The sequence below is a fragment of the Ammospiza nelsoni genome, chromosome 3 (assembly GCF_027579445.1).
Source record: "Ammospiza nelsoni isolate bAmmNel1 chromosome 3, bAmmNel1.pri, whole genome shotgun sequence".
In the NCBI taxonomy this organism is placed as follows: Eukaryota; Metazoa; Chordata; class Aves; order Passeriformes; family Passerellidae; genus Ammospiza; species Ammospiza nelsoni.
The window spans coordinates 42,482,661-42,625,561 of NC_080635.1; the positions used below are offsets into that span (position 1 = coordinate 42,482,661).

The 142,901-nt window shown below is 41.3% G+C and overlaps 5 protein-coding genes across 11 annotated transcripts in view; 3 read left to right on the forward strand and 2 right to left on the reverse strand.

The window, feature by feature from the left end:
* Positions 1-10,734: 10,734 nt before the first annotated feature.
* ARV1 (ARV1 homolog, fatty acid homeostasis modulator) lies at positions 10,735-25,159 on the reverse strand. Its single transcript, XM_059469529.1, has 5 exons — positions 25,013-25,159; positions 15,813-15,932; positions 14,028-14,181; positions 12,619-12,843; positions 10,735-12,137 (listed from the first exon to the last, which is right to left on the reverse strand). The coding sequence occupies exons 1-5, from the start codon at positions 25,109-25,111 to the stop codon at positions 12,031-12,033; spliced, it is 705 nt and encodes a 234-aa protein (XP_059325512.1). The 5' UTR covers positions 25,112-25,159; the 3' UTR covers positions 10,735-12,030.
* A 190-nt stretch (positions 25,160-25,349) lies between these two features.
* On the forward strand, positions 25,350-64,536 carry TTC13 (tetratricopeptide repeat domain 13). Of its 3 annotated transcripts, none has more exons than XM_059468097.1 (23): positions 25,350-25,557; positions 29,149-29,243; positions 32,020-32,095; positions 34,852-34,922; positions 37,188-37,253; positions 38,742-38,834; positions 39,888-40,004; positions 40,837-40,947; positions 43,349-43,431; positions 44,539-44,680; positions 45,911-46,085; positions 46,505-46,661; positions 46,935-47,065; positions 47,369-47,501; positions 47,988-48,080; positions 52,205-52,288; positions 53,717-53,801; positions 56,100-56,209; positions 57,542-57,677; positions 58,356-58,435; positions 59,553-59,631; positions 61,141-61,220; positions 64,386-64,536. In XM_059468097.1, exons 1-23 carry the CDS (start codon positions 25,350-25,352, stop codon positions 64,507-64,509), a joined length of 2,529 nt encoding a protein of 842 aa, XP_059324080.1. In that variant the 3' UTR covers positions 64,510-64,536. The 3 variants fall into 3 exon arrangements, with proteins under 3 accessions (XP_059324080.1, XP_059324081.1, XP_059324082.1); XM_059468098.1 differs by having other exon boundaries at positions 25,365-25,557; positions 56,103-56,209; XM_059468099.1 differs by lacking the exons at positions 25,350-25,557; positions 32,020-32,095.
* Positions 64,537-67,260: 2,724 nt separating this feature from the next.
* On the forward strand, positions 67,261-88,499 carry C3H1orf198 (chromosome 3 C1orf198 homolog). Its single transcript, XM_059468718.1, has 4 exons — positions 67,261-67,672; positions 74,841-74,891; positions 83,590-84,141; positions 86,052-88,499. Exons 1-4 carry the CDS (start codon positions 67,325-67,327, stop codon positions 86,106-86,108), a joined length of 1,008 nt encoding a protein of 335 aa, XP_059324701.1. The 5' UTR covers positions 67,261-67,324; the 3' UTR covers positions 86,109-88,499.
* A 16,711-nt stretch (positions 88,500-105,210) lies between these two features.
* CAPN9 (calpain 9) lies at positions 105,211-128,807 on the reverse strand. The gene is made up of 20 exons (XM_059467919.1): positions 128,595-128,807; positions 123,701-123,770; positions 123,165-123,283; positions 122,448-122,581; positions 121,927-122,095; positions 121,341-121,424; positions 121,015-121,100; positions 119,192-119,269; positions 116,663-116,823; positions 115,697-115,854; positions 114,868-115,076; positions 114,179-114,215; positions 112,998-113,078; positions 112,435-112,492; positions 111,800-111,864; positions 109,522-109,590; positions 108,068-108,146; positions 107,312-107,428; positions 106,205-106,263; positions 105,211-105,442 (listed from the first exon to the last, which is right to left on the reverse strand). Exons 1-20 carry the CDS (start codon positions 128,805-128,807, stop codon positions 105,416-105,418), a joined length of 2,073 nt encoding a protein of 690 aa, XP_059323902.1. The 3' UTR covers positions 105,211-105,415.
* A 10,734-nt stretch (positions 128,808-139,541) lies between these two features.
* The window catches only part of AGT (angiotensinogen), an 11,677-nt gene continuing 8,317 nt past the window's right edge, over positions 139,542-142,901 (forward strand). The window contains exon 1 of one of the 5 annotated variants that reach the window (XM_059468652.1): positions 139,542-139,666. The gene's annotated coding sequence lies outside the window, so the exon portion shown is untranslated. Of the gene's footprint in view, positions 139,667-141,638; positions 141,664-142,713; positions 142,828-142,901 lie in introns of those variants that run through there. The other 4 variants (XM_059468654.1, XM_059468657.1, XM_059468656.1 and 1 more) reach the window with 4 other exon arrangements.

A 142,901-nucleotide genomic window follows, 5' to 3' on the forward strand; every position in this document is an offset into this window, starting at 1 on the left:
GCACCCTGCCCCTTTTAATAACACCATCTTGCATGGGAGAGAAGTTATAGTCTGTGTTCCTAAGGAAAACCCAAATGCCACAAGGGCAGAAAGAAAAAGGTTTTAAAACTAAGCAATAAGCCGTTGTTTCAGAGGCTGATTTCTATGCCTGGTGTTGCAGTTTTGAGCTGTATCTCTTTACCACATTATTACAGCATGAAATTGCTCTGAAAGAGGTGCTTGGTATGAAAGTGTAGCTTTAAATACTGAGTAGTTGCTGCAGGCAGCTTCAGTCTGAGTTTGGTGTGCACACAACAGAACGGAGTCATGTTACTACAGAAGCTTCCTACCCATGGTCCGAACCTCATCCCAACACAGCTTTCCCATTTTGACTCCATAACCCCGGGTCAACTCCTAAGTTTTTAAGGATAACATTGTATATTTTGAGGATACAATGAAAGAAATCCTTGGAATCTTCTCTACCCAGCGAACACTGCGGAACTTTTCCAGTCCCAGGTAGCACGGGCAATAATGAGCAGGCCCAGGAAAAGCCAGGTTTACAAGGAAGCAAGAACAGTCAGGCTCCTGCTGCCCAGAGGTGGAAAACTCTTGAGTACAGCAGTTCAGAAGGCAGTCTATGCTGTGTGACTTCAATGGCCTTTCTCCAAAGGGCCTGTAAATGTGGTAAAGCAGTTAGAAATAATTGTTAGTTCTCCACTAGCTGTACTTGAAGTTTTATTTTTACTTCACAGCATATCACCCTCATTCCATTGCTATGACAACTGCAGAGTCATACTGTCATAATTACATTACAGTTTAGTTCCCTGGAAATTTCCTTAGTCTACAAAAAGAGAAGAGTCTGGAAGGAGTGCTCTGCTTTGGAGAAAGTGGGTGCCAAAAAGTAATGGGTGACTGATACTAAGGCTAATATAACAGATGAGCATTTAGGTTCAGCTTCAGCTCCTGGTGAAGTCACTGTCAGTGCTATTGACTTTAGTGTAGATTGACTTCAAAGCAGGGATCTTCTCCTAAAATCAGAATTGCTGTTTGTTATTTCCAAGACTGTGGAACAGCTGCATACTTAGATAAAGGAGATATTCAAATACACAGGACAAATGTATTACTAAAAGGTACTGCATTAATGCACTGAAATGCAGTAGGCAATCATTAGAATAATTTGTAAAAAGCATGAAAGTTGCTTCAAAGAAGGAGTTTTCCAATAAAGATGGGGCAAATCTGCACTCAGTTTATGCATAGTTTAGATGCTTGTTAAAGTTGAGGCTTTAGTACAGTATTTGGTGTAGTCATGAGATTGGAAGACTAGGAGAATTAGGCAGAAATTACTATAGTATTTGTAATTAATTTAGTTCCTAATCATAGGTAACCAGTCATTTTATGTGGCTTCTAAAATAAGTTGATTTTTTTAAAGTTATGTTTACAATTTCTTGTAAATAAGACTGTTTGCAAATTTTAAATGCAATGAAGAGAGTAGCAAAGCCCCCACAGTGCTTTATAATTGATCCACTTAGTACTTATTTACAAGCCTAAGGTTTTGTGTCACCTTCATCCTAAGGAAACAAAACATATGCAGTAAATTTGTCCAGGCATTTTCCATCAGCCAGCTTGCTATGAACTAGAGCTGATAGGACAGAAGTTGGTCTGTTCTTAGAAAGCTTGTAAGAATTTGGAGTTGGAGGAGCAGAGAGAGGTTTGACTGCTTCTTCCTTGGACAGGATCACAGTTATAATTCCCCTTTTGGCTTCTGTTAGGCCACCCTGCTGCCAGAAGGCAAAAGCTGTGTGGTCACACAGCTGCTGGCAGCTCTGCAGTGCTGGGTGCCCGGGGGGCAGTGGGAAGGAGGTGAGTCTCAGCACATCTTTTAGGGAGTGAGGATGAAAACTGCATACACATCGAGGGGCTGCCTTCAGTGGGATGCTAGAAGGGAAGAGCAGTGGGGAGGAATGTTAAGAGTTTCTGGAGGTGAGAGCTTGGCACAGTTTGGAAGAGATGCTGAGGTCCTGGGACACGAGTTCTTTAAAGTTACGTGTTTGATTAGTTCTGCTGACACCTTGGGGGATTTTTCATGTTCTTTTTTGACCTGTTTAGAGGCTGGGGTTCCACTACTTGTGTATTTTTAATGAGGCAGTCATTTGTTGCAGGTATGCATTTTTGCTTAACTGAAAAGAACATGTTTTCTTTGACTTTATTTAGCTGCCTAGCTAAAGCCATCCATTTTCCTTGAGGAATTAGATTGCTCTGAAGGCAAAGGAAACTAATTCCCCCACTCTGCTGTTCAGCTGGCTGCTGGGGAGAAATGTGAAATGGATTAAGCAGGTATGTGCCAAAGGGAACCCTAACAACAGGTCTTTTCTCCAATGTACAGCTCTGTGACCTTCAGCCACTTTGAAAGAATTTACTCTGTTTTTGTGAAGCCTGCCTGTACAGGATACATTACCACAGCAGTTTGAGGTTCATATTCCTTTTCATATATGACATGCATTTTCTCAGAAAATAACTCCTCAGAAGTAGATTTTTCCATCTATTATCTTTGGCTTATTTGAAGTTACTACATTTAACTCTGGACAATGCTTCATGACCTAAGGAAATAACTTGTTTGTTTTCTTAGCAAAGTAGTTAAAAGATTTCTCCTATTTCCAAAGTCATCTTCTATTGATTTTAACATTTTCTGTGAGTTTCCAAGCTCCCTATGTGTAAAGCCTCTTAACTGCTTATTCTGTGAACCTGGGCTCTCCAGCTCTGCAGGCAGCTTTGCAAACACCCAGGGTCTGCTGTGAGGACTGGGTTCTGCCACGGCTGAAAGAGCCTGGGGGATCTGTGCACAGGGACACTCTCCTGAGCTGAGGTGGCTGCACAGACCCCAGATGTGCTCTAGGGATTAAAGCTGAGGTAGGGCTGGATGTGTGCTGGGCTGGCACCTGCAGCTTGTGGGGCAATTGCATCTTGTGAGGAATGAAGAGGATTAGCAGGGGGCTCTCACTGAGATGACTCACTCAGCAGCGAGTTTGGCTATTTGGTTTTAAATGACAGAGGAACTTTGGAGGGGATGAATACTCACTGCAAAAGTCTCTTTCCCTTAGGTTTTTGGCCCCTTCTCTTTCATCTGTTCTAGTCGCAAAACTTAATTAAATGATTGTGGAAACAACCAGCCCTAAGTAATGAAGCCAACATATGATTTCAGAGGAATGTGCTTTTAGCAGTAGAATTTACATTTTTCAGATAAGGTTGGTATGCAAGTTAAAAAGACAAAGCTATCTGCTACTGAAATACACAGACTTGTGACTATTTTGCCTCTTCTCTGAACTTTTGCCACAGATTATAAATGCACTTATGCTAAGACTTTATTAAGATAATGTCTTCAAGAGAATGTAATCTTTCACAATTCCTCAAGTTTAATATGTGAGGAGAAATCCCATGAAAATAATGGATTGTTAGAATTTAATGGCTGAAGCAGATTGTTTGGAATTGTTAGTGCATAGAGAGTTCAGTTCTATGTCAAACCGCGGCCTTAAATTCATGTTAGCAGTTCAATCCTCCTTGCAGTGCTAACTACTCACTTTCAGAAATCACAAGCATTTCTTCCACAGGTCAGAAATGTCCCTGTGATTATCTGGGTAGACACATGAGTAAGAGTTTGTGAGCTCTTTTTGGCTCAGGATACCAGCTGCTGTCACAAACAATAAAGTCACCTGTCTGAGCCCTACCAGCTCTTGCTTAAACTCTTCTGACTCGTCAAACAGCAAAACCTTTTAAATCATTTACAAGCAGGCAGTGTAATAAGGTCGTTTCTTCAGTTATGAAAGCACCTGCATGACAGGGACAGTACATTTTGTTGGGTTTTTTTCCTCTCTCAACTCTTTACAGTGTCTTTGGTTACCTGAATCTTAATTTTAACAAAGCACTAATTATTTGTACTGAAAGGCCTCATGGATGATGGAAAATTCTAACACTGCCTGCAGAGGTGACCTGACAAGTGAAGTTTTGAGAAGGTAAAATACAAGCTTAAACAGGACCACATATTACCTCTTCCATTACTCCTAAACAACATCAAAGGCTGTATTGTGGAATAAAATAACTTCTTATATGCTATGTTGCACTAAAGGTAAACAACTAAAATATTAAAACAGTTTGGTATAGGGGAAGGACATTTTATCAGAATCAGCTGAAAAAAATAGTACATAAAATCAGAGAGAAAATTAATTTCTCATAGTATTAGAATATCAAAGCTCTGTTACTATGTGAATTTTGTCCTGTATGAACAATCTTGTATCTTTAAAATAACCTTGCTCTTTCTGACTGATACTTAGTCATGATGCTCAAACTGGAGAAGCATTTCCTTAAATACCTTGTATCATTCATATGACCTGTAGAGAGCATGGAATATATAGCACCTATTCAATGTATAATTTGTGTGCATTTTTAGAAGAGGAAAGACATTTATGACCAGAGTTCTAGTATATTTTTGGAGAACATCATTGCACATGTTTGCATACAGTTGCTTGCATACAGGATTACGGATAAATGAGAGCAGTAGAAATTTGCAGTAATCTCTGTGGGGGAAAAGGAATTCTAGTTTTTGCATATATTTTATCCTGTCTCACGTCCTTTCTTATAGGGTTAGCTTGAGGTCTGTGTTCTCATATGTAAATAGGTTTGTCTTGTCTCCAGTGCTTTGTGTGGCTATACAATAGGACTTTTCACTTATCACTAGCCAGTCATTCAAAAAGTCCTTTCTGTTTCTGTTGCAAATGCCGGACTGTTTGAAGCTTTCAATGTTCCTTCTTCTCATAGAGAATAATACTCTTTTCTGTGCTTTTGAGTGCAGGTGTGTACAGGCAGAATGCATCAATCAGTGTTAGAGAAGCCAAGTATATCTGGCTTCTCTATATATATATAGAGAAGTATATATATATATCAATATATATATTACTGCAGGCATTCATTTGTATAAGCATCTGCTAAAATCTGTGCCCACTAATGAAAATTTACACTACAATTTCTTTTGCAAATCAGGAGAGAGTTTGCTGGGATGCATTTATTCTCCAGGAACAGAGATCTCAATGCCCCATGCCCATTCTCTCATTCTCTGAATTGCTTTCATTTGTAGGCACTGATTGTATTTTTGTTTCAGCTTAATGGTGTGTTATCCAGTGCCCGTGTCTTTACAAAAAGTCTGTAGTAGATCCGAAGAGGTGCAGGCTGCCTTGTTCATTTAAAATCAAATCTCCAATGCTTTGTGGTCCTGCAGCCAAGGAATTTGATGGATTTTCATGTCACTGGCTTAGCAAGGCTAAGCAGGGGGTAGGGGAATAGGAAGCAGGCAACCTGAAGAATAAAATTGAAGGACAGAAACTTTCTAAAAGACCTAGCCACCATCTTCACAATGGATTACTCAAGTAAAATCTTGTATTTTCACAAAATCATATTACTTGAATAAATGGTCATAGTTGAAAAACAGCTGGGCATCAGACTGCTGCTGCATGCAGTAGGAGCTGATAGGTCTCCTAATTTGGGAAAGGCAGCTCAGGTTTGGTCTCTGAGAGCAGAATCTCTGCCTGCCAGGGAGAACATCTGTCAGGAGTGCCTATCCATCCCAGCGGCTGGCGGAAGGACCAATGACCTCTGAGATCACTTCTAGCCCTGTCTGATTCTGTGAAAACAAAACTGTTCCCAAGGGGGTGGCAGAGGCAGCTGCCTGCTCAGGACAAAGAGCTGAGCCTTCAGGAGCAGCTGCTGCAAGGAGTTTAGAGGAGACAGCACTTTCCAATATAATGGCATGAAATGACAGATGGCACCTTCCACCCTGCCATTATGGGGAGGAAGGATCTGCACACGAGGGCTTCCTGTTTTGCCATCCTCTATTAGGTTGTGTTGGAGAGGATTAAAAACACCTCTCTGAACTTTCAATCAAAGTGCTTGTGCAGCTGAATTAGATTAGAATCACCATGCTGGCATTTTGTTACATAAAAGTGGCTGAGTAACAATGAGAGAAGGGAGACATAATCTCTGCATGCTTCTGATACTGTTTTGTCAGGGACATGACTTTTTTTAAAACTGATACAATCTGTTATGTTGCACAATACTCAAACTGTTGTGGGAGGAAGGTGCCTTTCTTGCTGTTGGCATTTTCTTTCAATGTAGGACCTTAAAAGGTGCACCATTTCATACATAGATAAGGCAGAAAATGCACAGGCTGTAGGAACTGGTTTGACCTTCCCTCTCCTTCCATCTACACGCACACACACATTGTTTACATAAATTGCATAATGCAGTTGAGCAGAAAAGTATTTTAGGGAAAAATCCACTTACAGAAGTGCAAAATCCATTTGAAAAGATGGCAGTTCTAGTACAAATTAAGTCTTGTCATGTGGTTGTGTAAAGAAATGAATACCTGCCATTGTGTTCGTCCACAGCAAAGTTAATTTGCTTCTCTAAAGAAAAGGGTTCAAATTATGTCCATCATTCCTGAAAAAGTTCTTCATGAGTCATCAGTGTTTATTTTCATTTTGCTCCCTCCCACGATAAAATGAGTAGGAGAATGGATTGTGCTTTCCTTGCCATGCAACCCATCTGCCATTTTCACACTACTACTACATTTTCACACTACTAAGGATAAATGTCCTTAGACAGAAACAGATTCCTGCTTTGAACAAATTTATGAGGTGTATGCTCAATGTAATACATTCTCTTTTGGTCCCTATCCTGCAAAATCCAAGACATTTTTTCTGGTGCTGGTATGTGGCATGTTATTATCCAGTGCATGTTCTCAATGGGAAATGTTTTCTTCCTAGTTATTATTACACTTCTGTTGGCTTTTGATTTTCAGTGATCAAAAGAACGCTGTAGCCCTACTGAGAAAAAGAGAGACTATTTCTACTGTAGCCAAGACATGATACATGTGTGGCTTTGATGGTTAAAACCAAAGCTTTATTCTGGAAGAGAAGTGAGAGATCAAAGAAAGGATCAAAGTTAAGGAGTGATGCATGTATGACAGTATCAGATGGGCTGCAGCTTGCCTCGCAGGGAATCACTATAAAGGTAATACCCACAGATGCTTACAGAGTGGATAAGCAGTTCTGAGGAAGGAGTGCAAGGTGAGTAGAAGTGCTTATATGTTGTTGAGGTCTTGTTTAAATCTGTGCAATGTTATTGAATTTGTTTACTGAAAAGATACCAATGGTTTGTAGTATTTTTTTAAGAAATATTTTTCTGGAAAATGTACCGGTGCTTTCTACCTCAAAGTCTCAAACTGTCAAAGTATCTTTTTTTTTTTTTTAGATTGCTGAAAGTAAGATCAGCTAACGTGCAAGCTCCCTTTGCTCATTTTTAAACTAATTTTAGATTTATTTTGGCACACAACAGCTGCAATAACTTCAAATCATAATAAGGGATCAGTGATTTGCTGTATATACTCCTTAAAGTCTTCAGATGTGTATGTTCCAGAACTGCATGCCAGCAAGGGTCAGAATTAAAGCTTCCCTTAGTATAACAAAGACTTTAAACATGTCACCTTTAATATTCACATTCTCTGGCTCCTGGCATGTCTGTTTCATATCTGACATTCACAGTGTTGACTGACACCTAACAACCTGCAGCTGAAAGGACTTAATGCTTTTCATCTTTCTAAGCAGACATGAAAAAATTAATCCTGCCCCAAATCCTGTGATGGTGGAGATATAATCATTTTATGGAGCCACACGTATGACTTGCTCAAGGTCATAGCACTGCTCGGTCTTAGAGCCAGGATTAGGATTCAGGTCTTAATTCAAGTCCACAGTCCTGTGCTGCACTTCTGTGCAGCAAAACAGTTCTTCTGCCTAAAAATGTCCTCAGAATTACAGTCAGAGATTGGAAGAAATCAAGGGGATCATCTGGATTTATTTCAGCAGCAGCCAGCACATGTAATATCTCTTAAGTTCACACTCTTATGCTCCTATATAAAGGAATTTAAACCACATTTTTACCCAGGGAAAAAAACCCAAACAAACCCAAACAATAGCTATTATTCTAATGAAAAGCAATTAAAACATCATTAGCAGTATTCCCTAGTTGCTTTGCAGACCTGTCATTTGTCTACAGAGAGCTCAAAAAAAGCTTTACAAATTTAGGACAGCAGACCAAGATTTTGTGAAGCTCCTTATGTTCATATCTTCTTTCTTGCCACCTCAGTAATATAGTAAGCATTACTGGAAAGACTAAGAAAGTCAGAACAGCTAAGAGGCAGGAGAGAAAATGGGAATCTTGTTATATACACCTTCTTGCAAATTTTAACTGCAGAAACATGAGTCTCAAATAATTCATAAACAAAAATCCTATTGATTTTTAGCAGTGGAGGAATGTATTCATTCTCCCTCTTGCCACATGAATTTTTGCAGAGCTCAACAAGATTCAGAATAATCCCAGCTTGTGGGACTACTTAGATTTTTAAAAGATGTCATCCTAAAATAATTTGAATTTTATAGCTTTTGTGGTTGTATCTTGAACTGACCTTGATACCAAGTCACCAAAACAAATATTTTGCGATCTGTTTGTCATCACTAATTTCATTCTCACATTTCTCCAAACTGAAGATGGATGTTCATTTTTAAAAGCTTGGATTTGTGATTTTAAAAAAACAAAAATTAATCAAAGAACACATATGTAAGAGTGTCTGTATGTTCCTTCCAGTTTTGAAATCAACAGTGTTTCCTCATCAACTCCAGATTGGCCCTGCAGTGCTCAACACCACTCGTCTGGGGAGTGCCCAAGGAATGCAAAAGCAACCAAGCCCCTGAGAAACAAGGGCCTGCTTGTTTTGTGAGAAATCAGCTCATAGTTTTCCAGTACAGATGTCCTGCTTTACTTTCAGTTTGGTGAAGACTGGAGTAACAAATGGCAGCTTATATGCCTCTGAGATGGGGTTTGTGTGGAAGAAAGGGCTCCCTTGTCTGTATGTGCAGGAGGGCACAAGGGTGGTAGCCCTTGCACCAGCAAAGCCTAATGCAGCACAGTAATGCAGAATGGAGGGAGAAGCTCTGCTGTTGCACAGCTCTTCCTGTTCACTGACTAGTTCTATCACTGTACAATTGCTAATTCTGCCTTATAAAAGTGTATTTTCAAGGCTGTAGTGCAAACCATTGAAATAACGAGGTTACTGGGATCTTTTCTAGGGAAACCCACAGACTTTACTGCTTGGAAAACATCTTTTGCTATGTCATGTTGTCACTTAGACTATTACAAAAATGTTTGCAATTAATACTACTCTTCTTTCATGTTCATCATTTGTAAACTTGGTAGTAGGATGTTTTTATATTTGCTTCATGATACTCATAAACATCTATACTGAGTATTTCCTTACATATTTTTCTTGAGATGCTATCTCCTTAGTTTTTACTGCCATCTTAATTTTGTAGAAGTCTGCCAGACTCCTATCTTCTCTTTTAACCCTCCTTAGCCTTTACTCCAATTCTCCAATTTTGCATATGCTAATTTCTAAATACTTGCTACATGGCCTGTGGACCTGCAGGAGTTCCCAGCTCCCACTGCGCAATCACTGAGTCATTGCTCAACCCCAGTCTCAGTAACAGCCCTGGTTTTTCTGTGCATTTCATACAACACAGTTTTGAATTTGCTCCATAGGCCACAATACCCCTTCTGATTCCAAGCAAAACTCAAAAGTTTCTATAGGTTCACTTCCAGGCTGCTGGATTTTTAACTCAAATAAATCCTCTCCTGTAACTTAATGAAACAGATTATGATACATAGAAAGGGCTATTTGCCATCCATATTCCAGCATAGGTAACTGTTTCATTACAAAAAGTTGACAAAAAAGAGTAAAAGCAAGAGAGATGTGACAGTTTTAAACAGGCAGAAACTTAAAAGAGTCTTGGTTGTCTCTGAAGCACTATATGCTTTCAAAGCATAAAAAATGCACTCATCTCCCTCCCCTCCCCCAGTGGGTGTCCTTAAGCTCCCCCTAGATTTATGAAATATTAGTGTATTTGTCATGTTATTTCAGTAAAGGAGTAACTTTAACACCAAATAATGCTGAATGCCCTACATTACTAATGATGCCTCTGAAGACTGAGAACCTGTACCACACCTGCTTTTGTTCCACACCTCTGTAGCTTTTAATTGTCCTCTCTTGCTTCAAAGTTGTGTAAGGGCAGTGGTGGCTCCTGGCAGCATTACAGAGTGCATAACTGATGCATTATCAGTGTATGTGGCACAATAGGTAAACACTGCTTCTTTCAGAATGTGTTAGTGTCCATTCTAGGTGTTCTGGAAAAAAACTCAAAAAATACCTGAAATCAGTTTTTAAAAATTCAAAATCAAGTTTAATTTAAGAAGACTGTTCTCAAATAAAATTTATTTACATTGTATTTACAATTTTGCTGCTGACAGCATCATGTTTACATATAACAACCTGCATTAGTTACACTGAAATGGGCTCCACTCAGCCTCTAGACTGAATCCACTGCCAGTGCCAGTCTGGATGTCAGATGCTCATCAAAGCTGCTCTGTCACTCCCCAGCTAGGCACTGGAGACAAAACAAAAGGAAGGGCTCATGGGCTGAGATAAGGATGGGAAGAGTTTAGTCACCTGTTACTGTCATGGACAAAACAGACTCAACTTGGGGAAATTAATCCATTACCAATCAAATTAAGAGTCTCCCATATTTAAAAATGTTGCAATTGGGGTTTCTTGCTTTCTCTGACATGCTCAGGAAGTTGCGAAGTGTAACACAAACAACAAAATTGCTGTCAGCCTTTGATTTAATAAAAGAGAATCAGCAACCATTTGCTTTTCTGATCAAATAACTTGCATAGCATGGGCAGTTCCATCAGAAAAACATGTTTGATGTATTTTGTGGTCATAATCTAGACTTACTCTAAACCTGTTGGGAATTAACTTGAAGATGTTGCAAAATGTTTTTTGATTCATTCTGGAAAACACAGACATGAGACAGCATCTGAGGAAAACAAAGAATGGAAGTAATCCCTATGGACAGTACAGCCTTCCAGAACTCAAGCAGGAGAGTTAAATATTGGATGGGATGAATAGAAACTGGCCTGCACAAAAGTGGGTTTGTGCTCTTTTTACTGTCTTGTGGAAATTGATTCTGTCCGTTCCTTTGTGGGCCACTTAGCTCTCCTTTTGCCTGCTGAGGAAAAAAGTGCAGAACTTCTAGAAATGTTTTTCATTAATTTAGGCCTGAACATTTTTGTTTGTTTTATTATTTTTTAACTACTACTCGATTGGTGAATGGCCTCATGTTTCAATTTTTGCTTCCACAAAATGTGCAGCCAGATGAAGACTGGGTGTGGGGGATGTGACTTAAATTCAGAAGAAGCAGTATCCTGAACAGCCCTGCATGTTGGGGGTCAGTCCTTTCACTCTCTCTTCATCTTTCAGAAGAAAGCAGCATTTATGAGATCACATAAAATTTCAAGTACTTATGAGATCACCTAAAATGTCTAGCCAGTTTAAAACTATCATTCCTAGAGATTACTCTAGAACTAGATATTTTCTTATTTTGGATTGTTAACATAAACATTCCAGAGAATGCAGCTTGGCTTTCCCACTGTAGTTTCACTCTGGAATACTTGCCTTTTCTCTAATAAACTCTTTGCAAATGTTCACTTTTCTCTTTGAAAATCTGGTTTTACGGAAATATAAATTTTGGCTTTTACATTTTTCCACTGACTCCCTTCCTCTTAAGGGAACAATTCATCCTCCTCTCTGCCAAAATGCACTGATTGGTAGCAGGGCTGGGTTTTTTTAGTGTACCTTTCTTCTTAGAGCCACAGCTATGCAGCCAGATTTATAAAACTGTTAGGATAGTGAGACATTCATATTTTTATTGGGAAAATAAACAACCTAAGGCTGACGTTTTATGGCTCAGCACAGGAAATAGCCAAACTTCTAATGCTTTTTTGTTATCTATCACCTTCTTTATCCCTATGAAAACAGTGCTTTTGGAGCCTGCTGGCAGAGATCATTCTGAGAAAATTGTCATCACGTTGTTGGTATTTCTTCATTGGGCTGACACTTCAAACATCCCATCCCATTTTCTGGAACAAGCAGACCACACCATTTTCCAAAATTAATCCAAAGAAGATGGCAAACCAAGGGAGTGTTCGGTTCAAGTTCAATGTAACTGCAAAAAAAAACCAGAACAAATTTATCATGTACCATTTAAGAAGATCACAGAAATCATATGAGAATTCACATTAATTTGTGTGTATTAGAAATAACACAAATTTGTTAAAAGTCTGCATTCCAAAGACATGAATAAAATTAATATGAAATTTTAATTTTTCAGAAACTCAAAAAAAATCTATGTTTCAATGATCCATGAATTGCCTCAAATTGTAATAGATGGATCTGGTGGATATAATACTATATAAACAAAGAGATGATGGTGAGACAAGAGGTACTTTTTTTCTTCCTTTTTAATTTTTTTTTGCTTCAATCACTTTCTATTAAAATTTAAGGAACACAGTTTTAAACCAGAGCTATTTCAGTCAGGTATCTGATATAGATTAAAATGATAACAATAATAGTGACTTCTGTAACATCAGCAGTCTCTCACACATATTCTATACACATAATGCAGTGTAATAAATGCAAAAATGTACCTCTAATTGCCTGAGAGTTTGATATCAAGACAAACACTTTTATAAATGCAAGGCACAAAGGCGTGTAGTCGTGCTCCCAAATAACAGCTGGAATTAGCAGGAGCTTTCCATAGGTGGACAACAGCAGTGCTTTGAGAAGTAAGATGAAGTCAGACTTTGTTTTCAGCATCTCAGGTGTCATCCACCACAAGGTAATGAAAATACCAATGAAAAATGAAGTTTGTTCTGAAAGGAAATAAGAGGCATTGGAAAGAGAGAACAAAGTGCCAAAAATCAAGTCCAGATCTGAATGAATTTCAGTAAAATGGCATGTCCCAAATGCAGTCACTTTTTAAAGTCACTTTTTAAAAGCCACAGGCAAATACAAATGTTCTATCTCCTGTGTTCATTTTAATAGCCAAATATTCCTTAAATGACATTCAGAATAATTCTATCACAGGATTCTATCTGTAGGATTATCATATTTGTGACTTCTGACTCCATTTAGGGCAAGAAGTTAAGCACAAAACCTCTTCACTTTCACTTTTTAGCAATGAGAGGGTTTTTTTTCCAACTGTCTGTTAGGCTGTAAAACAAAAAAACAAAATCAATCCTCCTTTGCAAAGGGTCACCCACAATGAACCCTTTTCATCCAGCATGAGAAAGAACACCAAGGTGAAAATACCTTTGAGCTACCAGACTTTTTTTGACACTGCTCCTGTGATATGCTAGCATTTAATGCAGATGTCAAAGAAACTCCCACAATAATTGTAATAGATGAGTCACTGCTGAAAAATCAGTTCAATATTTTTACTGACATATTATAAAAACCTACTTAAAACAATATTAGACAATAAAGGACTTAATTTAAGCTCTGAATGTGTAAGAAAAATACTAGTTTTAGTGTGCAAGTTTGACTTAAACACTATCATCTGAAAAAGTATGAGAAAAAATGTTTTAACCAGCAGAGAACAAAACCACTTCCCTGCCTTCAAGTACAGTCTTAGAATACACTGCTCTGTATTTTAGTGTATTTGTTTAAAAAAACAACCCCGAACAGATACAACTTTTCCCAATTTTTTACTTTAGTAAGGTTGTATCACCTGAATGAATAATAAACCTTGAAGTCAACATGAAACGTGGAATAAGGCTGAGCTTTACACTGATCTTCAAACTATGTCAAGAGATATCAGGCAAAGATTTCTGAATATTGCCACTTTTCAGTCTCTTCATATCTAATGCTGATCATATCAGTCTGAACTGTAATCAGAACAGGTATTTCCATTAAATGCAGGCAAATTAGAGAGTATGTGTGTAATTGTTTAACCATACTGGGTTGGACATCACATCCATTCTCTATCAATTTTTGCAGTATGGGCTTGAAGTTCTTCAATGCTTAAAGAGTATATAATACAAATCACCAATCTTACCTAAAGAAGCTATGCCAAACATTCTATAAAAATCCCATTCTTTGGCATATCTGATTAAGTCATCAGGATCTGTATTTTGGCTTGAATCCTGTAGTTGCAACCACCTGATATAAGCTTCACAGAGCAAACAAAACACACAGAGCTTCCCATGAATCTGGTAAATGAAAGAATAATAAAAGGAGTACTATTAAATCAGCATAAATTAAAGCATTAGTAAGAAATCAGCATTTAAAAAACATTTAAACACCTCCACACAAACTCGGTAGGTGTATTACTTCTCTTTAGCATATAAGCAAAATTACTTCTGCTGAGCCACTAATTTATCCCATCATCCTTTTAATATCTGCTAACATGATAGTCAAATTATAACATGCACAAAATTGCATCAACAGTTCTGTACAGAAGAAGGTATATAACTGTGGTTAAGGCCTGATTGGGAAGGCTATTCAGCTAGGAATGAAAAACCAAAATTGTACCATTGCTAGCATAGAATTATACTATCTAAAATTTCTGTTTAAGGGCAACTACTCTATTCAGCAAACTGGTTTAATTAGCCTTGTTTCTCTTTTTCCCTGGGACAATCTCCATTAGAAGAAACTGGTAGTGTAGTTATACCAAAATATTTCTTACCTCATCTAAGAGTGAGGCACCAAAAATAAAGGGCAGCAATATAACCAAACAAAGCTATTTAAAATATCTTCTGAAGTGACATCAAAAATTATGTTGTGAGGGCCAACAGTTAGCATGTTTCCACATTATACAGTCTGTAAGCCAGCGCATATATGAGGTGATTTCTGGTTTAAAACAAGATTTAAACAAGCCATAACAATTTCTGTGCTGGATTCTACTTTTTCTGTTGGAGGAAATAGTTATACATAGATGCATAGGCTTTGCCAGTTTAAAATTCAACTCAAATAATTTTGATAGATGAACTTTTCACAAACAGTCCTTGCAGAAGCCTCACAGGAAACATCATTACAAGTGTCCAGAAGCACCGAATTAATTACAAATGTTTAGATAGATTTATGCTTGAAAGATGAAGCGAGTGTATTTATCTACACTGGCTAAGAGGTACCAACATGAACACAGCACATACTTATGCTTAGAGATTTTGCTCTAGATTAGCTTCCCTCTCCTGGGAAATCAGTCCTTACAGTAAAAATATGTAATACCAAAACACTGCACCTCCAGACCTGGCCAGCCCAACTACATAATTCTGCATCAACCACAATTCAAGTGAAAGCCACCAACTTTTGCTCTGGCTTTGAAGACATGGTTAATTACACAGTGAGAGACTTGTGAGAAATTAGTACAGTATGTTTAACTGGCACAGGATTGTTAATTTGGTATTTTATACTACTATTGCTCATTTGAAAAAGAATTGTTTGCAACAGAAATTCAATTTGAAAATTAATCTGCAATTAGGTCTTTCTCTTACAATGGAATTTAGCACATCATCCTTTTAGCATCAATTAACATGATAGGTTAAGTAGGAAACTGCATGAACAGTTCTTTGCAGTTCCTTCTCTTCAATATGTAAGATGACTTTGTATTTGCTGGTACTGCAGCATCACTGCTGTAAAGACAGAAGCTGTCTTAGTAACAGTGGGAGTTTGAGATTCCATGTGTTCTATTCATCATGTAACTGGTTCAGCTTGCTGAAATCTGTGGAGGGGCAGGAGATGAATAGTCTAAAGTTTTATAACTAATACAACAAACTTACCAAACCTAAATATATTTTTAACAAAAAGAAAAAAGCCACAAGGCAGGGACATAGCAACTTACATTTATCTTTGTGTTGAAAAGAATGTGCCTGTATGCTTGTGCTTTGCATAAAACAGCATTAATCAAGATGATAACAGGATCATACTCAATGTATTTATCCACAGGTTTCTGGCAGGATTTCTGAAAATCACAAAATAAGAAGAATTAGGGGAAAAAAGGAAAGGAAGAGTTTATAAAATTTTCCTCTGATCTTAGTACAACTGGATAAACACAAATTAGCAATTCAATTATAAGTAGTTTTTCCCTAATGTCATCTTCATTTTCAATACAGTTTTAATCCATCCAGAAAAATTGCTTCTTCTCCCTTGACACTTCACTTGACACGAAGAATTCCCTTATAAAGTAGAATGATTTATTATTGATTGATTTTTGCAGGCTTTGGATTAAGATCAATAATGAAATATGCAGGAATAGACTTAGTTATCATTTTGTGCTCCACAGATGCAAAAAACTAAACTACTTCCCTAAGACTCAAGAAATGCACCAGTGTCATGCTAAAGGTTAACTGATCATGGCTTATCTGCATATTTGGTGTTATTTTGGGTATTTTTAGAAATAAAATTAATTTCTTCTATCACTTGTTTATTTTCAGAGATGCTTTATCCTCCTATCCTACCTTTTTCTTCCTTTCAAGGAGACAGTAAATGTTTTTTGCTGTTGCATTGTTCTTCCATACTGTTAAATTGTCTGGATATTTCAACCAGTTTTCCATCATTAAGCAAACAGCAATACATTCAGAATACTGATAATGTAGTTTTCACACAGATCCACAGCCAAAGAGTCAGCTGCCTCTAAGCAGCGGTAGGACACTAAACCATCACTTCTCCAACATATCTGCTGTTCTGCTAGAGAGGTTTTTTCACCCAGACCACTGGGAGCTGCTTGCCATCAATCCCCTCCAGCTTCATTGACTTACCTGCCTGCCTGATCACTCCTTGATTTGAGCTAGGGCTAATAAAAGGCTGTTATACTGTGAGCAGGGGGGTTAAATAATCTCACAAATGGCTCATCTAGCAGACCTAAGGGGGAAGTAACTTCTAGCAGAGAGCTGAGGAGCAGCAGAGCAGCAGCAGCCACCACTTCAGCTCAGACAAGTGCTTTCTCCTGCTGCTCATCCTCTGGTCTGACTGCTTGTTTCCTCCAAGCTGTCCTTAGCTAATCTTGGTCCCCCAGGCCTTCACATTAGCTGTCATGCTGAGAACACAACAGTCACAGAAATTATCTTTATTTCCATTTTAAAGAGTGCATGGTGGTGCACTGCCAGAAGAAAAATGTTGGCATACCACTTTCTGAATTGCTGGAACATTAAAAAAGGAGCATCAGACAACACACATCTACAGACAAACTCCCAGGACAGAACATAGAGGTTTTTCAACTTTTATTTTTCTGTCATACAAAGACCAACTGAGTATTACACTGCTGCTCACTTACCCTGCAATAGGATGAGGAGGAGGCTCAGAAGAAGGTAAAACCCATGGGTGGTTAAAAGAATAATTTCATAATTGAAATAAAGCAAAATATAAAAATAATAATAGTATTGAAATGGAAGATAATAAGAGGGAGATAATGCCCAGGAGAAACAAGAGCTGCACAACACGATTTCTCACTGCCCAATGCCCATTCCATCCCTGAGCAGTGATCAGCCCCTCCTGGCCAACTCTCCCAGTTCATTTACTGGGCAGGACACTCTCTGGGCTATGGAGTGTCCCTTTAGCCAGTCTGGGTCAGCTGTCCTGGCTGTGCTCCCTCCCAGCTCCTCGTGCACCTGCTGGCTGGCAGAGCACAGGAAACTGAAAAGTCCTTGGCTTGGGGTGAGCACTAACAGCAACAACTAAAACATCAGTGTGTTATCAACATTATTCTCATTCTGAATCCAAAACACAGCACTCTATTGGCTGCTAGGCATAAAATTAAACCAGCCAAAACTAGGACAGTGTCCAAAGTTAACACTGCCTTGCTGTTTAACAGAATTATTTTTGTAGCATCTTAGAATGCAGAATTTCACCAGCCAATTGACTCAGAAGTCCAACATCAATGTCAAGGAAAGCATCTGAACAAAAGCATAAACTGAACAGAGTGTCTAGAGAATGCTGCAACCTATAATCAATGTTTCTTTGTCCAGCTTAAGGAAAAAACTAATTTCAATAAGACAACACTGTGTATGACAGTACACAGGTTGGACGTAATGAATTAAAGAACTCCCTCAACTAACCAAGAGTTTGAGAAATCTACAGATAAAGTGAATTAGATGGAAAAAGGACATAACACAAGACCACAGGATTTAATATAAATAAAGGATTTAATATAAATAAAGGATTTAATAGAGTGAAAAAGAAATTGCTACTTTAATTAGAAGCGGTGTCTTGCTTCATTTCTTTCTACTGGGAAATCATAAACAGATATTCTTACAGATGATAATTTGCATATGTCAAATCTCTGGGTTGATGTAGCATTGGACAAGTGCAATTTTTTAAATAGGTTTATTCACACAAGCACTGGACAAGTCCATTCAAAATAAGATTATTCAACACAATGGGTGTCATAAAGGTTAGATGAAGGGTATCCTACGCACACCCAGTTTTATGATGCTTTCAAATTCTCCTACAACAGAACATTTTCTGACCAGGACCCAAAATCTTTCTGAGTAAAGAATGGTATTTTCAACTGGAGCATCCCAATCAAGCACTAATAAAAAAATTTGCAGTTAAGAGGTATTGAAAAATTTTCACTGACAGCTGACATGAATTTTAGACAATGAAAATTTATCAGACCAACCATCCAGGCAAAACCAACAATTCAGAAATTTACTGTAGATATATATGGAGACTGCTACAAATGAATACACAAATAGTGGCGTCTTCTGCCCCACAGCTTCTGGCAGCCAAATACCAAACCTTCTCTGCAGCTGTGAAAATTATGTTCAATTTAGTATTTCTGTCTTCTAGAACTAGATGAGAGCCCTATTCTTAATATACATTACATTCCTAAGATACTTTATTTCTGAGTCTCTGCTGCCAGAAGGAAAAGTCCTCTGTGCTTACCCAGCCAGTGACCTAGCCAGCGTGAGTTCACCCAGGGATTTGTGAGACCTACAAACCACCTTTGCTGCAAAGACTTGTGTGTGCACTGCTACAGACTAACTGGATGATGGCTGATGTATCATTAGTACACTACAGAACTAAAATGCCCTCTAGGAAGAATTTTTTCCGTACCTGGCTATTTCATTATTTTTTCCAGCTGCACAACTAAAACATCTGACACCAATTTCAAATGCCTAGGAAGGAAACCTGTGAGTGAAGCCTGACTTCAGCAAAATCAGTGCAAGCAAGGACTGATGCAGTTTAATACACATATGTTTCACTAGATGGTTTCAGTTAGTTAAAGGGATGTAACTTTGGGGACACTGATAATCACACTTTGAGAGAAGATTGGTATGAGCAGCTCAGCTATGGAGAACTACTTGCAGACTTACTTTAAGATTTTAGTCAGGCAGTTTAACTCCAATCCTGGCGCTCATGTCTTGTTCTGCACAGCTGTAGTCAGTGGCCTGGGCAGCATGAGTGAAGAGGGCACATCTTTAACATACTGAGCTTTCTAATCCTCTTTGGACTTTCTCAAAGATGTGCCTCAGTTATCACAAAAGCAGTAAAAAGAGGTAACTGGATTTCTCCATGCTTTTAGCCATTTCCCAACTTCTGCCTTAAATATGTAATTGGCATCAGAAACAAGTAACTGGTATTTTTTCTTGAAAAAATAGACACTACTTTGATTAAAAGGTACTTTCAGATTACATGTCAGAAGAAAAGTCAAGCTTCACACCATAAATTCTATTTACACATCTTCTTCTGATTTGGTAAATTTAAGAAACATTATGAGTGTTTGATAGTGACATACAAAAGTCCAACAGATACTGTGCTCTCCTAAAAAAGGATGTTAAAAGTATATCAATATTCTAGCAAATTTAAATGGCTATTACTTTAAGAACTGTTTGATTAATCAAATATTTAGAATAATCTGACTATGCTTGTTTGTTGTTTGAAAAAAAATCTTCCATTTTCATAACTTAGAAGTTTGCTTAGTCATCTTAAAAAAATTAAAACCAATTATCAAAGGCAAATTAAAGAAAAAACAAAACTTCAAAAGCCAGTACAATCATCTTCTTCATAGTGTAATATATGAGATTCTTTTTGATCAAAGCAATCCAAAACATTTAAGGAAAGTAACATACAATTTAAAGTCTCAGTTGTATTAAATATGACCAAAAAAAAAAATACTGATAAGTTAATTCAAACTTCATGTCTATCAGGCTTTTATAAATCACTACTCAAAAGACATAACCCTTGCTTTGTTCATCAAAAATACTGAGCTTGGAAAAAATGTGTGCCCAATACAGTACAGTAAACAAATATTTGAGAAAACACCTTTTGTCTCTGAAGGATAAAGCTTCTAAAGTATATGAGCATGACTTTTTTGGATTCATCTCTCTAGTTTTAAAACATTACTTATTTTTAAATAAAAATATTTTGGGATGGGGTTTGTGGAAAGTAAAAGAATTCTTGAAGAGGAAGCCATAGGACATGACAAAAAGTAAAAATATACAGTGAAGAACAAAGCTTCATCCTGATCTAAAATTACCATGAAAACCACACCAGGAATACATTTGCAAATCTCTGGGCATTAGAAATATCAATGAAACAGTCTTATTATAGCATTCCTTTCTCCAGGGTTTGGAGTTTGGCAAAATTAAGCTACAATTTTTGCTGGACTACGCATACAGCAAATTGTAACAACATTTACATAGCTTCTACATGAACAGGGGTCCATTTGCATAGGTTCATAGGCAAATTAAAGACTCTTGTGAGAGTGCCCTTAATCCCAATTGCACCCTTAAATAATAAAACACATTAGCTGTGCTGCTTTCAGGAATGGATTCTTTATTAGGGACGCAGCCAAGTGTCACAGTAGACTGAAAAATAAAACAGCCCAGTTTCAGAAAACAAATTAATTTATTTTTTTTCCAGTAGTGAGTTGGTCTGCAAACAGTTATGTACAATTAGCATATGTTATTTTCCAGGATGATCTTTGTACTCTTGACAGATTCTTTACCATACCACATAAATGCTTTGCATTCAAAGCAAGGTCTCTCTGCCTTGCTGCAAAAAAAAAAAGAGCTTTTCAATTATTTTTAATTGCAGAAAAGCTAAATGAAGTGTGCACTGCTCAGGCAATTTGGCTTTCTTATTACAAAACACAAGGGGGATCCTGACTGTGCTCTATATATTGCAATAAGTAATTTATTTTCCTTTGTTATGGTCTGAAACATTTTTAACATTTTATTTTTAAACATAACAACATATATGAAATTGAAAACCAAATTTTAGAAATGTTTGCATGCTTTTCCTTCCATTTCTGAATAACTGAAGTTTGCTAATTTCTTTCTGTATTCATTGCACTTCACAGTTTATTTCAGGTTAGGTAATCGTGTTCCCACCCCATGCCCCAGAATTATTACTGTAGTAGCAGTGTTATTTGAACAGTATTTTTTCCTTATTGTTCTTAATGGTTGCTTTGTAATATATTCAGTGAAGATTTGCTGTATTATTTACCAATTAATTAAATTTTAAGAGTCTCAAAATAATTAGCAAAAAGCCTTCTCTAGGAGAGCCACCTAGGCCTACCTTTGCCATAACTTCTTGCTGGGAATAGGGACCAAATCTGTAATTCACAGATTAGGACTAAACCCAGACCCAGGAGATGCAAAGTGAGTGCCAACATGCCCATCCTAACATGCCCACAGATTCCACAGCCTCCCCTGCTACCCCTCAGTTATCACACTGAACAAAAGCCATATTGAAGAGGTGTCTACTTCCACAGCTAAGTACATCCAGGATGAGAAAATGGTTCATCCACTAAATGTGCAATGCCAGAGGTCTGGGCTAGGCTTCAGCTGAAAATGGCCTTAATTAAACAAAACAGACTTAAAAAGAAGTTACAGAACTTGAGGAATTTGTGGCAGTTAGCCACCTTGCAGAGTTATTAAGAAAAGACACGACCCTTCCAACCCAAGTGTACTGTGTGGACTTCTATGTTGTATAGAAGAAAGTTTCTTTAGTTCCTTCAGCATCTATTACAAATTTATTCCCAGAGTGGATAATAACACTTGTGAGGTCTTTAATGCTTGCCCACATTAAAATTACAATATGGAGTTCAAAGAAACTTTTAATTATATTAAGAGCAGTAACTAAACTAAAGCAACATTAGGCTGAATTTCCAAAATTGTACTCTAATATTGTGGGCTGGAAACACATGTTCTTTAATGAAAGCTTTTAGTATTTGCCTCTGGAAAAAAATTCATTCTTCTCTTCAACAAATTAATAACAGAATAGAAAATCATGGTATTTTGCTTAGGCATTCAAATTTAAATCTTCCACCTCAAAATCACATCCAGATCAGGTTAAACACATCCTAAAATAAATGTAGGGCTAGATAGAAGTTGCTGTTGGGAGAATTTAGATAATGTTCCAAAATGTGTTGAATGACAGGGTTGTCCTGAGAATGGCAAATACCTGTTAGATGCAGATTTCTTAATGTATCAAGGATGACTTTAAAACAGTATTGAGGAAAGTCGGTAGGTCAGTATGAAACAGTGATGATCTTGACAATGTTCTGCTTGTTCCCAATTTTCTGGGGCCTTCTATTTTATTTACCATATAGAACAAGTGTTGGGTTGTTTGTTTTTTTTTTTCTTAAGGTGTCAATATTTCCAGGTACTACTTGAAAATAGGAATGAAATACAAGTGCTTTTAACAAAAAAAAAAAATCATCTAGATTATGCCCATTAGCCTCACTTTGAGTATCAACATACAATCTTTTTATGAATTTTTTACTTCTTCTCTCTTAATGCTACAGTGGAGTAGCAGTACTCAATGCTCTCACTCCATGAAGACAGATGAAAAATGTTCTCAGGCTGAGTGATCACACCTTCTAATCTCACCTCAGACCTTCAATTTTTCTTAAATACCTTCAGCTTTCCTTAAGTTTTTAGAGGCCTACACTCTAAGTTTTATATATAACTGATATAAATGATGTTTCATACTGTTAAGTGGGGTCTTCATATATTTTTAATTGAAGACTTCTAAGCTATCATTATTTTCAGGTTTGATCATCAAGAAGATTCATAACACAGACACACTCATATCCCTACTCATGAAAGTCTGTGAAGGGTATCAAAGGACACTCAGTACTTGACTATTTTTCATTGTCAGCAGCATGATGATGAACAACTTTCCAGGTCTCTGGCCAGAGCACAGCCTTGCCTGCATGGAATAGAATGCCTGCAGAGAGTTGGTACAGTGACAAAACCATCCTTGCAGATTAAAAAGAAGAAGTAAACCAAGCACTGCTCTATTGGAAACCATGGGGCCTTGGTAGCTGGAGACAACAGTAGGGCTTTCCTGCCCAAAGTCACATCAGTTCAACTGAAAGAATCTTTTGATCTTGGCAACCTTTCAACATTCTCATCTCCACTTAATGTGCCATGAGCTAACATGTCTCCTGCTCTCAGCACTGCCTGGGTGGCCAGAAATTGAGGGAAAGCTTTGTGGTAATATGACATGTGCCACGTAAGAGCAGCTAGAACTGAACCTGAACCATGAGGACTCACAACAGAGCCAGAGCAAACAGACTGGTACAAGTCAGTGAAAAATGGTACAGATCTGGGGCTGCATGGAGAAAGGTGGACACAATTCCAGATTGCTAGGAATATGTGATTCTTTGCTCTTTCTTTTACTCAATTCATTACTCTTTATATATGAGTTTAGCATTTGTGATGAATATAGCAACTGGGACTTAAGTCTTTTGATTCTACATGGCATGCCACAGCTGCAACAGACCAGGATCTTTGGTCCTCAAATGGTTAAATGCCAAGGGGAATGAGTGCCATCTACTGGCTCCCAGGCTGCCTTAAATCTGTTTATCAGCATTGGATTAATAAACCAGAGGAAGTTGTAGATTTCAATGAGGTATCCCTTCAGCCTCCCCTTCTCTAGGCTGGATATGCCAAGTGACCTCAGCTGCTCCTCACACAGCTTCCCCTCTACATCCTTCATCAGCTTTGTGTCCTCCTTTAGATGCTCTACAACAGCTTTACATTTTTCTCACTCTGCTTTGCCCAAAACTGCCCCAACAACTCGAGGTGAGGCTGCCCCAGTGCAGAGCAGAGCAAGACAATCCCCTCTCTTGCCTGGCTGGTGATGCTGTCTCTGATGCCCCCAGGCCAGGGTTGGCTCTCCTGGCTGCCAGGGCACTGCTGGCTCATGTTCAACTTGCCACTGACCAGGACTCCAAATCCCTTTAAATCATCATCACTCAGACCCTGGCATTCAGGTCCAGTGGCACGGGAGCTGTGTTCAGCCATGGAGCCACGCTCAGATCTGCCCTTCAGCAAGAGCCAGGGCAAGCACACACAGCAGCAGACACATTGCAGTGCCAGTCAGGACAGCTCCAGCACACAGGTGCACTCAAGGAACAGGAGACAATGACACTGGGAAGCAGAGCAGACAGAAAACCTGCAGAATCACAGAATGGGTCAGGTTGGAAGGGACCACACGGGGTCATCTGGTCCAACCTCCCTGCTCAGGCAAGGCCATCCAAGAGCATGTGTCACAGGGCTGTGTCCAGATGGTTCTTGAACATCTCCAGTGAGGGAGACTCCACAACCTCTCAGAACAATCTGTTCCAGTGCTCAGTCACCTGCACAGTAAAGAAGTTCTTCCTCATATCCAAGCGGAACTTCCTGTACATCAGTATCTGCCCATTGCCCCTTGTCTATTGCTTGGCCACCGAGAAGAGTCTGGCTCCATCCTCATGACACCCTCCCTTTAGATATTTATACTCCTGGATGAGACACCCTCCCTTTAGCTATTTATACAATTGATGAGTCCCGCTCTCAGCCGTCTCTCCTCGAGGCTGAGCAGGCCCAACTCTCTCAGCGTTTCCCCACAGGACACCAGGACTCAGGGAAAGCGGTTCCAACGCGCAGGCGCGGCTCCGGCCCGGCAGCAGGGGGCGCTCCAACGGGCTCAGCCGCCCGCGTGCCACGGGGCCCACTACCACGTGCCGCGCGCCGCCGCCTGCTGACGTCAGAGCTTCCCACGTGCATTCCTGGCCTCCCCCGCGCACTGCTCGCCGCCCCGACTCACGCAGATGGAGATACGGAGCACCCCGCGCTGGTAGTCCCGGTACAGCTCCGTCGCCTCCCCGTTGCACTCGATACAGCGGTAGGCGCCGAGCGCCGCCATGGCGCGCGGGAGCACGCCCAGCCCTGTCAGCGCTTCCACACCGCCTCCTCGTTTCCGCGTTCGGGAGCGCGGCCGAGCCAGACCGAGCCGCGCTGCATCCCGGGAGCTGTGGTTTTCCTACCGCTGCCGCACGCCCGGCTGCGCCCGTGGAGAACTCCATGTCCCAGGGGGCAGTGCGAGTGCGGCCCCGTGGGAGGGGCGGCGGGGACACCCCGTGTTCCTGGGCGAGGCGGCGCACATGCGCGCCGTGAAGATGGCACCTGCTGGCGGGCTGGCGCGGGGTCCGTGGGTGCTGCTGGCCGTGCTGGCCCTGCTGGCCCCGCTGGCCCCGGCCGCGCTCGCCCTCACCGAGCGCTACCCGGCGCTGTCCCTGTTCCAGCAGGAGCGGCACCGGCAGCGCCACGGCCCGGCGGGGGAGTGGGCGGAGCAGTACTCGGCCGAGTGCGGTGAGTCAGGGACGTCGCCGCGGTGACCGCCCGCGGTGCGGGGTGCCCGCGGGCCCCGGGCTGTGCCGCCGCTGCCCTCGGCTGGCGCACAGCGAGGCTGCCCGAGAGTGAGCGGCAGCGCCGTGCCCGCCGCGCCCGTGTGTGGCGCGGAGCCGCAGGGGCTGTGGCAGCGAGCCCGGGAAAACCTCTCACCCCTGGGCGGGCGAGCCTTAGGTACCACACGCAGGATCCCTGCTGCCCGTTCACCTCCGAGCCCGGCTGCTGGACTCTGCTGCTTTTTCATTCCCGCGCTCAGTAGTTTGGGGATATGCCTGTACTCCCTGCTTGTGTTACTGGGTTTCTCAGTACAAGGAGCTGCCGGAGAGGGTCCAGCGGTCTGGAGCGTCTCTCACGAAGAGAGACTCTGGGAGCTGGGCATGTTTAGTCTAAAGGAAAGAAGACTGAGAGGGAATCCAGACTTTTTAGTGATGCCCAGAGACAGGAGGAGGAGCAGTGACCATAAACTTAAATACAAGTTCCAGTTCAACTTGGGGGAGAACCGCTTTGTATGAGGGTGTCGGAGGACTTGGAACAGGCTGCCCAAGGAGCTTGCAGAGTTTCTCTATCTGGAGACGTTCAAAACCTACCTGAATGTGTTCTTGTGTCACCTGCTCAAGGTGACCCTGCAGGAGGGTTGGACTGGATGATCTCCATAGGTCTCTTCCAACCATATCAGTTCTTTGTTTCAGTGAGTGAGGTGTGGCTCGTTTTCATTTCAGCTACATTACATCTATTTTACTGGTGACTTGGATGCTTCTCTTATGAGTACCAAGTTTGAGTAGCAGATCTTCTGCTATTTTTCAAGTTAATTGATGTCTTGTAATGCAGGCATAGTTAAAACTGTTTTTATCTGCTTGAGTATCTTTTGTATCTGGATCATGTGGTTTAATGTGTTGTGATTGTTGATCTTGAGCATGGTGTGAATGAGCCATACAAACATGCCAGTCTGAATCGCAATGTGCACACAATGCAGATGAAGAAAAAGGTCTATCAATTGCTTGGAATGTGATACTAAATTATGTATAAGAGAATAAACAGTGATGTGTCGTAACATCCTAACTGTCAGCATGGTTTTGTGATTTTTTCCCCTGCCCTTTATTTCATAAAGCCTATGCTCATATCAGCAATTCCATGGTCCCTAACAACTAATATAAAACTAATATAATCCACTCGAATAACAGACTTAGTGGAAATAACTTCTTATGAGTTTCCTGCACCTGGGTTTTTGCTTTCTCCCCTCCCTTCTGTATGTGCTTTTGTCTTCACACTATAAAGTTCTTTGGTTAGTTTTTATCACCTTTGTGTGTGTGTGGCTGCAGTGGCTGAGAGCCATAGTACCTAAAGGTGAAACCAGATCTTGAAAGTTATCTCAGGTAACTGTTGCTACAAATTATTCAAGCTTAAGCATAAAACAAGAAGACTTTCACCCAGTGTTGAGATAAAAATCTGTACGCCCTACAAGTTAATAAATGGCAAAGCACTTGATTACATCTGTTACTAGACCTGACGCGAACAATTGACTCAAGGCACTCCTTCAGAGGTGGAATTGGAAGATTAGATTCTGATTTAACGGCGGATGTTGTTTTAAAGAAACTGGTGTAGCTGGGATTGGTACAAAGAGTTCTGCTTGAATCATCAGGTGTCTCAGGTACCTTGCATGCACTGGGAGTAAGATAGGCCTTACTTACAGAACAACTAACTTACTTTCAAATAGCTCTATACCAATTCACTCCTTGCTGTTTACGTGCTAGGACTAAATGAATTGCCAATTGAAAAATTCCTTGAGCTCTCAGTCTTTGTTTTAGTACAACTTGCACAGAAGCTGAGATTTTTTTTGGTCTCAAATAGTTTTCCCTGTAGCCTACTACAAGGTCCAAAGTACTTTCTCTGGTTGGTGTTTCTGAAAATGAAGAAAACTTCATTTTCATGAAGTTGTTAATGTGGTTCAGTTTTGATTGTGTCTAACTTGCAGACAAAGGCAGATCCATTTCTCCATAAGAGTAAAGCAGTTTGTTTCCCCAAGAACTGCAGGATTTGAGGGAGTCTTTCCCTGCTGTAGCTTGTATCAAGCTTGTGGCTTGGCTGTCTAATTCCCTACCACCTTACAAAAAATTAAATTATTTCAGTAAATCCTTGCTGTTGTGAAGAAAATTATTCCAGAGGTAGGCCATGCCTGCACCTCTTTGTTTTGATGTCTGAAGCAAAAGTTTCTTGTTGAGTCTGCAGCCAAAACTCTGAAGTTATTGAATCACAAGCACCAACAGGAACAAGTAAGGTGTTAATAGCGCTGGCGTAGCACAGGAGTGTTTGACCAATGTGAAGAACAAAGGGCAGTGATGAAACGTCATGCTGGCAGCACTCTTTTTGGAAACTGTGAGTGGTTTGCCACTGTTCTCACAGGATTGACTTTAAACTTTGAACTTCTGCTTTTTACTACCCTTGCTTTTGTTGTAAAACTTCTCCCACTGGTTATCATTTATGGCTCAATGTAGATCCAAGTTCCTGTTTACAGAGAATGATTTTAGATGCTTCCTTTATTTCTCTTTACAAGAAGACTGTTTCTTTTGCTTTTTTAGCTCTGTGCTTATGAGAGATAGGGAATTAATTACTACAGTCCTTAAGAAGTCAAAATATAAGAGCACACCCTGCCCCCCAGCCTTTCAAACTTAGCATCGTTTAGATTTACAAACATCAAGGGAGATGATAAAATTTGGTATTTGTGACATGGTTTCAAGGAGATAATGCAGTATATTTTCTTTTTCTTGTTTATTCTTGAAATATTTAAAGATGATAGAAGCTCTAGGTTCCAAAGGTTTGAAAGTTAACAGTTCTATTGGAATAGCAATTAAAAGCATGACATAGAGGAAGGAGTGGTTTCTGTTGCCTATCAATCTGAGGGAGTAGTTGATTATTATTGTTACTTCTTTATTTGTTTGATATCTTAAACTTTTTCTCTGCTATGCCAACAAGCTGTGTTTGACTTTTAGGAGAAATGAATCAGCCTTATGCTTTTTGAAATGACATTCTTAGTAGCTTACCTTTGTATATGTTTGGTCAATTAGAGTTCATTATTCTATCTGCTTTTTACAGTCTTTATACCTCTGTTTTCTGCAGCTTTCCCCTATGTCTTTGTGGTCCATTCCATTTATTTCCTTCTCTGGGATTGGAATGAATTTTATCTGCTACTTTTTGGATGAGAGAATGAAATCATAATGCTGAAAGAAGACATGCCTACTCCAAGCCCTTGTTATTTGCTTCTAGCTTCCTCCTTTTTCACCTCTGCCCCATTTTTTTAGCACTTCTTTTTATTAATCTATTCATAACCAGAAGCATAAACATAAGTAGGGATAAAACTAATTAGATGAAGCTTTCATGTCAGCTATTGCTTCCCTGGCTCTGTGGGTGCTATGGGTAGAGAGCACTTCATGAAAGTTCTGCCCTGTGGGATGCCCTGTGGGGAAGCTGTTCAGCCAAACATGAGGAAATGTGAGATGAGATAATAGAACATATACTCTATGAGTTCCTAAAAGTATTTTCTCTCTCTTCTCCCAGATTCATCATTTTTGCACTTCCATGAATCGGATTGTGACATAGGAGGATCATCGTCCTGTGAATCTATACTTTCCTTGAATACAGAAAAAATTCTGGTATGTTATCAAGAATATAATGTACACAATAATTTTACTAGATTGTTGAAGTTGCAGACTACTTCAGCTGCATAACCAGTTAGAATGAAGTTCAGGGAAATAAATGCAAATAGATCTGTTAATCAGTAGGCATTGCTGCCCAAAAGGCTTCAGTATGAATAAACTCAAGTTGCTCATAAAAGTATTAATTTGTAGGTATCTGTCATGAGTCTTTAGGGTTGTCAACTAATTGAAGCAGATGTTGTCACTGAGAGCTAACCTTCAACTCAATTATTTAACCAATTTATTTTTTGGTTTTGGGGGTGCAGGGCTATGCCTGAAAAGGGGAGAGGTGCATTAGCTTTTTCCCAGATTAGCTTCCTGAGGTTTACTGAAAAATGCATGTAGAAGTAAGCGTAATAACTTCTAGTTTCTACAGAAGTAACACTGTGCAAAGATGAGAGTTAGAGACTTCAGACTGTATTTCACTAAATGTGATACTGACCTGGCATGTGAAGAATATTCTGACAAAAGAAGAGTATTTTTTGGTAGAGAGACCTCAAGAGGACTAGTTTGGAATTTGGGTTTTCTTGCAACGCTACTCTTAGCCTTTTGAGAACAAAGGTTTGATGTTCCATCTTCAGTCCAGTAGAATACAGGTGTTGAAAATTTTCAAATTATTTCCATGTGAATAAGCAAAGTAGCTTTGGCAAATTTTTAGAAATTATTGGCTGAGGGAATGTGTAAACAATATTTTAACTGGAAACAACTTCTCCAGAGGTGGTACTTGGAATTAAAACTACTATTCTGCAAATCCACTAAGCCAATTGTTTTACTTGAATATTCTCCTTAGACTTCATCATATATTGGTCAGAAGATCTTTCCTGTCTAGTCCAACAGTACCAACAATTTTTTCTAACAGTGAAATGTATGTTTGTTAGAAAGAAATTTCCCTGTTAAAAAAACCCAAAAGATTTGTTTTAAAGAGAGCAAGAATTAAACCTGTTGGGATATGGTGCTGTTGCCTATCAATCCCTGCTGCTATGATGAAAATTCTCCTGTTTCTTGAGGACAGAGTGACTGACATTTTTTTTTGTGTGTAGAGTTGCAGGATGTTTAACCTGTACCTGAAATCAGAGTTTGTTGAGGAAGTGTGAAACCACTTTCTCTGCCACCACAACGGTTCTGTTACTCTGTAATGTCAAAACAGATGAAGTAGTGGTACTTCTCTTGCTGTCACATGCAGCTCAGTAATCTCTAGGAAATAATTCTATTGTATTGTGAGATCCTTCTGCTTGGGGCTTATTTTCCAACACCAGTGTGGGATCTGGCTAGATCTTTGTCTGCAGACAAAGATGTGTAGATCTGTTTATGTAAATCCATCAAGGAAGAGATTGTCCTTCATAAAAATGTTGTGCTGTTTTTCCTAATATTAAAGACAATTATAGAAGAATAATGTTTTGTAGAGTTAAGTGTTAAGGGTCATTTTCTGAATATTGCACGACGGCCATTGGTGATATGAAAGTGTTGCATTGGTAAATGCATATGCATTGCAATGGAGATTTCGTTTTTTTTATTGTTACATCTGTTGAACCCTGCTCATTTTTTGTGCTGTTTTATTAATGGTTTTTCTCTATAGGGGAAATAACTGCCATACTCTGTTAGTGTAGAGGTGCAGATATAGGCAGAGTAACAATTTTCAGTGGTATAGTGTAATGTAGAGCTCATACATGACCTTTAATTGCAGTAAAAAATAAAAAGTTTGTAAAATCCATTTGCTAATCATTCTTGTTTTCCAAAACACTAAATTCTTAGAGCAGACCAAATGTTCTCCTCGTTATTAGACACACAGGGCAAAAACTGTGCAATGGAATCTGGCCATTTAACTTTTGCATTTTTTAGGTAAATTAAATGTCTGTGTTGGGGACACAGTTAATGTGACTACTTTTGATTGGACAGGCAAAACAACCTTAAAGGAGAACAGTAGTGGAAACAAACTGTTTAGTTGAATTGAAAGAAAACTGAATGGAGAGAGATGTTATTTTTTCCCCTTCTTGTTTCCTAAAACAGTTTGAAAGACCAATTGATTTAAATGAACATTTTGTATTTTTCTAACATAAACTACTCTGGTAGGCTTACAGCTGTCTATGAAAAGTATTTGTGGAAATAAATAGAGCTGAATATTTCTGCATTTCTGAGGGAGTTGTCTTTGACACTGTTGGTTTCTATAGGTGCATTTTTAGGGAACAGACATCCTAGATAAGACTACAGTTTGAACAAAGTGTAGAACTGATAGAATGTTATTGTTGAAATGACAGCCTCTTTAGTATGGCATTGTGAAGTTTAGCTGTTCTATATTGATGGAGTGATGCTCTTTTCAGTGTTTATTTTCAGTGTTTTACTCTTCTGCAGTACTCTTCTCTTGCAGGAGACAAAGGAATAATTATAGGGCAAACAGTATAAACTTTCATAAGAAGTAAGGTGTCTTAAAAAGGCCACAAAACTTCACCTTAAGCAAAAGCCATTCAGAAGCATCAGTCCCTGGTAAAATTCTGACAATGTTCTTTCTGAGGTTTGATTACCCTTATGTTAGAGCAGAAAACAGCAGCATCTGACTGAAGAGAAGCTTTTCTCCCTGTGGAAGACTAGGAATGAACTTGATTTCAGTTACCTTAGTGAAATCACATTCATTTTGACTTTGTGTTTTAAGGCATTCTCTTAAGGATTTAAGACGTGGATTTTCTGTTAAATTCTGTGTTGTTGTTTGCTGAACACTTGAAAATATGATATTTTACAGAGTCAAGCAAAGTTGCTTGCAGAACAAAAACGATTTCCATTTGCTACTGATAATGACAACACAAATGAAGAACTGGGTAAGATGTTTTATATAAGGTTTGTGCAGGTGATTGATGTGCTAATTATTAGCACTAAATGTTTTAAAAATTGATGATTGAAGTGATGCATTAACTTCAAATTGATCATAATAAGTCTGGAAATTCAGCAAGTTTCCTCTGGTCTTATAAAGCAAATACTTATCTCTGTTGCTAAAAACCTTTCCTGCTTTCTTCACTAGAATTCTTCACCATGTCTGCTTAAGCAGATGTTCAAAAAGAATGCTGATTAAATCCTTTTTAATATGCTCAGCTACTTCCTGTTTCCATTTTTCTGTGATTATTGATGACTAAAACTGTTCAAACATCCAGAAAATGCTACCAATGCAATATGCTTTCTATGAAGTATAGATCTTGGATCTGTTTCCTGTCTCCACACTCCGCCCATCAAAACTTATGTGCAGCAGGAAGACTTTCTGAATTATGTCCTAGGCTGCTACTTGAAGTTTTTTCAAAGCACACTCGGCACAAAGAAATGGGAGCATTTCTAATAAATGAGCAGGAAATACTTTCCTCAGGGGACTCAAAAATGGAGTTGCAATGCTTCTTCAAATAGAGGTATTACAAGGTAGCCGAGAGATTGTTGAGGATGTGTGTCAAGGAAGGCAGCAGACCATCTTTTGTGTAACAGCAAAGAGAGATTTTAATCCCCTCTAATGAATTTAAAATAATTAAGAAGGTTTTTTTCTGGCTTAGTTTCTACCTTCATTAATTTATCCAGGAAAATCTGGGGGCTTAATCTTTTTTAATATTCCTAGACTACCTAGCTCTATGTTCATAGAATCCTGCAAAGAATACTAAGCTTCTATTTAGATGAAAATATCTGGTACTTCTAGTATCTGTTCTGTAGACTTGGAATAGTCTGCTAGAAGGTCTCTTTCCTCATGTTTGGCATGTAGGCTGGCACCTATCTACCCACTTTAGTCCAAGGATGTTGTGGTGTGAGGAGCCTGGTTTGGTCCTTCTTGTTTTTGCATGTTGTTTTTAACTGTTCTGAGGAGAAGTAACACAGAATGTATGGGGCCTTCTGAAGGAATGTTGAGACTGAAATACTTTGGCTAATGGGCCATTGTTAACCATTAGATTTTTTCATAATGAAGTACTTGTAGTTTTGTAATATTAAAGATTAAAAAATCAAGAGGATACTGTTTAAAAGAAGTTGGTACTGTATCAAGTACTAGCTGTCAGCCACTTGCCAGAGTTTTGCAGACAGTTCACAGTTCAGTGTGGCATTTTGCCAAGTATCTTGTATAAACTGAATACAGTTGTTATCAGTAAAGCAACTGAGTGACAATGTAAGTCTTGGTTATCTTGTGTCCTCCAGATTTTTTCTTAACCCTGAAATGGTTGAGTTGACTTTATTTTATGTTCCACTTTTTCTGTGTTCTGGGATTCGAAGCCTAAAGATGATAGTAATAACTGTATAGTCTTGAAGAAGAATGAAATGAGGAAAATTCAAGAGCTCTTCATCCTGTCCTTCCCCCTGGCCATTTTTTTCCCTTTTTTGGTAATCCTATGTATTTGTGCCGAGTGAAGCTTTTTATGTATTGAGGAGAAAGCTTATATTGCACACAAATATTTCCTTCTTCATAATAGAAGTGCTCTGAGTATGAGACAAGCTCTGGATTAAATACACTTCTTATTTCTTTTTCATTGCACTGCCAAAACAATGTGGCTCTGCCTGCCTGAAAGATGTCTGTGTCCTGTTAATAATGCCTTTGCTTTAAATTACTTACTTGTCTCTTCTCATGTTTGAATAAATAATTAAGCTAAGAGGTGCCTCTTCTGTTGCTAAATTCACTGTAAGTGGGGAAAGGTGAAATCTGCTTGTAGTTCCACTGCCAGCTGTTTGAACAAACTGTCTGGGGAAAAGTTCTCTCTAACTTTCATAGCTGTGGTCTTCAAGGTACTGGGTTTTGTTGGCAGTGTAGATAGAGCTTAGTCCAGAGTTAAGAATTGTGAGAGATTAAAACATGCAAAATGAAACAATCTTGAGATATTCAGCTGTCAGAACTGAACTTCAGTCATGCAAGCAAAACTACAGCTTTCCAGTCTTGTGATTTGACTGTGTTTTTATATCTTGTGGAGGTTACAGGAACGTATTTCTAATGGTCTGTTTCTTTTTCAAACACTTGGCTTCTACTTCAAAATGAGGGGATACACAAGAACTTGAAAGCTTTTCATAATTATAACATAGCTGAAGATTCAGTTGTTTTTCAGTTTCTCTTTTATAAATAGTGAAATCAGATTAGTTGAAGTATTTCTAGGTAATTCAAATGAAGGAAAATCTTATTGTGAACTAATAAAGTTTATTAATATGTGCACAAACAAGTAGAAGTTCCCTAATCAAATTGTCAAAAAAACTTAGCCAGGTGACACTTCTGAGAAAGCATCCAGAACTGTTGTATTGGGATCATAGTGCCTTTTCTGATCCTAAGTATTTGAGAAGCAAACATGGGTCCTTTCCTAAAGGACTTGTAAAAAGGAGAGAAAAAGCCCACAAGTAGATCACAAAATCCCAAAAGAACTCTGAAGAGCACAGTATGAATTGAGTAATTCATGAATGCTAGGTAATGGCTGAGGGAAGTCATGTCATTTTGGTGGCCATTCAGGAATCCTCTGATTAAAATAATCTTCACTGCCATGTAGCAACTTAAACATTTTACAATTTGGTAGTATTTAATAGCTTTAAAAAGTGATTTTTTTCTGTGTTATTTACATTTTTAATGTTTTCTTAGCAATTGCATACGTGTTGATTGGCAATGGCTTGTATGATGAAGCTATACGACATTTTTCAACAATGCTGCAGGTAAGTTTTCTGCTTGGACCCCAAAAAATAACTTAATGAAAATATCCATTGCCACATATGGCTTTTAATAAAACAAATATTAAATTAAGGATTTTAAAATGAGAGTAATTATTCTACTGTTTGTTCATTTTCTTTTCCATCCAAACGTAAGCATACTGTTAGAACTGGGTGATCAGTATCTTGCTTATTTGGTGAGTATTTTTCTCATCTGTAGGCATAAAGTTTTTATGGCACTTAGACCATAAAAAGCACATGTTTTCAGAGGCCTGACCTCTGCAGAGCTGAAGTTTCTTAGATTGTCTGCTTGTTGTGTAGGATGAGATATTTTAAAGTAGACTTTTTTTGGGTGACAGCATGGTGCCAATAACATGAGAAAAAAAGCCCTGATAGAGATAATTTATTGCTAGTGGCAAGTAACACATTGCTTTCACAGTGATAAATGATTTTGTATGCTGCCTTTGTCCTTTTTCAATGGTAAGAATTTAATTAGTTTAATATATAAATAAAACATAACTAATACTTACGAGTGTTTTTCCTGACCGAAATAAAGAATTCAGAATCTTCTACAGTTAATCAAGTAGGAGGTAGTCACATTTAAAACAAAATCAGCCCCAACAATATTATAAGCTTCAACTAAAGATGATTTTAAAAATACTGCATTTTTATGGCTAAAAACCTGGAACATTCAGAAGCATGGACATACTTTTTCATTTAAACTGTTTAAAGTACACAAATGCAAGCTGGAAGCAATATTGCAAATAATGGCATGTATTTCTTTTAAGTGTCACATGGCTTGTTCTTAAATTGACTGGAAGTGTGGCAATTTAATGGAATTATTCCAGGGAATTTATCTGAGGACAAGAATGTTTGGGGGTTTTGTGTGCTTTTATTTTTATTTGGTTGATAGCAAATAAACCAAATAAAGGTTTTTAGTGATATCTGTCTTTGATTTGCTTTAATGTGAGGATTTTTTTGTACCCTAATGAGAAATCCTGCTTTCAAAACCACTGGATTTACATATTGTTTCCTGTGTTTATTTGAAGGAAACTTAATACTTAAAAGGTGAAGATAAGCAAGATACACCAACTGTAGAAAGATTCTGGGAGAAGCATTTATGTGCTAGAGTTCTTCTGCAGTGCCCACATCTCAGTTTAAAGTCTGCTTTAATATCATACTTATGGTATGCCTGAAAGGCTGTAAAGTAATCATGATTGTTCACTCAGTTTTCCACAATGCAATTTTAAATACATATAAAGTGAGCATTAAAACATTTAACTGAATAAACCAGCCTTGCTTAGCCATAGTATTAAGAGTAGGAAGCTATACCTACTGTTGATGTAGCCAAGCATAAACTTGGAATAAGTTGGAGTCTGGCAAGCTGCCAGCACTGATATGCCACGTATTCTGTTGTTTTGTCCAGAGCAGTTTGTTTCTTAGGAAACAGTTTGTTTCTTGGCAGATGTCCCAGTTAAAAAAGACCAGGCCTGTGCTACAGACTTTGTAGGACAGCTGTGTTCCTTGCAGGTGTGAAGGTAGTGATTCCTGCCTGGTTTTCAGGGAAACTTTGCTGTATAGGTATTGTTGTGTTGACAAAACAGTTTTGCTGTATAGTTCTTGAAACTTGTATGGGAAACTGTGGTTGGAGTAAATGACATCAAACAAGAAGTAGATTTACTACGTAGGGTGCATCCTTACGTAGTAAGTGCCCAAGTAGGAAAGTCACAAAAGTTGGTTTGAATTTTACAGAACTATTTTAGTAGAATACCTCTGGTTTTAGCTGCTGTCTGAATATAAATTTCATCAGGATGTCATAATATCTTGCTCCCAAATTTTAAATCTCAAATTTAAATTGCATGGAAAATAAGCTTTGAGTTGCCGAATTGTATGTTTTTTATCAGTTCAGTGACATGAGACAGAAGTTACATAATTACCACTAAGGTTACAACTATTGCAATGGGTAACAGAGTATTCTAATGAATACTGTGTATTGTAATCTAGTCTAATGTACACAGGGTAATAGTTTTGGTAGGTGGCATGATAACTGCTCTCTGTTTGGCTTTTTTATCAGAGAAATACTCCAGAACAATTCCATTAAATTGAATTGGAAGTTGTGAGCACATGAAAGTATGGACTGTAATACAATAAATTTCTTTGCCTGGTAGCTGTGATTGTTCATTGCTTACTACTTTAGATCAGCTAAAATTAAATACATATTGAAAAACCAAAAAACCCACACCACAAATTAATATTTTATTTGTTTAACAGGAAGAACCAGAGCTGGTTAGTGCAATTTATGGACGAGGGATAGCATATGGAAAAAAAGGACTGCATGTGAGTAGATAATTTTTTAAATTAATATCTGATTGAATTATTTGAGTCTGAACTATCAGAAAGCCTGTAATAGGAATAACTAGACTGATGAGAATGTGTTAAGTACACCCCAAAGTCTTTGTGCTCCTCTGTTTCATGAGGAGTCTGTCCCTTGGCTGGTGCACTGTATGACATGGAGGGATCTAGCAGATCATGCTGCTCAAGCCATGGGTGCGTTTGCTTTGTGAGACTGTGGAAGTAAAGCTGCACAACGTAAGTGTGCCAAAGGAGGAGATTGGGCACTGTTGTGAGTGCTAGATAGTAAGGCTGTGAGCCACAGCTTCTTGAAAGAGTTGCCTATTAAGATAACAGGCAGTATTTTGCCTCTGAGAGAAATTTATGAAGTCCCACTGAATTAATCTCCGTACCTCAGCTGTATTTGGAAATGAAAAAGTCTTTTGCAGCCTGGAAACATTGTCAGTTCATCCAATACAGTGGACTTTGCATTGCTTTTTGGTTGCTTATGCCTCATGATAAGTATACCACTTTGCATTTGTGAAAAAAAATCAAAATTACTTGGTTGCAATACTTAATGCTCGAATAACTTCTTGATCCGAGAGAAATTTGAGAAATTTATGAGTAGACGCTGGTCCCTGTAGGAATTTGTGGCCAGTTGAATCATGGTTGAATAGTTGCTAGAGTTCTAGAAGAATGAATAATTTAATAACTCCTTGAAAATTTTCTTTTTCAGAGTGTTTAATTATCTAGGGATACTGTCAAGAGCTTGAGGTCCCTCATATTTGCTTGTTTTTAACATAAATGTGAGTTTGTTTTCTTGGTTTAGCTAGGTGCTGATACAGTTTCACTTGGTAAAAGTTTTTGAGTGACACCTTCAAGATACAAAGATGATACTAAGCACAAAATTTCTTTGCTTTGAGAAAAAAAAATCAATGGAATCTAATCTAGAATGTGCTGTATAATTACTTAGAATTTTTTTCCAATGAAGTAATTACTTCCATCCTATTGATTAACTACTTAATTGAGGACAGTTTATAATTTTAGATAGGCAGGATGCTGTTGGCATCATCCCATTCATCAGTACTACTTGGCTTAAGTTGCAGACAGTGCTGATGACAGCACTGGTGGGTATGAGTGTTCCTGTGTGTTGGAATTCATGTGGGAGCTTGAACCAGCTTTGCTGCCAAGCAAAGTAACTCTGGAGCTATAAATCTAATATTTATTCATAGAGTTACTTAATAAATTATTAGAGGTACAACATAAAGATTATGTGTAGAAACAAAGTTCAGTTTCATTGTTTGTAGCAGACGTGGTTTTTTCCAGCTATTTGCAGAATAATGCATCTTGATGTTTTTACCAAAGATGTGAAGAGCTTTTAATATCAACTGTTACACTTTCAAACACTTAGCCAATCTAGTTGTGCTTCATCTTGAGAATATATCAGTCTAAGTGTGCACAGTTGTTCACCTTGTTTATTTTTCTAATTTCCAGGATATGAAAAATGCTGAACTTGCCCTTTTTGAGCTCAGCAGGGTGATTAGTCTAGAACCAGATCATCCTGAAGTATTTGAACAGCGAGCAGAAGTGAGCATTTTTTGTGTCTTCTCAGACTTTAGGAGAAGTTGCAATTATACTGTGTTTCCAGTCATATCTTAACTGACTTAATGCCTAAAGCTTGGTGTTCTGTTCTCCTTTCTTTTAAAATATACACATTTCCTCTCAAACAGTGTAATTTGTGGAATATTTAGTTTTAAAATAAGACACAGACCATATAGAGTTATTTTAGCCAATGGAACTGCATGTATTATGTTGACATACTATATAACATGATCATTTGTGTTTAAGTTTTTTTATGAAATTAATGAAAATATCACTTGAACCTTACTGTTTGCACCTTTTGTCACCTTAGTAAATCTGCAGTGAATACTAATTGTTAAAATACCAAATTTTTAAAAAATTTAATGTTCTGGGTTTATATTTCTGCATGTAATTTAAAAATCATTCCAACCCACATGTATTTTTTATTTTAAAAATCAAGTTTTGTTTTACTAACTACGTTACAGAAAATGTTAAGAGTTTTAAGAAGCAGCTTTGTAGACAAACCAAAAGTATAAATATTATATTACAGTATATAGCTATCACTGTATAGTGATAGCTGCCATAATATTCAGAGTTTTAATGTTTTTAGTGATCTCTTAGCACATTTGTGAACCTTGATCTAAAAATGTGAAGGACATTAAAATAATTGGAAATGGACCATTTTCCATTGGGGGAATGTTTTTTTCAAATTAGGTTGTGGAGGATACTTTAATTACATTTTCGTTTAAATATGTTGAAATGACTTGAAATTGAGTATTTTACTTTGATCGACTTGTTTTTGGTTTGGAATACAGGATTTCTGAATATGTGGTGATGTTCATGTACACTGATAGTTTTGAGAAAAATTCTTCCAGATTTACTCTTTCGTAGGGATTTAAAAGCCATAATTACTGACATTTACAGTGGAACTTTCCAGCCTGTTCTAGCAAATACAATTACTCTGTTAAAGCTGAACACGGAAAAGAATAATCTTCTATTTCTAAAACAAGTCCATTCAGTCTGTCTGCTCTAAACTGTATTTTGGTTTTGTACTCTTAGATATTGTCCCCACTAGGACGAATCAGTGAAGCATTATCAGATCTCACCAAAGCTATTCAGCTACAACCATCAGCAAGGCTCTACAGGCACAGAGGTACCCTTTACTTCATATCTGAGGTTAGTGGAGTTTGGGGATTCTCTTTGGCTTTGGTTGTTTTGGATGTTGTTCATGATTTTGTTGACTTCTGTTCTAGTTCTTAATTTTGTTCTAGAACTTCTTTCCTATTTAGTTAAAAAAACCCAAACCAATCTAATAACAAAAGCCCTGCTTCTCCTGTAGCTGCTTTCTGACAGTTCACGAAGTTTTCACGAGTATTCACGAAGTATTTCATTGACAAATCTATTTAATGCTGAGAATCAGAGGACAAGTACCTTGCATGCACACCTCAGATACTTTTGTGTTTGAGGAGTAGGAAGTAGATAAAGACTTTGACTTGATTTATAAACCTGGAGTTAATTAGTATTGATAAACACCAGTCTAAGAAGGAAAATACTTACGGCCAAGGCAGTAAGTCTTTTATATACTTAAAAAAACACTTCTCACAATAAACAAAAAAACCCTACAAAAATGCTAACATCCCATTTTGCTATGTGATCTGTGTGTGGTGTTCTTAAAGCTTTAATGTAGAACAAGTAGCTTTATCTTCAAAGATTGTGTGAATACTAGATAGCTGATTTCCTGCTTGATTCTTTTGATTTTACTGTTTGCCTCCAGCTATTTTTCCATTTACTTTACTATGTTTTATACAGTACTTTCTGTAAAAGTTGGAAGTGTGTTGTGCATTCTTTAATGTTCTGATTGGTAATTGATAATCATTGCTGCTTAGCCATGCGACTGACTTCATATATTAAACAAAATTCTGTAGTTTACTTTTATGGAAATAAAAATGCATATTCCTCTTTATTTGTATGGTGTTTTCTGTGTCATCTGAAACCTTCTTTATCATAGGATTATGCAACAGCCCATGAAGATTTTCAGCGCTCACTGGAACTGAACAAAAATCAGCCTATAGCTATGCTTTATAAAGGCTTAACCTTCTTTCACAGAGGACTTCTGAAGGTAAAGCTATATTAAACAATACTTCATGTGGAACAATGCCCTTTATTTGAAATTATTTCCATAAAACAGTAGAAATGTCATTGGTGTTGATATATCTATTTTCTCTCACATAAGGAAGATTTTTAAGGTAAGCGAGTGCAAGCAAAACAAAAAGATTCCATTATATGATTTGTAAATACTGCAGGTCTTGTTGAATCTCATTAGGTCAGTGATAATAGGCATGTTCAAGGATAATGCTTTGAAAGATATTTGTACTTAGCACCTCTGCTAGTATTTGTATGATTATGTTCAAAAATTTCAAAATTAAGTAGAGATTTCCTAAGTTTTAGGAAGGGAAGAGGGATGAAGAAGAAATTAATTTTAAACTCTTTCTTGAATGAGCTAGGGAGTAATAAAGGAAAGTGCTGGTAAAGCCTTGCATTTATGCATGTTTATTTCAATCCTATGTTGTTTCTGGAAGGCTGATTTTTAACTTGAGGGAACATACTTGCTCCTTCAGTTTCTAAAATCAGCAGGGAAGTAAGTTCATCCCATGTCTTCAAGTTTTCACCATTTCTAACTCAAAACTTCTCTCTGTTTTAGGTGCAGTAATATTGCCGGTTTCTTGTTTGTAAAGTATTTAGAGGTGTTGCTGCCATTTTCCAGAGGAGAGAGTAATTAGACAAGTTATCTGAAATCCTCAGTTGGAAAAATTAAGATGCAATGGTGTGATTCCTGAATTCAGTAGTGGAAGCTGTCTTTTTTGTTTAACCTCTGATAACAGCTTGGGGTTCATTAAGGGTTGTATGCAGAATCTGGAGGCAACCCAGGACTCTTGAGTTTCAGCCCACTATCTTTCATAGGCAAGCACTATTTTTTTAATCTCTATTTTTTTTTGCAGTCCACTTCCTCACTTTTTTAGTACCCAAGCAGGTATTTTTTCCACAGTCTCACTGTATGCTGTGAGAACATCAGACTGTCATTGAACTTTTATTGTCTGTGTCTTCTTGCAGTAAGAAGAGACACTTACAAATAATAGTCTGGATTTCTGATTTTCTTTGTAGGCAACAGAGACCCCAAAAAGTGATGGTGAAAATCAAAAGCTGACTGGAAAGTTGACAAAAATAAGTGCTGTCTCAGTTAGCAGAATAGAAGCAAAGTTTTCTTCTTTCTGATACACAGGTCAATACATTTCTGTATTGCCACATCCTTCTCCCCAGTTTCTTTTCTCAAAGGAAGCATTTTCCCTCTCTGATGTTCATGTTCGGAGATTATCACTGACTGGTTTTTCATTCCCAGGTACACCTTAGCTTCCAGTCAGATTCAGGCTGCCTTTTAAAGGAAAGCTATGCCATGTGTTAGGTTTTATAAGGCTTGCTGAAAATTGAAGATTGGGGTTGAGGGTGGATTTGTTCATTTTTGGGTGAAAAGAGATTTGTTTGAATCACTGGTTTTTGGAATAATAATCTTGATTTTAAAACTTATCTATAGGATATGAGCCTCTCTATAGTTGTAGGTGATTGTCCTACATTTTTGTTCAGCGGGTATTTTTGTGCACATTGTAGTGCTCAGAATATATTTGATAGTTTTTTTAAACAAGAATTTCTAAAGTGACTAAAGATACCAGTAATTCTTTACTTACTGCATCAAATTTATTGCATTGAAGACTTCAAGATACTTTCCAGGCATTCCTTTGTAATATAAAGTAGTTGATTATTCCATCCTTAATTCTAAGTCTCAGTATTGAATATTCCAGTTTGTGTAGCCACTCTAGTTAAAAAAGCTGAGTTCTTAATCAGATTCTTTGAAGAGGAATATTTCTTTAACCACATGCTTATATTGTTAGCTTTTGTTTGTATTACATTGTATTCCTTACAACAGCAATAGCAGTGATAGCAACACTACACGCTGTTGTGTGAAGATGATCACTTACTCTGTAATCCCTAAAGAGAATGTTTCCAACTGAGACAATAACAAAGAATGCAATAAGACAATTAAAGGCAGAGTGCAGATTTGAAGGAGTCTTTTGGCCTCCAAAACTTAAGAGGTGTATTATGAATGAAGAAAGAAGGCTGTAAGGAGAGACTGCTTTGCTTTTGGGAGCAGACTGTGCTTTGAAAGCAACTCTGAAGGGATTTCATCTCTGAACTCTATTAAAATGCTAAAAGAATTGCTCATTCCCACTGCATATTAGACAAAGGAATTTCAGCTAAATCTGTCAGTACTGTAAAGGATGTTTTGGTATTTCATTTATTATGTAATAATTTTTACTCTATAGATTTTGTAATAAATTCGTGCCTCGTTTGTTCCTTCCAAAGCTTGTGATATATAACCATAAATTCCATAGCTAATAACTGCTGAGGATGCTGAAACTTAATGAATGTATTAAGTTACAGATTTTTCTGTTGATTCCTTTCTGTAGGAAGCCATTGAATCCTTCAAAGAAGCTCTGAAGCAGAAAGCAGACTTCATAGATGCATATAAAAGTCTTGGACAAGCCTACAGGTACTCATATTCTGAAGTAGTTGTAAAGTCATTTTTTCATCTGGTTGTGTTCTTTAAAATGCACTCGAAGTTTTATACATTTATTACAAAGTTGTGCAGAACCAAATGTGATATTTGGTAGCTCCAGCAGTTGGTATGGCTATGTCAGGATATGTTCAATATAAATAATTTCTATGTTTGCTTTGTATTTTTAATTTAGTCCCTGGGAGCTCTTTGAGTCTCCCAGACACAATGGTTAGCTAAATGGCAGTTTTCAGTAAGATGTGTTTTAAGTATGCTAAATGATTTTAAAATGATAGAAAGGGTTAATATAACATGAGCTATAGCTGATAAAATCGTGCTTCAAATGTAGTGGCTTTGGTGTTCATGCATTTATTTGAAAGTAAAGAGCTGTGGTTAATCACTGTTCTGCTAAAAATTCTTCTTGGCAAATGTATTTAAAACTAGTAAATCTTGTTTGTTTTTCTTGACTTGCTCTTTTTTGAATTACTGAACTAAAAAACTATGATAAACTAAATTGTATACTATTTCTATTTTAATTTTCTCATGACAGTTTCTCTGTGACTGTTTTTACTGTCTGCTGACATGTACAGCTGTCCTACACATGGAATAATTCCAGTCAGTAAATTTTTAGTTAGTTTCAGTTTTCAAACACCATATGCTTTCTTCTTACTCAACATTTAAGTAGTTGGTAAATTTTTAATAACAATTTTGTATTTTAAAAGTTAAAAAGTCCTCTCAAAGATAATTTTTTTCCAAGAATGCTTTGTGTGGAAGTTTTATTTACTATTTTTAGTTTCTGAAGAAATACCTTAGGTATGTGTTTTTATAGTTTTAGTGTCTGCTGAGGATTTTGAAGATCTGTGCTCTTGTGGGGTTGTATATCAGAGTACATATTTCTGGAAGTAACAAACTGTGCAGCTGTTCTTTCATTGCCACAGGAGAATGGTTGCAAAATTTCTGCTTTTGTTATAGAAATTTTGCTTTAGTACTTTGTTTCTCTTCAATGATATCCCCTTTGGACACGTTAAAATCACCTTTAACAATTTTTTTTTGGTCACTTTTGCCTTCTGTATTTTTCACTTTCTGTCTTCTGGAATCACCTAGAGAGCTTGGCAACTTTGATGCTGCTACAGAGAGCTTCCAGAAGGCATTACTGCTGAATCAAAATCATGTTCAGACATTACAGCTCAAGGGAATGATGCTTTATCATCATGGTAGCTTAGATGAAGCACTAAAGAATTTTAAGGTAAGCAGGCCCTAAGTAAACACAAAATTTACATGTTTTAACAAGGTCTTGTATTCAACAAGTGCAATAAAACGGGAAAATTTAAAAGTTTTTCATTCTGAGTGTGTGTGCATCTGAACTAGAAGTATTCTTTTCTGAATCTGTCTTAAAAGATAAAACTTAACAGTTTGTAATTAAGAATGTGATCTTGGTAAAACTAAAGTGGCTTCTTTAACTGTTTTCTGTGTTTGTAAAGCCAAGCGCTAACTGAAATATTTTATTTTTCTTTTTAAACTGGTAATTGTGTTCTTGCTGATACTTTGACTTGAAACTTAAAGTTTTTTCATATTGGTAAAGGTAAAATGTACTAGTCTGTAATTTTCAGCTGAAAATAATTTACAATGTTTATCTAACTTTCCTAGAGTATTTTCTTCTGAAAAATTCAGCATATGTTGTGATTCATTGTGCTTGCAGAAATTTTCATATTGCCAAAATCTTGCCTATCTCTACTGGCATTAAATAATTGCCTTATTTGGAGACAGAACAAAAAAGGCAGATGTTATTTGTATGCCCATATTCTTAAAACAAGGAATGAAATAAGATCCCTTTCCAAATGAGTCTGTGCTTATCCCAGGGAGAACACTTTATGTGCATCATTACATATTCACCTTCTATAACCCAGTTTGTAGATAGTGATGTAATTGAAAAGGTACTTCAACTTCTGAGATGGAGAAGCTCTTCTAAAAACATGTAATTACTGGAAGAATTGGAGCATTCATTTCTGAATCATAAACGGGAATTTGCTGTGTGTTTAACATACAGTAAATAGCTGACTAACATAGAAGTGTACTAATGCATGAAGTAGTGAAGAGACGAATGGGGGAAATGACAGAAGAGATGTGTATCTATATACTTAACCCAAAATAATTTGCAATATTGTCAGTATATTTTGCCTAATTTCACCCAGCTAACATTGAGCTAATATTGTTAGAGCAAAGTATGCAAAGACATATTTGCATTGACAAGGTTTGGGTTTCAGTTTTTTTTCCTTTTTATAAAGCTGAAAATATTTTTTCTTAAATTTGCTAGCAATTTAAGTGCTCAGCAGCATTTGAAAGAAAATGATGATGGAAGTGGATCTTAATAATCAATAAATCTTTTCACATGTCTTGTGGCCAGACAGGTTGGATTATTTGAAGATGGTCTTTCTGTCTCTTGCTTTATGGGTGCTTTGTTCCTTTAATCTCCTAGAGATGTCTTCAGCTAGAACCATACAATGAGGTGTGCCAGTACATGAAGGGTCTCAGCCATGTTGCAATGGGACAGTTTTATGAAGGCATAAAAGCTCAGACCAAAGTTATGTTAAATGATCCTCTACCAGGACAGAAGGCCAGTCCAGAATATCTGAAAGTGAAATATCTCCGAGGTAAGCTGGAATTATTTGGGTTTGTAAAAAATTTTCTTAAATGCTTCAAGGACGCTAAAAGTGTAAGCTTGCTTGTAATTATGGTCATTCTAGAGAAAACAGTGTACATTCTCATGAGCACTGTTCACTATGGATGTTAAGAAAAAGAGACACTGATTCGTATTGTTCATACATGTAAAAACTAGATCTAGAAATGGAATATACATTTTTATATAAATGTAGACTGTTGGGATACTTGGTTGGAAAGTACTTATTTCTGTCTTGGAAATTGGCTAATAGAAAAATGATATTGTCTAAAAATAATGACTATTTAAGTCATGTTGTTTAACTGCCAAGCATATAACCTGGTTACTGTTTTTGTGTAATGGCATAAGTAAACTGATAATGCAAACAGTATTAATTTTATTTCTTTCCTTCAGAGTATTCTAGGTATTTGCATGCACATTTGGATACCCCTCTTACAGAGTATAATACTGATACAGATCTTCCTGGAAATTTCAAGGATCACTGGGCCAAAAATCTTCCTTTTCTTATAGAAAATTATGAAGAACAGCCAGGGTTACAGCCACATATAAAGTGAGAATTTTTATTTTTAAAACTTATTTTAAATGGGGGGGGGGGGGAAATCTGCCATTGAATTCAGTAAGACTGAATTAATTTGAGATATTGCATGTAACTGCAACATACTATGTATGTTCAGTGGGCTGGAGGAGGAGTGAGTGTTCTTTGTCCTTTAAAATGTTTCTCACACAAATGGTATTGATTTGTAAAACACAGATTTGTTTGCCAAATGCTTTCAGGACTTTTATAACCAAGCTATGTCTGATGCATGTTTTTCTCCTCTGTAAGAGATGTGTTATTTCAGAATTTCGAAAGCTATAAGCCTGATGTGCAAGAGCTCATATGTGTAGCTGATCATCTGGGTTCCATGATGCAGTATGAGACACCAGGATTTCTTCCCAATAAAAGGATACATAGAGGTATACTGAAAATGTTCTGTAAATTTGAGAGGGGGCAGGGGAGTCAGTGTGATAATTGAATGCTGTATCTTTTCTGTCTGCAAATTAGGTTTCTTTCAAATCAGATAGAAACTTTACAATAATGATTGACCTAGCTGAGCACTGGAAATCAGGATCTCCCAGACTTTTTGATGTTGTCCATTCTATTCCTGTAAATATATTGCTTTCCCACTTCAGTTTCCTGTCTGTGCAGCACTGAGTATTTGGCTCTAATTGGTTTTCTGTTTCTGCTGTTGGTACCCGTGTCCTCATGCCTCACCTCAGCAATGGGATTGGCCACTCTAGAAGTAATGCAGGCTGTGCAGCGGACTTGGGCAAACTCCAAAGTTCGGATGAATGGGAAGACCAGGCTGATGCAGTGGAGAGATATGTTTGATATTGCTGTGAAGTGGAGAAGGTAATGGTCACAGAGGGCAAGCCTGGACTGGTTGTCATGATGATCAGTGCTCCAGGTAACCAAAGGGCTGCAGTCATGGACAAGAAAATGAACACTAGCTGCCGCTCTATAACTAGAAAAGTTCTGATAAAAGGATGGGTGTAGTTCTGATAAAAGAAAAGGAGTACACTTCTGAAAATACTCCATTTTTTTTCTTCTATAAAGGAGGGGAAAAAAGGTATAGCATTTTCCAGTTGAAGCAAAGCTATGAGACCATAGGATCCATTGCAGCTAAGGCAAATAAAAACTAACAGTTTCAACTCCAGAAACATCAAATGTTTGAGTTGTATGGTTTTTATAAGAAAAAAAACTGTGTTTTGGGAAAAATTCTGTAATCTCTGAATTCTAGTTTTTGCCTAAATTTTTTTTTGTCTGTGAAAAAAGCTTTATTAGAAATATTGCATGGATTGAACTGTGTGCCAGTGTTGATGTCCTTTGTCTTTGTAGGATAGCTGACCCTGACCAGCCTGTGCTTTGGTTGGACCAAATGCCTGCCCGCAGCCTTAGCAGAGGTTTCAATAATCACATTAACTTAATCAGGTATGAGAGTTTTACCAAACAGCATTCCCACACACTCTAAGGGATTGCACCAGAATTGCCAGCTCTTTGTGAAACAGCATTTTACGAGGTTGAATGTGTATGTGCTTACTGTTTTACTTTAATATTCATTTTATGATTCCTGATGGAACATTTGGGATTTGTGCACAGTTTTCCCTTACGACATTTCCTCTTTTTCCTGAATTGCAGTTGTATTACTGAGTTGTAGCAGTGTCTAAAAAGGATCCAGAATATACATATTTTCACATGCTATTTTTAATTCCCAAGTAACCTTAAGTGTAAAAATTTTATTAAGTTTATCATAGTTGTAATTTTTGTCAATCCTGCTTCTCAAAGGCAGATTGAAACAATGCTGTTCTATTAGTTTTAATAGTGATTTACAACGGAGAGGGAAAACGGTTCTCATACTTGTTTTCAAGGCAGGCCAAAGTAAAGCAAAAATCATGAAATAAGTAACCTGTGAAATGTAACGGTTGCACTTCCAAATAAAGATAAAATTTAAAAGATTCAACCACTGTTGTACGTTCCATCTTCTCCCATGCTGCAAAACTTTGTAGTCATGACAGTGCTACCCCCTTTGAAGTGGTACAAGTGTGACAGACTCGATGTGGCAACATCACTGTCAATCACAGGAGCAGTGTGTTTGTGTAAGTAAATATGTAGCCAGGTTTCATCTTAATCCACCCCCTCCTAAGAAATACTGAATCTTTGATCTGTCATTCTGCTTTTATGTGTGTCTATCTCTTTGTTCTTTGAGAAGCTGTACTGAAAAAGAAGAATGAGGGAAACAAAGCCTTCTCAAGAATTATTTCAGGCAGGGAAGAATAGTGATGTTCTGATGTTCATATGCAGAGGCTCATGAGGATTTGTCCTCACTCTTCCTTTCAGTCTGTGGAATGGACCCTAGCAGCCTCTCCTTTACTTGGAGTGGTTAATGCTGCATTAAACTCCAGTGCAGATCATTTACTTTGCAAGATATGCTGCTTTTTAAACAGTCTTGTGCTCAGGCTTCTCTCTTCACCTAAGCCAAGGGTTACATTTGGGCTCCAAGCTGTTTCCATCTTTGCTGCATTTCTCTCTTGTGGTATGTACAGTGCAGCAGAAACCACAGCCATCTGTCCTTGGAGACAGAGATGCATTCCATACTTCACCTGTTTCTTCATGGTTTTATTTCTAAATAGGAGAGTAAAAGCCTAACTTCTAGGTGACCTGTGTTGGCAGAAAGGCATTCATGTAACAACACTTAATTAACGTCCTGAAACTAATACTGAACATTTAATCTGCGGAGATATGTCCTTGTACAGAATCTCTGTGTCAGGAACTCTGGTTTTGCGGTGACCAAGGTACTTGTTTTCCTTTCATCAGAGAATGCTGGCAAAACCGAAGATGTACTGTCACAGCTGTTTTGGTCATTTTATAGAAGTCTGAAGTAAGCTTCAGAATTGTAGGCCCACAGTGAACCTAATTCTAACCTTTTTGGTTTTGCTCAGCCTTGGCTTTTGGGGATGCCATTAGCATTTTGGTTGTGCTTGTTTGATAGCTAAGTAGTGGTTCGCTGAAAAATACTGGTTTGCTGCCTGTTTTGAAGAAATAGATTTGAAGCAGCCTAAATACCACTGTCTTAAGAGTTTCTTGTGCTTTAGTACTAGATGGTGATTGCGTTCGTTTTGACTCTGGAAACCTGGTCTAGTTTGGTGATTCTCCAGCCTTAAGTAATAACCTCTTTGTTTGATCAGCTTTCTCTTATTTGTGTCTGCTTTTGGCTCCATCCTGATTATTTCATGTGATGTGAGGGATTAAATAAATGAACATATTAAACATTAATAGTTGTTTTTTCACAGTTTTGAAGCATCTTCTAGTTCACAAATTTATAAATGACAATTTCTTCTTAAATAATTATGCAGATTTGTATCATTTCATTTTTACATTATTCAGCTTGTAAAATGGCTGCTGATTGAAAAGACTAATAGGGCACAGAGCTAATACCCTTTTCTTGGTAACTGAGATGGCTTTATGGTCTTTTGACTGTCTTTCAGGAACATATACTTTGTTTTATAGTTAGGTTATGGTTTGAAAGTTATTCTCATACCCATATGACTAAGGCTGAATTCTTTCTAAAACAGCATGGCTACCTGACAGCCAGGTGTAACAGTAGATTTAGGCTGACAAATAGCAGTTTGCATGGTTGTTATGTATATTAAGATAAAAGCTGTTCAGTCAAACAAGAAATGTAGCAACAGCAGTTGGGTGTTCTTCCAGCATTTGTAAAAGATCTAGTCATGCTGAGCTCAAGCTGTCTCTAGGTTTTATTTCATCTGAATTGCACACCAAGAATTTCTGCGGGCAGAAATACTTGGATTACTTGTCTTTTTCTTTAGTCAAGTTCTTTTCATTGGAAGTCCAGTATTATTCAGTGATTCCTGTCAAATGAGTCTTGTCATGGAGGCATTAGCATTCAGTGTCTGCTAAATTAATTTTTTTTCTTTTCCAGAATGGCAAAATGTTTGGAGTGTGTCAGAAAATAAAAACCTTTTTTGTTTGTTTTGTGTCAATTTGGGGACCTTTTTAAAAAGATATATAAGAAACATCTTGCATTTCACAATTTTTCATAGGATTTCAGATCTTAAGATGCAAGTGTCAGTCAGCTGTCTCTCTGTTGGTCCATAGACAAGGGTGAATTTGGCTTATCTCCTTTCTGGCTTAAATGATGAAAGCTAGTAAGTTTGATTTAAAGTAGAGAAAATGTTTTGGAAAGCTTTAGCTGTTTTCATAGACAAAGCAAGGATTTGTGATCAGCTAAACATTAATGATATGCTTAATGTTCTTATGGGAAAAAGAGGCACTCTGGAACACTGCAGCTTTTGAATTCTTGGTGGTAATGTTTGCTAAACAAGAAGAAAGAGTGGGAATAAACACAAATCACTTCTGACCACCCACCAAAATTCTTTCTTGGTACAACAGCTTCTCGATGGCCTTATAGAGGAGAGGTCTGCTTTGGATGTATTTTCCAAGATGACACTAAAGGAGAACCCACTTCCTTATACTGACACACTACTGCCTGTTGTACAGATATTTTTTAATACAGATGGAAAAGGATGGGACGTACAACAAGGGCAAATTCTGTATATTAGGTTTGTCTTCATCCTTCCACTTTCCCTGCCTCCCTTTCTTATGTGCAGACATGTGTATGTGTTCTGTTCAGTTTTTGAGGACTGATTCTGCTGGTTTTCTGAGACTAGGCCTCCTAAGGTGAGAGACTGTCAAGTGAGACATTAGACAGGGACTTGAGCTGACAAAAATCCCCTAAAGTGGAAAGAAAAAGCTAGGTGCACACAGCTTCCTGTGATTGACAGTGGTTTTGCTTCCTCAGAGAGCGATAACGCTTGCTTTATAAAATCTTGTTTTGTAGACTGGGAGAAGAGGAAGGACTCCTACAAATGCAGTAAATGGTATGTAATTTTTCCTCTCAGAGTGGTTGTAATCCCAACAGGTTTCTACCACATCTTAATATTGATTTTTAATTTTTTTTACTTAGAAGTCCAAGGGAAAAAGCAACACATTTAATGTTTTTGTTTTTCAGTTACTACTTGTAATTCTTGGGATTAAAAGCAAAAATAGTTCAATATAAAGGAACATAGGTGAATAAAGAAACATATATGTGGACAGTCAGAGCAGATCAACATGTATATTGCCAAATATGAAAACTGGAGCATGTTGTTATCTATATGTGAAAATTGAGAATTCTTTTCTAGTTGTGTTGTATCTATATGTCTAGGGAAGAATATATCTTGTACAAATTCATAATTATTATATATAGATAAGATTTGCTGGAATCAGGCACACTAAAAATGGAGAAATATCCATGGAATGTAGTTTATCAGAGAACACCAATTCTAATGATACATGAATTTGAGCAAGTTCACTATGTAATCTATATTTAAAATGGGAGATTGGCAATTTACCATGTAGATAAATCCTACATGCTTCATTCCTTTAATTTACAGAGCAATTGTGAAAAAAATTGTGTCAAATATTGAGTAATATTTGTGTCCTGAAATGTTGGGTTGAAAAACAAGACTTCAAAAAACCCTTTCTTTTCTTTGTAGGGGACAGGTCATTAACATGCGGTACCTGGAATACTTTGAGAAAATTCTTCATTTTATCAAAGACAGGATCCTTGTTTATCATGGGTAAATTACAATTTTTTGCCCCCTCCTTTGTTCCCTGGTAATAGTGATCTGAATTTTACAAAATATTCATTTTACAAAGTCCAAAAGACTTTTTTCTTAGCTTAGTAAGTTCTGGTTTCCTTAGCATATATAATTGTTTTAATTCCTGCTGGAAATGGAAAATTGTATTCATTGCCACACAAAGGAACTTAATAGGGAAAAAATCCCTGTCAATTATAGTATACCTTGAAAGTAATAACTGCTTGGAATTTGTAGCCATGCTTCTGTCATGATAGGATCTCTATTCTTTCTAAGCATATGATTTATTAATGATGTTGAGGTTCCTCCTGGTAGAATCAAGTACAGTTACTCTGACTATTGATATAAATTTATTAAGAAGTGAGGAGAAAAAAAGAGAAACAAAGATATGGAAGGTAATTTTCATTGAACAGGTATTTGACAAGGAGCTTTAAATGAGCAGAGAATCTTTACTATCTGTTGCATAGATGGGTTGGTAGATGCTGCCCTGGAACTGAAGAGAGTTGTAGAGTCTTGAATGAAATAATATGACTAAAGGTAACATGAAAATTGATGTTGCCATCTGTCCTGAATACTGTACAGTATTCTGATAACATAAAAAACGAAAAACTCTTTTAGCTTTAAGCCCTCTAATTTTCCTCTGGCCTGGTAACTTTTATTAAATACTGAGTTCTGTTTTTCAATCTCATTGTTCTACTTAAATATCAAAAAATGAAAGTGCAGAAAATCCTTGTAACAGTTGAAAATGTTCAAGTTTTAGAAATTTATGATAGTTGTTGAAAATATGTAGCTGGCACTCTGTCCTCTGTTGCTAGGAATTTTGTTCACAGTAAGCCCAGTAGCATTTGACCTTAAACCAGACCAATTTGTGGTGTGATTTCTGAGAGAATTATGTTCTTAAAATCTGGTACAGTGTAATTAATAATGATTAGAGCAGTAATTCAACAGGTTTCTTCATGATCCCACTGTACCTGCATCTGAAGTATTTACTTGCCTTTGAGGCTACCCAGGTGCGTATTTTGTGAAGAATATTTCTAATTTTAACTGTGTCCTACTTCCATCTTTCCTTACCTAGAACTCCCTGCCCACACACACTCATGCAAACACTGTTTGATGCTTTAGAGTGGTCAACAGCAAGAGTAAGACAGAGTGGTCGATTAGAATAAGATAAATCTGAGTACTGAAATTGAGGTTTGAAGCTGAAAAAAATAAGCTGAGCTGATACAAGAGAAAATTACTTTTTGAAATATAGGAGAGCATGTAGACAAGTATAAGGGAACTTATTTTCAGAACATAAATAATTAATTTTCAACAACTTACTTAACTATGGCTGATTAGATTAAAGGTATGTGTATTTCCAGAAATACTACATGTGTTCAACTGTTGTATTTCATATTTAATTTTTTCCAGTGCTAATAATCCAAAAGGGCTGCTAGAGGTTCGAGAAGCTTTGGAAAAGGTACATAAAGTAGAAGATCTTCTCCCCATAATGAAGGTAAATTACAGAAAAACTTCAATATATGGTAAAAATCATGAAATGTGTTCTGGGAGATATTCAGTTCCTCAAAATAAAACCATTGTATAAGCTTGAAAAAAATAACTGGAAATTCTAGCTCAGGTTACTCCAAATCTGGATATAGGATTGGATCTTCCCTTTGATATGTGTGAATGGGTGATGTATATTTGAAATCCTTTGCCTAACGGTGGACTGGTAACAAAATAATGGGAAACCAGAATGTTAAATGTAATTCTTGGAAGCCAACCTTCTCAACCCAAGAGCATTTTTGGTCAGATCTGCCATAGTGGGCTCACTCTGTGCCTGTACAATAGGAAGGAGAAAAATTGATTGATGTGCATGTAAGATTAGGAATATAGAAGCTCTTTTTACTTTTAGGTTCATTGGTGCAGCTCAGTATGTGGTGGAGTTGGCATGGGGAAGTGGGGGAGTAGTTGTTCTTTGCGACTGACAGCTAAAATGAAATCCTGGATAATATTTTTGAGCTTTGGAAGACTTGCCAAAAAAGGGAGTGGGAAACCTGCAGGTTTTACTCCTCCTGCTGGTGGTATTTGTAGAAAGGCTTTGGATATATGACCTGCAAAATGATTTATACTCCTATCTTAACTTGAGTAGTAAGTCTTGAGCTGGATTTAAGTAAAAGTTGTTCCCCCTTCCCCCCCCCCCCCCCCCCCCCCCCCCACCTCCAAATTAATCTGGGGGTGAGGAGTGTGTAAGTATTTGGGGTTGGGGAAACAAAATTACAAAGTATGTCTTTTTAAAGGATTGTACAGGATTTTAATCAGAGCAGAATAAAATTTGGGAAGAAACCATTATGCTAAATAGAGACAAATTCTTTCTTATCTTGTGTGTCCACACTGGAATTTTGTATCTAAGCAAAGCAGCTGGGTTGCCATAGAGCAGAAGTCTCTGAAGCTGCCTTGCTGCTACTCCTGACAGACTGTCTGGGTTTGGATGAGTTCTTGATACTAGTGCTCACTCATGCACTGCAATTATCTTTGCAGGAGCTACGTGGCTTAAGCATTACATTTTTCTCTGGGTTTTAAAATGTGTTGTGAATATATGTTCTTTGAAGACACCCCAATTTCAGAGCCCCTTTTTATATTACTGTCTTGTTCTTGGCTTTGAAACATGAAGCCAAGTGGATACAAACTGAACCTTAACAAAAGCTTTCCCTGAAGAGGTAGTAGATGCTGGGGTGGGCAGCTAAGTGTTCCCTCCTGACACTCACATGTGCAAGTAGGACCCTGTAGGGCATCTAATCTTGTTACTTTTGAATTGTAGGCTAGAAAGAATGCTACCAGTGGATTTTAAAAATACAGGTTACTCCAAGAAAGTGATGAAAATATATAAACACTGTGGACTGTATAATTATTTCAAAGTAAATGTCTCAGCTGGCAGAGGTTTCCATACCTGTACATTTTGGTCTGGTTTGAGTCTCCTGCATCCCATTCCAGACTGTATCAAAGTGGAATGCTGTCTCATTAGAGACTTTTTGTTCCTTTAAAATAAATGCAGATTCTCTTGAAACAAAACACCCTGGAACACAGGTTTGGGTTAATATAAATGGCTGCATGAGTAAACACTAGTGCATACTAGTTTCATTAGTGCCTGTATAAAATGAATGTCTTTCTGATAGTGATGTAATTTGGTTATTTGGGTAGCTGGCAAATGCTCTATGTGGAAAGCTGGGATTTTGGCTTTACTTAAATGCAGTTCTGCCTGGTTTTATACAACTCTATGGCTACAGTGTTACTCTTACACAATGTAGCTTTGTAAAGTTCTTAAACATAGAGATATTTTCCTTCTGATGAGAATAAACATCACTTGAAACTGGATCACAATTAAGAAACTGTTGCTTTGAGTTTTATTCTGGAATTCACACTTGGACTAATGCAACCACTTCTTAGTGTAAACATAAAATGGGGTCTCAAATTCCTGCTTTTCCATTTACATGGTTGCACCAAAAGGTCACCATCAGCGTGCAACTTGGGGACAAATCTGTACAACTTGAACTGCTTTGTACAGTGGCTTTTCATAAACAGCACATTTTATTCACTATTTAGTTATAAAGTTAAATGCTGCTGTGTCTCATTCAGAATTTATGGTTTCCATTCAGAAGGAAATAAAGGATGAATGAAATAATGTCACTGACAGTAACTTTGTTCTGTTCTGTAAGTTGTCCACATTCATTTCTACTCCATGTTTTTATGTGCTTCAAAGCAATAGGTAGGCAGCCTCTGCTACCTCTAATATTACTTTTTTTTCTTTTGAAAGCAGTTTAACAGTAAAACCAGAGATGGGTTCACTGTGAACACAAAAGTCCCCAGCCTGAAGGATCAAGGGAAAGAATATGATGGATTCACAATTACAATAACGGGAGATAAGTATGTTCACTGTTTTCAAGGGTTAGGGTACATTAAGCAGTGATGAACTATTAGCAATTAATTGTCTGAAATGCCATTTCTGTTCACATAAAGTGGGTTTTGTTTTTCACTAGTGGCATTTTTGTAAATAACTAAAGTTTATTCATTTGAGGGCTTGATTCCTGCTGTGTTTTCAACAAAAAGGGAATTTGGATAACACTGGTGGAACTGAGTGGATTCTCAAACATAGAGCACAGAAGTGATAAGAGACCTTGTTTTTCAGCTTAGACTATAAAATGCCTAAAGGAGAAAAATATCAACTACCTCAGTCTTTATACATATCAAAATGCATTTCTTCTTGTGAGACCTTGTCTTTTGTGTTTACTGAGGAGTCCTGAATGGAAGGGAAATTTCTGTGATCTAAGAATAGAAGACACGGTCTTCTATTTGAGATTTTGACTTCTTTTTATGTTTGAGATGCTTGCAGACCTTCTATCTGCAAGTGAAAATTTAAGTAGTACCTGAATGTCTGACAATACAACAGGAGGCTTTGGGTCACTCTCTGGATGAGATAGTAAATGTCTCACTTTATTGATTCTGATTCCTTGTCTTTCTGAAAGTGAGCAAATTGAAGCTCAGAAACACTGTCAAACTATTAAATTAAAACTTTAATTTAAAAAAGTTAAAATTTTATGCATTGAGATTTTTCCCAGAATTTGTGTGCTTTCAATGAGTGGCATGGAATCCAAACTTCCCTACTAAATATTAATGTATCTCTTGTTTTTTTATTTTACATTCTAAATCACAGGCTTATGTATGATGAAAGGGCATTGAATATATGGTCTCACTATTTTGAGGGAAACTTTTTGGTGTCAGTAAATAGCCTAACTTTGTTCCAGACAAACTTTGTTCAGTGTCATTCAGTCTCTTTTGATCCATAGTTGGTAACTGCCTTATACCAAAACAATCCTCTTAGAAATGAAGAAAACTACATTCAGCATTCTATACAAAAATCCAAACTCCGTGAAGATATTTTAAAATTTCATATTTTTTTTTTTTACCCACAATTTAAGTGGAACACTAATGCTTGTCAGATGTTCTTCAATGTAAATACTTCATCTGTGATTAGGTGGCAGTCTTTATGCATTCTTTAAAACTTAGGATTGATGTAGCATTTTTAATTCAGTGATTTTTGGGGATTTTTAATTGAATGGGAAGTAATGCACATGCTTAAGGAAGATGATGGGGAAAAGGTGATGTGTAACTGTAGTAGATTTGTAATTTACCCTGCATGTGCATCAAGTTCTGTTCAAAAAATGTCTTACCTCCTTTTCTTTTTCATTTGCTTAACAGAGTGGGGAACATACTATTTTCAGTAGAAACTCAGACAACAGAAGAGAGAACACAGCTGTATCATGCAGAAATAGATGCACTATATAAGGATCTAACAGCTAAAGGAAAAATTCTAATTCTGTCTGCAGAGCTGGGGGTAAGGCTGTTCAAGCAATTATTAATTCCTTAAAAAAGCCTTTTATGTTTTTATACTCTCTGTTTAATAGTCCCAGTTGTAACAGTTTTTGACAGAGTTCATAGGTAATAAAGTTACTTAAACCCAGTTATGACAAGTACCATAAGAAGTTGCTATCATTCTGTCTGTCGTTTTAAAATTTTCTGGGCTTTGCCTGCAGTACTAGAGAGTGTCCAGGCAAGGTCTCAGTATTGCAGTGTGTTCTGGTTGTTTCTTATTTTTCTTGTGGGCCTGTGTTCACCTTTGCCATCATCCCTGTAAGTGCTGTTTAGGGTTGGCTCACAGTGGTTACATATAAGATGACTAACACAAATTTGAGAGAAGCTCTAGAATTGGGTTTGTGTTGATTTGATTTGCTAGGACAGTCTGACTACATTTGAGCTTTTTCTTTTTCATCCTTTAATATGTGTATAGATGAACTGTGTTTCACCTAAATGTTAGAGATACAACAAGGTAGTTTGTTCAAACTTCTGTTAATCAGACTTCAGTTTCATTATTTGACATTTTCATATTGGAAAATGGTTCTTAAAATGGTTCTTAAAAATACTTGTGGTAATGTATGACTTTGCAATGTATACCTTTGTAAGGTATTACCCAGCTATTAAATTATCTTTAATTCACGCTTTTTTCTTCTCTTAGGAAGTAGATGCTGTTTGCAACTTGATCCTGTCACTAGTTTATTACTTCTATAATTTAATGCCACTTTCAAGAGGATCTAGGTTAGTGTTGGTATTCATCACCTCTGTTACCTTTGTTGCCTGCTGTACAATGTCCATGCCTTGCAGTATCTTAATGTATTTTTAAATTTTAATATTAATATTATTTTTAATAGAGCTGTGTGCCCTGCACAGCTTTTCCTTTTGTGCTGCTGTGACAATGGGAACTGACTTGGTACTGTTTAAAATGCTAGTTTGTAATTGCTAATGGTAACTATTCATAGCTGCATGTATGTTTAAAATTATGAGTAGTCTCAGCTCACACATCGAGAATTGTTATTTTTAAATTTTAATGCTTGGTTTTCTAATCCATATTGTGTTATACCACTGTAATTTCACTTAGGAAGTTTTTCTAAAATGTGTACTTAAAATGAGATATACTTTGGCATAACTTACTTCAATGAAATATACACTAAAATATTATTTTAGTAAATTGTTGCAGCTGTTAACGTCACCAGATGAAACTGTAGGATAAAGTTGCATATATCACAGAACTCTTCAACTGGAATTCTAGTTTAATGCAAACCTGCTTACATGTAAGACTATTCTGAATCTCTGTTCTACAAAGCACTTAACATCTTTAATCTTACTTCTAGATACAGTTCAGTATGAAGAAAAAACCTGAGATTTTGGGATTTTTAATCAGATTTTGCATTTATCTTATTGATTGTAAAAATTAGGGGACATTCTGTCTGAGATTCACAGTTCAAAAAATTGTTAAAAATGAAATAACTGAATAGCTTTACAGTGCCTCTAGCTCTATTGGAGTAGAGTTAATAAACTCTTCTGGGCTACAGCTGATCTTGGGAACAGGAGTCTGCTTTGTTTTTAGCCCTGTAGAGTCTTAAGAGCTCCAAGGTCTAAAAATATGGTTCTGACTAATGTAGAAACAGTAGTAAAACTCCATAGGTTCCTAACTTTCATTCTAGTGATGTTGGATAATTACAAGGATTTCACTTTTTAAGTGTTTTGTGCTTGCTTTTTCCTTCTCAAATAACTGGCACAGTAATCTTTACTAGCCTTCTATGAAACAATACTATGCTCCATTTCTTTTGTAGTCTAAAATAGCATTATGGAAAGACTTTACTCCATTTGTTGCTTTTAATTTTATTTTTTTTAGTGTGATAGCCTATTCAGTGATCATGGGAGCACTAATGGCAAGTGGAAAAGAAGTATCAGGAAAAATCCCTAAAGGAAAGGCAAGTATCAAAATATCAAAGTGCATTAGCTCAGTCTTGATGGAGGAGATACTTGTAAATGTGGGGAAAGAGCTGGAAGAATGAACAGAAGTTGTATGCTTATTTGCTGGAGATGGGTCATGTGCATGCCATGATGTCTTGCAGCCTGAGAGAGTATTGAAAATTCCATTGCTGTTCTGACAGCTGGTGAATTTGGAGATGGCATGTGCAGTAATGTGGATTAATCAAATTGTAGCAGTTTGGTCCAAAAGGAATTACAAATCTGTTACTGAAGCATTTCCAGTGTGCTGAGCTGCTCTTTTCAGCTTGCTTTAAGGGTTCTGAGAATACTGGGGCAGAATTAGTGATTCTTCTGATGCACAGCAGTAATTTTCTGCCTGTACTCCTATGTATTGTAGAGCTTTAGGGCTTGGTTAGTAGAAGTGGATTTGCAACTTCTCTTGATTTCTCCTTCCCCTCTGTATTCTGGTGAAGTCAAACTAAGTCCTGGTTTTTAAGTGACTCCATTTGAGTATTATGCCACCTTGTTTAATAAAGGATTTCCTTTTTTTCAGCACTTTGAGGTTGTTAGCTGTATTCCCTTTTCAGCATGACAGGAGTGAGAACACCTCTGTCTCTTTAATATATTATCAAAAGAATCAGTAAAATTCCAATAAGAATCTAAGTTGTTGAAGAAAATACCCTGCATGGATAACTGAAGAAAGGGTGATTTTCTCTTTTGTTCTAGAAAGCCTTGAAAACAATGTACTCCTTTGAGTGCAGTGAACTTTTAAGAGCAAACAGCATTTGCTTAGCAGCAAAAAAACTTCTTTTCAGTACATCATTAAGCTGGTGTCTTCCCCATTCTGTGGGAGTTCAAATGAAGGTAGAACACTTCTGTGGGGTTTTTAAGTATTTTGTTAGAACTTGATAGAGTAGTATTTTGCTGACTGATTTTTATGCAGGCAAACTGAGTTTCAGGATTACTACTAAGCAGGATTTCTGACTTACAGGATCACTGGAGACATCTTTACATTTGAGGGTTTTTCCTCAAACAGTGTGCCTGAATACAAATAAACTTGTTTTTTAGAAAACCTTTCATGACATGGAAGAAATTGTGGAATGAAACTGAAGTTTGTTTTTTTGCCTGAGTTGTTAGAAGGGCTAATCTGGTCCCAGAGGTATGACAATGTGGATTTTCAGGCTGAAAGTTCATTTGTCTGAAGTCAAAGGTGCACAGTAGCCAAGAGTCCTGTTGTTGCCTGGCAAGTCGTTCAGTAGCCATGGCCAGTGTAGCTCCCAGTATTGGTTGTTTTGGGCTGTGCAAACCCACAGAGGATTTTAGTGTCTGGCTTGAATGTTTCAAACAGATGGTGAGAGACAAAGTAGTGAGGGCACAGACTGGTTTGTAAACTTACTCCTGTCTTACCAAGAATATAGGTAGCAAAGCCCTCAAAGCCCTTCCTGAAGTTAGAGAACTTAAAAATTCTGTAATTTCTTAATATTTCTTTTGTTTTCTTGAATTTTCAGCTGGTTGATTTTGAAGCCATGACAGCACCAGGGTCTGAAGCGTTTACCAAAATAGCAAGGAGCTGGATGAATCTAAAAAGGTAAATCCTTTTGTTCAGATGGGGACTGGGGAAATAAAATATGAAAGACTATATGTAAAATTCAAACCTATACTAAGAAATGTTACTTAGAAATTATGAGTTTAGTAAAGGATTCAGTGTATATTTTTAACACTGTTTAGGAATTGATGAGATTTGCATTTACAGACACATTAATGTATTTCTAGTCTAACAGAGTAGTTAATAGTCTAGACATCCAGTTATGTGAGTAAACTCTCTGAGGAAGTTGTTTGGGTTAATGTTTTCTTCATTTTATCCAGTGGGTTATATTTGTCTTTTTATATTATGGATTAGCCTGAGTTAATTAGTCTCTTAGTTAGTTAGTTAGTTATTAGTTAGTTAAGTCTCTTCTCATCCTTTGAAGCGTCGGCTCTTCAAGGCCATCCCTGGGCCTCTCCAGGCCACCTAAACAGCCGAGAAACCGACAAGGGTCAAGACACTTTAAGGGTTCTGAGAGAATTGGCCAAGGTCCTTACAGGGCCATCTATAATCTTGGAAACATGGTGCACATCAGGGGACATTCTTGGTTACTGCAGGCAAGGAAATCTTGAGTTCCTCTTCAAGAAAGCCAAAAGGAAACCCAGAGAAACTGTAGGCTGGTCAGCCTCATTTTGATCCCTGGGGAAGCCATGAAGTGAGTCCTCTAGGAAAGCATTTCAGTTGATATGGAGGAAAAAGTCGCAGAAAACAATCCATGTGGGCTTACCAAACATTCTGTGACCCAATGATGGTTCTCTGTGGTAAAAACTGACTTTTGGGGATGATGGGAACAATCAACATTGTTTGTTTATATTTACTTCAGCAAGGGTCCCACAGTACTCTCATATCAAGATAGCACATTATAGTCTGGACAAAAGGACAACTAGATGGATTAAGATGATGTTTGGATAACCAAATTTAGGGGGTACTCAGCACTTTGGACCACACCTAAAATACTGCATTCAGCTGCAGTAGAGACCATAATAAACCAGAACAAATTCCGTGTAGAGCCACCACTATGGCCAATGGTCTGGAGCACATGTCTTAACAGGAGAGAGCTGGGCTTGTTCAGCCTCAAGGAGATCAGGCTTTGATCTAAGAGCAGCTCTGCACGACCTATGAGTGTTTGGTGAGAAGACAAAAAGCCATGTGCATGAGCTGAAACAACATTTAGCCTTGGCCTAATCTTTTCATCAGCAGACTGCCCAAAGAGGCTGTGCAGTCTCCACCCTTGGAGATTTTCTAGACTTGGCAGGATAAAGCCCTGACACCTTGATTTGACTTCTCAGTTTACCTTGCTTTGAACAGGATCTTAGATCCCATACCTCCTGAGGTCTGGTCCAACATCCTAGAGTCTGTAGAACTCTGCAGCTGCTCTTAGTGCCAAACATCTCACACTGATGTGTGTTACTTAACTTTATTATCAGGGGTCCTGAGCCTGGTAAATTTCACTAGACTGTCCCTTTTCACTAGAAAATCCCTTCTTAAAGGAGGAAGGCTAATAAGATTCAAGGACATCTTTGTCAAACTCAGGCTAAAAATCTACTTGTGAATGAGTAAAATTCAGTATTCATTAAGGAGGGACATTTCTAAACTACAGGTGTAGCAAGTTGTGGATTTTATTAGAAGTAGTCTGCACAAATATTGAGACATACTTGTCTTGGAAATATGAAATTATTTATGGTTCCCACAATTTTTTTCTGTAATTCTCTCAGTTATATACTCTTCTTTATTAATCCTCTGTTCATGCTGGTTTTCGTTTTGTGGGTTTTGTTTGGTTTTTTCTAAAGACATATCTTCCTTCTTGGGAGTAAAGTCAGCTTAAGACATTTTGGTGCTACCCATGTGGTTCTGACTCCCTTAGCTGTACTGTTGAAACTTATGGGAATCCATGTCAAACCAGATCAGGGAAGTCATTTGTGTTAAAAATAACCTTGCCAAAACAATTTATTTTTAACCAATACCATTTTGTAGTACAGTAGAACCTAGGAAATTGCTGGGTCAAATTAGAGATGTATATATAATAGGTGAGGAAATGTGCCAGAGTGGAGAAAATGCTAAAGTTGCCTTTGAGGAAAAAGAAAAAAGAAATCTGAAGAACTACAGCCCAAAGGACTTGATGTAGTAATATGAAGGTAATTAGCCTGAGTGGCTTATTTGTCTGTGGTAGACAAATAATAGTGGATGTGGTAAATAAGGCTGGAAGACTTAAAGCAATACATTTTTTCTTTAAATTCTGCTGCTTTGGAAAGCTCTTCTATGTAGACATTGTTTTCATTCTGTATGGTGATGGAGTAGTCATGAAAAGCATGAGCTGTTTGTGAACAGCAGATTCTGAGAATCATTGAATCATTAAGGTTGGGAAACAACTTTAAGATCATTGAGTCCAACTGCTCATGCAGCACTGTGTTCACCACTAAACTGTGTCCCCAAGTGCTGCATCCACACACTTTTGATGACTTCCAGGAATGGTGGTTGCACCATTTCCCTGGGTAGCTTATTCCAATGTCTTCATCCTTCCCATGAAGAAGTATTTCCTAATATCCAATCTAAACCTTCCCTGGCACAACTTGAGCTAATTTCCTCTGGTCTTGTCCCTTGTTAACCTAAGAGAAGAGACCAACCCCATGTGGCTACACCCTCCTTGGTGAATGGTTGTAGAGAGTAATAAGGTCATCCCTGAGCCTCCTTTTCTTCAGGCTAAACAACCCCAGCTCCTTCAGCTGCTTCTCCTTAGACTTGTGCTGCAGGCCCTTCACCAGCTCCAGCCCTTCTCTGGACTCACTCCAGCACCTCAGTGCCCTTTTTGCAGTGAGGGGTCCAAAACTGAGCACAGGACTTGAGGTATGGCCTCACCAGTGCTGAGTACAGGGGGACCCTCAATGCCCTGCTCCTGCTGGCCACGCCATTGCTGACAGAGGCCAGGATGCCACTGGCCCCACTGCTGGCTCATGTTCAGCTGCTGTCAGCCAGCACCCACAGGTCCTTCTCTGCCAACAGCTTTCAGCCACTCTGCTCCAAGCCTGCACGGAGTTAATTCTTGACACAGGTCCCAAATTTGTTGGAGAAGGTGATAAGAAAAAAGTCTTAGTTAACTAAGTTAATGTGTTAACTTGCAGGTAAATTATAAAACTCATTAAAAAATAACTTTTTTTTTTTCTCTTTCAGTATTTCACCTTCTTACAAGAGCCTGCCATCGGTATCAGAGACTTTTCCAACTCTGAGAACAATGATTGAAGTACTAAATACAGACTCATCTCATTGTCTAAAAAAAACTATAGTTGTTGTATAATTTATACAAATAAAAGGCCAAGAGGTACTGCTTTGTAAATTATTTTGAATGACAAATTATGATCAAAATGGTTTGATTTTATTTTGGTTTTTTTAATAGAACAAACTTAATTGACTGTTTATCACCAGTAAAAGAAATCTTCCTGTGACCAGTAATATTAAAGAGGAAAAAAGAAGTAGAGCAACTACTTTTTCATATTAAGACACACTCTAACAGAAATAGTTATTCAGGGGCCAAACTGAAGAGCAGTAAGAAACTTGATCAGTTACAAACTGAACAGACTGCAGGTGAAAATTTATTTAATAAAAAAAGGAAAGTGATCTTCATTGGAAATAATACTATACTACTTCTCATTGTTTTTTTCCAAACCTCTGCACAGAAAACTTAGAGCTCTCCCATGTGTAACTGGAGAATACACAGGCATTTCATGTAGTGCAGCCCAGTGAAGGAACAGATGTCAGCTTAAAAGAATGAGGTTCAGGGATGCATCATTAGGAAACAAAACCAAACCAATTACTTATTTGGAGTTACGCTCTTGGTGAGCAAATGTCAGAAACACAACAACCTCCCTTTCCAAGTACCCATTGGTGATGGTTGGCAAAAGTTATTAACAGATTGACAGGATTGAAGTATATTGGGAGCGCTAGCTAATGTTCCTTGAGTTGTTTTTTGTTGGACAGACTTGGCAGCTTTCTGGAAAGGCAGGTTTCCTTAACCAAACCTTAATAAAGGTAAATTTGACCACCTGTCTGTTTAGTACTAATGAATGTGAATTCTAAACTTTATTGATCAGAATTTCTGTAAAGGGCAAAAGTAGGTATTTTTTTGCAAGTAAGGATAAAGAAGGTGTGTAAGTTTTCATTAAAGGAATTGGGATGCTGTCCATTTGTGACACAGGTATTCCCAACATTCTGTTCCTAAGTACCTTCTTCTATCTCACTAGCAATAAGCTCTGTTTGCTTCCTCTGTTTAAAAGTCTAGAAGTTTAAGAAGCCTCTACTACACTTCATTAAGGAGGAAAGGAATTATTATTTTCCTGGAAAAACATGCCTAACTTTTTACCTTGATTGTGTTCTAATATAATCTTCTAAGCCTCTTCTAAGTTTTGTTATGCCCTGTATTATTCATTGAGAAAGGGGAATTATATTGGCATTTGATCAGACTGTCTTGGGTACTATAAAAAGGAGGGGTTTTGTTTTGGGGTTTAGACCAGAGGGAGTGGAGAAGGGGAAGGAAAAACCTTCCTGGACAAACAAACCATGTACAGTTGTCTGGGTTTCCTTGTCCTCATTTCTTACTCCTGTGACTGACTTCGTCCCCACCCCCTGGTGGCAGACAAAAGAGATTAATGGGAGATCCCGGGAAGGTTGGGGTAATGTGTGTTACACCTCTTAGGAGAGTGTGTGTGTGTGTGTGTGTGTGTGCCTGCAAACGTGTTTCAGAGGCTTCTTTCTCTGGGCGTGAGGCAGATGACTAAGAAAGAAAGCGAGCTCAAGTCAAGTGCTCTCAAACAAGTTTAACAAACAAAACAGGATTATATAACTGGGCTGGTATGTGATGACTTGGGGAACTGTAATTACCTCCAAAGAACCAAGTATGTGGAGAAATCTAATTATCATTTTCCATCCTCTTCTGTGTCATCTTAGACAGCTGGTCTAGCGATACCATTTGAACTCTTAAATGGGAACATTAATGTATTGCCCCAGTCATTTATCTATTAAGAATGATACTAAAGAAAGCAGACTGAGGGGAAAAAATAGGCTAAGCAATGAAAAACCATTAATCTGAACCTCAATATTTGTGCTACTTTGAAATATGTTTTGAAGATAATAAAAATTCCTTGTAACTGCCTCGGCCAAAAAGTCAAAATAGATTTAGTCTCACATAAATCTTCTGATATAGTTGCCTATGTTAGGTAAGCTTGGTTTTTTTTGTTGTTGTTTGTTTGTTTTGAGGAAAGGAACTATGCTTCCTCCACCCCACCCCAGGAGACTGGTCATCTTTTGGGAATGTGTGTGTGGGACCTCAGTGAATCTTTTGCCAAAATAAGGACTTGTTGCTGGAAAGGAGCATTTGTACAGCAAATGAAGAGACCAGAAAGCCTAATTATTTCAGCCTTTAGAAATCTGTTTTACTAATGTAACTAATGCCTACTGCACAGACTTGTTACACTTAGGCTTCAGCTGTACTATCAAATTAATACGGAGGCTTCAGACCATGTTGAACCCTAGTCCGTGGAGTTGGACAGAAGCGCCTGTGCCCGGCATCCTCTCTCTTCTGACAGCAGCTGTTGCACCTTCTATCGTGTTAAGAAACACGTACGACTTATTTAGGAGCTAGGAAAGGCAGGTTCTTGGGCACGGTTCTCTTCTGCCAGCTGAGGCAAGTCCTTTCCTGGTGCTCCTGGCCCGGGCAGCGTGGGAATACTACAGCTTAGCTCCTCGGCAAAAGGGAAGGGCCGCGGGAGACGAGCGCTACGGGCAGCAGCGCTTAGGGCGGCGGGGCGCGCTCAGCCCCACGCTATCGACGGTACCGAGACCGAAGCACGCCCGGGAGGCGGTGTCCCCGCTCCCCTCCCTGTGGGCGGCCCGAGGAGAAAAGGAGAAAGGCCGGCTCGGTGCGGCGGGAGCGGGCGGCGCCGCGGGGAGGCGGGCAGGGCGTGCGGGGGGCGGGCAGCGCGGGGCGGCGGCCGCCCGGCTTTATAGGGAGCGAGGGAGGCGGCGTCTGCGGGAGGGGAGCGGAGGAGGCGGTTCTCTTCCCGGTGCCATCCCCAATCCCGCCGTGCGAGTGCGGGGCTGGCGGCGGCGGGGTGGCCATGGCCTCCATGGCGGCGGCGATCGCCGCTTCCCGCACGGCGGTGATGAACGGGAACCGGCCGCTGGACGAGCGGGAGCGCAAGCGGTTCAGTTACTTCTCCTCGCTGAGCCCCATGGCGCGCAAGATCATGGCGGAGAAGGAGCGGATCCGCGAGCGCTACGGGCCCGAGTGGGAGCGGCTGCCGCCCCGGCAGCAGGACGAGATCATCGACAAGTGCCTGGTGGAGCCGCACGTCCAGGCCCGCTACGCCGCGCACCGCGGCACCGCCCGCCCGCCCGCACAGCCCGCCTCCTACCCCAGCCTGCGCCTCAACACCGGGCAGAAGGTGGTGCGCTTCGGAGACGAGGTACGGGGCTCGGGGGAAGGGGAAGGGGCGCCGGGGTCCGGGCGGAGCGGCGCTGCCCAGCCCCGGCACGGGCGGGGTGCGGCCGCCGCCTCATCCCCGGGCTGCGGTGCCGCCGCGCCGGGCTCGGGGTCGCGGGCGCTCCGCGCCGTCGGCAGCCGGGCGAGTTGCCCCGGTGATGAGCTGGGTTCCTTTCCCCGCTGCCTGGCTGTGCTGGGGGCGGGATGTTCGCCGCCCGTAAAGGCACGGAAGGCGCCGGCAGCGATAGCGCTGAAGTGGGTTTTGCAGAAGGACTTGGACGGTACCAGTTCCCCCGACGGCGGGGCATGGCGCTGGACATAGTCTCTTACTGAAAATGGGCTGTAGGGAATGTTTACACTGAATTAAATCTCTTCCTTTTCGTTTCTAGTTTTAGACACGGTTAAAAATACAACGCTGAAAACATTCCAGCTCTTGGCATGTTTGACACCTTAAAAAAAATGCAGCCTGTTCCATGTCACATGCCAGGAAAAACAAGGGTGTGGAAAGATAGATGGCAAAAAGTATGGATTTTGAACCTTCTGAGAGCCATCTATGCAGTGGTGAAGCGTGGCAGCCCCTCTGGAAATCCACAGTAAAAAGAGTACCCGGTCTGGAGCAGTGGGTCGTGTTACCCAGTGTGAGCCCTTGAAGAGGAAGGTCTAACAATGCTTGAAGCAACCTGACAGTACTCTTCGGATACTGTGTCTCTTATCCGGTGTATTGATTCCCTTTGTTTTCTATTCTTTTACATTTCTGTTATATTCTTTTATTCTCGTATGGTTACAGAGCCAGTTTCTTTCGCTATGTCCATATAATAACTTTAAGTGACCCATTGCTAGTTATGTGCCTTCTACCAGAGAAAGAAAAAAATCCGCTTCTCCGTTTGTAGTCATGAATCCAATTTAAAGAGAGCAGGGCTACTTTTAGGCTCCTCTCCAATATCCCTTGCAATGGGATTTCTGAGAAGCATGTGGGGCACACTGATACTGGGCATCGTGGTTCCCAACCAGCTTTGTGCCAGAAGACTGCTGCCTGTGTCTCCCCTGTCAGGAGGGTGTGATGCTGTGCTGCACACACATCATATCTAAAGCTAGAGAGCGCAGGATGTAGCTCAGGCTTGTCTAGTTCATGATACCCAAAATTCTAGATAAATATTTGATAGTAATGGCCAAAAAGAGGTGTAGAAGAAGGACACATGACAACAAATTTGGTTGTGCAAACAACCTTTGAAAAGTAACTTAAATCTGAAGTTAGTAGTGAAAGAATTTTAAAGAGTGTGGAAAATAAATATGTTCAGTTTTCTCAGACTTGGAGAGCTCTGCTGTGCTTTCTGCTTTGAATTATGTGGATCTGGAAGGAAAGCAAGCATGTTTGTAGGCTGTTGTGCTGCACTGTATGGAAATAATAATTTCCTAAACATCTAGAGAGTCCATCTGAAACTGGGCAAATAGTTTTCTTTCCCCTCTTCTCCCCAAATACAATTACAATATGCATAATGGTAATGTTTCTGTAGCCATTAACCAAAGAAGGCAAGGTTCCTCCAAATACTTGATACAAAGTGTTTAATTTTGGAAGCATCTGCCTCAATTGACTTCCTCTTTGACTTCTAAGCAGAAGTTAATATAAATTGTTTCTCTGAAGAAAAGAGATTCCACTCATTTTGGCATTTGCCATTTCCATTTTAGTTCTTCCAACTGTACTACTGAGCCTTGGAGCCTTTCCTGGCTCTTCATCTGATAGCTTCCTCTCTCCTGGCTCCCTTGCTGGCATTCGACCTGATTGCTGGACGTTTGCCCTGGCTGACAAATTGTCCCTCCTTGTCCTGCTGTGGCAGAGCCAGCGCCGTGCCGGTCCCTCGCCAGTTCAGTTCTGCTTCCCAGGCTGGCCAACGCTTGGCCTGCAGGGCTCTGCTGTCTGTGTGTCCTGCTCAGGGAGCTGTGCCCCTGAGCCTGTGTGACACTCACGCGCCGTGGGCACCCAGCCCTCGCTCAGGACGAGTGGGTTGCCTATTGTGTGTGGTATCCTAAGGCGAGGAAACAGGGAATAGCCCGCACGCCTCAGAATCACTTGTGGATGCTGCAGCGCTTTCAGTGAGAGTGTTTTGGCCTGATGATGTTCTTGCTGATACACCTGGTCCAAAAGTTTCATGTTTCCAGCCACAGCTCATCTTCCCTGTTAACTGATGTTGAAATCTGTAGTGATCTACCTGGGCTTGCTTAAGCACGGAAATTTGATCTCTCTGACCTCATGTTCTTTGGAAGACGTGCTAGAAAGCAAACCAAGGATGAATACTGAAGATACTGATTTGCTGGTTCGGTCTCTCATTGTTTCAGTCCCGTTTTCATGCATATGACCATTATGATAAGGTGTTCCAGAGGATATATGTAGTGGTCTTGTATTTCTGGACAGTTGCTTCCCTCTTTCTCATCCCCACCATTTCCTGTATATTTCTTCTAACACCAAATTTATCTTCTGAACTTGTAGCCCAGGACTGTAAGTTCTCAAACTATAAACATCGCTTACGTTTTCAAAACACCTTTGACTGTTGGCTGTGTGGGAAGGGTGTTATAGAAAATAGACGTGCAGTAACAGGACCGTGGCATCCTGTAGCCATGATCCAGTCATTTTATAATGCTAGAGCACTGCAGCACCATGTGGGACTCTTAGCAAATGCCTGGAGTCACTGCTCCTTCCCTTCCATCTTATCCTCATTGCGGCATCACCAGTCATGGAGCTGGTAGCAGAAGCCCTGCATGCACCGTGAGCACAGTTTCAAAAGAGAATTAGGCTAACAGGGGCATTTCACACCCCTGAAATAAGTGAAATAAGTTTTGTCCTGTTTGCTGAAGATTGACTTGCTATCATCGCACATGAGCCCAGCACAGGAGGCTATTTGTTGCTTCTCCATAATTTTCTGTGTCTAGACAGCCCAGGCCTCCTGTCCAGGGGCTTTGGGATGCTGCAACAGAGCTTCCTCTTTCCAACAAGCCTCCAATTGCTGGCATTTCTCCATTTATAATTACTTCATTCTAATGCCCATAGCGGTAGAAATGGAGATTAACTGAGCAGGCAGAAATCTGGAAATGCAAGCTGAGATTGAGCATGAATGTAATATAGATTGATTATTTTTGAAATATGCTGTAAACCATGAGGGAATAGGAGGAAAACCAGCAGTATTGAGAGGCTACAACCCTTTGCATGCTGAGGTGGTCAGCCTTTGGTAATGTAGTTGTTTTGGTGTCAGTTGATGCCACTGAGTTCTCTCTGGTTCAGTAAAAGATAATTTAGATACTCAGTTTACAGCAAGTTCTCACTGTTCTCTTAATACCATCCCTCTTAATGCATAATCATGTGACATAGACATGGAATCAAGGTCTGACTTTTCCTTTGGTTTTTAGTTGTTTTTTGTTTTTTTAATGGATATTAAGTATTTGAGCGGTAAAAGAGTTGGATGTGAAAGAATTAACTTTTCATTGGAAAAAATGCCATATGCTTTTGGAAGTGGTAAACATTTTATGTGGAGGAAAGGCAGGTGAGAGAGTTTGGTTAGCTTCATTCATTGTGTTTTAAGAGGGAAGCTTGATTTACCTGCCTTCAGCAGAGATGCTGTTTGTTTTGCTTAGCCTTAAGAACTTTGGCACCAAACAAAGAATCAACCCTTTTACCCCCCTACTTAAAATTGCTTTAAAGCAACAAATAATCAATATAGCAAAAACTTTTTTAAGTTTGGCCTGTTAGAGATTTGTGCTTTTTAAACACCCAAAAATGAAAGGCACTGTTTGAGTGCAGTAAAACCTCAGTAACCAGCAAGTCCTGTTCTAATAACACTTCTGAGAAGCATTTATTGGGGGGTTTGTGTCTTGCCCAGCTACTGTCAGCTGTGGTGAACAATGCTCATGTCAGATACACAGGCACACTTCTACCAGTGCCTTCCATTTTGAAATTCAGATGTTGTTTTGCAGCAAGCTGCCTACATATAGCAAATGTAATTTGTGGTTATTTTTTATGTATTTTGCTGCTGGTTGTTGAAGTCAAGTGTATGACCAGATTTTTGCCTCTTTCTCACTCATCTTTTTCAGCTTTGAAATATGTTGCGTGAGGCCCCATTTCTTACAAATAGGTTCTTTTTTTTAACCCTGGTGAACAAAAGTTTATTTATTTGCCTTCTTGCTGGAAGAAGACATTGTTGTGTGCTGAAAACAAAAGCTGATCAGATATGGATTTTTTTCTCATCTATGTTGATGATAAATGGCCTTGAATCCTTTTCCCCTAGAATTTCCAGTCATAATTCTCTTTTGTTATTATTGAAACAGTTGATTCTTTTGCTGCCAGTTTCTTCAAGCATGTAAAAACTTGTTTATTCTACAAAAAACCTAAGTTCCTTCTCATATTTGGTTGGAAATAAACATGAATCAGGCAGTTCAGATAGCAGAACATGGTTCAACAGTGTCCTGTCTTTTCACTTGGTCCTCTGCGTGTTCTCTGTGTGAGGACACATGAGGTTGAAGCCACAAGCTTCCTTTCCTTCCCTGACAAAGGGCAGAACTTGTCAACTGTCTCCTTCATCCTAGCCCCAAGTACACTTCAAATAGCCACAGACATCAATTGCTTGAAGTTTTGTGTCCTCCAGCCATGTCTTATCCTATTTTATTCTTTGCCATATCCCACAGAACATCTTTTGAATGTGGTCAGAGCTCCTCAGAGTTACTGGCTCTGAGGAGGGCTGCGCTGTGCAGCCCAAGAAACAATGAGCCATTATTTAAGTAAAAAAACCAAATAATCGGTGAAACTCTTAGATTCTATCCCTGACCAGAACTTTTAACAGCTGTTACCAAAATTAATTCATTCCAGGAACTTTTTGCTTGCCCATGCTGGAGGTTGAGGTTACAAGCTGCGGTGCCAACAAGGACAATGATGCTCGAGGAGACATCAGCTTCCATGAAGTGGGAGGCTGATTTGCTCTGTCCTGCAGGGAATGATGTATTCTGCTGCATGACAGCCTCATACCTTCTCTCTGCCTTGCCCATGCTGCTTTTCCATCCCTCTGTGGTCAGCCTTTTGTCCTCAGGGCTCGCTCACAGCAGCGGTGTCACGGCTGAGTTCAGGGTGTGCAGGGAGAGTTGGGTGAAGAGTTGTCCCTGCCAGTGCTGTCTTCTCTTGCCTCAAATACAGCAAAATAAAGAACTGGATGTCTTGGATCCAGCATGAGGATGGCTTACTGCCAAGTTTAAAACTGGTCCCTGGCTGGTTTGCTTGTCCTGTAAATAGCAAGAAGACAGAGCTTCCTTTAAACTCTTTAGATAAAACCCAGTGGCACCTATGCCTACACATCTGGAGCTTTAAGGTGCTGTGACTGCCTGTGGCAGTGTTACAGTGTTCTCTGGACTTCAGTTCTGTCCTGTACTGCTATGTTTGAAGTCAAGCCCTGATTTGTCCAGACCCCATGCAGACAGAAGTGTTGTAGTCCTGCTTGTGTGATGCTCAATCCAATGGTTCTCCCATCTCTCTTCCCATCTGGGCCATGATTCCTCTCTCAGGCATGCTTCAGAAATTATGAACTCCAGTTGTTCAGAAATGAGCAACTCCATTTCAGAGGCAAAGGACATTGTTCTAGAAGGAGTTTGAAATAATTAGACACACCTTCTGTGAGGTGTCACACATTGAGTGGTGTGGCATTCCCATGCAGACAGCAGCACACTGCAGTGCCAATGCTGAGAGATACCAAAAAGCAGACTTCTGCTCCTTTTTTCCTTTAAATGTTAAAACATCTGAGAATCTGTTTCCTGGATTGAGAGAACCTGAATTACATTTGTGTTCTTGGCAAAAATGTCCTACACCAAATTTCCTTTTGGCCACAATATGTGATTGAGAAGAGCCCAGGCCTTTTCTCTTAGATGAGCTCTACCAGGCCAGTGCTTTCTAAGAGCGTGGGATCACCCTCATATATACCACAAATACCTTGCTGCTAGAAACTCTGTATTTCACAGATGAGTAATAGTTGGAGTATGCCATGTTTTCATGTTTAGGAGATGGTTTTAGACACTTCTAATCATGATCTCATAGCTCTAGGCCAAAAAAATCTGCCTACGGTGAAATAAGAGAGGGCAGATCAGGAGAATGTTATCAGATGTCTGAAAAATGTATTCCTAGAAAGGCAGAGACCAGGAATAAGAAGAAAAAAGCAGCCACAGAGAAATGTGGGGTTCCTGTGTTGTGTTAAAACATGGTTGAGTTCTGCTATTCTCTGAACAGCAGGAGTGTGAAAATCCTGCATGGTTACTCCTGGCCTTTCCCTTTCCATACGGTGTTCCCACTCCTGTACCTTGTGGGACCATCCAATGTACCAGTGAGTCCTAGGAATAGAAATGCAATCATGTTGTTATAATTCTTCAACAAATATGAACAACAATCATTTTTCAAATTATTTTCTACCCTTTCTTTTTTCAGTGTGGGGCTGCATGTATTTCTGGAGAGCATGCCATGTATTAAGAGATTATTTAAATTTCTCTGTTTGGGATCATTTTCAGAAATACAGCATCTTCAAATAGTGGATTTGAGATTTGGTGCTGTGGGTGCTGTGTGGCTCCTTCACCACCTCTGAACATTTATTTCAGAGTGCCCTCACTGCCATGGTGCAATGATGTATCCTGTTGGGGCTGGATCCAGCTGTGCCTTGGCCACACAGCTGTTTCACTGCCCCATGACTGCCTGGCTGTGCATGTGCTCTTTGGTCTGCCTGAGGGAGGAATTGGGACTTGATTTCCCTGAATCCCCTTCTCCTTTTGTTGTTTCTGTCCCTGGGTGTTGCTAGTGGCTACCAAAGAAACACCTAGTAGAAGACTGGAAATACAATACATTTTAAAGCTGTTTGTGGAAAAACCATTTCAGTGGATTGAGACCAGGCTAAACCTTCATATATTTTGTAGATTAAATTGGTACAGTATTGATAACGTTCCCTTTAGAGGACCTGCTTTCAATCAGTCTTAAAATGTAATCAATGCCATCTTTAAGTAGTGCTTTCACTTTTTAGTCAGTTCTGTAGCAGTGGTTGTTATAGTTCCAGCAGTGTAACATAATGTCATCTGTGTGATGCTTCTGAGAAGATGAAGCTACTCTTCTGATTTTTAGTCATTCTTCAATTTTATTTCAGGACATAACTTGGCAAGATGAACACTCAGCTCCGTTCTCCTGGGAAACGAAGGTAATTAAACAACTTTTTATTTTTTATGTTGCTTTGCCATTTTATACTGTTCCTACTGCATTTATTGTCTTCATTTTGTTAGCTTGATAGATTAATGTCACCTTTATTCTATGCAAGTGGTATGAAGTGACCATGCTGCAAATCAAACAGAACTGGTATGCTTTGATTTACATTAGGAGAAACTCAAAATGTACTTCATGAACTAATGTTCTGGCTTTGAGTGCAGATGTAAAACCAAATCATTACAATTTTATTTTTTGTTGCAAGCTTTTTAATCAACTTTCCATGTTTAGTAAGACCCTTGTCTCAGATACTGTATAAACATAGCTGCATTTCACTTTTCGGTCAGGAGTAAAGTAGCTAGAAGATGGTGTGAGAAATGTGCAGCTATCTCTTAACTTCACTGGATTCTTTCTGGAAGCCTGTCTAGTACTTCATCTTTTTATTATGAACTAGAATGTTGTCTTAGGACAAATGTAGTGAAACTTGTTAACCTGGGGCCATGCTAGAAGCTCTATGTTATTTCCTTTTCAAAAGGCTCCTTAAAAAAACCAGCATATTTTTCTGTGGTGAGTTGGTTTGGAGAGTTTCTTTTACACCTCACTTTATTGCTGGTATTTTGTTAAAGCATTATTTATGATGGGATTCTCATATGGCTAACACAGAGACAGAGTTCTCCATCTTTCTGAGGCTGCAGTGTGAGGAAACACAGTTGTGCCACATTTGTGGTGGGAAATCGAGTTTAATTCTTCTTGTTGGAAAAATTCTGGGAGCAAAACCACAGCTCATTGTCCTCCTCAACTGGGTATGGCAGGCATGTTAATTTAATCACACATTTCAGACTTTGTGTTTTCTGCCCTTATCTGCCAGAGAAAGCTGCTACTGCCCTGTTCCCTGTTTCTTTCTTTTTTTTTTTTTTTTTTTTTTTGCCCTTGAACTATGTAGATAATCATGTATGACCTTATGAATATAATCTTAGCCTAATGCAGAGTAATTATTTGGAAATGCCAGCGAATACTAAATTAATCCAGTTGACCTGAGACTTAGCCCTCCCTGCTCAAGGTCACTGCCGCCTGTAGCTGCGCCCCATCTGTGCTGTGCAGAAGCTGATTAACCTATAACTTGGTGTGACTCCTGGGTCCTGGCAGCCTGCAGTGCTGCAGTTTGAGGGAAACCAATGCCAGTCTTCACTTGCATTAAAACTCCCTTAAAAGCTGTGATGGTTCAGGAACCAGTGGAGGATTTTCTGTGTTTCCCTCTTTCCCCTCTCCCTCCTTGCTGACAAGAAATAAAATAAAAAGAAATAAAAGCTGTGCCACAGCTGTGGGCTGAAAAGTTGCATGATATTTTTCTTTAGCAAAAGTCTAGAGAATCCATTTTGTCTGGATTTATGGGGTATGGTTTGGTTGGTTCCCGTGGATTCTTCCTTTTGGTTTTTTCCCCAGTGGATCAATCTTTCAACCAAATCCTTCCACTGCTGAGTCTTCCTTTTCAAAAGTGGAGATCTTGCTTTGTGCTTACTCTTTAATCTTCCCTAACTTTTATGAGGTAATACTGGGAGGCAATTTTTAATGAGGCACTGGCTGAGGAAAAAGTAGCCTTACTCAAGTGGTGCCATGTGAGGAAACCTGAATGAGCTGTTCAGGAAGGTTGGTGTGTTGTAATGCATTGTTCAATGTCCTGTGAGCCAGACCTGATCCCACTGTTATTTAAGGCTTTCAGGCTCTTTCCATTCCATGAGCTCTCCGCAGGATGGGTTGTTCTTTCCACAGTACTCTTCTCCTTGATCTCCCTTTAATGCAGGGCTTTTTGTTTGGTTTGGGTTTTTAGGATGCTATTGCCTTAATATGCGCAAATATGCTCTGTCTTACCCAAGGAAGGGTAAGGAATGTGGCTTTGCAGAGCAGAAGAAAGTAGAGATGTAAATCAGTAAAACCAATAGGACCTTTTTTCTTTTTAACACTGAGAAAGGAAAACAAAGCAGAAAAATGAGTATTTTCTGTAACTAACATGAGGGAAACTGCGAGGGGTAGTGAGAAGTGTAGGGAAGAGGGGAGGGCATGTATTCTCCCAGGCTGAAGCTCTCACTGTAACAGGGATGCCAGTGGGCATTCTAGTTGATAAGGTATGGACAAATGTTTCTCACTGTAGCTAGAGCCATGGATTCCCTACTTCCATGCAGTTAAACTTACCCAGAGAAGAGTGTACTGAATTGCTGTCATTCTGTTCAGAACCTTGTTGAAGGGCTTGGTGACTTCTTTTGTGTCACAAATAAACTTTCTGTATTCTCATTTTAAACACAAATGTGAGATAGGGCTGCAGTTGTTCATATCACAACAAACACTTGCCTGAATATCTCCACTATTTTTAGATGAGTATTTCTTGTCTCACCTTTTTATTTTTAAATCCTCACACAAGGCAAACAAAGTAGAACTACAGTGTAAATTGCCGAGTTAGCTGTTAGACAGCATTTAAAATAATATTTTTAGTAGATAACGATAACACTTCTCAGAAGGAAAACTTGGGAAGCAGTGAGTTCTCTTGGCACTGCAAAAGGGCTGACATTTTAAAACTAAAGTTTGAATTGGAGGGAGTGATTTGGTTCATGGGTGGAGCCCTCATGGACATACCAGGTCTTGAAATGTGGGTTACATTTTTTACTGGAGCTCTACCCAGGTTTATGAATTCAGGGCATTCTATTTATGGCTTCAGGTTTACCTGAGATGAAAGATGACATTTTGGCTGAGTTTAGCCTTTGAGGTTTCTTGGTTTGTTTGAAGTAAAAATTCAGTGAAACTCAGCACAGACCTCAAGATATAAATGGAAAACAAGAATCATGCCTGAACTTGGAAGTAAAATTTCTCTGCAACTCTTCCTGAACTCAGAACTTTGTGGATTTTGTGATTTTAGATTTGGGCAGGGGCAGGGGAGGACTTAATTAATTTAGTAATGGGCAGAAAATATTGCGGTTTGCCACCTCAGAATGTACTGAACAGCATGGGAATAAATTGCAATCATGCTATTAATGAAAATAGGTTTTATTCCAAAGACTTTAAATTGACACATGCATATCTGCATATCTAACGTTTTCTTTTTCTTGATACAGGTAGAATAGTTGCCGATTCTCTTCTGTTTTCCACAGGCCCTCAGGTATTTGTTGAAAAGAGAAGCCTCTGAGATGTGTTTAAAATAAACAAACCAACAAAAAGCAAAATGAAGAAGTGACAGGCTTCAATCCCTTCAATAATCTAGCTGCTGCCTCCCTGTCTGAATTCCCTAATTATATTGCTACAGAAGTGATCTAATCCTAGCAATGATTTTGGGAGAAAACAGCTATGTTCCACTTGTAATGAACATGCTTTACCAACTGCTTCCTTTATCTAAAATTGAGGCAGTCTTCAGTATCCTTCTTTGTACAAGCCCTAGTTGGTGTTTTGTTTTAAATAGGAACACAGTGGCAGAAGAGAATTTTTTCCTTCCTTCCTTAGCAGCATGATATTATAATTGTTTGTTACAACCTGTAATTTGGTGTTATTATTTTTACCAAGCTGGCGTAAATGGCAGCACTTCCTTGGAAGGAGAGTGATCCCTGAGCTTTGGAGATTAGCCTTCCCTTTTTGATTCAGACTACATGTGTTTAAAACACAGTGCTGTAAAACTTCTGTTCCTGAGCAAAAAAACCTCCACCAAACCCAACCTGTGGTAATAGAAGCTGTGTTCAAGGTTTATTTTAGTCTGTATGGCCAAGTGTAAGAATTCAGTTACCTGCATCAATCTTTGTTGGTTTTGAGCATAAAACCAGGCACTGTACCAGCTTGCTCAAGCTAGCCAGAAACAGTGGCTGGCTGCATTCAGTTCATATCTGCAGAGTATAGAATGGAATTTCCTCCAAAGGTCCATGCTATATAACATTGGCATTGACTTCTGTATGGACTAAAATTACTTAGATTGGTTTTGAGTGCTTTGCTCTATTTTTTGCCCTTGCAATTTGCCTCTGCTGACCTAAGGATTTCTTTCTGACTCTGAAAAGATCCTGAAAACACCCACCGTGTGTGCAGGAAACAAAGCAAAAACTGCAGCTGCTTTGAGCCCTGTATTTATTTTGGTTTTGTCCATTCAGCAAAGCAAAGTCATCTTCTAAATCTTTTAAAATTTGCTTTCTTACCTCTGCATTTATCAGGCTGTGCTTAAAACAAGTTGCTTTTGACAGTGTTTCTGTAGTCTTTGTCTCAACAATTTGGATTTTTCAGCCTGCCAAGCAAAACAATTTGTTTTGGCTGTATTTGCGTGACTGCTTAGTAAAATACTACACATTCCTGATGAGTGAATAAGAAGCTTTAAAAGTTCCTGGATTCTTTGTGGTCATCTTGTTTTTAATATGTACTTATGAACTGAGACCTGATTTCATACAGTGTAATTAAGTCATGACATTCTCAGTGCCCCTGGTGCCTCTCTTTCAGCATACATTGTTTCCCAGGAGTATATACAGCCACTATTGCAATTTAGTGGATTATTGCTGCCTTGAGACTGAAGTTTGGTTTAAATTCTTTAATCCAGTAAACAAAATTCCTAAATACCTTCATTGGTCTTTTTAAGGAAAGATGGACATACAGCCTGCTAAAACCTGCAATTTATCATATTATTTATATTTACGATACAGAAAAATGATCAAGACAGGACACTCTTTATTTAAACCCTTGCAGTGGTTTGGGACCAGAGGGATAAGACTGAAAAGAACACAGACTTCTAGATTTGCTTTACCTCAAAATACTTCTTTGTGCATGCTTTCACATGCAATCTCTACCCCCTCTCTCTTAATATGTTGAGAAAGACTTGCTCAGGCAATATCTTGAAAATACTACTGCTGTTAATAGCTTTTATTTGAATTCCAATAATTTCTAGAAATTACAGTTAGGACTGTACTAGTCTGTCTGTAAACTCTTGAGACTTTCTGGGCAGAACAATTCCCAGAAATACCATTTGGACAGATGGCAGGAAAAAGAAAATATTTTTATTTTATTCCTCAGATGGGGATTTATATGTACAGAAACTGCAGCTCGTGTAAAGTAATACAAAAATCAATGAAAGCAGCGGGGAACTGAAGCCCTCTCTCTGGAATCCCAAACTGTGCCTGAAAGACAATTTGCTTGTGGCCATGAAATCACACCCCACTGCTGAGTGTTTGCCTCCCCAGGGTGGCGGAGTGCCACAGGTGCAGTTCTGCTCCTGAGCCCTGCATGGGCACGGGCAGCTCACAGCAGCTCTGCCCAGCCTGGGGAGGGAAACCTTTACAGGTGAGCTGCCACCCTCAGTTTGGCTGGGGCCAGGAGAGATGTGCCCCATCAAGATATTCCCATGGCTGGCAAACCTAAAGGAAAAGGGCGTTTTTGGGACGGAGGGAGGGAGGGAGGGAGGGAGGGGGAGGTTGCTGTCTTTTAAATATAGTTTCCTTCCTTCTCCTGCTGACGCAACCAATTGCCAATTTGCAATCTGATGTAAGAAATTGAGAGAAGAACTCTAATTAAAATCACATTTGTAGGGTCTAGTGACTCATTAGAGTGTACAGTACTAGTCATTACTTAGATATCAGCATAGGGTGTTTCACACATGGGCCTTTTCTATCTCTGTGAAATTATCTTCCTACTTAGGCTGCTGCTCTGTTGTTTGTTTTTTCCTTGCGGGGGAGGGTGTTTTATTGCCAATTAATCATTTTCTTTCGTCAGCTACATTTCTTAGGGGTTTAGATGTGTTAAATAACCTCAGAAGTCAAAGAGAAGCATTATATATTTCAGGGGAAACAGAATATCTTGTGACTGGTCCACAGAAGTTCTTGGCTTCTGGAATTAAATGCTAGAAGCAGAATTCTCCCTGTGACCTCTCCGAGCTGTATTTACATCATGCTGAGACACGGTGCTTTCAGAACCTGTCGGGGTAGTCTTGTCTTCTCTGCCTTCCTTGTGGGAGAAGGAGAACTCCTGAAGTATTTTCATTTGGATTATTCTGTGTCAGGCTATGAGCTGTTTGATCTCCAGAGCATTCTGTGAGACAGATATGCAATCTCAAGTGTCAGGTGGTCCCGTCTTCTGAAATGGTGCACCCCGTGTTCTCTGCACAAAAGGGCAGAGAGGACATCCTCTCCAGAACATGCATCCGTGGGCAGGTTGGAAAGGAAAGGCACTGAAGCTGGAAAGGCACTGCCTGAGGTGCTGCTGCAGTGCCATGCTCTTCTCTACGCTAGGAGTGATGTGCCACTTCCAAACCACCTCTCTGAGTTTTGCCCCATAAAAAGATAGGGATGTTTTGCTCCATAAAAAGAACATTAAATATCACCACAGTCAGTGGCTGTAGCTCCACAGCCTGAGAACTTCTCAGAAGGCCTGGCTCAGCTTGTCTGGCTAGCTGCTGTTGAAATGCAGAGCCATCTTGTTGCTTTACTTCTTCCCTGATTTTTATTTTAACACACCCATACTTCCCTTCCATGGGTGTTTTTTCTGGATTTTATTTCCAGCGCTGCCCTGGTGGAGCTGGGGGCTGTGGTGGCTGCTCTGCACTCTGGGCACTGATCTTGCCTCTCCCTTGGGCTGGGGGGTGAAGGAATCATCCTGCTGAAAGTGACTGCTGCTGTGGTGGCCTTTAGCTACTGTCATCCCCAGTGGGAGCCCCAGGACAGGCTGTTCAGCAGACAGCAGACTGCTGCAGGACAAAAAGTAGCACTGCTTTAATTCCTACATGACTTAAGTCTTCCAAGATAGATTTGTTTTTAACCTGTCTTTGATTTTTAGAATCTGCCTTTTGTTTTTTTCGCTCGGCTACTGGGGAATTGCAGGTCTATTTGATATTGTGTTGTGGGTTTTTTTAAGCTGGGATTTTATCAGTTCTAAAGTCTTAAAGCATCTTAACTTCAGGGTGGTAAATCACTATTCAGTAGTACTGCCAAATGAGCTTAGGGAAATAAATCCCTATATTTTAATATGGAGAATGGCAGTCACTGTAAATAATCCTCAACACCATTGCATCCATGGTTCGTTTATTCAAAATTTATCTGTGAATAAATATCCTGCTCTTAATTTTATGTCATGGCTTGTTTAAAAAAAAATAAATCAGAGCACTAAGGTTTTTCTCCATAGTTTTTTTTGCAGGCAGGGTGGGGTGTTGAGTTGTTTGGTAAGACTTGTGTGTATCCTTGCCCTCACCTTATTCTAGCTGAGCTATGATTACTTGCAGCTTGTTTATGTTCTGCATCTTTTGATAGCACAGTATATTCTTCATGAGAACACGGAGCTTGGTGCCCTCTTGCCTACAGCCTTGGAAAAACCATGCATCTAATTCTTTAGAAAGGTCAGATCTAAGTCCATGAATCAAATTATGTGTAGTCAGCTGCTGACTGTTTAAAAAAAATTGTTTTATAAATAATCAGTTGCTGGGTTAACAGTTGTTCTTTGATGAGAAGTTTCTGAATATTAACTACCAGGCTTGTGAGTCCTGCTAGATCTAGAGCCCCTTTGAACTTCACATGCACAATAATGTAGGACTCAAGATCAAACACTTCAGTGAAAATGATATGCAACTAGGACTTGTTTTAGACTGAAGCCCATAGATGCTATTGCAGTTTTATTTGGGAAAGGCTGCGTAATGAAGTAGAATGGTGAAAAAACATCACAAATTTGTAATGAACTTTCAAAGTGTCTTTCAACCATTTGTAGCAAAAGCTACAAGTCCTCTTGTGTTTTTTTCAAACCCAATCAGGCCCATAATGACAACACCACACTTTAACAGTAAAAGTTTTTTTTTTTTCCTTACATTATTTGTTCCTTTTTACAAACACAAGTCTGTGTATTAGGTTGTTCTTTCCTGGCACATATGCTTACATGTTTCTCAGAGGGTAATGAGCTTCACTTTTATTAGTCTGAAGAGTGTCTAGCTAGTTGAGAATCATTTTACTGAGGTGGTGGTAAGTCAAGCAAACATTTGGAAGTACTGTTCATTTTTCTGTGACTTGTAAGATGTTTTTCATGCATTAACTGTGGTCACTTGCTTCCTTGGCCCAGTGTTACCTCTCAGAAGCGAGTACAGCTATCTCAGCACTGCAAGTGAAAACAAACCAGGGCTGAGGAATAGGTGAAGAATGGTTCTGCTGGAGTTATTTCTCTTCCTTCAGAGGGGCATTAGAATTATAAAACTATTTACCTATGCATACCCATTACATCTAATCCTTTATCTTGGAAGCAGATGGACCTGTAGCCAGCTATTTCAAAGACTATAATGGAAGATTGCCTTTTGAGCTACATTCTAAAGCTTTTTTTGCTTAAAATTTTCATGTAAAACATCTCTGACTTTCAAAATGCATCTGCAGCTGTTTTAGTGCTGCTATTCTAATGTTTCAGTGCTGTGCATGCTGTGCACTGCTGCCCTAGATGGCACTGAGTAACTCCAATACAATTCCTTTCTCTGTCTCCTCTGCAGCAGGTCTGGGACACTTTTATGTTTGCTTGCAGTTCAGGCTTTTAAAAATCATTATTTTTATGAAACCACAAAGATAGACATTTATGGAGGAATTAAGTTAGCTTTGCTGTGGTATCTGTTGTCTGAGAGCTGTCTTGGAGTGGGCTGAGGTGCTATCTGTGTGCACCAGGGTCAGAAAGTCAGAACTGTCTGTGTGTGAAGCTCTTTGAAATGCTGTTTTTGTGTCCCTGAACAGAGCCAGATGGAGTTCAGCGTCGCATCTCTCTCCATCCAAGAGCAAGGTGGTGCCCAGCTGCAGAGCGAGCAGAGGCAGCCTGCTAAAGCAGCGCCCGGTGCCCAGGTCCCTAAATCCTCTCAGGCCAATAAACCCCCTGGCCCTGAGGGGTTGCTGGCACCCAGGAAGGAAGAGGAGTCGTCCTTCTGGAAGATAAACGCAGAGCGCTCCAAGTTCGAAGGAGACAAGTCTGAGTTCCAGTCCCTGACCCCCAGCCAGATCAAGTCCATGGAGAAAGGAGAGAAGCCCCTTCCCTCTTTTTACAGACAGGAGTCTGCTCCAAAGGAGATGCCCAAAGCTGAGAAGCCCAGCACAACTAAAGCAGAGAAGCCCGCTGCCCCCAGCACACCCTCTGTGTCTCTCGAGTGGGAGAAAACTCGACCCACCCAGCTCCCCACTAGTTCTCTAGATGACTTCTTTCTTCCTGATCCACCACAGGATCTGGCATCTTCTAGGACAAACAAGGAGGATACTGATGGTACTATACTTACAGACCCACAAATGCCTGGACAGGTGAGTACTGCTATACCCACTACCTTTATATTTAAGAACTGTACAGCGCATTAAAATCTGGCAAGGCCACTGGAAGATTAGGGACTCCAAAAATCACTAAGCCATAGCTCAGCTTGATGGCTTTTTTGTCTTTCAAATGTGAAGAAGTCTATTTCATCTGTTATTTAACAGTCTGTTTGACGTGTTAACTTCAATTAAGTGCTTTTTAACACACAGGATAAAGGCACAATTTAAATCTAACACCAGAAATGCTGACAAGGCACCAAGTAGCTCATTGACAGCAACCTAGCAAGTTGCTGTACCACATAAAAGAGGTTGTGGGGTTTGGGGGTTTTATTTGCAAAAGCAAAACACTTAATGGAAAGATTAAGCTTTTTAACTTGAGAAGTAGGTGAACTAGGGTCTAGCACACTTTTTTGGTACACACAGCATAGTGGTGAATGGTGAACTGGTTCTCAGCTGTTCCAAGCAGTAGCCTAACAGCCACTTCCCAGTGCTTGGTCCCAGGCAGCTGTGCTGCTTTCAAATGTGTTTTCTCTTAAAGTCCAGAATAGAAATAGAATGAGCTTCCAGAATTAGCCTTCTCAATGTTTTTTTTAATGAAAAAACCCAAACAGCCCAACAACAAAAAATAACCTTAAGCAGCTCAATAGCCAATTGAAACTATTTTAAAAAGCAGATGCTGATCTGTGAGAAAAGAAAGGAAACAGCAGGATATGATACAGGGAGGGAAAAAAAAAGAAAGAGATCAAAAGCTTGAAAACTGTCAAGTAGAGAAGAGGAGTGGTACTTCAAGCAGAGTTGTGCAGTTCTGTTTGAAATCTGTGGCAGCACTCTGGCAGTAGCCTGACACATTGCTGTACACCTTCAGCACTTCACACAGCTTTTTCTGTTTTCCCAACTGTGATTGTTCAAATTCCAAATGAGATGATGTAAAGTCAGAAAGATGCAGGGTGAGGTAACTGGTTGCAAGAGAAGTGCACTTAGGAGAGTGGCAGCACTTAGGAGAGAGCCATACTGAAGCCACTCCAGTATTTGAAGCCCTTTGTTCAGTTACCATTTTCTGAAGCTGAGGGATAATGCTTCCTGAGCTGCCTAGCTACAATTTGTGAACATGGTTCTCCTTTAATTTGAGTTAAAGGCTTTATCATGTTTTCTTATAAATTAACAGTTTCAGTTCCTTTCTGAATGTTTTCAAGATAACTGAAATTGTTTGAAAAACCTGTTTTTTCTCTCTGTGGAGAAACAACCCTCCCATGTGAAAATGGGAACAGAGGAGCAGACAACTTCATGTATTATAAGAATTTCTTCCTTTCTTCTTTTCTGGATTATCTTCCCTGTTCTGGGAAGCCATGCTCTAGGAAGAGAATCCAGAGACTCAGCTGTGCCTCTTGAATACTCTTCCTAAACATTAGAATCACCTTAAATGTCAAGGCTAACCCTGCAGGAGTGAGTATGTTCTGGGTAGAGTAGTAAATAACTTGTCATCAAAGTTTAATCTATGTAGTTTTCTGCAAACAACTGACTCTAATTGCAACAGACAATCTGTTGAATTAATGATGCTTGCCTTCTGTGTTGGTTTCATTCTCTGTAATTCCCAATGTAGTCTGAAAAATTGATCTTCATTAATTTTTTCCATGATGAAAAAACCAAAACATTTTGCCTGCAGACCACAAGGATAATTTTACTTTTATCTGGAATTGCCTTTTTGGGCATTATGAGTATTTTTCCTTGTCATGTTTAGCATTTTATGGTGTAGGTACTTAGGTATCCTAGAGCATGGTAAAGATCTTGAAATATTGTCAGACAACATTTTAAGCTTCAGTTTTTAGATAGGCAGTCAAATATTGAGTTTGCAAAAACATAATTAGCAACTAAATCTTATTTCCTTTTTTTTTTTTACCTTGCAGACTAGTACAAGCAATGTTATCTTGAAGACTGGCTTTGATTTTCTAGACAACTGGTAAAAGATACTTCAAAACAGATCAAACCAATTTTGGGGAAGGAGTGGAGCACCTTTCTCCTTGTATGTTAATTTACTAGCATTTGTGTCTTTTTCTAGAAGTAACTTTCAAACTCTTAAATGTTGCCTTTGTATAAACTTTTGTAATACTGTATGCGTTTTTGTTTTTTAAACAGTGATAGAAGTGTGGTTTCATTTGGATATTTTTTTAATATCTGTTAAAATTTTTAGTAGCTACTGTATTGAGAGGATGGGAGAAGTTACTGTACACATGTTAAAGAAACACAAATGAGAGTCTCTGTATCCTAGAAATGGAACCTACAGGAGCAGGTTGCAGTTTTCAGTGGAAACCTTGCTAGCGTGACTTGTAAGAAATTGTGTTGCACGTGCAGTGGTTTCAAGCATATTCAGATAGCTAGCAAAAAACAGTGTGAAAGGCAAGCATCCAGAATTGCATTGATTTGTAGATTTTGTTTCCTTTGAAAGTATCTTTTGTACCACTTACTGAAGACACTTTTTCTTCTGGAGAAGGAAAAGGCGTTGCCAAAATGATGGATCCAAAAAAGCACTGTGTTTGTACCCTACAAATCTGCTAAAATAAGTTAAGAGTTTTAGAAAAATGACCTGGGGAAATGGTGTTTCTGGTGTTTGGATTGAAGACCTGGGGGTGGGTAGAAGGGAGTGGGACAACACCTAATGAATTGGAGAAATTCTTCAGGGAACACAATTTCACTGCCTCCTTACTAGAGCATAACTCTTCGTAATACTGGTGCTGGAACTACAGCACTGAGAGTTTCTGGAGTGTAGATTACCTTGTGTCAGTAAACCACTATGTTTATGGGAGGCCACAGCAGTGTGAGGCTTTTTTGTTTTTTAAGCAGCTTATCGTCTCAAGGACTCATCAACTTTGGTGCTTTTTCCTCCTCGTGGGTTCATCCTCTTTAGTGTTCAACATCTGGCTTACATTTATTCCTAAGGTGCCAAGAGGCATCTCAAGGTGGCCCTTGGCAGCGTTGCCTCCAGTTCTGCTTTTGAATGATCTTTGGTGTTTAAAATGTAGAGAGCAAGAGTAGCTGTCGTTTGGATCTGTTGTCTCTGAAATGCAGCATGATTTACACCCTGATTCTCACTGTGTTTACCTCACCTTGAAGCCTTAATTCCCCCACGCACAGCCAGTGACTGGTCTGCTCCAATGCCAAAGGTTTGACTTTTCCCTTTACCTCAGCAATAGTCCCATAGCATTTGTTTGGGGTAGAAGGCAAAACACAGGGCTCTCATGGGTCCCAGCCAAGGCTGTAAGAAGGTCACCATCTCCTAAGCCATAGTTGTGCTAGACTTCTCATGGATTAGCACTTGACATTTGGTTCAGTGCCAGGGGCAGTTAAATGTGCAGAATTGGATGCAGCAGGATTTTTTTCTGCTTGTTACAGGAAGAGTTTGCAATGTCCTGGAAGAATCCTTGCCTCTAATTGGTGTGCTGCTTGCTCTGAACAAGCAGAGTGTGCTGATAGAGCATTAAAATTTACTTGTTGGACAAGGAAAATGCTGTAAGCATATCCCCCCTTTCTTGCCCCCACACCCCACCAAAAGAACCCCAAAAAACCCCAAAACACCAAGGCCAAAATCTCCACTTTTTCTAGTGTTTTCTTAAAAGGTTCCTTAGCTAAATGGTAAGATCACCATGGAGTAAAAGTCATTGTATAGCATAGTCTTATTTATAGGCTTCTGAAAGCTTTTTTCCATTGTTCCTGAGATGTACAGACTCCTGTAGTTCTTGGATGTTATCTCTGCATTCAGCAGTTCAGAAAATATTTGTTGTTACCATCGTGGACTTCACCACTGTTTTTTTCTTTCATAGCATTTGCTACAAGCATCCAGAGTTAATACAGCTTAGTAGAACTTTAACACAAATTCTTTAGGTGTATTATTGACATCGACTTGCACCTTCCTTTTAAAGCTAGCAAATGTTAATCTTGGGGTTTACAGTTACCAGTGAATCTGATTTTCTGTACATTCAGCTGCTGAAAAGTAGTAAATCCAAAATGAAGATGCACATTCTAATCTTATTCTGATTTGGGGAGATCTGAAAACAAAAGTCTCCTACTGTCAAGGAGGGTTACTTTAAATCTCTGGTAATACCTTAAAGCTTCTTAGGGAAGAACCGGGGCTGCCTGTCTCTTCCATGGCTAACTCAACCCTAATACACATTGGGACCAGCTGGTAGAACATGCTGCAGAACTTTTTACTTATCCTGGTAGGTTTTTCCTGTGCTTTGGCAAGAGTTGATGCTCCTTCTTTCTTGAATATGTTTTTATTAAACATTCTTACAAAAACGAAATTGTATTTGGTCACATTTTATATTAACAATGTTTTAATAAAGTCACTTTAAATAGAACTGTCAAGGTTTTTGTGCTGCTTTGTATGTTGTCCTTGATACTCTGCTTTCCTTGGTGCCATTGGAGTTGTTTGGGGCATCTTGAATCTGCCTGAGAGACAGCCAAAGATGATTTGATTCAGAATTTAGAAACAAAATTTTTTATATCGGGGAAAAAAAATAAACACACTTCAGCTGTTTTTTCATTACTTTGTGTTTTTTCAAGCCTTTGAGTGAATCTGTTTGGGGAGGTATCCTTGCTTTATCATGTGATCTGACAACTGGGGGCAGGATGAGATTTGGGAAGACTAAAATCTATTTGTACTTCATTGTAATAGACTTAAACCTAACACAAACACTCTCCCACCAGTATCTCCAGGTAATCCAAAGCAGTATCTGGATCATTATTGCAGAAGCAATTTGAAAACTGCATGGTGTGGCTTAGCCTCAGCTGTCAATGAAACACCACACAGCTGTTCCCTCACTTCACCCAGGCAGGATGGGGGAGAGAATGGGTTATGAGTGGGCTTTAAAAGCATCTCACGGAAAGGAAGGTGCTAGCAGAGGCCACTGGGCAGTCTCACTGCCTGCCTTTTGTGATGTGCAGCAAGCTCCCAAAGTGTAAGAGAATCAAATGTGCAGCCACAAGGATAGTTTTTCTTCTGCATGCTCACATCTACTTCTTCCAGAAATGTATTTGGAAAAACAATTTGGTTTGTACTCGGGCTGGATTTCCAGCAGCTAAAAAGGCATTTGAAGAAGAATTGGGTTTGGAAAGACTCCACAGCCAACTAAGGGTGGTATTCCAACTATATTTAGGATTTGGCCTACATATAATTTGCTTCAATCTTGTCTAAGCTTCTTCTCAACTTTTAAAAGTTCTCTACTAAAGACAAATCCACAGCCTCTGGGCACTGTCTCAGCACAAGGAGCCAGCAGGTCTGATGTATGAGTGAAGACTTGAAAAGGCAGAGTAGAAAAGATGCTGTGGCTGAAGAATGGTGATTGACTGACTGACTGATTGATTGATTGATTGATTGATTTAGTGGTGACTTTGGTGGTATTTGCTGAGGTTGGGACAACCTTTGAGGTCGTGGTTGTGGGTGCTGGTGCAGCACCCAGCTGGCAGTGTCCTGCTGGTCATTCAACAACTGCATCCCCCAAAGAGCTTGCAAACCATGTCCCTGGGAGACAAACCCAACTCTGTAGGCATTATTTACAGACAGACCCCTGGGTTTTGCTGTCCAAGTTTGCCCATCACCCACTTGAATCAGTATGTTACTGCATATTACTGTGAGAGCAAAACCATAATGTGGTGACCAGTGACAGGGCCTGAGGAAATGGCCTGAAGTTGTGTCAGGGGAGGTTTAGGTTGGATATTAGAAAAAAGTTCTTCCCCCAAAGGGTGGCTGGGCACATGACTGTGAAACTTGGACCTTATGCAGGATCAAGATGTAGGGCTAAATGCCCTTGGCAAGTCAGGATTCGACTGGGATGCCAACAAATCAAAAAATATTTAGCTGTCCTGAAAATAGCTTACTGTACTTTTCCTATAGTGCTTGTCTCCAAAACGAACAAGGGAATGAAAAAAAAAATGAAATGCACGGGGGAAGGAAAGAGAATTCTGTGCTTTTTGGATGGTTTGACTTCAGTGACCAAACAGAGGTTTACACAAGGGCCTGACCTGAGCCCTGGCTTCTCTTCTTACCAAAAGTGTCGAGTGCCAGTGACCCTGAAGTTCAATGAGTCATTTGTCTCGTGAGTTTGTTCTCTGAAGTCCAGTAACCAGAGTTGAAGGCAGTGTTTGAAAATGTCCCACTTTCACAAGGTGCAAATTATCTCAGGAGAAATGTTTTTGTTGCTGTGAAGTGCTGGCTGCTACGAAAAGATGCAGTGGCATCCCAATGGAGATGGGAGAAGAAGAAAATGTGATGGAAGAAAAACCAGAGTTCTGCTGGGAGGAGAAAATTCAGCACATGGGTCCTCTTTACCCTGACATTTCCAAGCTGTGTGAGCTGGAGCATTGGCTCCACTTAACTTGGTGGCAAAATTTATTTTGACTTGTAGGAAGCCTGGGCTTTATTACAGCTGTTTGTAATTAAAGTTCTAACTGAACATCCTGCTTTCCGTGACACATTTTTCAGGCCTTACATCTGCCAAGAAAGAAACTTCTGGTGTGTGCCTATAAGCTTGTGTTTAAGAAACCCTGCTCTGGCCTGAGTGTTGCCCTGATCCCTTTGGGTTCCACCCGTTTGGCTGCAGCTCAGTTGCTCCAGGGCAAGAATACTGCAAATGTTTGTGGCTGGTAATTAAAGCCTTTCTTCATAACTTCTCTGTCCTGGAGAAACTGAGCTGCTGCTGCCAGTGATGCAGAGCACGTAGGAGGGCACCTCTGAGCTCCCACCAGGCTGGCAGCAGAGCGGGCAGTGACTGCTGCAGGCACTGAGGTGCTGCAGCTGCTGCTCGGGGCTGTGCCACTGCCTCTGAGCCCTCAGCACAGCCCACGGCCTGAGTCTGACACACTGAGCTCCAGAAACTCTGTCTGGCCAAAGTCCCTGCTAAAGGACCGGCAGATGAGAGCTTCTGGGCCCACCATCCTGCCAGCACAGGAGTACTGCTTTGTGCTTGCCCTCTGTCCATCCTGTCTCCCATCTCACCAGGAGAGTGGTTTAGCAGTCACTGAGAGCCATGCAGAGCCTTATTAGGGAGAAAATGTAAAGTTGCAAGACATGTTAATAACATAGCAAGGCATCAGGGATCTGCTTTCACTGAGGCACACTTGGCATGTTAAATTTCATGCAGACCTTAACTGCTTTTCCTCCAGAAACCACTAAAAGAAGTTGAGAAAGGGAAAAAAAATCGCAGATAAAATAATTTTGAATGCCCAATTTTAGGACAAGTTGAACCATGTCTCTACCACTAGCTTTGACCCAAGCTCTGAGTCAACCAGCTAACTTTGGCATCAAATCATCTGACCGTGGAAATCTCACAAAAGTCCCAGGGAAGCCTCTCATCGCTGAGGTCTCACAAGTCACATTTCAGGAGCACTGGTGACTAGGAACAAGCTTAGCAAAAAGCAAAGCACCCTCCTGGATGTTCTTTTCACCAACTGGTTCAAAACCAGCCTGGCTGGGAACAAGCAAATCTTGCTTATGGCTTTGAACTAACTTCTCAGTTCCTTGTCACTGATGTGTCCACCAGGAATGACACTCACTCCCCTCTTCCCAGCATGGCATGAATGTGCCAAGACATGGAGCCAGGCCCCTCAGGCCTGCAGCCAGTGATGGAGGCCTCTCCCTGCCCTGTCCCTGGTCTGGGCTGTCATGGCTCTCCAGGGCTCAGGGCGTGGGTTGCTGTGGATGGATGGAGCTAGAACCAGGAGCTGGCAAGGTGGGCACTTGCTGATGAGCCTGTCAGCCTCCAGTCCAGCCTGCTCCAGCCCTGGGCTTGCCCTTTCAAAGGGAGTTTTTCCCCCCCGGGCTTGCCCTCAGCAGCAGGGATTGTTGCTGCAGCAGCAGCTTAGCAAAGGGCTCCGTGCCAGGATGGGAAAATTTCCCTTGGAGGCATTTGACCACCAGTAGCTCACAAGCCAGGCACCAGAGCCCATTGCAGCCCATAAGTCCTCATGACCCTCAGCACAGAAAAAACTTTCATCTTGAGCTGTTATTCACTCTCCAGTCTTCTGCCATCCTGCCAAAGCCCCCAGCCCTGCAAGCATCTCGGTGGAGAGGCCACAGGAAGGCTTCACCAGCTACAGCAAAGTCTGCTAAAGCACTTTGTTTAAAAAACCCTGGGCCAGCATCTCACACATGCCCAGAAAATCAGCATAGAAGTATTCGCGAAGCACGGCCATTAAGAGACCGCTGGATTTTTGTGGGCATTCTTTAAATGTGCTTTTTTTTTCTATCAATTTTTTTTTTTTCTGCACTAAAGGGAGCAGAGCCCTGAGATGTACAGAGCCAGCCATGGTCCCTCTGCTGGCATCAGCCCAACCACCACGTCTGCGGCCTCACCCCTGCTCTTTCCTCACACTGGAGCCCAGCTCTTTTCTCTCTCCAGCACCACTCTCTGAAGCCAAATGACTTTCACCAGTGTAGAGCCAGAAGAGCAGATGGAAAAACTGGGTTGTATGTCCTGGTAAGGGAAGTTACATGACAATAAAAAACAGACTCAGGGGTGGCTTCTGAATCTGGTCTCACAGGTTTTACCCAGTACTCAGTGACCCCAGTTATAAGGATTTCAATTGACATGGAAAAAGATCCATCTTCTGATTCCTTTTAACTACACAGTTTCAGTTAAAATCCATAGAAGCAACATCACTGAGTTCTTCTTAGTTAATTTGCAATGGGTCCCCCAGGGTATTACTTTTGCTAGAAATGCCATTAGCATTTACAATTAGGTTCACTGTGAGGCACTTCTGGTTTTAATTATATAGCGTTTATAATGCTTCTTCTGGCGCTCTCTTAGCACGGAAAAAATGAACCTAGGATGTAGAAAGATAAAAAAGCTATTAATTCCAGGGCTAGAAATGCCAGATCGGTACAGTTACAAACAGAGTGCTCTCTGTAACCCTGCCCAAACAGCTGGCTCTCAGTGCTCGGATAGGAATGCACCAAATATGACAAAAATGTCTTTATCTGGGGAAGCTAATTTGAGACACTTTTACTTTGGCCAGGCAGTAGAAATACTTAGAGAAGAAATCATTAAACTTGCAGTGAAAAAGCTGTTTTTGCAGGATGCATTGCACGCAGTGTTTCCGCAGCAGCTTCCCCGTGTGTCCATCACAGGGAGACTCTGGAGCAGCTGCTCAGCCCAACCTGAACCAACCCAGCTGAAACACACGGGCTCCAGGGAAGCTGCATTTGCCAGTGGCTCCAACAGGACTCTGAGAGGAGATTGCCAGCACCTGTGGAGTCTCAGCTTCCAGACCAGCACACACCCCATGTCCTCACTCACCCTGGAGAGACAAAAGTTGGGCACTGCAACCGGTGGGGGAGCAAAACAGCTTCCTGCTCCATGAAAGGGGACAATCCAACATTTCAGAGCTTCCCACTGCCTCAGGAGAGGGCTGAGGTTCTTCATAGTTTAAATGAAATAAAAAGGACCAACAGTTCCAGCATCCTCCTGGCACACAGGTGATGTGGCTCAGTCTCTTCTCTGCTCTTGCAGCTGTTCAGGGCTGAGAGGCTCCAAACCCACCTTGGTGAGGCAATGTGCCTCCTGAGATGAGAGGACCAAATGCCGGCTGTCAGACTGGCTCAAAAAGAGCAGGCAAGCCCAACAAGTGTGTGCACCACATAGAGCTTTGTAAAGAGAGTGATTATAACCCAATTACAGAGAGAGGGAAAGCACATGGCACACAAACAAATTAATACTGGAGAGGTGCACTGAAAGATTTTTAATTGATCCAGAGCTTGGCTGTTTAAAAATTCATAAGCTTCAAGTTACTCTTGCCACATTTAAAATGAGTTTAGCTTTTGAGTTTAGCAGCCTCAGCACTTGCAACCAGCTACCTACAAAATGTGGTCAGTTCACGACCTCTTGCAAACAGCTGATCCAGTTTTGGGCAGCACATGTTCTCTTTCCATGCCCAGTCATTGCAGGAGACTCCAAACCAGTGGTGGTTGTAGGGAGGGGGCATTCACACTCCTGAAGGACACTGAGTGTCAACAGGATACAAACAAGGTTATACATATATTTTTAAACTCAAGAAACTGGGGCTTAGAAATGCTCACTCTTTGTAACAGCAACTGAAACACTGAAAATCTGCCAGGGGTTCTGCTCTCAGCAAAACTCCAAGGATCAGACTCAGCTCCATCTGTCGAGTTGTTTCCAGAGCAGATTGTGGCACAGCCCAGCTCTTTGCTGTCCCTTTTGGCAGCAGAGCTGGGCCTCCACCCCAAAGCGCCTCCTCCTGCTCTGGTGCCGAAGGGATGGCCTGAGATGGAAGCCATGGACAGCCAGGCTGCAGTGATGGGGGCATTGCTGCAGGACACCTCCACTGGAGTCTTTGCCTGCAAACTCGGCATGCTCTCAGATCCCTCACTTCACCTCCAGGCTGTCCTGCAGGGATGCTGCTCGTGTGTGTGTGTAAAGCGCATCCAAGCCCAAGGACAGCAACGCTGACATTTGTTGTCATCTTTTGAGGACTGGCGAGATGAAGGGCATGGGGGCCTGTGGATTAGGTTTTTTACATATAAAATAGAAAATGGAAATAGAAATAGAATATGAAAACCTCCTGCCAGAGCAGTTGCTAATAACCATGGTAAAGACAATGCTCATGTCTCTCCTGGCCTGTCTCAGCCTCAGTGAGACCAGTGGTGGATGGCAGTGTTCTCCTTCCCAAATTATCCACAGCCCACAGTTCTTCTCTGTGGAGAGCCAAGAGGATGCCCCTGCCTCAGCTGACTGCATGAGATGTAGCCCAATGAGTGAACATGCTAATTCTGTTATTACAGGACATCATTTTTTCCAGTGTTGAAGTTATTCCAAAGAACTTTTCTGCACTGAAATCCCTTGGGTATTCTCTTGATGATGCAAGAACATCAAGACTCCCATTCAGAGACTTCCAGTAAAGCAGTGGGCTCTGATCCTGGCATCACCTCTGGCTGAATGCCAGAACACAGCTCAAAGCATCATTTTAAACTCCTGAAAAGCTGCAAAAAGCATCAGCTGAAGTCACTTGGAAGCAGCCTCATGGTGGGAAGGACAAGAAATAAACCTTTGTAAGTCACTTGAGATCGTGGCAAAGATGCCTTTCTGGGTGCTAGCTGAGACACAGGCTGCTGATGGAGTAAATGTCCCCACATTAAGACAGGCTCCATGCTGGGAGCTGCACAGGAATGCTGCTGTGGGATGAAATTGTGGCTGGCCAGTCTATCACCAGCAGCCCCAAATAATTTCCCACACTGAGGTGTCCTGCAGAGGTGGCACCCACTGGTATGCCACAAAGACAAGCCTTTGCTGAAGCAGTAGAGTTTATTTAGAGCTTACAATCAGAATTGAAGTTTTGAAACTTTAAATTCAAAATACACTTACAAACAGAAAAGGCTGCCAAACATGCCTGAGAAACAGCTTTCAATAACTCATGGGTGTTAAAGGACACTCACACAAAGTAGGACAGGAACTGGCACATCCCAGCTGTGTGTAGCTGGTGGCCCTTTCTTAGAGAGTTCCCAGTTCTCAGCAAGAGTGCTCACCTCGCATCTATGTGTGCTGTGTTTCTGGCAGGCAGTTGTTGCCCTGAAATGGAAAAGTTTTCCTGCTTGGATAACAGGGCCTTATTGTGCTTCCAGGGGAAAGCAGAGCCAGAATTTCACCGATGCTCATGCTGACAGAAAGAGAGACAGCACCTCCCCAATGCCTGCCACGCTGCACGTTGGGGCCAGCTTTGGAGCTGCTGCTGGATGCACTTTCTACTCATGGATCCAGAGCTTTTTGTTTCTTTTCCACCTGCTTTGCAAACACAGCTAAACATCCTGCCCTTCGCCAAGAGGCAGTAACGAGGTCTCTCCACTAAGGATGTCCCACTGAAGGCCACTTTTTCAGCTTTCACAGCCCCCCTTGGGTCAGGGGGACACTGCTCAGCTCTGGTGGGCACCCCACTGTGGAGCATTGCGCCCCAGAGTGATAGCCAGCAGGGCCAGCTGGAGCAGGGGAGGGCATCGTGTGGTGCCAATGCCAGGATGGAGCTGCCACATCTAATTTTAGCCCCTGGAGCCCTGAAAGCCCTCTGGAGCTGCCACATACCTTGGTAAATCACTAAAGTCAATGCTGCTTTCAGATGGGAAAGGCCAAGTGCTGAGTGTTAAACATCATTTTGACTGGAGCTGAATGTTTCTGCCTTCAGGAATTACCCAGGGCTTCTGAGGCTTGTAGGGACTGTGAACCAAGTGAGGCATGAAGAAAAGGCAAAAATGCCTGGCATATTTTTGTTTTGCTTTCTCATGCAACCTTGACTGAGAAGAAATCTGTGTATGCAATGTATATGCAGGGTGAAAGCTAGAGGCATGGAAATAAGGAGAAAATACCTGCAGGGTGATGAATATCCTTCAGGTCTGTGGCTGGACATGAGGGACAGCTGATTCCTTGTTTCAAGGAGACCAATCACATTATAGAGGCTTCTACAACCTACACAGCAAAGGGACCAGCTGGGAAAAAAAGGCATTTTACAGTGAGTTCAGCATTCTGTTGCCTGCTTGGCCCTGCCACTTGGACAATATTTAGAGTTTTGAAGTCCGGCTCCCATTTAGAGACAAAAAAAGTGGTGCAGGATTGATTGACAGGCCTTGATCATGACAAGGTTTGTTGCACTGGCCACAGGGGTCTCCTCCTTACAGCACCACAGCCTGTTCCCACATGGATACACATGCACATTCCTATGTCTTCCCTTCAGAGGTCCATGAAACATAAGGGAGATTTTTTTGGGTTCCACATTAATAAGTAACTGGAGAAACAGAATTTTGCCCTTGGGACAGAGGGGAGTCCATGATTACAGGCAATTTTCTGTGCAGGGCTTTGGTACTCTTTCCCAGTTAATTGTGAAATTGAATAATCCATGGATGGTGGACCCAAAGTTGGCTGTCAGTATCTTCAGGGGACCAGCTGCCTTGCTACGGGCAGTTGTGACTGAAGCCTTGTACACAAGCTGTGCCACATGCACCTAAAACACATGTATATCTCTATATGAAAATAATAATTTATATTACATATTTTATATTAAGTATATAAGCCTACCTTAACATAAATATTAATATGCTTTTGGAGCAGTAGATCTCCATATCTCCCTTCCATATCTCCCCATCTGAGAGATGCCTGAGAGCAAAGAGACTGGAGAGGAAAGGAATGCTCCTCAGTCAAGCAATGTAGCATTAGAAAACTGATGTTAGGGCTTCATAGGTCCAAACCACAGATTTCCACTCTTGGGGTAGTTTGGTGTTAATGCTTTTCAAGAACTGGTTGTTAGTGATCAGGAAACTACTAAATTAATGACTCTGGAGAGTTAATTGACAACACTTTCAATCATTCATTGGGGAAGGAAATCCTTGCCTGTAAACAAAGCCAGTGTAGGGTTATTTCATGTCAGGAGCAGTAACAACACAAAAAGAAAGAAAAGAAATATACAAAAAGAAAAGAAATGTACAAACCATATGTAAAGAAATATACAAACCATGAGTTAGGGCCACTGAAATGATCAACAGGGTTTAGACTTCACAAATAATAAATTTGGATTAATCTTTATTTGTATTCAGTTTTCTGAAGCTTTAAGACTTGCTCTAATGCCATTTTAGAAATATTCTTGGTAATCATAAAAGCTGAAACTTCCAGTAAAAATCCTGAAAATTCTCACTTTCTCAGAGGTTTCTGGAGTAAATGAAATTCTATGGCACTGACAGCACAACTGCACAGGCTGCCAGCAAGGAAGGCGCCTTTCTAATCCAGACTGAAATTGTGAGCAGATTTCCACCCCACATGAGGCAAAGAGCATCTTCTCAGTTATCCCAAACCATGGGTTGTGTCTTTCTGCCATCAGCAGGGCAGAAGAACCATGTCTGGGGCCATCTCAGGTCCACGTGTGGTGTGGTAGTAGAGAAATTTGCTGTGGTCTGTGGAGGGACACAAAGACAGGGCTGTCTTTGCCTTGAGCAGGGGAATTGTCCCTGTGCTTTGGGTGTTGTGGGAACATCCCTGCAGCCAGCCACAGCAGTGGGCTCCAGCTGCTGCCTGCCCAGCCCCCCACACCATCCTCATCAGGGGGGCTGCATCCTGGCAGCAAAGCTGCTCTGTGTGAGCAGTTCTTCAAATGGGCTTTGACATTGTGGAGATTTCTATACTCAAAAATTGGCATCTGTTTTTAGGAAATGCAGAAGTTAGGCAGCTGTCCTTGAGGATGTGCCTTGAGGAGCATGAGGGCAGTTTAAATGCAAACTCTGCACACAGCTGGGAAAATTTCCTTCCAGTGCCATAGCTGTTGAATTAATCAGATTAAATGGTTTTACTGGATGTCTCTATAGGCTAAAATAATGAAAAAAGTGTCCTGTCCCCAAAAACTGTATTCAGGCAGCCTCTTCACTGAGAAGGATTTGCCCCATACATCATTCCCCAACATCAATGAGCTCTATCAGACACTCAGCCCCTGACATATGGGTCTTGTCTCCTCAGAACTTTTGGGGTGGTGATGGAGCCTTTCCTTCTGGTTCCCAAGACTTTAACCGATGATAATTGTGGCTTTTATGGTCTTACACTCTTTCATCATCCTGGAAGAAGGGAGCAGGACATTTGCTCCCTAGTGGGCCAGGCAAGCTGCAATGCCCCCCAGCTAAGCCAGACTTGCAGTGAACTGTTTGCAGACTGCAGTGTGAGCTGCTGAGGGAGCAGTCCCCCTCCAGCTCCGTGCAGGTTCCCCATCCCGCACTCAGCCCAGAACTCATTTTCCTCTCCTCACACTGAGTTACATATCTTTTCCCCAGGGGTTGTGCAAACTGCACAGTGACTCTTTTTCAGCCTCCCAGCCAGCCTGTGCACCTGTTTTTGATAAAAATTTTTCTACTGTAGCTCTTGTTGGCTCAGAAAAGTGCTTTGACAAGCTTGAAATTTCCTGCCTCAGGAAAGAATAACATCTCTCTAAAAGAGCTCTGTGGGTTCTGTTGGAAAGGTATTACCCATGAGCTGCAGAGAAAGCTGGACTTATTACAAGGATCAGAAACTGAAACAGCCTCTGTCATGGCAGGACTGAAGATGTCTCAGAGCTCCTGGCTACAACAGCATAAGCCACAGCTTGGCCTGCTGCCCTTGTGACATGGCACATTTATTAAGAGACTTCTCAATCTCTGTTTCTTGTGCTCAAAAGTTTTCCTACCCCAGTTCAAGAAAATACATAATATATTATGTCCCTGTAAGGAATAAAGTCAGTCAGTCTCTAGCTGAACCTGGTAGGACAGAAAATTAAGCTGATGCTGCAGCTGATTGTGACTCATCCAGTCCCCTTTCCCCAGGGACATGAAGAAACCCTCCCCGAAATGGCAGAAATATTTATGCAAGTTTCAATGCTGGAGAAGAAATCTATGAGGATGTCAGTGTCTGTACAACAGCCCCCTTGAGTTTTGTCTCCACTCTCCTTGACCCATGTCCTGATAGAACTTTCATAAGCTATTTATCAGGTAAATAGATAAACCAGCCATCATCATATCAACATATGGTGACAGTGGCTGAGAGCAACCCTATTAATTGCTGACCCCATTTCTATTTCAGACACTTGGCATGTCCTCTAGGAAATGAATGGGATCAGTCATGATAAATCCATTTTCTCTGGCACCAAATAATCTGCTTTCAAGCTGGAGCAGATGCTGAGGTGCCCATACTGGCAGCCTGCTGCTGGGTGACCAAGGGGGCTGTGGTGCAATGTGATTGCACCCCTGAAGACCTGTGTTGGCTCCCCTTTGTACAATAAATGGTTCTGCTGCATGGTATTGTGTCCTAAAATGGCCTGCTGATACATCAGAGAATGGGTCAGGCGGGAAGGGACCAGGGGAGGTCATCTTGTGCAGCCTCCCTGCTCAAGCAGGGACATCCTGGAGCCCCTGGCACAGGATTGTGTCCAGGCAGTTCTTAGACTTCTCCAGTGAGGGAGACTCCACAATTTCTTTGAGAAATAAGGTCCCACAGACTATTTCCTGAATGAATGACAGCCTTGAATTTGGGTGTTAAACTGATGCAGAAAAGCTGTGTCTAACAACCAGAGGAGACTGGAGAGAGGTAAGTGCTATTTGAATTACTCAGGGGTTTTGAGCCCAGATCTCCTATTGCAGCCCCCATCACTGGGATATGAGACACCAGACTGTGGTGATTGGGATCTTCTCAGCTCCCTGTGCTGGAGCTACTCTGCTTTGCAGTGAAATGGGGCAGTTCTTTGAGAGGCCAGGGATGGAGGGAGTGTGCAAGCAATGAAAAGTATGATCTGCTGGTCAGACAAGGAGAATGCTTGCCATAAAACACTTAGCTGTCTAGGGGCACAGACACTGCATCCCAGCACTGGTGCCCTGAGTGCTGGGCTGAAGAGCTGGACACAGACTCTCTCCCTGGCCCCAGCAGTGCTCAGTGCCCTGCACAGGCGCAGCTGGAGCTGGGGGTGGGACAGCCAGCTGTGCACCCTCAGCCAGCCTTCTGCAGGTAGGTATGGGCTCCCAAACCACCGAGAAGAGAAGCCAGCCCAGCCTGGAGCCTGGCTGCCAGAGCCCCTTCCCAAAGCCCTGCACCGGCCATGCCCTCCCTCAGGCCTGGCGCAGGAGGGCAGAGGAAGCCATGGCTCTGAGGGCCCTCCCAGAGCAACGTGCCTGCTCTCCCCCGGGACACTTTGTTTTCACTTTATTTGTGTCCCTGGGACCCAGCTGCTTAGCAACTGGATAAAATTGTCACAAAATGCTGGCATTGCCCCCACACCAGGGCAGTGCCTGGGGGGGCTGTCTGCCAGCGAGGTGGCCACACAACGCTCATGAGGAGACCCCCATGCCTGTCCTTGTTTTCCTGGGGGGCCTCTGCCAAGGTGTGAGGGAATTTGGCCCTCATGCATGGCAAACACTGCACTGCAGGTAAGGTGTGTAGGCAGCTCCATCTGCCCCTGGGGGCAAATGAAACATGGACACTTTTTGGATCTGGGATAAATGCTTTTTCCTCTCTGAAGGACCAGGAAAAAAAGCACACTGCAAGTGTAGTAGTGAAGTACCTGAAAAGGAAATTATTCACCATTTCTGCTGTATACATGGGAGAGATGAATACACCATCTTACTTTGGTTTGAGCTTTTTATCTAAAAAAAAAAAATAAAATAGCAATTAAGAGTGATAGTTATATATTCCTTGGGCCAGAAGAAGAGCAGGCATGTATCTAATGCCTGCTGCTATCTTTGCTCTGTTTGAGTCCTCTGCCTCTGTGGATAATACTCAAAGAGGTGTCCAGGTTGCCCAGGAGGCCAAATCCTGCTCAGTGGAGCTCACTTCCTTTGAAGAGTCATGCAAAGGACAAAGGATGAAAATAAGAGATTTTAGGAGAGCAATTTATAACACACTTGCCCTTATAAGTGCCTGTCATGCAGAAGATAGTTGCTGGCAATTGCTGACATCTTGTGTGTTTACCTCAATCAGCAAGTATTTATAATTAATTTTTAAAAGTCTGAAGTTCCAGCCTTGCTGGGAACATTGCAAACTGCCCTCAGCACTCTGATGTTCTTTCAAAACACATGCTGCCACAAGTCAAAGAGCACAAAGGCTCACATATTTCAGGGGGAAAGTGGGGGACTTGTGGAGAGATAATGCAGTTCAAATTTAAATTATTTAGATAACTCATCTCTATCCACAAATATTTAATTTTCATGACTGGAAGCAACCACAACTGTTATAAATGGGGTGAGCTGCCACATCACTTCTAGCATTTCTCCTACCTGATATCACAGCACCACAATATGGAGGATTTGCCAGCAGTGGGATGGCCAGATTTTACTTTTTTTTTTTTCCCCTCACTCCCTCTGCAATGTTTCGTGCACCACCTGTGCTGACACATGAGTTTGTAGGCTCCCAAAAGACCTAGTGGGACTTAAATAGGTCTGTAACAAAACCAAAAGAAAACACAAACAAACAAACAAACAAACCCAAAACACCAACCAAAAAAAAAACCAACCAAAACCCAAAACAAAATAACCAAACAAAACCACCCAAACCAAAACAAACATGCAGCATTGCTGAGCCACTCCTCGGGAGTTTTCTGAAGAAGCATGGGATACTTCTGGCCACCCTTGTGCCCACAATGTTTACTGGTGGTTTCTGTCTCTGTTTGTATGGAGAAAAGGCAGAGCACAATTTCACAGTTTTTCAGATTTTTTATTTTTTTAAGGCAGTTTTTCATGGTAGTAAATGCCATTGCCAAATCCAGCATCATGGTGGTTGAAGTGGTGGAGCTTGGGGCAAACCACAAGTGAATACCCTCACCAAAGGTTTGTGCCTTGAGCCGATGCTGTTCCTTTAAACTCAGAAATGTGCCATGTCTCAGAGCACTGCCCAACATCTTGGGGCACCAAGGTGGCTGAGAGGGCACAGGGGAGCAGAGGAGAGACAATCAGCTCCAGGGCAGCAGCCAGCCCCTGCTAACTCTAACCTAAGGCTTTAGCAGCAGGTTGAGGGAGAGATTTCCATTTGCTTAGCTAGTGGGAAAGCATGCTCAGATTGCAACCCTGTAGCTAAGTGATTCTTAGTTTTTTCCACTCACATAATTATGAAAAATGACTCTCATGTTCCCCATTAATGTTGCTATTAGCAGACAAGGCAGGGCTTCCCAGCATGAGCCATTCTTGCTAACAAGGTCTGTGTGCACCACATTAGGGAGTGGACCACTCCCAGCTTTCCCAGCACTGGAAGGGATTTGCCATAGCTCCTGTAATGGTACAGAGCCAAATACATCTGCATCTCATCTCATGTCAGAGAAGGCAGAGAGATCTAGCTTCAAGGTTCTGATTAAAAGAATCAGAAGCAAGCCCAAACTCCTGCTTCTGGGCAAAGTCACCCTCCTGCTCTAACACCAGGTGGGTGGGAAGGACAGTCGTGTTCAGGTGGGGCTGTGAAATCAAACATACTCACTCACTCACTCACTCACTCACTCACTCACTCACTCACTCACTCACTCACTCACTCACTCACTCACACAAATAGGCTAATAGCACACAAAACCCCCTCCTCACCAGGGATTCTCTCTTCATGCTGCAAAAGTTACTGCCAGAGCTACTCTTCCCTTTTTAAGGTGGGCCTTGCTCCAGCGCAGAAAGGAACAGGTCTAGCACATAGGACAAACAATTACTGTTCTTCACCTTGATATTTGCAAGGCTTTCAGCACAGGCATCTGTAACATCCTTACAGCCAAAGTGGTGAGACAGGAGCTGTGCTGCTACAGAGTCTGAGTGGCCATGGACCGGCCCAGCTGTACCTGCAAGTTCTCTTGTGCTTAACTCCCTCTGCTGTGGCTGGGGTGCTGTGTAAGCCCCAAGGCAGGACTGGGACTGGGCTCTCTGCAGAGCTGGCTGCCCAAGAAAGAGGCTGATTCCAAAGGAACTCAGGTGTTACCTCCCAAGTTCCTTGTGGTGCCGTCAGCAGACAACTGCTCCGAGTGGGCAGAAAACTCCTCAGGTGGTGTTTTTCTTAAATGAATTAATTTTGTTTTTAAATCCAAAGAGATTTTTGCCTGTACCTCATTGCTCCCATCTTTACTTAAAATTTTTGTACAGCAATCCTGATTTCTCTAGACAACATCAGCTCTGTGGAGAGCAACAGAAAGCTACACTGATACTGCCAGGTATTGAGATATCTCTTTTCTTCTGCATGGCATGTGAACAATGGTATATTACAACAAATTTGTATCCACATCTAAGTTTGTACAGTGAACCAGTGAAAGATCTGTGGATTGTTTCTTTTATGTTTCGAGTGTGTGGCTGAATGTTCATAGGACAGTCTAGATTTTAATCCAAACTTTCACAAATTTAGACAGCTGTCTCTGGTGCTGTAAAAGAGCATACAATCAGCACATCTGAAAATCAATACACATCATGGGGCTGAGTACCTCAGTTAATCAAATACTGCAACCATCAGCTTTTGCTTGGCTTCCAGCTAGCTCCAGAGTATTTTTTGCATAGTTACAAGTTTGTAACTGCTAGAAAAAAGGAAAGTTGGTATTTTAAACATCATGATCTGTACGTTTTTTCACTGTTTGAGCTTCACCTTTACTGCAGCTTGATTTTCTTTCCTGAATTTTTCATTAGGTCTAAATCTAGAGAAAACAAAGCCCTGTCTGTCTCAGTGATCCCAGACAGTAGGGAATGCAAGGCTAGCCTAGGGCCATCTGTTACACTGCAAGGAAGGTTTTAGGAAACAAAGCCAGACAGTTGATTCATTATAAAATAGACACAAGTTATGAAGATTATCATGGAAACAAATCCTGTGAAGACCTCTTAAGTCCCTGGCTGCTATTACTGTTACTTTTTAAGTCAGCACTGGCTACCCACATCACACGAGAAATACTGTGTAAGTCACAGATGCAAAACAGCATCTGCAGAGATCAGGACCTTACCAATGGGTACATTTAGTTAATCTAAAATGATTATAATTATTCTTCTGGAGCATGGCTGGTGTGGGACACAATCTCAGACTGCCTGGAGGAAAATGGCCCCATGCAAGTTGTCACTGTCTCAGAGGTCAGGTGTTTCTCTGAAGATGGTGATAAACTGTGTGCAACTCTGCAGACATGGGCCTGTGGAACTCTTTGGCTACAGAGCAAAATGTGAAGCAGAGGAACTTTGCTGGTAGCAGAGGAAGGACTAAGAAAATGTAAGGTGCAATAATTCTTCCCTAAAGTATACCTGTGATGAATGTCAAACCTTAGCTTAACCATCCTTCCAAGGGAAGGACCACAACTATTAAGAAGTGAATTTTCATCCATACAGTCCCTAGTGTTTCTTTGTCCACAGCTATTATGCCCGGAAATAAATTCCAAACTGAGCAAGTTTTATGCAACCTTGTATTTTCAAAAGCACCTTACAGTAATCAGGAGCCAAGCATCAATAAAGACTTTTAATCACTGTAGTCTGTGCTATGCTGAAACTAAACACAATCCTATTTCATAAAAACCTGTGGTCATTCAGGAACAACAGTTTCAGCCTGCTTGAGAGGCATGTGTTCCCCCTCCAAATGCTCAGTGCCAAATCCAGTTTTAGGCTCTACCAAAACCACATGATCTCACATTGAACTCATCCACAGGGCTGGAGAACAGAAAGTGGAGGTAGCATGCATGTTTCTCTGCAGGAAATCTCCTGGTGAAGTTTGCATGTGAAGGGGACCTCAGCTCCTGGGGCAAAAGTCTCAGCAGCAGAGTTGCAAGAAACTCCTGGCATCCAAATCAGATTTCTTCAGATGCTCATTCCCAGGCTGATAAACTAGTATCAGAAAAAGGTCAACTTTATTATTAAGTATTTCAGGCCCTTCTCCCTCCCCATGTCTTTCCCAAACGAGAGCCTTTCCAAAGCAGTGCTTTGCTCTGAGTTGACCCCAGGCAGGGAAAGGACCTTTGCTCACTTGGCTTTTACATCCTGTCATTAAGGAGAGACCTCAGCCAGCAGGAAGGAATAAGGCAAAGCACTAGATGCTGAAAGCAGCAGTTACTTTATTTATATCCCAGCCGTCTACATTTGTTCATTGTGCCTCACCCCAGGAAGCTTTGGCTTAGTGTGAAATGAGAGACAGCTCACAGCAACAGGGAGACAAGGAGAGCACAATAAAATAAGAAACCTGTGCTGAGGATTGTGAGAAGCAAATGATAGACATGCACAGGCGAGGCTGATCTGAATTTCTGGGGGACCCAGGGGGGAGTGAAAGACCGCCCCATCCCCATCTGCTCCTTCCTCTTTCCCCACTGAAACCCGGCACCCAAGGATGGAATAAAAGCAGAGAAAGGGGCATGGGAAGCTGTCAATATGCCACAGGGCAAGGAAGGAAAGAAATAGCATGGAGGAGATTTAATCAGTGAGTGGGCTGTAGTGGGCTGTAAAATTCCAGCTGTGGTGAAACCTATAGCAGATACCCCCTGCTCTCTCATGGACACCTGAAGTGCCATGCAGAAATCCTCCAGTTCTTAAAAGAGGACAAAGCTCTAGAGAAAGCCCATCATTTTGTCAGTGTTTATGAATCTGTGCTCATACCTCGCCTATATTCAGGTTAATGAAGTCCTTGTTTTTCACACTCAGTGCTTGGAATACTCCTGCAATGAGAGAGGGACAGCAGTGCTATAAATACACCTCATTCATATTCATACACGAGCTCTCCCACCCACAACCACGGACAGACGGACGAGTGGCCATGCCAGGGAGAGGGAAGGCCTGGTGCAAAGGCAGATTGCTTAGGATTGCTTGGTGGTGGTAGCTCCTCTGACAAAGCAAAGTCCTTGCAAGATGAAATGTCTTGCTGACTGAAGGCCTTTAGGCAAGGGTCACTTCAGGACTTGTCTGGAAGAGGTGTCCTGATTCTGCTAAACAGTCAGATTTGGAGTATACTCTGAAATCAAGCCAAGCAATTTGCATTCCTTTAAATATCTTATTTAACTTCTATCTCTCTAGCAATAGAATTTAATAATTCTATTGCTACAGTCAAGCCAGAAAGTAAAGAGAAGAACAAAACAAAAAAAAATCACTGAAGAAAGTTGATTTTTCTTCTCATAGAGTGAATTGGGTTTTATTTGAATTCTCAGCCACACTAGTGGTCACTTTATGCAGCCATTTATCCAGCCTTTTCACCAATCTCTACTACTGCTGCTTTGTAATGAGAGTGACCCTGTGCCAGAAGTGAACTGAGACCTTGGGTGCCTTGATGTACAGGGAACCACATATGAAACTAAAAGGGAACATGTTGTGTAAAAGGTACAGGAGATACCTGCCCAAGCACATGTCAATTTTCTCTTTCCATGAGGCACAAGTAATATTTGAACCTTGAACTTGTGTGATCCCAAATAAAGCTCCTGGGTGAGCCACAAGAAGGGTTACAACATGGACTTTACCAGCATTCTTCACATGCCTTCAACATTGCTGCAGAGTTTATGTAGCAAGCTGTATTCACATGGGGAAATTTTCCATTGGCAGCAGAACATTTTTCATGTTACCGGAGAAAAGCCACCCTAAATGCAAATGCTAAACACAGCTCCTTTCTGTTAGCCTTGTACTCCATCTCAGATATTGTGCAACATGCTCAACAGCCAAAAGCAGAACAATTTCTTTCTCAAAGGGGATGAAATTCCAGAGGAAGGAGATACTCACGACTCGCATTCTCCAGGCGTATTAGGCAGTTCAGAAAATCATCAAATTCAATCTGGAACTGCTCATCAGAGTATCGGAGGACAATCAGTTGCAGCAGGTAATTGTTGAGCTGGTATCCTTCCCAAAGACACACATAAAGAAAAGGTGAGCAACCTCACATGTCAGGGGGAATCTACAGATCTCTATTAAATAATCTTGAAAGCCACTTAATGGGAGGATACTCGGTGGCACACATCCGTCCAGAAGGAGATCTAACCACAAAGTTCCTTAAGTCTGCAATGAATAGCAAACTCTGAACAAGAAACTTTTCAGGCACTGCAGTTTCTAGTCCATGCACACTATGATGTATGACAGACCATTCTGTCTTCTTGAATTCGGAGGGATTTCTGTAAAATTATTCTGCTTTGATAAAAATAAGTTGTGATGAAATACTAATGCAGTGATCTCTCTTCATGGCAGCTTACTTGCTATTCCTTTAACTCTTGAATGTAGATTGACTCTGAAGTGGTCTGTTTCAAGGTCTAACACTACACATGTGCAGCCCTGCTGAGTTTAACAGAGCTCAAGAAAATACAGAGATTATTCTGACTGACTGCCTTTCAGGACTGGGGGTAACTGGGGCAAAATTTCCCTATTCAATGTGCCCAGGTTCTCCTCCTTCCTTTTCAGGAGCACCTGGCCTGTGATTGATTGTCCTCTTCACTCACACTGATTGGCCCAACAGCTTTCCCAAATAAAGTGCAGTGCTTGTCTTACCTGCAGCTTTAAGAGCACCACGAAGCTCATAAGAGGACATGGAGCCAGATTTATCAAAGTCAAATTGAAGGAAGATACTCTGTTATGAAAGGAGCACACAGAAAGCTCAGTACTGGCATATGAAAGGGATAGGAATGCAAGGTGTTTATCTCCAACTGCACAGCATAAGCATTTAAGAAAGGTGATAAGACTTTGGTCTAGATCCAGTCTGATTTTGTAAAGGAGGAGCAAATCTTGGTACCAATTCTCTTGTCATATAACAGGTTGTTGTGACTTTAAAAAGTACTGCCAAATGCAGGCATTAAAAAATAATGAGTTGCTCTTGATTAAAAACATCGTGATTAAAAAAAAAAAAAAGTAATTTTAACTGGAAAGATGTATTGTTCTCTGTCTTTTAACTCTTAACTGACACATTCTCTTAATCTTCTTTAATGTTTTTCTCCATAGTTCTGAACACTAGAGACAAATTTTAACATGATGTTAATATTCTCACTTACTCATTTGCTTCTAAGTATAAAAGAGCTGAATAGCCACATTCATGGTACAACCAAGAGAACTGGTCAAACAGTTTGAGGTTTGACCTATATATTAAGCAGTTTTCAAGCTGGAGTTAAATTCCCTCCTTTTATTGAGACGACAAATACAACTCTCCTTTGGAATATGAGTTATTTGGAGCTGTCGTCACATTCAGCTTAAAATTTTCCAGCAAATATATGTGCAAATCTTCCTACAGGATACAATGATTTCTCAAGCCCCTTACTGAAACACAATGTGTCCTTTGTTAAAAGAGATGTGGCATTAGTAACCAGAAAAAGTGTTGGCCATTTTTGATGGGCCAGATGAGAAGCAAACAACTGCATATTTTGAATGCTTTGGTGAAGCGCGAATTCAGAAAAACCTATTAATGGCCATAAGGAAACAATTATAATGTCTTTTATTTGAATATTCAGTCTGTGATTGATTCTGCAAGCCTACTTAGTCTTACTGCCATATACAGTGGCAGAAAAATATGTTTAAAATTAGAATCAGCATTTTCCCAGACTTCAGAACAGTTGACTCCTGAGAGATCAGTAATGAAAATGCAGGGGCTTAGGAAATGATTGTTTCCTACTAGTCATGAATCATCACTTTCTTCTGTACAACAGCAGTTATGTAAACTCTTTAAGTTTCCTTTTGAATGGCTTGCTTTTTAGTGCCCACTGCATTCTTTATCCCAAACATAGTTGATTCGTTTACAAAAATCTCAGTTATTTCCAGAAAACCATTATGGTTTATCATCATGGAAAGCTCTGACTATCCAAAACAAACCCCATGCTTTTAAAACATTTGTTTTGTGTTAAAATTCATGGCTTGAACACACTCCTGTCTCCATTTTTGTCTGCTTTTATCTAATAAACTGTTTGGGAAGTAGCTAATGAAATAGGGGAAAAATTACAGTGGATAATGTCACCTACTATCCATTTCTTCAGTTTTTCCCAGAAAACCTTGAACTCACTGAATTCCAGTTTCCCATAGCCATTGGTCTGGTAATATGAACTAAGGAAAAGGACTTGTTATATGAAAGTCCAAATTCAGTCTGAACTTATCAGAGTAGGTCCCTTAAGAAGAAAATGTTGACTGGAAAGCCTATGGTGCTGCTGAAACTGGCTTTGGAATTTCTCAAAAGGTAGAGCTCCAGCAGTTACAGTCATGCCTGTGGCTGTGATACTGGAGGAACATTATGTGATATAAAAACACAGCTGAGCAATTCAGGCACTACATGAGGAAGAAAGATTATTCTAAGGCAAGAACAGTTTTGGATGTAAATGGGATATAAATGACTCAGAGAATTAAATTACCTGATTAAAACAAATTGCTACTGTACCCAAAGGAGTTAGTCAATCAATGTGCTCTTCAGTATTTTTATCTAGAGACCAGGCTCTGTTGCAATGGCTCAACGAAAAATTCATGGGAGTAGTGGGGTGAGACTGGCAAAATCTGGTCCTTGTGGTCTGAAATAAATGCCTGTATAGCAGTTCTAGGAGGCAATGATTAGATCTGCCTGGCCTTTCCTCTGCCTGAAGCGAGGGACTTATTTCACTGAGTTACTGATGAACTGAGCACAGTTCATTTTGAGGATGAGGCACCTGTTCTGAAATGCTAAATAAGGAATGGTCCCATTCTCCTTCCTTTTTCCATCTTGCCAGGACAAAGCCCTTGCTCAGATGGACACTGGCTCAGTGAGCATTCACAAAGGCCAAAACATGCCAAACGGGGTCTGGCTATCACCTGCTGTTATTTGAGCTGGTGACATTATTGAGGGCACCCACAGATCCCAAGGACATTCTCACTTCTGCAAAGGGTTTTTTTACCCAGCCAGGTTCTTCTTCCCAGGATCATGTAGAACTCCGTCCTTGCTCCTCACCACCCCATGGTGACAGTTGCCAGGGAATTCAGTAGCATGTGACACAGAGGAGACTGTGCCAGCATTGACTTGGATTTTCGTTTTTATGGTTTTGCTCTTCCATTGTGCTCCAAATAGCATGGCCAGAGTGGGATGATTGTGTCTGCATTCCTTGTGCTTCCAAAGCAGAGGAAGAGATGTCTCCTCCCCATTTATTCAAAACTATGCAGAGATTTGCTTGGAAGCATTGCAAATCATGGAAACTATTCAGTTGTATCCTAAATAGCAAACCTAGAACTGCTGCCATGCTCCAGGGTCAGGCACAGGCCCTGGCTCTGTGCCAATACCATGTAAGGATGAGATGTGAACATGGACCAGCTCCCTACTGAGCCTTGGTTTTTAAGCAAGGAAATTTAGGACTGGTCCCATTTCTCATTGCATGTGTAGAGTGATTAATCTGCACTGAGTTTTAATATTAGATACTTGCCAAATATTAGATACTTGCCTTGGTAGGACTGTTTTGTCTTATGTGTAACAAAACTGTTTATTGGGAAAGCATACTGCAAAAGCAGCTCTATCTGTGGAGAAGCCATGCTCAGCAAACTCAGCAGGAACCAGAACTCTGCAAAGGACAAATCTGGTGGGGAAGCACCAGGGCTGTGATTCACCTCACCTGGTGCCTGAGCAGTCATTTATCACCCCTCAGTTAGGTACAGCCAGAAAAATTAATTACACCACCCCTTTTGCTATCTACAAAAGAAGTCTAGAAAGCTGGCTTAGATGTAGACACCTACACCACAAATGCCTAAATTTGGACAGACAACTCTCACCCACATGTCTGTTTCCTGGAGTCCCAGCAGCTAGCTGAAAGACCAGATTTTCCAGTTTTTAAACTGACTGTCAAAAAAGAGCTTTGATATCAGCAATTTTCACCGCTGCTGATCCTTAATTTCTGACCCATAACTTGGATGTACAACTCTGCCTGGTGAATTTAGCCTTCCAGACAACAGACTTTTCTTGAGTTAAATTTTCTAGGTCTCTTTCAAATAAACAACAGCTTGAGAAATGCACTGTTCTATTCAGAAGTAGCTTAAGATTTACTTCTAAAGGTGGTCAGCATTAAAGCATCTGCCTCTAAGTCTGCAATATAAAATAGCTTGTGCTGAAACTCTTAACCTTAAATTTCTAAAATAAAAATCAGAATAAAACAGTCACGTATTTTTCTATTCTTTGGGTAGTGACCTGCCATGACATTACCAAATCCATTTCTGACATCCACGACATATAATGTTATGGACAATTATATTCATTCTTCATTTAGCCTCACAGGCACTTATTTGAAAGGATACATCCATAAGAGAAATGATATTTCGGCATGAAATGAGACTTAAGTTCTTGAATTTTATATTCTTTGCTGAAAAAGAACAATAATAAGAAAGAAATCATGGGCAAAGCTGTCTTTTATAAGCAGAAAGGAGAAAATAGGACTCATGAACAGAGATAGCTGACTCTTAGTCCTCATTGTGGGAGGGCTGTCAACTGGAAGATGAAGGCAACTCTCACCACAGAGAAGTCAGTCCAGACACAAGATGAAATTACTGGAGACATGAAATAATGCCCTTGATTTGTAAATCAGAAGATGAGGTTCGGGGAGTGACATGTTTTCCACTGTACAAAGGGCTCATAGCAGGATCATGAGCTACATCCAGGTCTTAAAAGTCCCATTCTAGGGCTTGTCCTTCCACAGCAGAGTGGCAGTGCAATAGAGAGCTGGCCTCACTGAGCTCACATGGATCATGCTGGAGGCAGAGCAAACTCCTGGTTAGATCATGCACCACATGCTTTCCTGGCTCTGCCCTCTCTGGCTCAAGAACACCAAGCTGGGGTCATAGGACAGCCCTGAATTTTCTATATGTGAATGAATTAAATGGCAGATTTTATAAAGTTATATACAACCCTTAACTTAGAAGTTGTCAGCACTTACTTTTTTTTAATACAGCATTCAGAACATATTCAAGCTCTTCTGCAGATATCGCCAGGTCCTGCAGAAAAAAAAAAAAAAAAGAAAGTGAAGCATCTATTACTTTAATGTTTCTGTAATCAGATCTACCAAAAACCCCAGAAAATACAAACATCATTAATTTGTACTTTATTGCAACTCAACAAAAGAGAACCATACAAAACCCAGAAAAAGCTAAAAAATGTAAGGGCTAGGTAAATACAGGAGTGCTGCTGTGCATAAGTCTGCCTGAACGAGATCTCAAGTGGGAGCTGTTGATTCAAAGAAAACTCAACTGCAACTGAACACTAAACCAGGCAGGCTTCTTCAGAGCTTGAGTTCTAGCTTTGGTCCTCCTGCTCGCTCACCAGGGACTGCACCCTTATCCATCGAGCCATAAGGCATGGTGACATCTGGTGCCCAAACAACACACTACAACTAAGCATACTCCCAAATATTTTGCTACAAGTATCCCCGGCCTTGTAGAGGAGCAGAAGTATTTCCCTTCTTTTTACATCTTGCTCTGACCCGAAGTGTTTTGCACTCACCTTTCCTGAAATCTGCTCAAACAGTGCCCGAAATTGTTTTTCTTCTTCAGTTTCTTGTGAGCTTGGAGTTGGATGTAGAGGCTGCAACACCAACCACACAAGTCCTTATAAGAATTGTAAAACATGACATTTCTCCTGCAAATGTGCACCCCGGACCAATGTACATCTTAAAATAAGGGTACACATGCTTCTGAACTCTGCCAGATCTGAGGCCTTCCAGCCACCTCTCTGCCCAAGGGGAGTCCCCACCCTCTCATTTCCTTCACCTGGGCAAGAGTACAGTGTGCCATTGCCTTGGTAAAAACCAAGAGCACCAAGAGAGCAAAACACCTCTCTCTCCTCTCATCCCACCCTGCACCATTCTGTTTCCTCAGACCTCCAACAACCACAGCACTGTTGAGCTCTCTCTCATGGCATCATTCTGAGATGATGAGAGCAGCAGCCAGAGGTGGCTCACTTCAGCATGTTACCCAGCACAGATTTATATTGCTACAGAATATGGCCCTGAGATCACGGAAATGAAGATGTCGTTGTTTGCTGGGTCCCTGGAGAAGAGTTTTACTAAAGAGGGACAAATTAGATCTTGGCTTAGCTTGTTTCCATGGAAAGGCACACCACAATTAATGGCTTATTTGCAGGGATACATTTAAGCAGGAGCTGACTCAGACCCAGCTGCAATTAGTGCTCAGCAGGCAGACCAAGCCATTGAAAAGCAAAAAGAATTCAATCATTTCAGTAGGCATGTGCATGTGTAAGCATTCCCTCTCAAGTCCTGTGGATACTGAGAAGTAAAATAAAGATATTTGTATGCAAAATTAATTCAGGTCTATTGGACATTCTCTTGCTCCTTACTTTTCACAGTAAATAAAATGCTAAAAGATGTGAACAGCCGTGTGGCTCCCAGTGCTAATGGGTGGTGCTTTCACTGCACGTGCGGTGGCTGACGCCACCTCTCGTGCTGGCTGGCACTGACTGCCTTCAAGGGGATGGGAGGCATAACAATTATGATTTTGATTGTTACAGCTCTTTTAAGCAGAGCTTAGCATTTCAGTGACATACACAAAGCTGGCAGTAGTGTAACATTCCTGTGAAATGAACATGGTTTAGCCAAAGACAGCAAAAGCAATGAGTGCCAGCTTCTGCTGAGCTATTCCCCTGCTACTTTAACTCTGTAGACTTACCTCAGGAAGATCAATGGCAACGTTTTCATCTAGATCCCTGGAGAAAACAAAACCTTATTTGGTATCTGAAGGTATTCAACATCTGCTTGGGGTGGAAGCTTGATAATTACCTTTTCCCCAGGTGAATGATAAAATGGGTTTTTTAACATAACAGGTTATGCTTAGCTAAAATTCATCAAACAAGCAGAGTTTTACACTGTTTAAATTTTGGTATAAGCCGTTAGAACAGACATTAGGCAGGATTCAGGGAGGACACAGCTGTGCATGTCATCTGCTAAAGAATTAATCTTATTCTTTGTTCATTATTCATTGTGAACACATTTTTTCCTCAGTATGCTTTTTTAACATAAAATTGTCTTTTGGACAAACTTTGGGAGGAAACAAACAGGCAGCAAACACTGCTGTATTCACAGAGACCCAGACAGTGCCAGCTAGCAACTCTTCCCTGTCAAACATCCAGCAGATTCATCATGGCACACCCTATTTTCCCACCTTCTCAACTCCTCTCAAAATAAGGTTGGGTTTAGCAAAAATGGGCAAGTACAAACAAAAACCCCCAAATGATCAAGAGCTTGCCATGCTGGGTCTCTGCTGTAGGGCTGGGTGCCTGGCAGCCACACTCTCCCCAGCAGCCAACAACCCCATGTGCAGGGGAGCACTGGAGGGCCCAAAGCTTGCTGCTGACTTACTCAGTGATGGCCTTCTTCTCAGAGAAGATCCTCAGGCAGAAATCTGCCTCCTGGTGTGGCTCAAATGTGGTTGGAATGAGAATGTAATCACCCGGTGGCAGCTTGAATCGGTGGGATACTTCCCTTAAATTGATGTAGGTTTTGCTCCTGGCCTTGGAGGCGTGGTACCTGAAGAAGTCTTTGCCCAAGTGTCCATCTGTGCCAGGGCTCTAGGAGGGGAAAAACAGGCAGTGCTGCACAGGCCAGGGTGTGCTGAAAGCCATACTCACCCCCTTCCTAATCACAGAGACAAATTCTGCCTGGCATAAGTGTCAACCCAGGCTGTGATCCTGACTGTCATTCCCTCTCCCAGGTACTTACAGTAAGGTACTTATGGCAAGGACCCACTACCACTGTCCTTTCTCACCCAGAAGGCAGTCTCAGAGTACTCTGGGATGTTGTCTTCCTACTTAAACATGCCCTGCCATTAAACACCACCATCCCAGATAGGGTGTCACAGAGCAGTGACAACAGATTCACCAACCTCAACCTCACTTGGGGACAGGCATCAGCGTGTGATGTGCCCCAGGATGCTCAGAAGAAGCAATATTCCCTCTCCCTGAGCCAGGCAGAGGGTAACAGAATGGCTGAGGTGTCTGTTCAAGGAACCCATAGCCCTGTGGGGACTCCTAAATTCTCCTCTGAGAGGACTCCATCCTCCACAGGCTGTGATGTAACTGTTAGGTTACTCACTAAAGGTTATTTTAGGTGCAAGGGCCCCAAAAATGGGGCAGGGGAAAGTTCCAAATAGCAGTAGTGCAGCTCCTGTGCTGCAGCAGCAAAGGAGTACCTCATAAATAGAGTAGCCAATGGTCAGCATTTCAGCTCCAAGCTTCTTGAGCTTACGGCGACCCTTTTGCATCAGTGCTGCTATGAATGTGCATCCATCTTGTCCATCATCCTTCTCTGTCAAATGCAGCTTGATTTGTGGATTTGTCCAGAAAGTCTCTGCCAATGTAAAGAACACCAGAGAGTTTCTTGATTCAGAATAATAAATCTCCACTACTACTACAAAAATACCCCCACAAACCAAAAAAGACAATAAAGATGAGGTTTCACTCAAACTTAGTTTTTCCATTAATCGTTATACTTCTTTCCACTAAGCATTGCAAAAAATAAGCCAAATCCAAAAGTCCTTCATGGAACTAGGTGTAGGAAAGATTTTAGGCCTGGGGCCTAAAATTAATTAAGTTACTATAATTCAAATGAAGTTGTGAGATGAAATTTTGTTAAAATTTCATAGCTGCAATGATCCTATAGTTCTGGTGCCATTCTACACTAACAGAGTTCAGACCCACGACACAGCTTCAGAGGCACATAAACATGTTGGCTGATCTGGGCTTTTTGTCTCATTTTAAACTTGCTGCTGCAGTTTAACTGGCTAATTTGAACTTTGTGCTGCTCACACAAATGTCATTAACAGGTAAATCAGATCCAATGAACCTGAGAGCAAAATAAGCAAAGTCTTTCACCACAAAGTCTCAAGTGGGACTATATGAACATTTATCATTTTGTTCATTGCTGGTTTGTTCATTCGAAAAAGCCAGTCACAGAAAGGCCTTATCATTAAAGTACAGCACTCTTAAACCACACAGTGGTTTGAGTTTCCTCATTTGTCCCTTTAGCTGGTTCCTGTCAGCTGCACTGCCTTGCACCCACAGCTCTGGCGACAGAGCTCCTTCTCTGAAGAGCTATAGCTGAGGGCAGGTAAAGATTTCACTGTCTGCTTCTCATTTTCAAACTGGTATTTACTTACCTAGGAAATTCCTACATCCTCCTGCGGTGGCTCCCCGGACCCAGCTTCCTTGGTGGATGGCCACTTCCCATTTGTGGGCAGCGCTGTCTTCCAGGGCATCTGGAGTCAGGTTGCAGATCTCAACTTTGTCAAAATGCACTTTGAAGTCTTCAAACTTCATCCTGAGCAAAAGAAGTGGTAAGGAACAGGCAGCCATCCATCTTTGTGAAGGATGCCCAGCAGAAGTATTTATCCCCCCCAGGGCCAGATCACCAGTTCATGCAGAGTAGTTTTGGTGACCATGGATATATGTCAGCAGGAGAGCAACTAGCTTTCCCTCACTTATACTCTAAGCCTGAGGGTAGCCTTGGTAGTCTGAACTTCCCTCTGTAAAAGAGCTGGTGCATTAGGCCTTCATGAGGGTAATTTGACATCTAGATTTGTTCTCTGCTCTGAACTGCTGTCTGGAAGAGCCTCCCTTTCTCCCTGGACCAGAGAAATAACACACAGAAATGGATCTCCTCATCCACATAAATGGACATCCACAGAAATGGATAACTTCTGTAACTATCCTTTTCCTCCTGTGGCAGATGCCTAACAACAAAATGGAGTAGCAGGAGAGCAAAAGCCCTCCAAGATGCAAGTTTATCTGTGGCAGAGGCAGACAGGATCCAGCAAGCCTCCAATGTGCCTCATCCAACAGAGCTAGTTCAATTTTTCTTCCTCATAACAAATAGATATCTGTGGTGGTATTAATTTACACTTGCTGTGGGCCATTTTACAACTTGGTTTTGGTGTGAAAAGAAACAGCAGGGTTTACTTTGCTGAGTTCTGCCCTTTCTTGTCAGCTATTCCCAGATATTGCTAGCCCTAGGCACTGCTTAGTCTCACTCTGATGCTCAGGACACTAAAGCAGGAGCAGCATAGCAAAATCTGTCTCTAAATGGCTTGGTTTCCTGGCCACACAATGCAATTTTGGGCTCTTTGGAAATGTGCTGCAAAGCAGAGGAAGGGGTTGCCCTTTATAGATTTGACTTCAAGGAGGTAAAACACCTGTTCTGATTTCCCTAGAGCTGTTCTGGGTTTGTACTTATGAAGGGAGAGGAAGATTCTGACCCTCTGGTCATAGGAGGGAAGGGACTAGGACTAAGAAGCTGATTCCTTAGCCAATCACAAGATGCCCCTTTGCATCTATTAGAAGCACCTGGACAAGACCAATCTAAAATGCTAATACGTAGCTAAAACATCTTTGAGGTAGTTAATGAGGTCAAAATGTCCTCAGCCTGTCACCATGAAGATTTTCTTCAGTTCTCACAAGTCCAAAGGACAAAAGGGTTTAAAAAGGGATTTTTTTCCATTAATTTCACAGTTTATTTGATGCCTACTTGCACACTTTTACCTCCATCACATGGTCAGGGCTTAAGTTCTGCCCTGTATTGAGATACTTGCTGGAGTTACTTGGGTTCCATGTAAACTCTTTGTCTCCTTTACACTCACCATATAAACTACAGCTGTAAACAAGTCAAAAACAGACAAAAAAATCCCACCAAACCCAAAGCCCAAACAAACACAAAAGCTTTTTGAAAAAGCTGCAAATGCCCTAAAGCATTTGCTATGTCAATAGAAAATCACTCAAAATATCTTATGTTAAAATACAGTAACGGAACAGCCACTGGACCAACTTCCCTCCAGCTATCAAAATTTGTGATAAAACATCTTGTGTGACTTAATGTGCTGCACTGTCTATCTCAAATAACTTCTCAGGCCTGAAGCTGAACTTTGGTTTAACTCACAGGCAAAACCTGGAACAGCTCCATTGCATACGTCTCTAGATTTACCTATGTGTAAAAGAATTGAGCATCTGGCCCTAGAAGATGTGACCCAACACATTGTCACGATCAATATAAGGTGTGGGGGAGGATCATGTGCAAGTCAGCCATCTGCTCTGTCTCAGATCATGAATTTGGCATGAAGAACACTTTACACTTCTAAAGCAATTTCCACCATGTTGGTTTCTTTTTTTTTTCCCCATTCCATTCCATTCCATTCCATTCCATTCCATTCCATTCCATTCCATTCCATTCCATTCCATTCCATTCCATCTTTTCTTCAAATTTTCCACAATTTCACATATATCTTGGTGCTCCTTTACTTTATGCAACTAGTAGAATGGTTTCTCAGGACTCATTCTTCTCCCAGTGCATGCCCAGAATGAATCTTCTAGCTGATACAGTGCCATACAATGCTCCCTTTTGTATATCCTGCCTTTGTTCATGGGAAGGATTTAAAGGGTGTTACATTCATGGGAGACACACAGTATTTGAAATACCAATGCCATTAACTAAACTGATTTTTGAGGGCTTTTGTTATTAAAACAGGTATAGGCACATAGAAAACACAGAAAACAAAGGGAGCGTTCTACCTGTCCTCTCTTAGGCAGGTAGAAGCTGAGAATTTCATCATGCAAAGGTTTCTTCCTTTTTGCTTGTTTTGGCCACTTGCACCTTGATTTCTGATTAGAGTCCCAGACTTTAAGAACCTGTGTCTTACCAGAACTCTCCATCATCCCGTGCTGCCTGAGACAGGCGTCTCTGCTCCGATGGGCTGACTGAGCGCCACTCTGCAGAGCTGCAGGAAAACAAGACCAAGCTTTACTACAGGCATGTGGCAATCCATTTTCCCTGTCTCAGAATGACTGGCAGGACATAGCACCAGGCTGCTCTTCTCTCACATGTGTCTTATTTGTGCAGCTTACACAAACACAGTTGCATTTAAGAGGTTTCCTGGTCCTGCTGGCACTCATGGTTGCAGAGACCCAATTAATGCAGCCAAAAGCAGCATCAGGCCAAAAATCCCAAAGCTGCTCCAGAGTGGTCTTAATATGAGTTATTGACATTGGGACTGGTCTCAGGTGTTTGGGTTGGAGACAGTAAGGCTATTGGTAAACCTCAAGATGTTGGTAAGTAAACACTCTCCTTAAACCTGTATTCCATCTGTAGCACCAGCATCTTTTTCACTCTTGTTGCTAATTTAGGGCCAGATGTTTTTTTCAAAATTGAGTCAGTGGGAACTGACTGCACAGAGAGATTCAGTGGAGTAACTGTGGCTCCAGGTTAAGCCTTTGCCTCCTTTACATGCACCCCTTTGACTCCAGCTGTGGCATATCAAAACCAAACAAAAACCTGATAAATCTTTTCAGGAAATGTGGAAGTGCACTAATGTATTTCCAATTTGACATAACAAACTTAAGGAGTAGAAGACCCCTTGTGTTGTGGTTTTTAATTCCAGCAACCACTGCAATATGTTAATACAGGCTCCTGTATTGACCTGCAAGCCCCTCTGCACCCTGAGTTCCAGAGAGCTTCCCAAGTGCAGAGTCAGAGCTCTGCTTTGCAGAGACAGTCTTTTTGATGAACAGCATAAACTGCCAGATGCCTGTCCTGATCATAACCTCTCCATCTTTTTCAGACTTAAGAACTCATTATACACGTCAATTATCCATGTTTTTCTTCAAGATAAAGGATCTGAGCTGATGTGGACATATTTAATTTACTTCTGAGCCATGATAAGGACAGGGAAATTTGAAGTAGTCCTACAAATGGTTAGTTACATGTCTCAGCAATATTAAAGGGCCAGGCAGGTTATGGTTCCTCTCCTCTGCATCTATGTGAATTAAAAAAAACCTCAGTAGAAAAAGTGAAACAAAAATGAAACAATGAATATGTGAAAAAATATATTGAAAAGTGTGTGCTGGAGAGGAACATAGGGTTGATTTTTTTACCACGTATTTTTGTCATTTTGTATTGTTTGCACTTTGTTTACCATTAGTAGTAAAACCTGACTGGTTTTCAGACCAACCCTGCTGTATTTTGGGGTCCTTCCACAACTATAATGGCCATTTATTATTATTAAGGTATTACTTCTGATGTGTTTAAGAAACCCCAAACAATAAACAGAGAGATGCAAGCTATTCAAAGGGGTAATACATTATCAGTTTCAGCTTATCTGTAGTAGGACAAACTATGGATGTTGTGTTTCAAGTACTACAGCAACAGGCTTGTAAATATTTAATCAATAAAATGTGTAACTTTTACAATTGGGAGTGTATTAATATTAACTTATCTCATTTATATTCATGCATTATTTCTGCTGATTCTAGGTTTTGGGGGCTAAACAACCTTGACAGTGTCCCTGCATTGTGCTGCTTTGAATGTGCTAAGGGGGAGATGCTGTGGGGCAGAAATACTGTTAGGCACATGCAAACTCTTGGTTTGATTTCCCATGGAGCAGCTGGGGCTGCAGGAAGCCAGCTATGGAGCAGAAGCTGGGATGTGGCCTTTGCAAGGCCAGTGTGTAAGGGACAGTGCACTCACTTGTCACTCCAAGGGCCGTTCCACTCCACCTGTCCCCACGGGTTCCTTACCCTGATGAGCTGCACTTGCTGGCCCCTGTAGCTCACCTGGGGAAAAAGGAAATGCAGAAAATATCAAGTGCCAGGATCTAGGGAGCAAGGCTTCCCCAGTGTGCAGAGGCTGGTGTTAACAGCTGGGCAAAAGGTGAAGAGTGCCACTGGAGGTGTGGGAGGGAGAGTTGGATTGGAATCTGGATACCTTCCCCAGGATAACCTCCTCCTAAGGCTGAAGGGACACTCCCTTATCTTTTCCCCAGGTGTCTCCTTGCCCCATGCTGCTGGACATACCTCCTCAATGCCAGTAACAGAGTACGCATGGCCTTTCACAAGGCCAAACGGGGTTCGGGCTTCTGACTCGGCAGCACTGCTGGTCTGGAATAAGGGGAAAAAATGTGAATTAACCTCTCTCTTCAGAGTGAGATCACAAATGGTGCCACCTGGTCTCTATTAAGCACCAGGCTAACCAGTGGCTAACCCATACTACAAACAGGGAACTTGTCTTTCTGCTCAACCATGGTGCAGTGGTCCCCTTTTGGGAAAAAATATGGAAGGTTTTAAACATTGTTTCAAATGAGGTTATTCCAGGGTGGAATTCCTTCTCTGCCCTTTGATTTTGTTTCAGCACCATCTACATTTCCAGACTGAGATCAGGTGTTCAGACTGTCTCATTTCTTGTAAAAAGGCTTTGATGGACAGCGATGGTGGTGAAGGGTGCCATCAGCCAGCTGAGTATCACACTGCCTAGTTCAATAAAATTTTAACTAGTCTTTGCAAGCAGCAAACTTCATCAGGAGGAAACGTGAAACTCAAACCAGAAAACACTGAAGTCCAAAGCTGAGGGCACCAAGAAATTGAGACCCCATTTCTTACTTACATCAATAGAACAGCCCACCATTGAGCATCTTTTCAGGGCTTTTCCTAGGATTTCATAGAAATTGTCAGGAGCCTCCTTAACATCATATGTTTCTCCTATGCCCCCAGTGAAATCCTCCATGGCCTCTATTGTACTGCCACCCTTCAGAGACTCGTAGCTGCCATTCAACCTGGAAAACACACACTGACTGTGAGGACTGCTTTTCAGACATGGGTCTGAGAGCTTTCTCACATGTGTGTAGAATTGCAGCAATAGCACTGAAGTCAAAAACAAGCACCCCAGAGTGTACCCAAGCAGTAGTATTGGGGATTTTCTGCTTTCATTTTTAGTTGTATTTTTAATTAATTCATTTCTCTGTATCTTTATGGCCTGGGGGTGTTCTCTCTTTAGTGCCAGTTGTCAGGCTGGCAAGGGCAGCAGCAAATGCCAGAAGCTGCTCACTAGAATTGTGAATACCATATGAACAAACTGTGAATAATGTATGTACAAGTAGCAAATTATATATGTGCAGTGGGACTTACTTGGCATAGGCTTTCTCTAGTAAGGCACTCCAAAATTCATTGAGTTCAGCTGAGTGCAGGAAAACCAGCCGGCCCTTGAAGGTGGGCAATCGGTCATCAATCACAACATCCAGCCACTCGTTGTGCTGCCAAAACTGTTTAGAAAGGATGGTGCATGAGTTTGCTGACAGCACAGCATTTCCTGAGAGCAAGATTCTGGTGTCCCAGCATTTCTAGTGGTAAGGCTTGATTAGATGACTTGTAAACCATCTGTTTCTGCTCTGCTCTGCAAAGCTGCTCTCTAGGAAGGGTGATCTGTCTTAGGAAAACACCAAGGCTAAATGTGTAGACCTGTACTGTAGCTCCTTGCCTGGATTATGTCAATCACACCAGTGTTTACCACATAATTCAAAACTCCTTCAGGACATATGTGTGTTACAGGTACCAGTTCAACTCCTTTAAGGATTTATATCCTAAGTGAGGTGTGTGTGCCCAGGAAAATATGAAATTATTTCTAAAGCTATGTATCTGTTCACATAACAAGAGTGGCTGTGTTTGTGCCTGTATGAGCCTGATGTAGCCTTCTAGTTTGTTTCTCAAAACATGAACAACACTGTAAACTCGTAAATCCTACTTTTTTTGGTGTCTCCTCTGCAGTACCTGTCAGCCTCACTGCAAAATAGACCATGAAATGTAATGACAGAGATGGGTTCATTCTGTGACAGATGTTTACCTTACCTGGAAGTGAAATATTCCAGCGTAATCTGGCCCAAAATTTTGATCCAGTGGCACCACTCTTGCTAGTGTTTTTTCATTCAGTGTGAGAGAAGCTATGGCTGCTAAAAGCCAGCAGTCACCTGTGGATTGAGAAAGGGGAAAGAGGAGGAAAAGGGGCCAGAGAAGATGTTAGACAGTTAGCTGCCACTTCCCCTGAAATTCAAAAGACAGCTTGCATGTCCCCAGAGAGGCTGTCCCTGCCTGGCCAGGGCAGACTGTGCTTCAGTCTGGAGGAGCTGATAGACAGAAGACTCCCTTGGGGTCACAGTAGCACCAAGTGAAGACCCTTCCCTGACCCTGAATCCCACTGCACCAAGATGGCCCCTGGCATGGATGGGTGGGATCTATCCAAGAAGCAGCCGTGGGCCAGGCAAGCCTGGGCAGGACCTCCAGCTCCACTGCTGCCACCAGCTCCAGAGGGACAACATCCCCTCCTCTGTGAGGACACTGCTGCTGCTGCTCCACACAAACACATCCAGCCAGGGGAAATCACTCACCAAGATCCCCTTGACAAATGTCAGTTCTGGTGGCTCCTCCAACAATAAACTTGGGGTCTTTGACAATGTCCTGCAACAGTGAAACAGAGAAATTACTTAGAATTTCTAAGGAAAATAGGAAAATATCACCATCACTTTGAACCAGACTTCCAGCAGGGCTTACAAACCCTGTGTGCCACACGAGCTGTACTATCCTGCAGCAGTGTTGCCACCACAAAACAAGATGGGGAATCCTTGCTAATTAATTACAGTGTAGAGCAATTAAAGAATCAACTATCCTCATACTTTTCATAATTAGTTGGCTGCTAATGAAAGGCTGGCATTCTTTATTCATCTGTAGGCAATTGTTAAAATATCATAGCACAAACTCATCCAGAAGATTGATGTCAGGCTGCAGCCCTGGTTAACAAGGCTTTTTGTTAGCTTGCTTTCCTCCAATGGCTGAAAACAATAAAATTGGCAATTTACTTTTAACTGAACTAGTAAGCCTTTTATTTACTTGCATGTAATACCTGGAACCTACAGTGTCTGACAACCATGAGACAACTTCCTCCTCAAAAAAGCAAACAACAAGGACAGCTTCAGTCCTGCTAATTTTTAGGAGGAGCTAACACTACCCACCCCATGGGGTCAGAGGTCAGAGGGAATGGTGCTCATGGTGCCATTACAGCAGTTCCCAAGCATTCATTAGACTGGTTTAGTTCAATTACTAGTACCATGGTTGGATAGAAAAATTATAGTGATAAACCAATTAATGTGGCAGGAATTCTTCTCCATTTTCCCATGAACTGTATATTGAATGAAATTGATTGAACTGAATGGAAAAGGGGAGAGGAAAATATCTAATATATTACTGGAGGAATATGCCTGCTGTTAATCAGCCTGCCCTGATACATTCTTGCAGACCCTGTGGCATGAAGCAGATCCTTCTGCCTAAGTGGCAAATGAAACAAATTAATGGGGAGGGCGGGGGAAATAGAGGAGCACATTCAGTCATTTAATCCCTGCCTTTGCCTAGATTAAATTGAGCTGCTTTGCGTTCATATCACTGCATTTTTTCAGACTATAGGGCAGAATATTGATAGCTTTGTTCAGCTTCCTGCACTTACTGCTGAAGCACCTGCTGCTGGAGCCAGGGCACTCCCCTCAGTGAAGCAGCACCGCTGCTGTGGAGCTCCCCCTGCAGAGGCAACATCCCGGAGGAAACTGGTTTGCATAATCTTTGTTTGCCTTTGCTGGGGAGGAGGTGGTGGCCAGGTTGTGCCTCGGGCACAGGTGCCTGGGGAGGAGGTACCGCAGCACACCATGTCCCCAGAGTGTGGAGCAAAGGGAAGCAAACAACAGCTCCTCCTCACCTGGCCCGCCTGCTAGTTAAATACACTCAGTCTCGTTGGGGCTGGGCATGAACAATAAAACCACAGCTCATTGCCTTGAGACATTGATATAGCAATGGCTGATAAAGTAGCTGATGTTCAACAACACACTGTTTTATCTCCATTGCTTTCAGGAGATGTAATTCTCATTGCAACTAAAGCATTTAGCTGTTACCAAGAAGCCCTGGGTGTTAGCAAGGGACAGGATAAAAATCCTTTCCACTGACATGGCTTTGATTTGTGACTCATTGTTTGTAACACATCTCTGTAACTCATACATGGAAAAATGTTTTCAATCTCCTGTGTCTAGAGAAACCAAAAATAATTTAAAAAAAAATCAATAAAAAGGAATTGAAAGGGTGTTGACTGGACTTGTGCCACATTCTCTGCGGAACAAAAGAAAACACACTATAGTTTTTGAGTGGGTGTTGCAAAAATAATGTTAATTTTAAAAGGACTTTCAGATGGTATAATAATGTATCAGGACTTTTGGCATGTTAAAGGACAAAACCCAGCATTCACACACAGCATGCAGTAATTTAAGGCTTCACCTGCACAAAGACTTTGTCTGAAAGTAGGAACATGCAGTCTTCAGAGAGATGAAACACAGTGACCTGTGACTGTCCTGATGCTGCATTAAAGCTATGTTTCTTTAAACCCAAAAGAAAAATTGCATCCCAGTGCCTGTCTTGCACTGGTAGAGGGGATGCATAGAGACCTAAAGCACATTGGGAGTGAGATTGTTTAGGTGATTCCTGTGATTACATTTCTCTGCCTGGTCCCAACCTGTCATACTGGTTGTCCATGGCTGTTCATACTAGGAATATTTCTTTCTTACTTCCTCCTGTAGACCATAGACTCATCTGAAATTGGTAAAACCCATTTGTCTTCCCTTTTATGGGTTGGGTTTTTCTCTTTCTTCAATTCATATGTCTACTTACCCAGACACTGAACTGTTGAATTAAGGAAAGGAAATATAGTGAGAAAAGAGTCTTATGTTCTTCAGATTGTTCTAAAATTTTGATAAAGGGCAGTTTGAATTTGTAATTAAAAAGGATTTAAAAGGATTGCTAAACAAAATCACTACCTGTCTGAATCTGGGAGCACTTCACTTATGTAGAAAGTCAGATATTCTTCTGATGCAGATCCAGGTAGCTCACTGATTGCAGTGGGAGATTTACAGAGTAGTGCTAGTTGAAGGTCTTGTTCATGCTGCTACAAACATGTATATATGCAGATATATGCATGTCAAAGTAATGAGAAAGCCTTCTCTACTCTCATTACTAAAGATTAAACTCTCTACTCTCATTACTAAAGATTGTAAATCAGAAGATTTAGATTATTTGTCCCTGCAATCACCCTCATGTACTGTGCTACACTTCAACCAAGCTCCTGTAAAATACTGGTGGGAGATGCAGTAAAAACCAGTCACCATGAAAGAAGCTGGAATACAGATACCCTGCACAGAGGCCATGATTTTGTGCTCAGCCTCTCCAGCTGTGGCAACTCACCTGGCACATTCTCCAGGCCAATGTTCCCTTTGCAAAGTAAAATGTGTTAAATTGAAATTGTTACACCACCTCTATTTTGCTGCTGCTCCTGATGGATAATAGAAATGAAACTGATTTAGTTTAAATGGTGAGGAGCCAGAGCAGAGCATAACTAATACCCTGTCCTTACACATCCTCTCAGCCTCCCCTGAGTTTTATTTCTCGCTGTGCAGCTCACAAAAGTGCGTGGGGGGAACTGGAGTGAAGGCAGATGCCATTTGAGGTAACTTACTCATCTAGAAATGCTTCCAGTTCAGCACACAAAGATCCTGAAGAAAACAGACCATTCTCCACTGCCTCTGCGTACTGTACACAAGGGCACACAAACTCTCAACCACTCCTGGTCACATGTTACACCAGATTTAACTATTCTGAGCCCTGAAAAGACAAACTAGCACCTGAGAGCTGGGCAAAGTAAAACCATTCTTTAAGATTTAGTGTCCATTTTTGATGTCTCTCAGCACTCTAGTGTCACCACACCCGAAGCATCTCAGCCTCACAGCCTCTCCTGTGCTGGGAGAGAGCCCCACAGAACACCTGGCTTTCTGGAGCACACATAGGCAGCAGTGCCTGTGGGGGCTGCACTTGGCATGTGTTGGGATCTCCAATTTTTTTCACAACTGAAACTTGTCCAGGAGTAACAGCTTTAATTCTGCTCTGTATCAGCACTATGTTAACTATCAGATGCTGAGGCACTGAATGCTTATCACTGGGAATTAAGATAATTTAAGCCCTTCTTTAAGCTTACTTTGTTCTTTCTCTCCCTTGGTATCACTATCACCAAAGAAAAGTTTTTTATAAAGGAAGCAGCTCCCAGATTATGAAGAAAACCCAGAATAAACATCAGTCCTTACCAAAGAAATGAAATGTTGCCACATTTTTTCTGTGGTTATTAGTTACAGGGTGAAGTGAGAACAAGGAACCTGGAGTGATGCTGGGTTTATGATCTGAGAGCATATGACTGGTACAGCTTCAGGCTCCCACTGTGTTATTAATGGCTGTTATGCAAGATGCATTAAGAGAAACTCACTGAGCCCTTGGCTACTGCTGAATGGCTCAGTAAACACGGCATGCAATTGTAATCTCTCAGTGTTCACTGATGGAAGTGAGCAGGTAAGAGTAAGACTCTAGTACAGTCAAAGTTAAAAGGTTTGAATTTTTGAAGTTGATCTCACTTATGAATTTCCTACATTAACAACACTCAATTTTACACAGTTAGAACATTATCATAATGTATTTTACCCTTAATTCCCTGCGTGCCCTCTTACTTTCATCTTTTATCTGGCAATAGTGTAAGAGAGAAGCTGATTACAAATCCTTTATGCATGCACATAAATACACATGCATAAGTGTGACTGTACAATGAGCTACACCTGAAACATGGGGTGAAGCCTTCCAGCCCTTTCATCCTGCAGCTTGAGCTCTTTGTGGGGGGCATCCCAATCCTGAGCCACTGCTCCTGAGGTGGGAAGGGTTTCCCCCCATGTCACTGATAGATTGGACATGATATACACACACATGATCAGGGTCTAAGAAGAAAAAAGTTTTTATTCTGCGTGTTATCTAGCTTATATACTCTTAACAAAGCGTGATCTTAACCCATTAACTACATTACAATAACTTATTATATTCATTGGTGTAAAGCAATTAACGTCAATATAATTGGCAAAAGTTTTACAGATACACATCTACTTAAGCATGTAGTCTAGCTTACAAAATTTTCATGTATCTTTTCTAATCAGTTTACATGCTGACAGCTTTCTCTTCTCCTTTGCTATAGATACACCCGAAAATCATCAATTGTTATTTTTTCTATTAACTCAGCTTTGCTTGCAGGCTAGCTGTCAAGCCCCTCCATACTCCCACACTTCATCTCCACATCTCCCTGAACAGGGGGTGCTTGGTGCCCTCCGCAGCCCAGCTGCCTGACCTCGGGCGGGACGGGAGGCGCTAATACAAGGGCATACTCACCCCAGGCCTCTTCCAGACGAAGGGAATGGCTGGGTTTTCACTGAAGAAGAGAGATGAATTGCAGGCGGGGAAGTCGGGGTCCTCGAAGAGGACACCCCTGCACAGGCACTCCTGCTTCAGCTGCTCGTAGCCCTTTCCCGAGCTGTGCGTGCCTCGGGCACCGCCGGGATGCGCAGCCGGCTGCGGCTTCGAGTCCTGGTGCAGGTAGGGCATGTCTGCCTCCCACCTGCCCCGAGAGACAAGGCTTAGCCGCTGGTGGGGACAGAACGGATAGGAAAAGAGAGGGGAGCGAGCATGCCTCACGTGCCTTGTGAAGGACGAGGGGCTGGGAAGGGCTCTGTGGTGGGGGAGCCGGCAGTATCCTCCAGCCTCCTCCGTGTCACCTCCTTGAGCTGCTGCTGCTGAGCGAGACTGACCTGCACAGCACCAGAGACAAACACCCTGAAAGCAAACAGGGAGGGAAGGCGGCCGGTCCCGGACACCCAGGGAGCGGCCCGGGCTGCCCTGTCCTTCCTTCCTTCCTTCCCGCGGCTGCCGGGCCCGGAGGGGTGTGAGGGGTGTGCGCGGCCCTGGCACCGCTCCCGGCCCGGCACGGCCCGCGGGAGGCTGCCACGGCCCGGGGTGGCTCCGAGGTATGCAGAGCTCAGCCTGGGCCATTGGGCTGGGCTTGGGAGGGAAACCAGAGCCCACGGCGGGCTGCGAGCTTGCCTGGCTCTCTCTCCCGGGCGGGAGAGCGGCCTGGGCTGCCTGTGGCCCGGCTGCCTTGGCGGGCAGGTGTTGATCCCGGGGGACGTCATGCAGGAGGGACAGCAGCGACAAGAGATGCCGTGGCCGTGGCCGCTCTGCTGGCAGGGTGCAGAGCAAGGGCTGGGTGTGCACAAGAGGAGTGTGCAAAGCTAGCGGGGAGGACTTGGAGCAGGATACATCCTGGGCGTACACAGCAAGAGCATTAGAAAATCCCTGAGGAGGGATTCTGATGCGCTGCACACTGAAGGAGTGTGCACTGTATGGTGTGATTTTAAAATAAATACTGATTGTCACTGATTTCCAGGTTTCATGATCTTGTTCATCTGAACGTTTTGGAGCACAAGTCTTATGAGGAGCAGCTGAGGGAGCTGGGGTTGTTTAGTTTGGACAAGAGGAAGGTCAGAAGGGCCTTATTGCTCTCTACAACCACCTGGAAGGAGGGTGTAGCCAGGTGAGGCTCCTGTCCCAGGTAACAAGCAGTAGAGCAAGAGGAAATGGCCTCAAGCTGCACCAGGGGTGGTTTATATTACATACTGAGTAAAAATTTCTTCATGGAAATTGTTGTCAAGCATTGGAACAGGCTGCCCATGGAAGTGGTGGTGTCACCATCCTCTGGAATATTTAAAAGATGTGCAGATGTGTGCTCAGGGAAGTGGTTTAGCACTTGGCAGTGCTTGGTTGGTGGTTGGACTCAATGATCTTATTAGTCCTTTCAAATCTAAATGATTTTGTGATTTTTCTGCCTACCAGTATTCACCTGCACCATTGTATCTCACATTGGACACTAAAACACTGGCTGGAGAGAATGCCAGACAATGCACCGTGGATGCACTGAAGAAATAACACTCAGAGCCAGACATAGACATTCCTCTCTGCTTGGAAAGGGAGGAGATGCCACCCTCTTGGAACAAATTGCAGTTCCTGTAGTATAAAACACACCCCTGAGTACAAACAGCACTCTGCCTCCCTTTGCTTTAATTGGCCCTTTGGTGGACTGGTTTAGCCTGCTGCCAAGAGATGATTTATGGAGAGCAATTAGGTGAAACAGAATTAGTTCCTCTCTGTTCTGCTATTTTTCACAGCAGTGCTGGGAGGAAAGCTTTCTTTTTCAGAACATATATTCCCATGTTTATTCCCCATAATTGCATCCATTGTTGATATCTGCAGACTCCTGCTGAGACCAAGTTCCCATTGTGCAAATATGTGGATACAGTCCAAATTTGTGAGAAGAGGCAGGCCTGGTGCTCCAAACTTGGCCGTCATTTGACCAGACTTTAGGTTTGCAGAATAGAGTCCAAGTTACTCATGTGAGCTTTTTCCACAGCCATTGAGAAGACCAAAACCTCCAGAAAGTGACTCACTGTGTACTCAACCTTGAGATCCCTCTGGAGATGGCTGTGTCCTTCATTTGCCTCTAGACAGACCCTCATGGGGGGTAGCTCAGGGTAGATGCCTATATCAAATGCACTGAGTCAAGTGAGAGGAATACCAGATAATAGGTTAAGGCAGGTAAAAGGCATTTTAGTGCCAACACAAGCCCAGGGATGTGAAATACCCAAAATCTCATACTCAACCATCAGCAAAACCAGGAACTTTATCCACAACACCTCTGTGTGGGGCAAGGCACATTCTCATACACCAGAGTAACATGTTTAGTGGGGAAGGAGACCTTCCTCCTCTAGACCTCCCTAGACACACAGACTGCACACGTGCTGTGTCCCAAGGAGGGTAATCATGTATCACCTCAGGAAATTTCTTCCTTTCAGAGTTCAGTTGCAGATGAAAATGTGTGGGCTAAGCTCTACAGGGGCTTGTCCTGCTGCAGGGGAGTGCATGCAGATTTTCTCCTATGCGAACATTCTGGTGTGCAATAAGAAATTTTTTCATGCTGTAGCCTTTCTCCCAGAGGGCAGGGACAGCCTTTCCCTCTCCTTGCCCTGCTGCTTCATGTCATGGCACTGCAGGAAAATTCATGTCTCTGAGATTTCAGCCTTGGTGTCAAGGCACTAAAAGTGCACAGGAGAGATGGTGTCTGGGGAGTGTGGGTGGAAAAAAGAGGAGCAAGCAGAAAACACTTATAAAATGTCTCAGTTTTTATGAAAATACAATACGTTGCCTGACATATGTTAAGAATCACAGGCTCCTCTCTTGAAGGGCGGAAACAAACAAATCTATGTATCACCTACATGCTTACCCCACTCCAGAGTTTTACAAGGACTGGGCAGTTTTGCTCTTTTGCCATGAAATCTCCTTTTGGAAGCAGTGGGAGAGCATTTTTCCCCGTAGATGACTTGTTATTCCTGCCACTTGGTGCTCTCTGCAGATATTCAGTCTGGGAGGGAAATTCAACACGTCCTGTGATGGTCTCTTATGGACAGACACCAGCAGCACAATCCTACTTGCTCAGGGGAGTGGTCAGCAGGACTTGAGCCACTGACCTGGAGCACCTTTGTTCCTTGGTGTGCTGGCTCAGTGGGTAAAAGCAGGGTGTATTTTAACACTCCCTGGAGCAGCAGGTGAACACAGACAGCGAGAGGCTGCGACACCAGCCTGTGTACATTTCCATTTGGGACGCAGTCCCAGCAGACATATTGTGACATTTAAACAATACAAGACAGTACTGATACTTGTCACACTGAGTAATAAAGTCCTTCCTCCAGGATTCCACTGCCTCAGGAGCTGTGGGTCTGCAGCCCACCGGGCTGTCCCAGCAGGGGGATGGAGCTGGTCTGTCCTTGGCCTGTGCAGGCAGTGAGTGAGAGCCTGCCAGCGTGTGAAAGTGCTGCTGGCAGACACGGAGCTGTCAGATTGAATGCAATTAATTCCTAGTGGGACTGCTCTGGACACCATTAGGCTCCTGCAGACTGCAGAGATCTCTCTACAAGCCACATGACCAGGCAAGATTTCAAGGTGACAGCATGACAGCATGAGTGATGCACAGGCTGGCAACATATGTTAAAGCTGAGCACCATTTTCTTCTGGGTACCATCATTCAATGCCTGTTCCTGAGACATAAGGAGTTTTATCCATTACCTTCAGCCATGGGAGCAAAGCACTCAGGGAGTGTGAACACCAGTGCAATTGCAGCTGCCCCCAGGCACTGCCCTCCTGCCAAGACACTGCTCATGCCATGACACCAAGAGAGGGGGCCAGATGGGCATTGTGCAGAAGAAGCAGTGCTCTGGCAGAGGGTGCGCATCCTCTGCCAAGAGCAGAGGCACACTTACTGCTAACAGGAACAGAGTAATTTATTATTTTTTATAGAGTAATTTTTTTCTCTAGAAGAGACCCTTATTCACTTTCCAGCATAATTCATGGGATAGAAAGTGACACAAAGGCTTGATGTAGGAAACTATGGTTTCCATTTCTTGGCCTCCTTGCTTAGTATCATGCTATAGCTCTGGCTTTCATCCTCTGCTGTTCAGCATTTGGCACGTGCTTTTTCTGAGTCACACTTATGTAATTCTTTCCCCATTAACATCAGGTAGACTGGTCATTCAGGATATAAAGTTGGTTATTCAAATGACAGCAACTTAAAGTCTTTCATAACCCTGTTGTCATTACACTTCCTGCCCTGTCAACAGTTTAACATTGGAGGATTTATCCATAGCCTTTGGCCTGACTGATCCCATGTCCTCCAGTGCTTGTTACCTGCTGGCTAAGCCCCTTTAATGTCATCTGACCTTCTCTAAGGACTGGTTTAGGCTAGAATATTTCATTTTTGTACTCTTTCTCCAGACTCTTTAGGTCTCCCTAAACCAGGACAGTGTTTGAGAGATACAACTGGTTTTGTCTAGGTCTCTATATTGTTCTCCTTATATTTGCAAAGGTTTAAGGGGAGATGTTTTATGGACTGAGGTACCACCTGTGAAACTCAGCAGCTAACTGTCCTTCCTCCTCCAGATCTGTATGAAGTTACATAAAACATCTTTGTTCTGTCTCTGAGATTAGTCTCACTTCATACTGCTTGGCATCCTCTGATCCTGGCCTTGATTTGAATCCAAATGCCACAGTCACAGTCACATGAAACCACGCTGTTTCTGATACTTTCCATTACTTTGCCTCAGTGCAGTGCATGGACTTTTGCCCAGTAGCCTGGCAGGCTTCACATATGCTCCTGCAGACATCTTTGCTAACTGGGGACATCTTCTATTGCTCCAACAACAGCAGAGACCAGCTAAAATTAAGCCCAGCTTGGGGCTGTTTTTTTAAGGAAATGTGTGTTGTCTTCTGGAAGTAAAGTAATACTTTCTCTGGAGAAGACATAGCTTGCTACAGAGGGGCTGGAGTATCCTCCTCTTCTTCATTTCCAGGCAGAAGTGAAGCAGAGGGAAGGAAGATGAGAAAGGACAGCTTTAGGGGTTCTGATCTGAGGACTGGACAACCCTACAAAATGTTGTGGACAACCTAGTGAAAAAGGCTAGACAGCAATGAGAAAAAGGGTACAGAAAATCAAAGGGAGGGTGTTTAAGAAGTGCCCTTTAAAAATCTGGCAAATTAAGCGGAAAAGAAATACCTTTGAGGAATTGCAGGATATCAAAATCTCATTCAAGGGAGGATCCTAAAATAACAGTGAATGTAAGAAGTCTGGTTGCTTTCACTGTGCTGTGCAAAAGCAGTAGGTTCTCCTAAAGAGGCATCAGTCTCAGAGGTGGTCTTAGGATTCATGTGTGCTCACACCACCTGAGCTTTGCTGTCACTGCCCACTGCTGTGGCTGGCTGAGAGATGCTGGTGTGGCCCAGCCACGCTGCAGGGCTGAGGGCAGGGGGCACTGAGCTGTCACCATGGGTGGCTCCCCCATCACAGCCCACCTTGCCCAGCTTGCCCTGACGCCGACAGCGCTGCAGTGCCAGAAGGCAGCTCTGCTCTGCCTGCTCCCTTTGTGCTCGGCCCCTCTGATGGGCTGCCACCCCTTTTACACACCCAGAAATGTGAAACATCTTTTTGTATGCTTGGATAAGTAAGGACAACATTATCTGTGCTGGCAGCTGAAATATCATCATTAGACAGCCATCTAAGTGCTTTACCCAGCCAAACAGCACAGCTTTCTGAGCTGTTGTTCCAGGCTTTTGTCAGAGCTAAGCACACAATGCTGCATTAATTCATCACTTTGGGGGAGCGGCAGCTTTGCAAACAAAAGAGGGCTTTTAAGATTATTTTTATTCTTTTTCTTAAGACTGTGAAACACCAAGTGGCAGTGTGGGAGAGGAGCCAAGTTGCAGTATGTCTTCAGCTCCCTGAGTCAGAGGCAGTCCCTAAGGGACCTCAGCTTTTCCTGGGACTAACAGAATAGCTGCAAGAGCACTCACTTTTTTTTTTTTTTAATGTCAGGAGTTATGGTTTTCAAAGGCTTTCATCAGGGTATGTTGCCAGAAGGCAATGTTAATCCTTTTTTCATCATGAATATTCTGGGCTCAGTAATAGTGTTGCTCTGATTTATCCCTCAAGCAGTAAGCTGAATTGTTATTTCACGTTTTTACAGTTAAAACAGAAAAAGTAGAAAAAGAAGGAAAAGTAAAAATAAAAATGAACCCAAAACTGCAGCATGTAAGCCTTTGCTTAAGAAATATCCAGCAAAAACAAAAGAGCAGGAAGTTCTGATCTGCCTGGAGATTGACTTTTGCCGCTCTACTGAAACCCCAGAAACTTTAAGTTATGAGCTCTTTCATTATTTCCTGTAGAAAAAAAAAAAAAAATTACCGAATACAAATTTAACTTTGCCCTCCTCCTGCTTCCAGAATTACTGGTTTACCAAAAGGCAGTACGGTAATAGCATTTCCAGATGTCCCTGGCCGAGACAGCCGCGCCGGGAGCAGCGATGTGGCGGAGCCTCCGCACGGCGGCAGCTTCGGCTAAGGAGACGGGAAGGGAAGGGAAGGGAAGGGAAGGGAAGGGAAGGGAAGGGAAGGGAAGGGAAGGGAAGGGAAGGGAAGGGAAGGGAAGGGAAGGGAAGGGAAGGGAAGGGAAGGGAAGGGAAGGGAAGGGAAGGGAAGGGAAGGGAAGGGAAGGGAAGGGAAGGGAAGGGAAGGGAAGGGAAGGGAAGGGAAGGGAAGGGAAGAGTCCAGCATAGCCAAACACTCATTAGTTGTGCACCCCTCAAATTAACGCCAACCTGACAGCCCTGCCCTCATCTCGGGTTGCAAAAGGGTCTGTAGATTGTGTTTGGAGCACTGAAAATTGCGGCTGCTGTCCCAAGAGAGTTTCAGTTTTGCCCCTGTAGCTGGCTGAGTGGGAGCTGCTACAGCTCCAGAAGATGGAAGAGTCCCATAATGCCTGCAGTGAGGAAGGAGCCAGTCTGTTTCTCACTAGTGAACTGCACAAACTGCATATCATTAGAAACAGCCCTCGAGTGAGGCAGGAGACCACCACAGACAGTCTGCTCAGAGGAACACCATACAGTGTCCAAAATTGCGGAGTCCTGCTGGTTGCAACTATTTGCCCATCCAGGCAGAGGAGCAGGAGGAAGGGTGGAGGTATTTTGAGAGAGGCTTGGCAAAAGATAAAGGGCAGCATAAGTTTGTGCAGGCAGCATGGATATCCCGTCTTCTAAAGGTCTTTCTCTAGGAGACAACAACTATTGTTCATAGTGCCCTGTGGACAATTTGGCTGGGGTACAAAAATTACAACCAGACTTTCAAAACCTCAGTAGTGGCAGAAAAGATCAGCCACCAGACATATCACTTAGGAGATCCCCGGGGAGTAAATCACTACTGATCTTATTGCAGCATACTTGCAATACTGAGGGCAGCCAGATGTTTGGTGCTGGAGGCTTTTGGAGTGAATTTTGTGGCATTTCCCAGACAGTGGTCACCTGGCTGCTTCCCTTGTTCAACTTGGGTAATAGCTTGAAGACCTCAGTGGCTGACCCAGCTGGCAAATATTGGCACAATGGAAAATCCCTCCCTGACACAAAGGCATCTGCCAGAGTTCTGATAACAAAGCTGGCACCAGCTCTTTCAGGCAGGCATTTTGCTGTGCTGGTGCTGCCATCCCTGCTGCTCTGCCTTATTCACAGGACTGTATGAAGATAGAGTGAGATCAAAAAGGTAAACACACTGGGCTGGGAGTAGAGAAACCTGGCTGTTTGTCCTTGAGATGGTGCCAACCTGTTGCATGACTGGAGGTGATTCATGTCACCTTTTTGTGTCCACTTTCACTCTCAGGACAGGCTGCTCTGTCCTGGCTGCTTTGGTCTGGGATTGTCTCTTGCTCCTCACAGGCACAGCCTGTGCCAGAGGAAAGGACCCAAATCAATTATAGGTTGCTGATGTAACTGTTAGACTGAAAAGTATTTTAAGATTCTCAGGAAAGGAGGTTTCCTCTGCCCACACACAGAGTGGGCCCACTGTCATGCCTCTGTGTGCATGTGAAAGCTGTGCACAGACCATTCTAAAAACTGCGACTTTCACTGGGACAGATAAAAAAAATAGGGCTACAAAAATTCGAAGCCATCTTTACTCTCAGGCCATGCAAACACAAGCTGTGACAAACCAAATGAAATTTTAGGCTGATTGTACCAGTGTTAATACAAGTTTCCCTGGGAAGCTGGAAGAGATGGCAAGATGGTGATGGTCTCTCCTCCAGCAGGGAGGATCTGTGGCACTGCCAGGGTGAGGGCATGCCAGGCAGCTGGCTCAGCCAGGGCACCTCTCACATGGAGAGGGAGCACCGTGCCACACCAGCCCTTCCACCTGAGTCACCTCTCAGGCTGCCCACTCATCATGTGCATTTTGGCATCATCCAGGCAGACACGCTGTTTTCCTCCACCCCAGCACAGGAACGGCACATGTGATCCTTGGGGTTTATGGGAGCCAAGTTACCAAGTTTTCCATTGCTCCTTGCTGTGAGAACCCATGGCAGAAGCAGGATAATCCCTCTCTTTCATCATCTGTACTTTGAATGTTATTATTGAAAAGCATTTTTGCAATCCTCTTTACACAAAAAATTGGGCAAGCTGAGTACATCTCTCATGCTCATCAGAAGCTTTCACAGAAAAGTGAGAGGGGCAGAGGTCAGGCATACAGAGAAAACACAGGAAAAATCACATGCAAACCTATTCCTGTTTTATTAAAACAGCTAAAAAAATATTACTTTGCACTCCCTTTCCCCACTAGAGACAGAAAAAATAAACAAATAAAATCAGGCCCATGGCAGCTTGCCACAATTCTCACAGAATGGGAGGAAAATTGGTTTACCAAAGTATAGAAACTTTCCAGAGTGGTACTCCTTTCCTACTTATTCACTCTGAAAAAAGTCACTAAATACTCTGTCTGCAGCTGAAGTTAGAACAGAGCCCATAAGTGTGGCAGGGGACAGAGACACATTTTAGACCCCAATGCAGTAACTCTGCCACAGTTTGTGCATGTACCCTGATTAAAAGAGAAAAAACCTGAAACACAGCTAATTAGTATGAAGAGCCTACCCACAGTTTTTGAAAATCATTAATATTTTCCATGGTTTATGTTGATTTTGAAGAGTTATCAGCATGTTCCTAAATGCTCTGTGCACAGTAACAATGGTGAGGCTGAGGGTCGGGTTTGCTGGGTGTGTTGTTTCTTTAGTGTAGCACTACTGAAAGAGTATTTTCAGTCTGTGCTGCAAAATGAACCAGCATAAGCTGGCCTCCGCTCAGACATCTCTATTTCCACAGCAAGTTGAAGACAGTCCCTTGGAGAGAAGCATGAGAGATGCTGGATCAAGCAAAATTCATGACAGCTATCCGTCTGGGGGTTTCCCGAGTTAGCAATCTCATCTGGACCATTATGTTCTGCAGCAATGGCCATACCCTCTGTTAATTCATTTAATTGCTCTTTGCACCAAGACCTTTGGTCTCTGCAGCATCCTGTGGCAGTGTCTCCCACAGTTCTAGCATGCAAAAGGGTTCGTCCTTTATATCTGCAGACTGATAATTTTACTGGAAATGCACTGATTCTGGCAATATTACAAAAGAGTTATTCAAGACTTTCTGTTCACCTTTAGCATTTTATGTTTATACTTCCCATACCAGTGGATTCTCTACCTAATTGGAATGTCCTGGTCTCTGTAGGCACTCTACTGCTCCACAAAGCTTTTTTCCTGGCTGTCTCACAATCAATCATTCTTCCATCCCCACAACTGACTGCCACACCTGGGGTGACCTCTGCAGCAGCTGATGAAGCAATAGTCCCCAGTCTTCCTTTTGTCAGGTGCTCCCACACAGGCATTCTCTTTTGCCTTTCCTCCCAGTCCTTTTCCCAGGACTTTCCCTTGTTAAGACTCCAGGCTGTGTTTCCTTACCAAAACGGAGAGAGGGAACGTTGTGAATGTTGATGGGATGTAGATGTTCACTATTACCCATGTCAACTTGCAGGCTGCATAAACAAACTGTTTGTGGCCTGTTTCTCACTCAAGGCTTTTAGGCTTAATAAGAGAAACCCTCCAATTTAGTAATGAGTTATATATACCATGTACATGCTATTATGTCTTAATTAGTCATGCATATATTAATTCCTATGTATGTCAGATGTGCCAACTCAGGTTAGGAAGACGTCATGTGAAGGTCTGTGGTCTGAGCTTGTGAGCAGAGTAATTTATTATCCCTCCTCCAGGTTTGCTGCCCCACAGGAGACAAGAGCATCATCACAGGAGTACATCTGGCCCTTTTGAGTTCAGGTCTCGGAGCAAAATTCGGGAAAGCTGGAAAACAAACAGAATGAAACAGAATAAAATATTTACTATTGTCTCCACACAAAGTGCTGAATTTTATACAGCTTTTCCCAGAACAATTCAGATCAATGAAAACGCTTTTTGACAAAGTGGAGACACAATGTTCTTCTGCAAAAGAATAGCTGCCTGGTCGATCAGTCAAAACTTTATCTTGGACAAAAACATTTTCCCATTCAAGGCTGGATTACATGCTGCTGTCTATAGGGTTAGTGTTCTTTTGCCAGGGTTTAAATTTCTGAAGCTTTTTGGGCAGTATTTGCATGAAGAAGTGCTGGAGCACCACCACCAAGAATTTTTTTGTGGGGCAGGGGAGAGCTTCCACATTAGCACTTCACAGCAGTGAGGCTGACCAGGAGATCTGATCCCTGGGATGGCTGCAAGGAATGCCATAACTGCAGCACCAGTGTTTTTCCACCCCTCTTTGCTCCCTCTCAGCAGCTACCATGAATAACAAGCAGGAAAAACAGAGGCAGGTTTTGAAGAGAAATGAGGGCACTGGTGGGGGGGAGGGGGCGGGCCCGGCTTATGCAAGAGTGGGTATAAGAGGGGGAGCCGAGTGCCCCTCCAAAATCCGAGAGTGGGGCAGAAGGAGAGCGCACACCTCACCGCTGAACAACAGGTTTGAGAGCTCTGTGTTTCTTTGTGCCTTTGCTGTGGCTGCTGCAGCGAGAAATTCATTAGAAAACGTGTGGGCCACAGGCTTATTTTGGATGGGGGATGCTTGTAGAGCAGCCTTGCTTTCACCTTCTTGGGTTCCTTGCTGCCAGAAAGCTTTTTGCACAAATTTGGCCCAGTGCAAGTTCTCTGGCACAACTCTCTTTGAGGGGCAAAATCCTTGGATGCCGGACCTGAAGGGCAGGATAGAGACTCTGCTTTTTAAAGTCAAAGCTCTATCTTTAAGAACACTCCCATTCCTAAAACCATGGCAACCCAACAAAAAAAGCCTGACAACAGAGTCCACATATAGTAAATGGAATAATGCTCATGCACTCCTGCTTAAAAATGTCTTGGAAGTAAAATTAAAGACTAACTGTAGTTAAGTACTACTAGGATAAAACATGTTGCAGGTGTGGCAGGATATGTTCTTTGTAATCTGAAACCTTCTCCTTTAGAAGAATGTGTTAAAAGATAAAAGACAAAGATCTAAGAAGTGTGCTGGTGTGTGATGCATCTTAATAGGGAAATATTAATTGAGTGAGCAAGTACAAGTGACTGGCAAATGAGGGGCAGCGCTGTATCTGAGGTTTGCAGTAGTGCATGAACATAAGGTGAAATCAAAGGTTCTTCCTCATTACTGGGGCCAGCCCAATTCCCAGTGGCCCAAAGCAAGAGGAGGACTGTGGTGAAAACAGCACATTGAACATTTCCTGGTGAAACTTCTTTTTCTGGAGAAAGCTGGGTATTTTAATGGGATTACTTTATTGATGTTGGGGCAAGGGTGGGGGGCAAAAGATAGACTTCTGTGTTCCTCAGAGACACTGACCATTTTTTTATCGACAGAAAACAATAGAGCTGAGTGCACAAACACCAAAATACACCCAAGGATCAACTTGGCTGGAAACCCCAAGAACATTCAACTAAACTGAACTTTCTTTATGTGGCAGAGCCCCCAGACTCACATGCTAGATTTGTTGTTCAGGTGACTCCTGCTCCTTTGCTTCTTTGGGGCAGCATCCCCTGCAGCCAGGGCTGCCTGTTTAGGGCTGGTACTTACAGTACAAGGAGACCAACAGCTGCAGCATGGCTTGGTCATGACCTTCAGGGGAGCTGGAAGCAGGAGATAGCCAAACAACAACACTGTCTGGATGCTACAGAACAAAGAAAGGCAGAATGATCTAAGGAAAAAGTACAGTGGGTGAGGGGGTTTGTGATTTCCATTTTCAGTGTTTATTATCCACAGCAAACATGTAAGTCTGACAGCTGTACTGTAAGTTATTAACATCACTTGTAGCATATTAGCCAAAGTTAGTAATTATTTTTAATAAGGATACTTTTCAGAGTTTTATGGAATACAAGGTGCCCTTCCATGAAACATCTTTCATTTGTGTGTCCTTGATACAGAGAGTACTGGGATGGGTTTTCTTTTTACCTGTGCTCCAGCCTCATCTAGAGGGATGCAGCAGACCAGCTCTAGCTCATAGGCTCAGCATGGTCTGGCCATTTGTGTGCTCTGCTGGTGCCTGCTTAGTGCCTCGAGGGGGACCCACATGGGGGGTGTGCAGGAGATACAGATTTGGGCTGTGCTCACATCCCACCTGCAGCTCCACTGGCCTCTGAGGGACCAGCTGGCTCCCTGCTCTGCCTGTGGGAAGGAGTCTCCAGGGTGGAGGGGAAAGAAGGGGGACCTGAAACCTAACTTGATCTCTTAGCATTTAGCTGAGCAATATGCATTTTTCATCCTCCTCCCTTTGCCTGTATTCTTTATTCAGCTAGAAGCTGTCTGGAGATGGTACAAATGCTCAGGAATTGTGCTGTGGGCAGATGCTTCCTCACCTGAGATGTTCAGGCAACAAGAGGACAAAACACCTTGAATGTTTCAAGCTGTTTGTTTAAGCCTTCAGTGCATGTTATACAAGCCTGGGCTCAGAACCACTTTTGGACTTCATTATAGTGAAGGTAATCAGATTGTTTAAATGAAAAGCAGGACTGCAGAGACAAAAATTTCTCATCTCTTTGGCGTTAGGCACTTGGCATACAGCCCTTGGGCTGGCAGGCCTCAGCTGTCCCTGTCTCCACCTTCATCTCCACCAGCTCCAGCTGCCCAGGCACAACATCCCCCTCTCAACACGCAGCTGGGCACTGCAGTCCAAATCATGCCTGACTGGCTCTCTAAAATCAAAGCACAGATGATAAATCAGCCCTACTCCTGTTAGAGCTATGGGATTTTAATTACTAAGAATAAAGGGCACTGAACATGACCCAGTCTAACCAATTGCATTTATCCCTACCTTGATTCACTGTTTACGTGCTTAAATAGGAAGAAGGGGCACATCAAAATTGAAAGATTGTTTCAAAAGCAGCACAAAGATCTGCAAATCCCAACCCCTTTTCCCAAACAAGACTTGAGAGGCTGACACTGGGATGGATGAAGTCTTTGTGATCCAGCTCTGGCCATCTCCCCTATCGGGTTTTCATCTTCTCCATTTCAACACTTCTTGTTCAAGAGGAGAAAGAACAAAGCCTTGACATTCTGAACAGTTCAAGAGGAAAAGAAGGGGTAAAAATTGAGAGCTTAATCACTTTATTCTGCAGTAGCATACATGTCTCACACACTGGTGGGTCCCCAGGCTGCAAGTAGAGATTAAAGGCAATTTATCTGTGAAGTCAAAAATCTGATCACTGTGCAACAAATCCAAAAATCCAACTGTACAACAAATATAAGTACAAAGAAATCTGCATTCCTTTCAGTCTGCCAAAAATGAGGTCTTTCCTATGATCAGTTATTCTGTGTAGCAAAAAGGCCTATGTCTGCCTTGGTAAATGTGTAACTGCAGGCTACACAGGTGTGCTGGGTCTGGCTAAAGGTTGTGTATCCATCCATCCCTGGAACTTTCTATGCAGCCGGTGTTGAGCCGGGCTCAGGTCTCATTGGCCCGAGGTAAGTCCTGTCAGCCCCAGGCTGTGATGTAAAGCAGCTTTGCGCAATGCCCGCAGCAGCCGCCCAGAAAGGGCAGAATTCCACCGCAGCCCCACCGCCCCGGGGGGAGAGGTGTGTGAGGAGCTCGCCTGAGGGACAGCAGCTTGGAGGGGCAACAAAGGGGCGACACCCCCAGGACAGAGGCGAGTACCCGCTCTTACTGCATTTGCTTTGAATGCTGCTTCTCCAGCTCAGGTGTTGATGCTTTCCCAAAGAT

What these genes read in the sequence shown, in the direction of transcription:
- ARV1 (XM_059469529.1), bottom strand. Translation starts at nt 25,111, where the DNA reads ATGGCGGCGCTCGGCGCCTACCGCTGTATCGAGTGCAACGGGGAGGCG. An exon ending in TGCTCCGTATCTCCATCTGC is followed by an intron (nt 15,933 to 25,012) that starts GTGAGTCGGGGC and finishes TGTGATTTTCAG; the next exon opens with AAATCCTGCCAGAAACCTGT. An exon ending in TTTTCAACACAAAGATAAAT is followed by an intron (nt 14,182 to 15,812) that starts GTAAGTTGCTAT and finishes TTCATTTACCAG; the next exon opens with ATTCATGGGAAGCTCTGTGT.
- TTC13 (XM_059468097.1), top strand. Translation starts at nt 25,350, where the DNA reads ATGCGCGCCGTGAAGATGGCACCTGCTGGCGGGCTGGCGCGGGGTCCG. An exon ending in CCCTTTACTTCATATCTGAG is followed by an intron (nt 40,005 to 40,836) that starts GTTAGTGGAGTT and finishes TCTTTATCATAG; the next exon opens with GATTATGCAACAGCCCATGA. An exon ending in AGTCTTGGACAAGCCTACAG is followed by an intron (nt 43,432 to 44,538) that starts GTACTCATATTC and finishes GGAATCACCTAG; the next exon opens with AGAGCTTGGCAACTTTGATG.
- C3H1orf198 (XM_059468718.1), top strand. Translation starts at nt 67,325, where the DNA reads ATGGCCTCCATGGCGGCGGCGATCGCCGCTTCCCGCACGGCGGTGATG. An exon ending in TGGTGCGCTTCGGAGACGAG is followed by an intron (nt 67,673 to 74,840) that starts GTACGGGGCTCG and finishes ATTTTATTTCAG; the next exon opens with GACATAACTTGGCAAGATGA. An exon ending in ACCCACAAATGCCTGGACAG is followed by an intron (nt 84,142 to 86,051) that starts GTGAGTACTGCT and finishes TTTACCTTGCAG; the next exon opens with ACTAGTACAAGCAATGTTAT.
- CAPN9 (XM_059467919.1), bottom strand. Translation starts at nt 128,807, where the DNA reads ATGCCCTACCTGCACCAGGACTCGAAGCCGCAGCCGGCTGCGCATCCC. An exon ending in CATTTGTCAAGGGGATCTTG is followed by an intron (nt 123,284 to 123,700) that starts GTGAGTGATTTC and finishes CTCAATCCACAG; the next exon opens with GTGACTGCTGGCTTTTAGCA. An exon ending in TGGTGCTCTTAAAGCTGCAG is followed by an intron (nt 107,429 to 108,067) that starts GTAAGACAAGCA and finishes GTCTTTGGGAAG; the next exon opens with GATACCAGCTCAACAATTAC.